Source organism: Lolium rigidum, chromosome 4 (assembly GCF_022539505.1).
Source record: "Lolium rigidum isolate FL_2022 chromosome 4, APGP_CSIRO_Lrig_0.1, whole genome shotgun sequence".
In the NCBI taxonomy this organism is placed as follows: domain Eukaryota; kingdom Viridiplantae; phylum Streptophyta; class Magnoliopsida; order Poales; family Poaceae; genus Lolium; species Lolium rigidum.
The window spans coordinates 185,768,467-185,909,204 of record NC_061511.1 but is presented as its reverse complement, the minus strand read 5'-3'; the positions used below and the strand labels follow the sequence as shown (position 1 = coordinate 185,909,204).

General features: G+C 45.3%; 10 protein-coding genes, 3 long non-coding RNA genes and 1 other non-coding gene across 25 annotated transcripts; 9 read left to right on the top strand and 5 right to left on the bottom strand.

The window, feature by feature from the left end:
• Positions 1–1,632: 1,632 nt before the first annotated feature.
• Positions 1,633–2,638, top strand: LOC124649846. Its single transcript, XR_006986818.1, has 3 exons — positions 1,633–2,208; positions 2,419–2,493; positions 2,569–2,638. It is a non-coding gene; the product is annotated as an uncharacterized LOC124649846 (long non-coding RNA).
• A 66,377-nt stretch (positions 2,639–69,015) lies between these two features.
• LOC124647907 (endo-1,3;1,4-beta-D-glucanase-like) lies at positions 69,016–70,940 on the top strand. Its single transcript, XM_047187756.1, has 7 exons — positions 69,016–69,283; positions 69,458–69,479; positions 69,625–69,748; positions 70,020–70,110; positions 70,212–70,301; positions 70,429–70,529; positions 70,758–70,940. Exons 1-7 carry the CDS (start codon positions 69,016–69,018, stop codon positions 70,926–70,928), a joined length of 867 nt encoding a protein of 288 aa, XP_047043712.1. The 3' UTR covers positions 70,929–70,940.
• A 376-nt stretch (positions 70,941–71,316) lies between these two features.
• Positions 71,317–71,389, bottom strand: TRNAE-CUC. Its single transcript has one exon. It is a non-coding gene; the product is annotated as a tRNA-Glu (tRNA).
• A 492-nt stretch (positions 71,390–71,881) lies between these two features.
• On the bottom strand, positions 71,882–73,780 carry LOC124647059 (cytochrome b-c1 complex subunit 9, mitochondrial-like). Its single transcript, XM_047187052.1, has 3 exons — positions 73,628–73,780; positions 73,479–73,526; positions 71,882–72,160 (listed from the first exon to the last, which is right to left on the bottom strand). The coding sequence occupies exons 1-3, from the start codon at positions 73,718–73,720 to the stop codon at positions 72,110–72,112; spliced, it is 192 nt and encodes a 63-aa protein (XP_047043008.1). The 5' UTR covers positions 73,721–73,780; the 3' UTR covers positions 71,882–72,109.
• A 3,298-nt stretch (positions 73,781–77,078) lies between these two features.
• Positions 77,079–78,225, top strand: LOC124650218 (membrane protein PM19L-like). Its single transcript, XM_047189776.1, has 4 exons — positions 77,079–77,299; positions 77,393–77,612; positions 77,702–77,747; positions 77,863–78,225. The coding sequence occupies exons 1-4, from the start codon at positions 77,182–77,184 to the stop codon at positions 77,983–77,985; spliced, it is 507 nt and encodes a 168-aa protein (XP_047045732.1). The 5' UTR covers positions 77,079–77,181; the 3' UTR covers positions 77,986–78,225.
• A 2,415-nt stretch (positions 78,226–80,640) lies between these two features.
• On the top strand, positions 80,641–87,747 carry LOC124706605 (protein ABCI12, chloroplastic-like). The gene is made up of 9 exons (XM_047238263.1): positions 80,641–81,032; positions 82,245–82,361; positions 84,595–84,831; positions 85,048–85,212; positions 85,327–85,402; positions 85,509–85,573; positions 87,011–87,162; positions 87,245–87,443; positions 87,543–87,747. The coding sequence occupies exons 1-7, from the start codon at positions 80,652–80,654 to the stop codon at positions 87,158–87,160; spliced, it is 1,191 nt and encodes a 396-aa protein (XP_047094219.1). The 5' UTR covers positions 80,641–80,651; the 3' UTR covers positions 87,161–87,162; positions 87,245–87,443; positions 87,543–87,747.
• A 227-nt stretch (positions 87,748–87,974) lies between these two features.
• Positions 87,975–90,566, bottom strand: LOC124706606 (DNA-directed RNA polymerase II subunit RPB7). Its single transcript, XM_047238264.1, has 6 exons — positions 90,424–90,566; positions 90,173–90,338; positions 90,024–90,074; positions 89,761–89,826; positions 89,108–89,176; positions 87,975–88,313 (listed from the first exon to the last, which is right to left on the bottom strand). The coding sequence occupies exons 1-6, from the start codon at positions 90,537–90,539 to the stop codon at positions 88,248–88,250; spliced, it is 534 nt and encodes a 177-aa protein (XP_047094220.1). The 5' UTR covers positions 90,540–90,566; the 3' UTR covers positions 87,975–88,247.
• Positions 90,567–91,381: 815 nt separating this feature from the next.
• LOC124647049 (1-(5-phosphoribosyl)-5-[(5-phosphoribosylamino)methylideneamino] imidazole-4-carboxamide isomerase, chloroplastic-like) lies at positions 91,382–94,783 on the top strand. Its single transcript, XM_047187045.1, has 7 exons — positions 91,382–91,548; positions 92,027–92,112; positions 92,681–92,782; positions 93,128–93,261; positions 93,955–94,003; positions 94,412–94,602; positions 94,682–94,783. Exons 1-6 carry the CDS (start codon positions 91,488–91,490, stop codon positions 94,589–94,591), a joined length of 612 nt encoding a protein of 203 aa, XP_047043001.1. The 5' UTR covers positions 91,382–91,487; the 3' UTR covers positions 94,592–94,602; positions 94,682–94,783.
• An 8,894-nt stretch (positions 94,784–103,677) lies between these two features.
• On the top strand, positions 103,678–107,647 carry LOC124706604. 5 transcript variants are annotated; one of them, XR_007004493.1, is made up of 5 exons: positions 103,678–103,801; positions 103,902–104,098; positions 104,322–104,446; positions 105,795–106,856; positions 107,162–107,647. XR_007004493.1 is itself a non-coding variant. In XM_047238262.1 (4 exons), exons 1-4 carry the CDS (start codon positions 103,827–103,829, stop codon positions 107,418–107,420), a joined length of 789 nt encoding a protein of 262 aa, XP_047094218.1. In that variant the 5' UTR covers positions 103,678–103,826; the 3' UTR covers positions 107,421–107,647. The 5 variants fall into 5 exon arrangements, 1 of the variants encoding a protein (XP_047094218.1); XM_047238262.1 differs by having other exon boundaries at positions 103,678–104,098; positions 105,795–105,927; XR_007004492.1 differs by having other exon boundaries at positions 103,686–104,098.
• Positions 107,648–110,307: 2,660 nt separating this feature from the next.
• On the top strand, positions 110,308–112,914 carry LOC124649847. Of its 3 annotated transcripts, none has more exons than XR_006986820.1 (8): positions 110,308–110,568; positions 110,734–110,838; positions 111,129–111,223; positions 111,321–111,385; positions 111,480–111,567; positions 112,234–112,448; positions 112,539–112,646; positions 112,767–112,914. It is a non-coding gene; the product is annotated as an uncharacterized LOC124649847 (long non-coding RNA). The 3 variants fall into 3 exon arrangements; XR_006986819.1 differs by having other exon boundaries at positions 111,463–111,567; XR_006986821.1 differs by having other exon boundaries at positions 111,463–111,567; positions 112,857–112,912.
• A 27-nt stretch (positions 112,915–112,941) lies between these two features.
• On the top strand, positions 112,942–115,790 carry LOC124706602. 6 transcript variants are annotated; one of them, XR_007004489.1, is made up of 3 exons: positions 112,942–113,005; positions 113,238–113,376; positions 113,463–115,790. It is a non-coding gene; the product is annotated as an uncharacterized LOC124706602 (long non-coding RNA). The 6 variants fall into 6 exon arrangements; XR_007004488.1 differs by lacking the exon at positions 112,942–113,005 and adding an exon at positions 113,026–113,138; XR_007004491.1 differs by lacking the exon at positions 112,942–113,005 and having other exon boundaries at positions 113,167–113,376; positions 113,463–113,877; positions 113,971–115,790.
• A 2,504-nt stretch (positions 115,791–118,294) lies between these two features.
• LOC124647003 (putative FBD-associated F-box protein At5g53635) lies at positions 118,295–121,042 on the bottom strand. Its single transcript, XM_047187014.1, has 4 exons — positions 120,500–121,042; positions 119,408–120,295; positions 119,166–119,318; positions 118,295–118,881 (listed from the first exon to the last, which is right to left on the bottom strand). The coding sequence occupies exons 1-4, from the start codon at positions 120,521–120,523 to the stop codon at positions 118,513–118,515; spliced, it is 1,434 nt and encodes a 477-aa protein (XP_047042970.1). The 5' UTR covers positions 120,524–121,042; the 3' UTR covers positions 118,295–118,512.
• A 6,756-nt stretch (positions 121,043–127,798) lies between these two features.
• On the top strand, positions 127,799–131,330 carry LOC124706600 (GDSL esterase/lipase At1g54790-like). The gene is made up of 5 exons (XM_047238260.1): positions 127,799–127,926; positions 129,067–129,267; positions 129,868–130,034; positions 130,296–130,566; positions 130,957–131,330. The coding sequence occupies exons 1-5, from the start codon at positions 127,845–127,847 to the stop codon at positions 131,223–131,225; spliced, it is 990 nt and encodes a 329-aa protein (XP_047094216.1). The 5' UTR covers positions 127,799–127,844; the 3' UTR covers positions 131,226–131,330.
• A 241-nt stretch (positions 131,331–131,571) lies between these two features.
• On the bottom strand, positions 131,572–132,819 carry LOC124706601 (UPF0603 protein OsI_019212, chloroplastic-like). Its single transcript, XM_047238261.1, has 3 exons — positions 132,309–132,819; positions 132,030–132,222; positions 131,572–131,944 (listed from the first exon to the last, which is right to left on the bottom strand). Exons 1-3 carry the CDS (start codon positions 132,717–132,719, stop codon positions 131,697–131,699), a joined length of 852 nt encoding a protein of 283 aa, XP_047094217.1. The 5' UTR covers positions 132,720–132,819; the 3' UTR covers positions 131,572–131,696.
• Between the last annotated feature and the right edge of the window lie 7,919 nt (positions 132,820–140,738).

The window sequence follows — 140,738 nt, the reverse complement described above, 5'->3', positions numbered from 1 at the left end:
TACACTCTCTTGTTGGATGACAAACACCATTCATTGTGTAGGGCTACAAGAGCTCCCTCAAGCCGGAGTTAACAAGCTCCACAACATTCGGTGTTCATATTTAAGTAACCTTAGAGTGCATAGTAGACCATTGCAATTATACCGAGTACTAACATAGCATGCACACTGTATGAAAGGGGGAATAGATCGCATCAATACTATCATAGTAATAGTTAACTTCATAATCTACAAGAGATCGCAATCATAGCTTATACCAAGTACTACATGATGCACACACTGTCAACATTACATCATGGAGGAGGAATAGACTACTTTAATAACATCACTAGAGTAGCACATAGATGATATTCAACTATATCACAAAGCTCATGATCACATAAAGATCACATGGGAGAGAGAGATGAACCACATAGCTACGGTACAGCCCTTAGCCTCGGGGGAGAACTACTCCCTCCTCATCATGAGAGACAGCAGCGTTGATGAAGATGGCGGTGGTGTCGATGGAGATGCCTTCCGGGGGCAATTCCCCGTCCCGGCGGCGTGCCGGAACAGAGACTTCTGTCCCCCGAATCTTGGCTTCGCGATAGCGGCGGTTCTGGAACTTTTCTCGTATCGTGGCTTATCCGTATAGGGTTTTCGCGACGGAGGCTTTAAGTAGGCGGAAGGGCAGCCTCGGGAGAGCCAGAGGGTGGCCCCACCATAGGGGGCGCCCCCCCTTGGCCGCGCCGCCATGTGGGGTGGGACCCCCAGGGCTCCCCTCTGGTCCCTCTTTGGTGCTCTGGAAGCTTCCGGGAAAAATAAGATACGGGGCGTTGATTTCGTCTAATTCCGAGAATATTTCCTTTGTAGGATTTCTGGAATCAAAAACAGCAGAAAACAGGAACTGGCACTTCGGCATCTTGTTAATAGGTTAGTTCTGAAAAATGCATATAAATGATGTAAAGTGTGTATAAAACATATGTGTATCATCATAAAAGTAGCATGGAACATAAGAAATTATAGATATGTTGGAGGCGTATCAGCATCCCCAAGCTTAGTTCCTACTCGCCCTCGAGTAGGTAAACGATAACAAGAATAATTTCTGAAGTGACATGCTACTTACATAATCTTGATCATACTATTGTAAAGCATATGAGATGAATGCAGCGATTCAAAGCAATGGTAAAGATAATGACTAAACAACTGAATCATATAGCAAAGACTTTTCATGAATAGTACTTTCAAGACAAACATCAATAAGACTTGCATAAGAGTTAACTCATAAAGCAATAGATTCAAAGTAAAAGGCATGGAAGCAACACAAAGGATGATTAAGTTTCAGCAATTGCTTTCAACTTGTAACATGTATATCTCATGGATAGTTGTCAACATTAGTAACTACTATATTAAAGAGGAACCAACCTCTTTTTTCTCATAATTTTGAGGGGATTTGGGAATTAACATGGTGGAGTAACTGTGTACAGCTTCGGTGGTCTCTGGGAATTTCCAGCTACCTTTATCCACGAAGTGGAAATCTGTGGCGTACTCTATTGGTAAGTTGATCGCGTGCGTGTAGCTGCCTTGAGTTCGTCTTGGACGTAGTGTCTGTGCAGTCAAAGCGGTGCCCATGTCCCACGATCAGTACCACAGAGAGAATAACAAGGGAACCAGCCTACCCTTTTCTCATCGTATCTTCCATCTTCCTCTCTCTTACTCCACCACCGCCGCCGCCATCGACGTTCTTCACCCAAGCTGCCATCCTTCTCTCCCTCCTAGACCAGAGGAATCTAAGCACGTTGTGCGGTGGAGGAGCTGGGCTCAATCCACTCCTCCTAGCCACCGTGGCGCCACCGATCAATTCAAGGACGTTGTGCGGTGGAGGATCTCGGCTCAATCCTCTCCTTCCGAAGGAGGATGGCGGCGCAGAGGAGAATCTCTGGGCGCCCTTCTCCCTCACCCCTCTACGGCGCCGGCGGCAGCGCGCTCGCCGCAGCGCGCGGTGATGAAGAGGAAAGGAAGGCGGAGCCGGATGGAGGCGTCTTTTCCGGAAGCTTCCCTACAGCGGGAGCGGCTGTCGTCGCCCAACAGTTCTTTTCAGCGATGGCGGCGGCGTCGACGCAACAGACGGTGGAGCGGAATATCCTGGTTGAGGTAGCAGGGGTAGGATAGTGGGCTCGGCTGGCATCCAGGGCGAAGAAGCGGGGCGGGCATCTGTCCAAGAGCTTGCAGGTATGCCGACGTCAACTTCTGCCACAGCATCGGCTGCTGGGAATCTCACATTTGGTCTTGATTTCTCCCCCTTTGTCCAACGATAATACTAATCCTGTTTTTCCTTCAATTTGGCAACGACCATATGAAGCAGGTGTACATCTGGTTTGATTTGCCCGGATAATACTAATCCTGTTTTTCCTTCAATTTGGCAACGACCATATGAAGCAGGTGTACATCTGGTTTGATTTGCCCGCGGGGATCTTTAGTTTGCTTCGACAGCTTCTATTACCGGTGGAGGCAAAGGTAAATAAATAATCATCTTGACAAAGGTAAATAAATAATCAATCTGAGGCCCTTTTATTTTTGATTTGCCCGCAGGAATTTTGGTTTGGTTTTGCCGTCTGCCATGGTTACAAAGGTCTGGGAGGCAGAGTACGCTCGGACTTGTTAACAGTATAATGGAACCACCAGGAGCCCCTCACAGCGATTAGGCATTTTGAGCCGTCCGATCGGACGATCTAACAGTCCAAAACCTTGATAGCAGTCCCGAACGGTCATACTAGCGATGAATCCCGTTAAAAGGCTTTTTCGTTCTATAGGCCCATTCTCGTTAGGGCTGCTACTCCCAAAACTGTGTTAGGCCGCACCAGAGTATTCGGGCCCCGAAATAGTTTAATGGGCTATGTGTTTTGGGCTTCGAACCTCCGGCCCTTCGTCTGTCTACGATCGTCAGGGAGAGGAAGCGACTGCCCTCACGATATCTCTCCCCCATCGATCTTAGGGCGTAGGTGCGCCGCCGCTGGCCTCGCACGCCCATGCCTTCTTCAATCTCCTCAAAGCTCGCTGCCCTCTGACGTTCTCCTTGCTATCATGATCGAAGCGCTGCCCTCCGAAGCTCCGCTTCCCGTCTCCATTGACGGGTTATCCTTTGATGCCCCGCTTTCCTCCGCCAACGCGTCGGCACTCCGCCGCCCGCTGTGGGCGTGCGTCTCATTTCCTAACTATCAAATCTCATTACTTACAGAGTGGCTGGAGGCTTGAGGTTGGTAGCAATCTGGAGATGCATCCAGGATGGTGTAGGCTGCCCATCCACTCCGTAACCATGGCAGCGTCTTAAAGGCAATTGTAGGTTTGATTTCCTATATCTTTTTTGCAGGGGTGATTTCCTATAACCCTAACCACATGATTAGCATTGTCAAATAGTCATTCGAGAACATATTTCAATTCCATTTCTCTGTTCATGTTCTTCAGATCCTAATTAGTATGGTCATCTTCCAGTTTTGCTAATGCATATATTTCTTTGTGCGCACATTCTCAGGATACCACAATCTGCTCACCAATTTTATTACTTTGCATTCTTCATTTTTAGTTCCTTGCAAATCGGTTATTGTATAGGTTTGAAAAGTATCCAATCCCTATTGACATTTCCTCACTACGCCCAGTAGACCGCCCACACTCCTGACAGCAGGTTTATTCTTTGTTTCAGAAGTTGTCGTGCTCCCAGGTTCCGGATTTCTGTACTCGAGCTGCTCACAGGGTGTGTGCGAAAGCTATCTGCGAAAAATGTCTCCCGGGCAGGTACGCATATTCAGCCAATTTTAGTCTTGTTCCCTCATGTGTTGTTAATTATTTTCCATACTACCTTCAGATTAGTCGTGCATTATGTCCTACTTATCTGATTTTCACCCGATCCAAATACATCTACAGTATTAGTTTGTCGCTTATCATCAGTATTCAGTTGCTCAACTCCCTAATCATGGCAATTGGCTACGTTGGCATGCAGGTGTTCCAGGTTTCAGCCAGCTAGTGCTGTGGATGGATGCATTGTTGGTTTCTACTTGCCTCCACAGATGTACAAGCCTTAGTCCATCGGTGCTGCTCTTCCTTGTTTAATATAGCAACCGGGTGAAACAAATATAAAAACTTGCTGCCTCCCTTGATGTTATTCTTTTCCACCTTAATTTTTTTTTTTTTTGCATTCTATATCAGTATATCGAGGATTCATGAAGCCCACTCAGTATATCTCTGTTTTCTCCTGAATAGCTCATGCATTAAAACCGTGTTTGTTGCATAGCTGGTGATTCCGGAAGTAGTATTGTTGTATTATGTGTTTATGTTAGAAGTGGGGAAAATGAAATAAAATGAAGCGATCCTGTAATAAGCCCATAGTACACCTATTATTTTTGTGGGTCATGATTCTGTATGCTATAAGAAATATCAAACTTGGTATGATATTAATCCATGTGATGGTAATGATAATAGAGTTATGAAACTGTATGCCAAAATCAAAAGTATTTTCTCCTCCGAAGTTTTTATACAGGTTCAAAGTTATGAGGATTAGAGGTGCATCTATTATATGTCACAGTTGTGTCTATGGTGGTGCAGTATATCTTCTGAATTACTCAGAACCGATGGTTCATCCTTGCTTGAGCTATTTATTTCCCTTTGTATAACATGTTTTATTTTTATCTTTCTGTCTAAACTAGATTAACATTCAGCCTGTCAGTCGTCATGTTTTTTCTGCATTTTTCTGAAGTTGCATGTTGAAGCAAGGATGGTGGTAAATGATTACACAAGGTAGGGTAGAAGAATTGGAGTAAATTTACTGCTTTTGTAATTATTTAGCTCCTTCTTTGTTCAAGTTCCTTGCTCAGTTGTGCCTTTACGATTCCACGAGGCATGGTCCATGACATGGATGGCAGCATTATTGACTCCTTGGTTCACATTTTTTTAATCTCATTGCTAACTTCGCAAATACATATATCCAATGTGGACAAGAACATTGACAACAATTCCTGGTGTCAGATATGCTCCTTATTTAGTTGAATGAATAATTCCTAACCATCTTTCTAGGACTCAAGTAACTTGTGTATCTGTTCTTACTTATAAGAAACTAGGAGAGATTTGACTCCATGAGCACTGCTCTTTCTCAAGAGAATTTTTTCAAATCATGAGTGTCTGGTAACCTAAAGGTTGATATAGTTGTACCAGATGGTGGCAGTCGCATAATTTGTCAGGTGTTTCTATTACTAATATGCAGACTATTTGCAAATGTTTCAATTGTTCAACTGGTGAGGTTAATGATACAACTTTGTGGTACACCAGTAACTAATGATGATATGTTGGTTCCTTTTCGTTGACAATATGATAGTACTTGGTAATGCTTTAGAGAAACTAGATTGAAACCAGTATTGTGATTACCATGTTGGTGGGTGATATTATTCAACTTTTGTTATCCTTTCTAGCAACTAATTATATGCCCAATTGACTAGGGAAGATGGATCTATATTGAAGGGTATTCATACCTGATGCTAATACTTTGTACTTGTGTGCAGTGTTACTTTGTCATCTCGCATAATGGCCCATCTAGGTTTGAACCTACTGATGTATAAACCATACTCTTTATTACTATAGCCCGTCTCTTCTATTCGCCTGATTCATTACCACTTGGTTTGATAGGAATATTGACCTTGGAGAAAGTTCAGAACCATAGTATTAGAGAAACTTATTAGAGAAACTTTCTTTGTGTATCCGTGTAATTATTCAGTCAATCTTTTTTTTGTGCGAAAAAATGTTTCAGCGTACCTGATCGATCATCATTTTAGTGGTAATTGGGTTACTGCTTAATTTCTTAATGGATTTTATTCACGATAAAACACAAGGAAAGTAATGCACAACTCGACTTGTGCATGCTTAGTTTGGCTAATCCGACGGTTTAGGGCTCAAAATCGCTGTGAAAGCTCCTAGCTGGTTTAGTTTTACTGTTACTTAATATTAAGCGCTAATACACACTCACTGTTACTTTTGCTAATATGCTTAATAAATGAAATGTTTCATCATTTTGTCTTTAATAATTTGTAGTCACTCATTATATGTGAAATATCCATGTGTTCACATAAAAAACTATGCCAATTTTGTGGTGCTGTTTCAAATGGGTGTCCATGTTTTACTCGCTTAACAAGAAGTGACAGTCCGTGATTGATCACAATGATTTCCACAAATTTATGTGGTTTTCAATTCACCCTTATCTACCATCCTGTCACGTGGAAACATTGCGTTTGTGTCTGTCTGTATTTTGCTCTTTCAAAGGATGTACATTTATTCTTTAAACAATCTGAAAGCACTAATGATGATATTATGCACTTTCTATATTTACTATTTCAGATCATTGAGTAGCAGTGCATACATAGCTGACCAAAATAATCAGTTCTGGTCACTTAAGTGATCAGCTTATGCTTCCAGGATTTAGATACAGTCCAACAAATTCAACTTGACATGTTTCCAGTCTAAATTCAATCCTCAAAACGGACGGGCGCAGCAACGCGCGCTATTATGGTCTAGTAAAGCAATATAACAAGTGCAATAGGTAAACATGTAAGAATCAATGCACACAGTTCACACAAGTGTTTGCTTCTAAGATAGAAAGAAGTAGGTAAACTGACTCAACAATAAAGTAAAATAATGGCCCTTCGCGAGAGGAAGCATGGATTACTGTTTTTGTGCTAGAGCTTTTCATTTTGAAAACATAGAAACAATTTTGTCAACGGTAGTAATAAAGCATATGTGTTATGTATAAGATATCCTATAAGTTGCAAGCCTCATGCATAGATTACCAATAGTGCCCGCACCTTGTCCTAATTAGCTTGGATTTACATGGATTATCATTGCATAGCATATGTTTCAACCAAGTGTCACAAAGGGGTACCTCTATGCCGCTTGTACAAAGGTCTAAGGAGAAAGATCGCATTTGATTTCTTGTTTTTGATTATTCTCAACTTAGACATCCATACCGGGACAACATAGACACCATGTAATGGACTCCTCTTTAATGCATAAGCATTCAACAACAGATAATATTCTCATAAGAGATTAAGGATTGATGTCCAAACTGAAACTTCCACCATGATTCATGGCTTTAGTTAGCGGCCCAATGTTCTTCTCTAACAATATGCATACTCGAACCGTTTGATCATGATAAATCACCCTTACTTCAGACAAGACGAACATGCATAGCAACTCACATGATATTCAACAAAGCTGTAATAGTTGATGGCGTCCCCAGAAACATGGTTACCGCTCAACAAGCAACTTATTAAGAAATAAGATACATAGCTACATATTCAATACCACAATAGTTTTTAAGGCTATTTTCCCATGAGCTATATATTGCAAAGACAAAGGATATAATTTTAAAGGTAGCACTCAAGTAATTTACTTTGGAATGGCAGAGAAATACCATGTAGTAGGTAGGTATGGTGGACAGAAATGGCATAGTTTTTGGCTCAAGGATTTGGATGCACGAGAAGAATTCCTCTCAATACAAGGCTAGGCTAGCAAGGTTGTTTGAAGCAAACTCAAGTATAAAACGGTACAGCAAAGCTTACATATGAACATATTGCAAGCATTATAAGACTTTACATCGTCTCCTTGTTGTTCAAACACCTCACCAGAAAATATCTAGACTCTAGAGAGACCAATCATGCAAACCAAATTTTAACAAGCTCTATGTAGTTCTTCATTAATAGGTGCAAAGTACATGATGCAAGAGCTTAAACATGATCTATATGAGCACAACAATTGCCAAGTATCAAATTATTCAAGACATTATACCAATTACCACATGAAGCATTTTCTGTTTCCAACCAAATAACGATGAACGAAGCAGTTTCAACCTTCGCCATGAACATTAAAAGTAAAGCTAAGAACACCAGTGTTCATATGAACGAGCGGAGCGTGTCTCTCTCCCACACAAGCATGAATTTATTCAGAGAATGAAAATAACAAAACGAAAATAAAAGCACACGGATGCTCCAAGTAAAGCACATAAGATGTGACGGAATAAAAATATAGTTTCACTAGAGGTGACCTGATAAGTTGTCGATGAAGAAGGGGATGCCTTGGGCATCCCCAAGCTTAGATGCTTGAGTCTTCTTGAAATATGCAGGGATGAACCACGGGGGCATTTCCAAGCTTAGACTTTTAATTCACTCTTCTTGATCATATTGTATCATCCTCCCCTCTTGACCCTTGAAAACTTCCTCCACACCAAACTCAAAACAAACTCATTAGAGGGTTAGTGCATAATCAAAAATTCACATATTCAGAGATGACATAAGCATTCTTAACACTTCTGGACATTGCACAAAGCTACTGAAAGTTAATGGAACAAAGAAATCCACAAACATAGCAAAATAGGCAATGCGAAATAAAAGGCAGAATCTGTCAAAACAGAACAGTCTGTAAAGACGAATTTTTCTGGGGCACTTAACTTGCTCAGATGAAAATGCTCAAATTGAATGAAAGTTGCGTACATATCTGAGGATCACACACGTAAATTGGCAGATTTTAATGAGTTACCTACAGAAGGGGCTGCTCAATTTCGTGACAGTAAGAAATCTGTTTCTGCGCAGTAATCCAAATCTAGTATTGACTTTACTATCGAAGTGTCGTCGTGGTGAACAGACAGATGCCATAGGATGGCTTAAGTTGGGGCCGAATGGACGCAAGAGGATTCGGGGGAGGGTTTGTGATTAGATGGGATGAACTTCCGGATGGTTTCCTCAAGAACTTAGCCAAGGCTAGAGGTTGAAGAAGAAAGACATAAGGAAGAACTCGCTCTAGATCATCTTCTTTATTGATCTCAACAGGTTACAAGTTTCTCAGTACAAGTGTCCTTCTAAACCTAGCTCTCTTCGTGCGTGCCCGTGAGAAGGGCTGCCCCCTCTCCTTATATAGGGGAGAGGGTGGCTTACAGGGCAAGAAACCCTAATGGCATCTTTGACTAGACAAACTACTTTACAAAGCTACTTTAATCATAGATAACACCGGAGTCTTCTTTAATCAGGGATGCTGACGTCCTCCGGCTTCTTTGACCATCATCCTTCTCTTTATCGTCAGCCCTTCGTTTAAAGCTACTTTGCTTAGCTCATCGTTGTCTTCTAGCTCTGGAGAGAATCTTTGACCGACTCCTGCCGACATGCTCTTCTTTCCGGTAGCCCGGTATCTTCTTTTCCCGGTTCCGGCATACCCCTCTTGGGGATACCGGCTTAGCCTCACTTAGCTAATTTCTTATCTTTATGTTCCGGTACGAACATTAAACCGGTATCTTGATGGCTCAAACCATCCGGTTTGGCATGCCTTTGGCATACCGGGGTCATCCCCCCAACATTAGTCCCCGAAGCTGGTATAGTCTGGCGGATTCTATCCAACAGACCATGCCAGGTTCTTTTACCTTATGATACCGGTTTGATCTATCCGGCACTGGGCTTGGATCCGGCATCTTTGCCTGGATTATCGCTATCTCTCTTTGCAAGACATTATCCGGTGTCTTATCCCCCGGCATCTTAGTCATTAAACGCTTCCTCGGCGAAGTCGAGAATATCTTGGGCCCCGCACCTGTCAGTGACATGCGCACTGTGATTGACGCGCCAGTGTCAGGGGTCACTTCCCTTCGGCTTCTGCGCGCGCATTAACTGCCTCACAGCAAATCCTGGCCTCCATTCTGGATCCACGCGCACTTCCCTGTGGCCTTCTATTTTCACGCGTGTATCATCACGCCACGTGGCGGCCCGTGGAGCGAACCGTCGCGGCCCACGATCCAAACCACCGAGGCCCAGCGGTTTTCGGCCCACTTCTCCCTCTTCCCTTATAAGGCGAAACCGCTCCTTCTTCTTCCTCTTCTCGCATTCCCCACTTCCTCGCGCACTGTACTCTTGCCTTCTGCGCCTCCGCCGCTCCGTTTCGCCGTTCGAGCTCCGCCGCCCGACGATCTTCCGCTGTTACTCCGCCGGACGCCGCTGAACTTCACCGCGTGAAGAACCTCTGCGGCGCTCCTGTCGCAGTTGCTGCATTGGCGTTTCCCCGAGCTCTTCCTCATCTCGCCGTCGACGGACCTCCTCGCCGGCCTTAGGCTCACCATCCCTCCGGCGAACCTCTTCTTCTGCAACTCCGCCGCCTCAGGTTAGGCCCGTTACCTCTTTACTTCTTCTCTCTTAGCTTTCCAGATCTTGGGCCGGTAGAGTATTTATCCCCTTTTTATTTTTCTTTTTCTCTTACTCGTAGATCTTCGCGCGAGGGTGTGTTTGGGGGAAAACTGTTTTTCGGTAGATTCCGGTGTCGCCCAGATCCACATGTCTAGCGAAGAATCTCTTCTTGCCCCCTCCTCTAGTAGTCAAGGCAGTAGGACCTCCGACGGGCTAACTGAAGATCTTGCCCGGATGGAACTAGAATCCAACAAGGATCAAGAGGCCGGCACCTCCAGCCGGGCCCCCGGAAAGGATCTTTCCGGTATCACACGCGGAGCCTGGAGAGGTTCCGACGTGACTCAACATGAGATTGACTGGCTTTACCGGTCTAGGAGGATACCGGAAGGGGTCTCCTGCCGGATTCCTGGTGACGAGATCGAACCGGTGCTCAATCCTGGTGAGGTCGTCGTCTTCCTTGCTCACTTCGAGCGTGGCTTCGGCCTACCCGCCTCCAATTTCTTCCGCCAATTCCTTGATTTCTATCGACTCCAGCCTCACCACCTTCCCGGCAATGCCGTTTTTTACCTTTCCTGTTTTGTGGCCTTCATGGAAGGCTACATCGGCATCCGTCCCGCTCGCGAGACGTTTGCACGCTTCTTCTCTCTCCGGATCAACTCGGTCCAGGGCAAGGACATTCCCAAGCCCAAACCCCCGTACAATGCGGGTCTTGTATCATCGGCTCCCGCCAAGGGAGCCCCTTTTTCAAGTTCAACGGCCTCGAGTCTTGCCGCTTGTGGCAGACAAAGTTCTTCTACGTGAAGAACAAGAGCGCCACTGATCTCATCAACTTGCCGCCCTTCAACCCGGCGCCGCCCGCCAAGATCAACTGGAACTACAACCCTGGTACGGATCATATAGAGACGAACCGGGTGGTACGCTTCGTGTTGAAGCTGATGAAAGAAACCAACATTTGCTCCGACGATATCATCCGCACCTTCATCAGCCGCCGGGTGCTTCCCCTCAAGCGTCGCGTTCACAAGATGAGCGAGATGTATGGCCCCGGCGATCCTACCAAGATCACCGGCCTGCCCTTGAGCAAGGCATACGTGGTCCTGAAGGCTAGCCAGATATGCCAAACGGACATGCCGGTTGACTGGGAATGGGGTCTCCGGCCTCTCAGTTCCACTAATCCTCCAACCCAAGAAGTAAGACATTTGCGCAACTCGGGTTGGTTTGCCGGTAACTTTCATACTATGGCTAACTGTTTTTCTTGCTTGCTTTCAGGCCAAGGACCGCTTCCCCCGCATTGACTTAGACCGGCGAGGCCCTTGCCGGAAGCGCGCCCTTGACAAGTTCGACCCGGACCCTTTCATCCATTGGCTGGACCTGAAGATGGGCCGGACTCCAGCTTCGCGCCTCGGCAAATCTCCACCGGAGCCAGTCGGTTCGTCTGACGACCTGAGCTCAGTTGAGGTAGCTCTTCTTTTTGATCTCTCATATTTTTCTGTTACCTATCTCCTTCTGTAGGCGCTCCCTCAGCTAGCCCCAAACCACAGGTCCACGAGCACGTTGCTCCTCTGGGGGCCGAGGCAGGCGACGAGTTTGTGGAGAAACTCATGGCCCAAGGCCAAAAGAACAAGGCTCCGGCTGCTGACGCCGGCCCTAGCCAAGCTCCTCCTGCCAAACGCCCTCGGACTGAAGTCCTTGGGGGAAAAGAGGTTGGCACCAAGCGCTACAAGCATAAGCGGATGCCGGTTTCTTCCGGGTAAGTTCTTTGTTTCTCTTTTTTGCTTATTTCGTTCTTACTAAGCTCTTTTCCGGTTGCTTTTTTCCCAACCCTTTCTTTTTCTCTCTTTCAGCCCCGCGCTTCAGCTTGGCTCCAAGCCGGAGGGCTCTGCCGGCTCGGCAAGGACCTCGACTCCTCCTCCTCATTCAAGCCCGGCACCATCTGGTGCCGGCAACACCTCTGCCTCCCCTCTGGGAGGCACCGCAAGTTCGGGGCGCGCGGCCCCTACACCGCCAGATCACCGCACAGAGGAGGACCCTGTCTCCCCTCTTGAGAACCAAAACACCGGCGCCAGCGACATCGGTGTCGGAGAAGAAACTGCCGGGCGGGCGGAACCTCTGGTTCCTCCCGTCCTAGAAAAGAAAAAGAAGAAGAAGACCAAGAAGTCCTCCCCCTCCAAAGCCGCGCCGGAAGCTTCCACGCCGGTAAGCTCCAACCCGGGCGACGCGCCTGACGCTCCCCCTTCTCCCAAGACTACGCCAACGCCACCGCCGAAAGCTCCACACACCGAGCCAGCCGGCGTCACCTCCACGGCGCCAGCGCCCAACACCTTTGCGCTCACCAAGGGGAAGGCAACAGCTCCTAGCGCTTCCTCCGGCGGCCAGCAGCCCTTGGTGCTGCACGTCTCCCGCGCCGCTAGCGCAGCCGGCGAAAAGGCCACCGGCCTGCTTGGCCGGATCACTTCGTTCCAGCGCGAAGGCCGGGAGCTGGGGCACTTGCTGCCTTACGCGGAAAAAGTGGAATGCCGCGGACATGTCCAAGGCGACCCGCGGCCTGGGCAAGGACCGGCTACCGGTGCCCGACCCTGTTGGTGAGCGGAGCTCGGAAGAGCACTTCATGCGGCTTCGTCGGGCCGTCAAGGAGCTGGACAGCGCGTGGTTCGATGCCACGAACAACCTGATGGTAAGTTTCGCCAACTTTGCTGTAACTTTTTGTTGATGCCAGTTTCTTTCTTTCCAGATCTTGTCTATCCTCCCAGTCCCCGAGTTTCGTGTTGAGAGCGTAGTTCTTAGCGCGAAACTTAACTAGAAACGCGTGAAACCGGCATAGCCAGTCCCCGAGTTTCGGGTTAAGATCTTTGCTCTTAGCGCGAAACTCAACTAGAAACGCGTGAAACCGGCATAGCCAGTCCCCGAGTTTCGGGTTAAGATCTTTGTTTTCAGCTAATACCATTCCCTTGAACAGACCACGGCTGACGCTCGGAAGACCCTCTTTGAGGAGATCCTTTGGGAGCACCGGGACCTCGCTGAGGCACACAGCAAGTGCCAAGGTAAACTTCTGTGCCTCCGGTATCTTTTCACCGGAAAGCTTTCTTTGTCTCAATACTTATCATTCATGATTTTTGTCTCAACAGCTATCCCGGAGGCTTCTATTGAGGCTCTCAAGACGCAGCTTGCCGCCGCCGAAGGTATCACTTCTGCTTTCCGGTTAACTTGCTTTTTCTACATTATATAAATACAACTTGCTAACACTTTCTTTTCGGGTTCCAGAGAAAAAGGACCAACTTATCCGGCAGCACAAGGAGGACCTGAGCGCCCAGGAGACCCGCTACGGGGAGCTTAAGCGTCAGTATATCCAGCTTGGTCTTGATCATGCTAAAGCGCTGCAGGCTGCTGCGTCCGCTGCCGAGGCCAAGCTTCATGAGGCGGTAGAGGACGCCGGCAATGCCAACGTGGTATTGCAGGCTGAGCTGGAAGAGGCCGCCAAGGCGCGGAAGGCAGCCGAGGACCAGGCCGCGCGGCTGGAGGCGGAGCAGAAGGAGTATGACCTTCTGGTTACGCAGACTGACGCGCTTGCCCTTCGTAAGTTTATTTTTTTTATTTTCCGGTTTCTGCTTATAAGCTTATCTCTTCCGGCAGCATTTGCTTAACTTCTTTCCTTCACCTTACAGGGCTTTTCCCGGACTCCCAGGCGTTTGCCGTGAAGAGGGTTGGAGAGTGCCGGGTTGCCCAGGCATACAAGAATCTGAGTGCGCCTTGGGACCCCTATGACCATTTGGTTGCGCTGAATGCGCGGGTTTCCCATATGCGCGCCATAGACCGGAACCTCTCCGACATCCCTGACGTGGCCACGCAGCTCTTCCGGACTCTTTGGCCTGGAGAAGAAGTGCCCGACACCTTTTCCCTCATTAGCGACCGCCTGAAAGGTGCTGGTAGAAGGATCCGGGAGTGGCAGTGCTCTGCTGCCCGTGCCGGAGCAGACTCAGCGCTTCGCGTTGCCTGCTCCTGGTACCGGAGCTGGACCCGGATGCCTTCACCGGCGTGCGCGAAGGGGCTTCAACCGACCTAGACCCGGTCCTCACCGCTAAGCGGAAGGATCGAGCGTACCACATCGCGGAGTACGCCGAGATGCGCACCTTCATCCCCCTCCCGCGACGTCAAGGACTATCTCGAGCGACGAGGAGGAGGACGAAGACGCCGATGAGGCCGGTGCCGTGTGACGCGCCCCTAGAGGGTCCTGACGCTCCTCCCGAAGCCCCTGTTGCCTGAACGTTGCCTGAATGTTGCCTGTGATATGCTTGTGGTACGCGTGCCCTGTTCAACTTGGAAACACTGCCCGTTAAATACTACCCCGGTATGTCGGGGTCTATGATGTAAGATAATACTTAAGTTCTATTTTGGCTATGATACAACTGTTTGTGCCGGTGTCTTGCATACCGGTAACTTATTAAGTTATGTTGGTTTGCTACTTAGCACTTTGCTTATCGTTGCGATTTTTGTCTTGCACTGCAATGATTCCGAAATTGTTTCCGCATCCAATTCGATGCACACTCGGCTCTTTTGCTTTGGCTCTGCCTACCTTCTCTGGGCGTTTTTGGCGTATGAGCACAAAGTTCTTTCACCAAGCAAGCACTTTCTTGAACTTAGAAATAACTCGAAATTTTTGCAAAAAACCGGTATAACCGGGGTTAGTTAAATTTTTCCGGATTGTTCTTTCCCGCTCTCCCTTTTCGTAGTTCATGTGCTTATCCCCTACCGGTTTATCTTGATTGCCATGAAGCCGGGTTGCGGGCAGCAGCAGAGTCGAAGACTCCGGTAGGGTTTAGCACACTACTAAACCGGAAAGAAAAAACGTTCAATAAGCAACCGGTAAACTGAAAAAAATAGACAAGTTACATGCAACCTTAGTGGGGTAGTCCCCGAGATTCACTCGAGGTTCCGACATCTTTTTATTCATAGCAAATAAGGTACAAAAAGGAACTTCTTACACCACAACTTCAAGAGTAGAAAGGACGCAACAAAGCTACATTCCATGGACGCTTGGTCTCCTCTCCGGACCTGTCCGCCTTTCCTTTCTTCCATTCCTGTGCATCAATCAGGTAGTAGGCATCATTTTGGAGAGCCTTGCTCACAATGAAAGGCCCTTCCCACGGCGGGGAAAGCTTGTGCCGTCCTTCAGTGCGCTGCACTAGGCGTAGCACTAGATCTCCTTCCCGGAACACTCTTGGGTTAACCTTCCGGCTGTGGTAGCGTCTGAGGTTTTGCTGGTAAATGGCTGTTCTTGCCAAAGCTAACTCTCTTGCTTCTTCTAGCAAGTCCACATCGTTTTCTCGTGCCTCCTTTACCTCTTCTTCGGTATAGAGTTGCACCCTTGGTGAATCATGGAGAATGTCGGTTGGTATGACCGCTTCTGCTCCATAAACCATGAAAAATGGAGTGTATCCGGTAGACCGGTTTGGAGTTGTTCTTATACTCCACAGCACTGATGGTAGCTCATCGAGCCAACACCCCGGCGATTTTTCCACCGCATCGATGAGTCTTGGTTTGATACCGGAAAGTACCAAAGCGTTTGTCCTTTCAACTTGGCCATTGCCTTGTGGGTGTGCGACTGAGCACAAATCCAACCGGATGTTGTTGTCCTCACAAAATCTTTTGAACTCACCTTGAGCAAAGTTTGTGCCATTGTCAGTGATAATGCTATGTGGGTATCCATACCGCAAAATGACATCTTTTAAGAATTTCACCGCTGTGCGCCCATCACACTTTGCAATGGGTTTCACCTCTAGCCACTTGGTGAATTTGTCCACCATAACAAGGATGTGGGTCATGTTTCCCCTCGCGGTTTTGAATGGGCCAACCATGTCTAGGCACCAAACGGCAAACGGCCAGGTTAGCGGTATTGTTTTTAGGCCGGAAGCTGGGGTATGATTTTGCTTGGCGTACCTCTGGCACCCATTGCATTTTCTTACCAGATCCTCTGTTGACGTCAGAAACCTCCTGGCGGGCAGAGACGGTCAACACGGTAGAGCCGGGAACAACTAGGGCTGCGGCTGGCCCCAGTCCCTCAGAGCGACGGCCCGCAAAGCCTCCTGGTCGCACGTCCGATGCTTATCACAAGGGCGTGCCACCTGACCTATACCTGGTCAGGAAGGTGTGGATGATGCCTCGCTTAGTTTCCTACAGGGCACACACGTATACGTTAAATACGAGCCTCGATCGGCTCTCAGGTTACCCTGTGAATCCACTACAAAGGAAGACATTTTTTTTGACAAATCACTTTCATCATGTTAAGGCCAATTTTCGTCAAGGATTACTTCGCGGTGACAAAATTTGATCGTCATGGGGTTCGTCAAGGAAGCTCCGTCATAAAATATCGGGGGTGACGGTATGCATTTTTCGTCAACGTCAAATGTTTGATGGTGACGACCTACAAATTCGTCAACATCAAAGGTTCATTGTTGACGGACAGGTTTGTCACGAAAAATTGCAACTTTCGTCAATATCTAAATCTTGGGAAGCTTCGATTGGTCCAAAAAAGCATACGTGGCCTTACATGTGGGTCCATTTGGCTTCGACAACATGGGTCCGACGGCGCCGACATGGATATCCGGTGGGACCCACAAAATATTATGACAAGTCTGGACCCACAATATTCGACCGGTGGGATCCACAAAATTCGGACAAGTGGGACCGAGGTTGTTGCCGACATATGGGTCCCAATAATGCCGATCGGTGGGACCCACAAATTCTGACAAGTGGGACCATAAATTGGTGCCACGTGGTTTCATTTAATAGTGACGTTGTGACATTTTCCGTCACCTTTTGAATTTGACAAAATTTGAGAGCATTTGAATTATTTGCGAAATTTGGGAAACAAAAAATCGGCGAAATATCAAAAAGTAGACAATAAATATCATACTTAAATGGTGGCACAAGAAGTATATATGTCTCTCACGGACCGAAAGATTCATAAGAAAATTACAATTGGAACACAAAGAAATTAAAAGACCTATGATTAATAATGTTGTAGGACGGTGGTGCAATAGATTAGTTGCTCCGGGATTGAGACATGGATGGTGGCTGGGATGTCCTCAAGAGCAAATTAAGCACGGCATCCATTTCTCGTCAGCCTCTTTTCATAAGCCGTAGTCTTTTCTTCTTGGGCTTTCTTCACAGCCTTCAAGTTCTTCCTCCTCGCTTCTTCCCCGATCTCTTCAAATTTTTCATCTTGTTCTTGCAGTCTTGCCTCGCATGTCACCGTGGTACGTTTCAGTCGCTCGTATGGAGTTCTCGCTCTTGATCTCGCAGCCTTTGTTGTAGCTCTCGATGCGTGTAGCCGAGACAGAAGACTTCCGGAACTTGTTGCGACGCCCAATCTTGGTAGGAATGTCTGTTGCAGGTGGTGGATGGGCTTTTCTCGCTCGGAACTAGCCGAACAATTTGCAAATCGATCAAATCAGGTTCATCTTCATTGCGTGGCGCCGCTTTTTTGCCACCATTTGATCCCGCATAAAGATTACAATCATTGCATGGACAACATACAAAACTCGGATTATATTATATTGTGCTAATAAGAAATATTTCTTACATATGCACTTTTTGCTTCAAGCACTCATAATGTTATCCTTGTTAGTGTGTGTGATTCTAAAAAATTCAATTGGAGAGGTTTCTTCTTCCTGCTGCTTAGCCTTCGCTTGAAAAAATGTAGAATGCACATTACCATTGTACACCGTGTATGACGTAAGTATGAACTCGTATTGGGAAATTCAGAACACTTACTAGATGTTCCCGAGTGAGCAACATAGCTTCGAGATCCGAGTGGTATGGAACTGTTTCACGCCTTCTCTGTTCTTTCCATTTATTACACACAGTCCCTATGTTCGAGTACATGCATTTTATTTATCCGGATCGGAGAAATGTAAGAATTCAGTAGTCATTACTCGAAAGCAATAACGTTTATGTACCTGGTACTTCTCATCAAACCATCTTTTCACCAGTTCTTTCCAGCTATTCTCTTCTACATGACCTGGCTTCTTGAGATATGCTTGCTCCAGTGTGAGATTTTTAATTTTCGGCCAATACTCCTTTTAAGCCTATATCGGAACTGCCGAATACTAACTTGCAGCATATCAGTGCACACATCTTGAGCCACCTCATCATTTTTGTCCATATTAAACTTTCCCTTCAAAATAGTGATGCATTAATCAGTAGATTCTTAGATAGATGATCATGTAGCATACTAATTAGGTTAAACCAAGATTGTACAGGACTCACCGCTCATCGTACTTATAGCATGAGGAATGACATATTTGAGAGTGTCATCTTTCTTGTACTCGTGTCCGAGTGTGTTGCAAGCGGCATTTTTTCACGGATGTGAATACCAACCTCATTGCTCAGCTTTGCTCGACTGGACATAATCCTTGGGTCTCCCGACACCAAGCAAGTGAATTCAATTGGCATCTTATTGCCACCATTTCTTCTTGTGTACTCATGTAGTCCATGGCCCATGGTACGTCTCGCGTCCACCTCTCTTTCTCTTACTACCGCCGGATGTTGTCAATGTCTCTCGAAATAAGAGATATGAAATGATTCTCTTTTATATGAAAATATGCGGTACAGTTGTTTAGTTTTTACAAACTTTCATACCTTGCCGCTCAAAGTTTACAATTTGATTGTCCTCGGGAGATGAGGTGCTGCCTCCGGATGTCATGATCTGGTTAGGTGAGGGTGCTCCTTCGGTGTTCGGACCAGCGGTGGCCGTCGGCTCATCGGATGACCCAGCTTCGAGTTCGGCTTGTTGCCATTGATCTTGTTGCAATGTTGGATGGTGCAACTTGAGGTATGGATCGATTCTTCCGTGCAACTATTGCGGAAGAAGCAACTATCTGCAAGCAAAGTAGAGGCTACATTAGTAGGAAACATTTAGCATGTACGTATTTCCTATCATAGTTCGGACATAGTTCCACGGACCTGAGCTGAAGTTTTGCCGACGGTGCGCCGATCCTCATCCGAATGAAGATCATCAGCAGTAGCTATCTCTTCTGGATTCGGTTCATACGAAGGGTCCTCTTCGACCTCCATCTCTTCGCAGACTGTGTCCTTTAGATTGTTACTAGTTCCTATTTGTACCCCACCATACACTAATGTACGTGCAAAACCAGAGAAATCTTTCTGAAATTTGTGGGCGAGTCCATATTTTTCAACGAAATTTTTTTCCATGCGTACTACATTTTCTTGCATTTGTTTCTCCTTGGCAAGCTCATATGCCGGCTTGACGGGGTTTTGTGTCTCCGCTGAAATAATCGGAAGAGCGGAGCGTGAACAAAACATAAGAGGGGGCCAATTCCATAGAAAACAGCAAATAATTGTCTTTCCAAAATATTGTACAAGCCAGCAAATGATTGAAAACATAAGAGTCTACGTATGATGTCGGCGAACAAAACATAAGAGGGGGCATATGGCAGGCTAAGGGACATCATGTGCTTTTAGATATCTACTCGTAACAAATAATTTGACACATAATGAGGTATCGGTAGTTCAGTCCTATACCGATAGAAGTTCAGATATGTGCTGATAGAAGTTCAGATATGTGCTGATAGAAGTTCAGATATGTGCTGAAATTTGATTTTTGACTTTTGAAAGACATAGATAAACAAAAATTGTGGAAATAAATAGACGGATGAAACAAAGTACATGATTAAAAAAACTTCATTACATTGTTAAGACGTGCATTGCACGTGCAAACTAACTAGTTCCATAGAAAACAGCAAACAATTGTTCTAGATCAAACTCTGCTTCCTCTCGAAACCGACGAATAAAAGTCCGAAGCAATGTCGTTGTTCACCGTAGCTCGTCAGGCTGTTTTCGGCAACGGCTGGAATTAGTTCGGTTAAGTGTTTCGGCAAACAATTGTCTATGCAAAAGATTGTACAGCGAGCGGGATGGCAAAGATTGTATAGCACGGCATGATTGTCTCCGCAATAAAAACGATAAACCCTATACGTATGATGTCGGGATTGGATCTATCAAATATGCAAGATCTAGATATAGGTCAAACGGGCGTGGTAGACATGTAAAACCGATCTCTCGATCTAACCATCCGAAAAACACAACAACAAGCCGATCACCGACAGATTTACCTTGGCGTTTCTTCGAGCCGGGCGCCTTCTTCGGCGTGTGTGTGCGATTTTCCTTCACCTCGACGTTTCGACGACCGCCGGCCATGGCGACCACCGGCCGGGAGATAGATGCGAGATGGATGAACGTCCGGCGAAGACACCGGATCGGGGTGAGCACGAGAGGATGAGGTCGGGTGTGTGGGTAGTTAAGATGCTCGTAAATCATGGGGTAGAGGCACGACGTATATAAGGGAGGGCGAAATATTTGATAGGTGGGGTGCGCGGGAGGAGTGGAGGGAACAAAAAATTTGGGCGTTTTGGCAGCCGGCGTACTACAATTTGGAGGGAACAAGTTTTTGCCGTGAAAGAAAAAATATTACTCTGAAAATGGATTTCCCAAGACCTTTAGCTCCAACTGAAAATACTTCCATCTCGTCAGGATCAGGTTTTCTCCGAATGTCTTGGTTCCTATCATCTTTGTTAAATCTTGTTTCTGTGCCATCCTTGAAAAATCTAGAGCAAAAAATCAAACACTCATCAACAATGTAGCTCTCTGCGATAGAACCTTCTGGCCTTGCTTTGTTACGGACCGTAGACTTTAGATAACCTAATCTTCTCTCAACTGGATACATCCAACCATAATGAACAGGACCCCTCAAAAGAGCCTCCTCAGGAAGATGAATAGCTAAGTGCACCATTACATCAAAAAAGCTGGGGGAAGAGCTTCTCAAGTTTGCATAGGATCACAACAATTTCAACCTTCAATCGATTCAGCACATCAACTTTCAGGGTTTTGGCACACAGCTCCCTAAAAATCTTCCTAGCTCTGCAATAGCCACATACATTTCCTTAGATGCAATTCCCTTGAGCCCAGCCGGCAACACTCGCTGCAGAAGTATGTGGCAATCATGCGTCTTCATACCGGTAACCTTACAACCATCAATATTCACACATCTTCCCCAGCTTGCGCAATAACCATCTGGGAACCTAGTGTTTGCCAAATACCTACACAAATGTCTCTTCCGTTCCTTCGAAAGCGTCCATGGTGCAGGGGGCTTCGCATAACTTACTCGCTGCATCCTCATCATCCTTCTCAATTTTCTCCAACCAATACTTCTTCCACATTTTGAATTTCCTCAAATCAATTCTAGCACTAACGAGTGTCCTTATTCTTGCCCTCAAGTTCAAGTAGTGTACCAACAATATTGTCACATATGTTCTTCTCAATATGCATCACATCTAAGTTGTGAGCTATCTTAAGTTCTGCCGGTACGGTAGATGATGTAAGCTGACTTTCGTGTGCCATGTTGGTTCACCGGGTACAGCTTGCACGCTTCCGCTTTCTATTTATTGGATTTTTCCCATGTTCAAAATCCTTAACCATTTCTACCTTCGCAGCTACCTCTTTGGGTGTGTACTTCCTTGGTGGATCTCTAATCTCAGCTTGTACCATTGAAAAGTCCGCTTCTCCCGTATGGGTGTTTTTTATCAAGAAATCGCCGATGCCCAATATATCCAATTTTGTTTTTCAAAGGTTCAGCGCAAGGATTCTCATCGCAATGCACACACGCATGAAATCCTCTTGTGCTTCGGCCTGACATAGTGGCATATCCAGGATAATCATGAATAGACCAAAGAAACGCAGCATGCAATGGGAAATATTCCTCCGTGCATGCATCAAATGTCTCCACACCACTCCATAGCTGCATCATATCTTTTATCGTTGGCTGCATAAATACATGAAAATCTTTCCCGGGGAATACTTTCCGGGGATTAGCAATGCCATCATGTAATTCGATTGATCCATGCACATCCATGGTGGGAAGTTGTAAGGAATCACAAAAACAGGCCACATACCGTAAGGATTACTCATACTTCCAAAAGGATCGAAGCCGTCCGTGGCAAAACCTAGTCTTATGTTACGAGGATCTTTAGCAAACCAATCAAACTTGCCATCAAAGTGCTTCCATGCCTCACCATCAGCCAGGTGCCTCAGTACATTGGGCTCAACAACCCTCTTCTCTTTGTGCCATCTTGTATGTGTCGACATTTCCTTTTTAACAAATAGTCTCTCGCAACCTTTTAATTATAGGAAAGTACCTTAACACCTTGTGAGGGATTTTCTTTTTTCCAAGTAGGGTCTCTATATCTCGATAATCCACCAACATGGCAGTTCGTATCGTCCTTGTGATCTCCCCAAAATAAAGAACAATCAAACTTGCATGCATGAATTGTCTCATAACCAAGCCCAACATCGTAAAGAACACTCTTAGCATCGGCATATGATTTGGGAAAGTCCACATCCGGCAAAGCTCGTACGTAAAAGCTGAAGTAAGAGATCAAATCCTCTCGTTTGTTATCCGGCTGTATGATTTGACATGAAGGAGCTTAATGATGAACGACAACCTAGTGAAAGAGGTGCATCCCTCATAAAGTTCTTTTTTCGCTGACTCAATTAGATTAGCTTACGTATTTGGCGGTGTCGGACCTTTATTTCCGTACTTCACAGCTCATCGATCATACTAGACGAATCATCAACATAACAAACACCATTGTCTTCCTCTTCATCGTTGTCACTATCATACGCACCATCATCGTTTCTATCCCGCCCTTCGTCATCACTAAAATCTTCCCCATGTCTAGTCCATCTTGTATACGTCATGGACATACCCGAACAATTGCAGTGATCCTCGATCTGTTTTTATATCCCGACGTATCAGATTTAGGCAGTCCTTGCAAGGGCACAAGATTGGTTCATCTGTATTGTCCAAGTGTTCTCATGCAAACTTGATGAAATCCCTAACACCTGCCATGTACTTTGTTGTGAACTTCTGGGTGCCATCGGTTATCCAACTTCGATCCATTGCCTACAATTCCGTTAAGAACATGCCAACGTTCTTCGTAACGCATCTTGACAACTCGATTAAAAAATCTAGACCTAACGAACAATCAGGACAACTCACCGATGATGCGTCTCGCCGCCACCACAATGGAGCCTTCACGGAATTCTTCTCACCTCGACGAGAACCCTAGTCGATTCGACCGTTAGCAAGAGCACCTATATAGGCCGTGTCCGCTAGCGGCGCGACTTAAACGAGGCACCCTCGGCCGACATAAATATTAATAAGGGAATTATTATGTCGTAACATCTAGATCACACCATTGAAATAAATATGTAGAATAGACTACTTACGGATCCGGATCAAAATTCCATATCTACCTTAGCGGTAAGACTCCGCGTCGGTCACGCCGAAGCCCTTGTTCGATTCTTCCAAACCACAATTTTTACTTAATTAAATATGTTCCCGACAACCGGGTCACGCATGATATATAAAACTAATAACATTTAATAAAGTAACTTAGTAATATTTCGTCACCTCGATCTTTGATTTCGTCACCTATTAACAGACACGATGGAAGCCCTTCCCGCTTGGGTAATGGGTGACGATTTTTTCTTGACGACAAATCATACCGTCAAGCATTACCTTAAATGCTTGACGAAAGATGAATTCGTCACCTATAAGGACACATCCATGACGGTATGCATTTTTGTCACCAGGGTTTTCGTCAACAAATCCCCCATCTCTTGTAGTGATCGGCTCAAAGAGCCGATCCACCCATGATTCAGACGGGGTGCCCGAATATATGGTGGTCCTGCTTGATCAAGATAAAGCTAATGAGATCTACGACGATTTAGGGTTTTCACCGCATAATCGGATCATCCTACTCACGATCGGGCCTCGCGCTCGCGCACGGTGACCGTAAGCCGATCCTAGACAGGGCCTAAAAACCAACACGAGGTTGATCCCCGGAACATCCTTTCTAGGGCCAGCAAACGCCACCCTACACGCCGCTGGATCCTCCAGCCCTTTGTAAGGCCTAACTATTGCGGATGTTAAACTAATCCTTGATGAAACAAGGAGCAACCGTAACGGATCAGATCTACTAAACTATGATCAAGCGGGTGCCGCCCCTACACCTAAGATAGGTGTAAGGGCGGCTAGATGTGCAAGGGTCGCATAACGAAAGCATGTAATTCGAAGAACAATGCTAACCCTAACACATCTAAGATAACTACGTTGCTCGCCATCAAAAAGGCTTCAGCACGAGCAACGCATGAACAACGTGGGCAGGCTTAGTGCTGCCTAGATCGCAAGATGCGATCTAGGCAGCATGGTGCTTACCGGTAGAAACCCTCGAGACGAAGGAGTTGGCGATGCGCCGAGATTTGTTTGTGGTTGAACGTTGGTTGTTGTTTATTCCATAAACCCTAGATACATATTTATAGTCCAGCGGACTTTGTAACGTGGGCGTGCACCAAACCGTGCACGAGTAAGATTCTAACTTCTAAACTAAGATGCGATCTAATATGTTACAGATACACGGGCAATTAAGCCCAACTTGGTATAAAAGGCCGATTCACGTATTTCTTCCATGTACATATCTTCAAGTCCATCTTGATCGCGGCCCACCTCTGACTCGGTCAAATTCTGGTGATAACACATGCCCCCCTGGTTTTGGTAATGATAATTTCAAAACCACTCTGTTTTTCCTCTGAGGGGTCATGTCGTGGCAGAGCAGAACCGTCACAGTATGCTTCATCATGACGACTTGCCTTCCCAACTTCTCTGCACGATTTGACAGTTTTGGTACCATGTCCTCGAAAACTGCTCGAAAATTAAATCCCCATCCCCTTTTATTTAACCGCATCGAACAGTTCTCCTCTTCACCCCCTCCGCATTAGCACTCCAAAAACCCTCCTCTTGCAACCATGTCTTCTTCCTCTTCCTCTTCTTCTTCATCGGATCTTTCCTACGTGTCCTCTCCCATCCGAGAGTCGACGCCCGAGTGGGGTACGCAGGCGGCGTACGATATCCTCGCCCCAACGGCGTGGGACAAAGAGGACCACGACTCCTCCGTCTGGTCCGAGGATGACAAATCCTTGACCGACGGGGAGAGTGACCTCCGCTTCCTTGCTGACGGGGAATCGGAGGAGGAGAGCGATGACGATCGTTTCTCCTGGGCAGACCTCACCACCTCCGAGGAGGTGAAGGAGGAGGAAGAGGAGGAGGACGACGACGACAGCCTCCCCGACGAGCCGCCGGCCAAGCGCCATTGCCCCTGGCCGGGGAATCTGAGTGACTTCGACAGCGACGGCGATGACGACGACGAGGAGGATGAGGACAACGAAGGTCCTGCCGGCGGCCGCTGGAGCAGCGACGACGAGCCGGCCGGGAGCAGCGCCGACAGCGGCGATGAAGGCGATGACGAGGGCTGCAACAGCCCGTAGATAGGACTCCTAGCTAGGATCAGTAGCAGTAGACGGGGCAATGTATCCCCTTAGTACTCCCTTTTGAGAGTAATCAGCTCTTCCATGTAAGAAATCTCGCTTATGAAGAAATTCCCCAATTCGATTTTGCCGATTTCCCTTATGCCAATTTAGCCGATTTTCCTTCATACTGATCCCGTCGATCGCCACTTAGCCAACGCTTAATGAGCCGATGACAATGCATCGGTCCCTCATGATCCATCTTCGACTGATGAATCGAAGCCCTGGTGGACAATGAGGCAGACCACGCCCTCCACAGAGTCATAAAACCGCTGCTGAAACAACTTGCTGTTGAAACCGAGACCCCTGTAGTACAGATATCCTCTGCTCTGTTCCCTTGCAGCAACCAGATAGCCCAGAACCAATTCTCCATCGGTGATGATGGATCTCTCTTTTGCAAGAACCCATCGCCTTTGAGAGTAATCGCGTTGCCTTACCAGCCGATGACTCTTCAATCGGCTTCTAAAAATAGAGTATCCACGAGGCCAGCTGCCCCCCAAGCCTCAGCCGGGGTGGAAACAGTGATGAGGACCCGTAACTCAAGAAAACAGGCCTGGGCTCAACAACGTCTGAGAGCGCTATCGTGCGGGGCCAACCGGTTGATCACCTTTTATCCGTCGACAGCCGATACAGTCGATCCAGCAGGCTGGTAATCTGGTGTTGAGCAGGTATCTCCAACAGAGCCCCGGGTTTGTCGCCGAATCGATCGGCATGCCGAAACCGATAATTTTGCAATATCAGTACCATTCTTCAGACAAGTTGTGACGCAGAGCCAGCCGATTCCAACAGAATCGGCTTCCTGTAGCAAAGGATCCTTCGGGGTAAGCTGCCCCCCGAGCCTCAGTCGGGGCGAGAATAGCAGTGAGCCGACCACGTCGGTCATCCTCGGTTTGCAGCATCAACCGATTCCAACAAAAATCGGTTCTTCAGAGCGAAGAAATTCCAGAGCGAGCTGCCCCCCGAGCTTCTTCAGTTCAATCCTTGCGCCTTGCTGATCAGATCGGCTCATCATCTTCGGCAGGCTGCAGCAACTTCCGGTGAGGATGTCCTTGCATTTCTGACGCCCTCCAAACTCTGGGCGCAACAACCCCTGGAAGTGACAGTTACTGAGTCAAAACGTGACAGCCGATGGCTTCGTCATCGGCGGTTCTCCTGGTCTTAGAAGAGATATGCTCCCTTCGTTAGGCTCATCCCTACCCTGACTTGCACGTTTATGCTGCCCTTGCCGTTAGTCAGGGTTACGATCCTCAATCCTGCAGTCCTGGTTCTAGAGGATGTCACGTTCCTGCTCCCTTGATCCTTAAGTCGATGTCCGCACATCGGCTGTGCTAATTTTTTTTGAATTTTCGGCCGATTTACATATCGGCCCCCATACTCCAATACCCACCGCCAAAGGATGAGACACTTCTACTGCATATCCTCGTGTTCTATCCACCTGGGTGCCCCCCGAGCCGATTCTGTCAAGGGAATTGATGGGATCGGCTCTGGTTGGATAACATGTTGAACCCAGGCAGAATGGATGGTGAGGATAATTTTGGCCGATTGCTGGAATCGGCCTCCACGTTTGCTCGCTCGGTGAAGGTTTTGTGATGTCCCTTCATAAATTTTTGGGGCCGATCCCAAGGATCAGCCACGCCACGTTTGTTCATCGACGTTTGCTTTGTTACACAGTCAGGCATGTGGATAAAACCAGCCTAACCCCGTTCTTTGTCACGTCGATGCGCTCGCAGTCGTCCAGATTGATGCCTGAGAGTGGCTCTTGGCCCGATGTCTCCCAAACGTCCATGCCAGCTGTTGAAACCTCGACTAAATCATCTCGCGTGGACGACTTCTACTTCATCTCCATCCCACCGTATCGTGCATTGGTGCATCGTGGATGGAATGCAACAGCTTGGCGTGGATCCAATCTCTCCCTAGTAGGACAGCGTAGGTACTCTTGCCGTCGACGATAAAGAACGTCGTAGGGACAGTTTTCCTTCCTACGGTCGGATCCACATTCGAACACCTTGTGCGTCAGATGCTTGGCCGTTGAAATCACTCAGTGTTACGTTGGTCTTGATCAGATCCGAGCTGGAGCGTCCCAACCGACGTAGCATGGAGTATGGCATAATGTTAACTGCCGCTCCGGTGTCCACCAACATCTTGTTGACAGGCTGCCCATTGATGTAACCTCGCAAGTACAGTGGCCTTCAGATGCCTGTAACTTCTTTCTTTTGGCTTCTCAAAGATGACCGGCCGTGGGCCGCAGTCTAATTGCGCCACGAGTGCTTCATATAATCTTGGAGCGCTAAACTCCGTTGGAAGAATGAAGACCATGTTTGTGCCAGCCCGATGTATCATCATCGGCTTTCCTCTCGCTTGGGGCGCCACTCTTTTCTTTGTGGCCGACCTTCTTCGTCCAGGGTTCGCCGAATTTTGGCGGCCAGATCAGGCCGTGCCTTCCTTAGCGTGTGCAGGTACAATCTTTCAGCTTCTTCCAACCCACGTAGACGCTGAACCCTTCGCTTTTGGGAACGGCTGAGCCCATCAGGGCACCACCTGGGCCGATGATATTTATCTTCTTCATCATCGTCCTCTAGTTCCTCGAGATCTTCCACCCGAGCGGACTCAGCATGCTTCTTCCGAGGCGGGAGAGGCCCTAGACGCTTGAACACGGACACGTTAGCGGCGCCCTTCTTCTTTTGCTTGCATTCTGGGCAGTTCTCGATTGTTGGCAATCGGCTCATTCCCGAGTCCCAGCAATGTTTGAAGAACGGACAGTCCCAGTGCCGATCCATGTCATCCTGCCCCCTCGACCTTCCTTCAGCGTGACGACTGTACCCGTCGTTGTTTCTATCACGCTGACGGTACCTCCTGACTTCTGCATCAGACCGACAATTTCTCTCATCATCTACGTCGTGGCGCCGACGTCGGTCGTACTGCTGCTCATATTTGTTGAGGAGGTGCTCGGAGAGTGGACGTTGATACCGCACGCTTCTCATTTCCTCCTCTCGTCGGGTACCGTCTCGTCATCATCTTGGGGCCGGTCGCGTGGATCGGCCTCCTCTTTATCCTTGCCACGGGAGTGGCTGCTTTCTGCTTCATCTTTGCCATGGCGGCTTGCAAGCCCTGCCATGTTGACACCAAAGGAGCACTCTGGTTGGCATATGGAGTGGCTGAGATCCACCATGCTGACGTCAAACAACGGACGTGAGTTTCTATCGAGCTTGACGCCGTGCGGACGAATCTTCTCAAAGGAGCCGATGAGTTCGGCTTCGAGGGTTGCCTTGATCTCATCATGTTTCTTCTTGAGCTCATCAGGCAGATCCTCGTACTTGACCGGAGTGTCTTCCGCCATCTCGGATGCAGACGGCGATGTGGTGGATGTCGAAGGTAGTCCCACCGGGCGTGCCAGAATGTGTTGACGTCGAAACCCCCGGCGGGCGGAGACGGTCAACACGGTAGAGCCGGGAACAACTAGGGCTGCGGCTGGCCCCGGTCCCTCGCAGCGACGGCCCGCAAAGCCTCCCTGGTCGCACGTCCGATGCTTATCACAAGGGCGTGCCACCCGACCTATACCTGGTCGGGAAGGTGTGGATGATGCCTCGCTTAGTTTCCTGCAGGGCACACACGTATACGTTAAATACGAGCCTCGATCGGCTCTCAGGTTACCCTGTGAATCGGCTCAAAGAGCCGATCCACCCATGATTCAGACGGGGTGCCCGAATATATGGTGGTCCTGCTTGATCAAGATAAAGCTAATGAGATCTACGACGATTTAGGGTTTTCACCGCATAATCGGATCATCCTACTCACGACTGGGCCTCGCGCTCGCGCACGGTGACCGTAAGCCGATCCTAGACAGGGCCTAAAAACCAACACGAGGTTGATCCCCGGAACATCCTTTCTAGGGCCAGAAAACGCCACCCTACACGCCGCTGGATCCTCCAGCCCTTTGTAAGGCCTAACTATTGCGGATGTTAAAATAATCCTTGATGAAACAAGGAGCAACCGTAACGGATCAGATCTACTAAACTATGATCAAGCGGGGTGCCGCCCCTACACCTAAGATAGGTGTAAGGCGGCTAGATGTGCAAGGGTCGCATAACGAAAGCATGTAATTCGAAGAACAATGCTAACCCTAACACATCTAAGATAACTACGTTGCTCGCCATCAAAAAGGCTTCGATACGAGCAACGCATGAACAACGTGGGCAGGCTTGTGCTGCCTAGATCGCAAGATGCGATCTAGGCAGCATGGTGCTTACCGGTAGAAACCCTCGAGACGAAGGAGTTGGCGATGCGCCGAGATTTGTTTGTGGTTGAACGTTGGTTGTTGTTTATTCCATAAACCCTAGATACATATTTATAGTCCAGCGGACTTTCTAACGTGGGCGTGCACCAAACCGTGCACGAGTAAGATTCTAACTTCTAAACTAAGATGCGATCTAATATGTTACAGATACACGGGCAATTAAGCCCAACTTGGTATAAAAGGCCGATTCACGTATTTCTTCCATGTACATATCTTCAAGTCCATCTTGATCGCGGCCCACCTCTGACTCGGTCAAATTCTGGTGATAACATCCTCTGCGTTCTCCAAGGCCGTGGGCCAATAGAACCCATGCCGGAAAACCTTTGCCACTAGGGCCCTTGACGAAGCATGGTGCCCACACTCCCCTCGGTGTATTTCCTCGAGCATTTCTTTTCCTTCTTCTGGGTTCACACACCTTTGGAGGACACCGGTAACACTCCTCTTGTACATCTCACCATTAATGATGGTGTAAGCTTTGGACCTCCTTTGGATCCTTCTTGATTCATTTTCGTCAACCGGCAAGGTGCCGTTGACCAGGAATTCCTTAATAGGTTTAACCCATGATGGTGTCTCCCGAACCAGGAAAACCGGTACGTCTATGTCCATGTTATCCACCAGCATTGTTTCTTCCGGTGCCGGCGCAGCAGTCTCCGATCTTACCGGAACAGTCCCCGAGTTTACCGGAACAGTCCCCGGGTTTCCTTCGTCGATATCCATTGGTACAATGTGTGATTCCGGTACAAAAATTGACTCCGACTCCGGACTCGGCTTGATTGATGGTACTCTTAAGTGTGCCAAGGCTATTCCGGGAGGAATTTCTTGCCTGGATGAGCCCAGCTTGGACAAAGCATCCGCGGCTTCATTTTCCGCGCGCGGTACATGGTGAAACTCACACCCTTCGAAGAAACCGGCAATCTTTTGCACGTGAAATCGGTATGAGGCCATGTTGGCATCTTTTGCGTCCCAATCTCCGGAACATTGTTGTACCACAAGATCTGAGTCTCCATAGCAAACGATCTGGTGTGCACCGATTTCTTTTGCGACCTTAAGACCATGGATCAAAGCCTCGTATTTAGCGACATTGTTTGATGCCCTGAAATGTACTTGTAAAACATACCGGAGATGATCTCCCTTTGGTGAGGTTAGTACCACACCGGCACCTAGACCCTCTTTGAGCTTGGATCCGTCAAAGTGCATCTTCCAGTATTCTATTCTTTGATCCGGGGGCTTGTACCGCATTTCCGCCCAATCAACCAAGAAATCAGCTAAAGCTTGCGATTTGATAGCGTCTCTTCTTTCATACACCGGTACATACGGTGATATCTGTATTGCCCATTTTGCAATCCTGCCGCTAGCATCTTTGTTGCACATGATATCGGAGATGGGTGCTTCACTCACCACCTTCATAGGGTGTTCCTCAAAGTAGTGTTTGAGCTTTGTGGCGGCCATGAACACGCCATAGGTCATTTTCTGGAAGTGTGGGTAGTTTTGCTTTGAGAGGGAGAGCACCTCGCTCAGGTAGTATACCGGCCTCTGGACGGTTTTTCCTTCCTCTTCTCTTTCTACCACCACAACAACACTCACAACCCGGTTAGTTGCTGCTATGTATAGCAACATGGGCTCTCTTTCCAACGGCGAAGCCAATATCGGCGCAGTGGCTAGCATTGTTTTCAGTTCTTTAAATGTCGCGTCTGCCTGAGGGGTCCAGACGAACGTATCGGATTTTTTCATCAAAGCATAAAGCGGCAAGGCCTTTTCTCCCAACCTGCTTATGAACCGGCTCAGCGATGCTAAGCTTCCGGTAAACTTTTGCACGTCCTTAAGATCTTGCGGTATCGTCATTCTCTCAATTGCCCGGATCTTTACCGGATTGACCTCGATGCCCCGACTTGAGACGAGGAAACCCAGCAGCTTGCCGGCAGGAACACCGAAAGTACATTTTGCCGGATTAAGTTTCATCCGGAACCTTCTTAAATTATCAACCATTTGCCGGATATCGTCAATTAGGCTATCTTTTATTTTAGTTTTTACCACAATGTCATCCACATACACCTGCACATTCTTTCCAATTTGATCAAACAAGCATTTTTGCATACAGCGCTGGTACGTTGCACCAGCGTTGCGCAAACCAAAAGGCATAGTGATATAGCAATAAGCCCCGTGCGGGGTAATGAACGCAGCTTTTATTTGATCTTCCTTTTTCAAGGGGATTTGGTGGAAACCGGAATAAGCATCCAGGAAAGACAACAACTCACACCCAAGATGGAATCAATCACTTGATCGATCCGTGGTAGAGGAAAAGGATCTCTTGGGCAAGCCTTGTTGAGGTTGGTGTAGTCGATGCACATGCGCCACACCTTCGGAGCTTTTGCCTCCAGGTTCTTATCTTTCTTCTTTTCGACCATTACCGGATTGGCTAGCCACTCAGTATGCGTGACTTCCACAATGAAACCGGCAACTAACAACTTCGTCACCTCTTCTCCAATAATCTTCCTCCTATCTTCAGCGAACCGGCGCAGTGGTTGTCGCACCGGCTTGGCATCCTTCCGGACGTTCAGAGAGTGCTCAGCCAGCTCCCTCGGAACACCTACCAAGTCATCAGTAGACCAAGCAAAAATATTCCGATTCTCACGGAGGAAGCTGACGAGCGCGCTTTCCTATGCCTCGCTGAGACCGGCACCGATACGAACGGTACGCTCAGGGAAAGCCGGGTCCAGCACTATGTCCTTTGTTTCCTTTGTCGGCTTGAACGCTGGATCGCTCAGACTTGCACTCATTGCCGCTAAGCTCAATTGTGAAGACTAAGCCAGCGCAACTGCGGTTTGCATCCTCCTTTTTTCCTCCGCGATCACCAGCGATTCTGCTAGGTTCGATCCGGCAGATGTTGTTTCCAGCGAGACTTTGTAGTTCCCCACCACAGTTAAGGGTCCACGAGGCACCGACATCTTCATCTTGAGATACGCCGTGTGGGTCGAGGCCATGAAGGCTGCCAATGCCGGCCTCCCCAGCAGTGCATGGTACGGACTATCTAAGTCCACCACCTCGAACTCAATGTTTTCAACCCGGCAATTGTCACGTCCTCCAAACGACACATCCACCCGGACTTTTCCAACCGGTGCGCAGGACAAACCCGGAACGATTCCGTGGAATGTCGTATGAGTTGGCTGAAGCATGTTCTCTGTTATGCCCAGCGTATACATGGTGTGCCGGTACATTATGTTTATGCTGCTCCCATTGTCTATCAGCACCTTGCTGAACTTGACGCGAGTCGTTGGCCCCTTCATGATTGGGTCCACCACGAGAGCGTAACCACCCGGATTCGGCATGATTTTGGGGTGATCCCGGTACGACCATGTGAGTTCCTGATCTGACCACAGCATGTATTTTGGCACTGCCGGCATCACCGCGTTCACTTCCATGGAACGGCGGCGCAGGCTTTGCTTGTCTGTCGGCTCGGTGACGAACACGACACAGCACACATCCGGATCTTCATAAACATTCCGGCCCAAAGGTGCCGGTGGAGGTGGTTGGCCGTGGCCCTCTCCCACCCGATTGACTTGCCGATACCGCTCGCCGCTCGTTTGGCTGAGGCTGTACGGGTAAGGCATTTGCCCCGGTAAGCGGTGGTGGTGGTGGTAGTTGTTGCTGGCGCGGCATATCTTGTGGGGGTGGCATCATTGTGTTGCACCCTTGTGCTTGGGCATCTTTTACCGCTCCCTTTTGCATCAAGTATTTGGTCCAGGTACAATCTTTTGTCAAGTGGTTTGATGGATGAGCCGGATTCGGTGTGTGCCACCGGCAAGGTTGATCCATGGCGGCTTCCATGGTGTATTTCGCGGGTTCTTGCCAATTCTTTTTCTGGCCCCAGGGTTTCTTTTCGACCCATTGTTTCTTAGGACCTGCCCATGGCTGCGATCCGGTTCTTTGCCTCTGGCTGCCGCTGGCATCAGAGTTTTCTTGCACAGCAGCAACTTGCTGCGAACCATACCTTCGATCCGGGAAATCTTCCCTTCTTTTGTTGTTCCGGTTATCCCGGTATTGTTCCTGGCGCTACTGAGGCGGGTTTGATTGTTCCGGCTCAGCTTGTATCGCCGGTTGCATTGGGTCTCCCAACGCATAGTTGTCCGCCACACGTATCATTTCCGCCAACGTTGTTGGCATGTTTCTCTGCAGCCTTTGCCACAAAGGCGAACCTCGCCGGCATCCTTGGCTAAACCAAGCAATGGCTCTGCGCTTCTATCACTCCTTCACAAGAGTTTCTAGTGGAGTTCCACCGGGTCAGGTAATCCCGGTCCGTTTCTCGCGGGCGCCGCACGCACAAAGCGAGCTGCCGAGGCCTGTTTGGCCTTCCGTAGGTTCTCGCTGAAGTTGCTCACAAAAGCTTCCTCAAAGTCCAACCAGCCATTTATGCTTCCTTCCGGCAAGTTGTTCAGCCAGATTCTTGCCGGTCCTACCAGAAATGTTGGCACGATTCTCACGGCCCAACGCCGGTTTCCTCCTCCGGCTACACAACCTCCGCCACCAGCGACGTATACCGCGGTCACATAATCCGCGAGCCAGTCTTCCGGCTTAGTGGTGCCATCGTATGTTTTGGTGTCACGGGGCAACTGAAAGTTGCGAGCTGGTGGTTGTTCTTTCATGATCCTTGGGCCAAAGCACTTTGGACCCGGAGGACCCTCTGCCTCAATCATTTCAGACAGGTACACTCTGTCCAGACGGTGCCTTGCATCCCGTTCCGGCAAGTTTCTTTCTCCCAAGCGCTCTCCCAAAGGGTTTCGGTAAGCGGTGAGTCTTGTTGAACCAGCTTCATCGTAACGTTCCGGTACTGCGGCCCTTGCCTGCCGGTACCTTGGTGGAGGCATCTCCTCGTCATCATACGCTGCCCTTGCAGCCGGATAGTTTTGCCCGGTTTCGTGTCTACCGGCATGATTGTTTCCGGCATAGCCTCCTTTGGCGTAGCCTCGATCTGCCCCTTGACTTTTTCTACCGGCATCGTGTTGCCCGGCTTGTTGTTTACCGGCGAGGACCGGATCGTACACGGTCATCTGCTGTGCGTTCACCTCTTTTTCTCTTCTTCTGTCCGGATGGGGGGACGAGGCCTGCCCATGGGACTTGCTTCTGGCATTCTTTGTTGAACGCGCGGATTTTGAGGCCACAGCCTTGTTCAGCTTAGCCAGCTGCTCAGCATTCTGTTGCTCGATAGTGTCTAGCAGCTCTCTAACACGCTCTTGCTGCTTTGCCAGGGCATCTCCGGTAAGAGAGTCACACAGATCTACTGCAGCCTTAGCAGCTTTTATGGTTTTATGCGGGCTACTGTATTTAGGTTTCTCTACGATGCTAGCAGATGCAGAGGTACTTTTGCCGGTAAGAACTTCCTTACGCAAATCCTGATCTAGCTTGCGAGCCTTAAGCCGGTTCTCCGGTATCCTAGCAGCATGAGCGCTAACAGAAGCAAAGCCATGGGCAGCGTTGTACTCACGTAGGGTTAGGTTCAGCTCGCGCTGCGCCCGGACGATGTCGGCGCGTTCGCGAGCAGCTTCGGCGTTGCGCCTCCGGCTCCGCCTGAGCCACTGTCGGGTCGATGTTCTGCGCGATGGGCGTTGCCAGCACGTTCATCGCCGCCTGGAGAGGTGTTGCCGGTGGTGCGGAGGATGCTCCCGGTGCGCCGGTGTCGCGCTCCAGCGGTGGCTTGGCCGCACGGGTCGAAGCCGCATGACCAGCACCTTTATCCGCAACCTCCTTGCCCGCGCCGGCCACGCCAGCCATCATCACCTCGACGCTGCCGACGGCGCGGCCAGCACAGAGCCACCTTGGCGGGTCCGGTGCCACCAGCACCGGCGAGAGGCGCTGGCGCACGGGGACGGTGCCGAAGTAGACGCGGCGGCTGCCGAACTCGATGATGCGGCCGTTCTTGGGGAAGATGCCGCCGTTGGCGAAGCAGCCCGCGTTGTCGTTGATGAAGTCGATGGAGTAGAAGCGCTGGACGAGCGCGGACACCGTCCGCTCGCCGGCGACCTCGAGGATGCCCGCCCGAATGTGTACTCCAGCAAGCGCCACTTCATGCCCCACGGTGGGCGCCAACCGTCGTCGTGGTGAACAGACAGATGCCATAGGATGGCTTAAGTTGGGGCCGAATGGACGCAAGAGGATTCGGGGAAGGGTTTGTGATTAGATGGGATGAACTTCCGGATGGTTTCCTCAAGAACTTAGCCAAGGCTAAAGGTTGAAGAAGAAAGACATAAGGAAGAACTCGCTCTAGATCATCTTCTTTATTGATCTCAACAGGTTACAAGTTTCTCAGTACAAGTGTCCTTCTAAACCTAGCTCTCTTCGTGCGTGCCCGTGAGAAGGGCTGCCCCCTCTCCTTATATAGGGGAGAGGGTGGCTTACGGGGCAAGAAACCCTAATGGCATCTTTGACTAGACAAACTACTTTACAAAGCTACTTTAATCATAGATAACACCGGAGTCTTCTTTAATCAGGGATGCTGACGTCCTCCGGCTTCTTTGACCGTCATCCTTCTCTTTATCGTCAGCCCTTCGTTTAAAGCTACTTTGCTTAGCTCATCGTTGTCTTCTAGCTCTGGAGAGAATCTTTGACCAGTCCTGCCGACATGCTCTTCTTTCCGGTAGCCCGGTATCTTCTTTTCCCGGTTCCGGCATACCCCTCTTGGGGATACCGGCTTAGCCTCACTTAGCTAATTTCTTATCTTTATGTTCCGGTACGAACATTAAACCGGTATCTTGATGGCTCAAACCATCCGATTTGGCATGCCTTTGGCATACCGGGGGTCATCCCCCCAACACAAAGACTTTACTTGGCACAACAATGCAATAAAATAAAGATAAGGAGAGGTTGCTACAGTAGTAACAACTTCCAAGACACAACAAAACAGTAGCAAAATAAAAACATTGGTTATCTCCCAAGAAGTGCTTTCTTTATAGCCATTAAGATGGGCTCAGCAATTTTAATGATGCACTCGTAAGAAATAAGAGTTGAAGCAAAAGAGAGCATCAAAAAGCAAGTATGAAACAAATTTAAGTCTAACCCACTTCCTATGAAAATGAATCTTGTACACAAATAAATTCATGAAGAACAAAGTGACAAGCATAGGAAGATAAAACACGAGTAACTTCAAGATTCTCAACATAAAGAGGGGAAACTTAATATTACTAAGATGCATATAACCATGTTTCCCTCTCTCGTAATAACTTTCAGTGGCAACATGAACAAACTCAACAATATAACTATCACATAAAGCATTCTTATCATGAGTCTCATGCATAAAATAATTACTACTCCCAAGATAAGCATAGTCATTCTTATTAATTGTAGTGGGAGAAAATTCAACAAAGTAGCTATCATTATTATTCTCATCATCAAATATAGGAGGCATAGTATAATCATAATAAACTTTATCCTCCATAGTAGGTGGCACCAAAATACCACTATCATTATAATCATCATAAATGGGAGGCAAAGTATCATCAAAGTAAATTTTCTCCTCCATGCTTGGGGGACTAAAAATATCATGCTCATCAAAACCAGCTTCCCCAAGCTTAAATTCTTCCATAGCATTAGCAATAATAGTGTTCAAAGAGTTCATGCTAATAACATTGCTATTTTGCAAACAAAGTTCGATGGGTTTTTTAATTCTCTCTTCAAACACATCATGTCCTAATTCAAGATAAATACTATAAAGATCTCTAATATTTTTGTTGTTTTCCATTATGCCTAACTAGTGAAAATAAAAACAAGATACAAAAAGATGCAATTGCAGGATCTAAAGGAAATAGCTTCGAGCACTCACACACTGGCAACAGTGCTAGGAAATAGCTTAGTAGTCGGAGGATGTGAATACCTTTTACCTTACCTCCCCGGCAACGGCGCCAGGAAAATAGCTTGATGTCTACGCACGCTTCTATTCTTGTAGACAGGTGTTGGGCCTCCAAGAGCGAGAGGTTTGTAGAACAGCAGCAAGTTTCCCTTAAGTGAATCACCCAAGGTTTATCGAACTCAGGGAGGTAGAGGACAAAGATATCCCTCTCAAGCAACCCTGCAATTATGATACAAGAAGTCTCTTGTGTCCCCAACACACCTAATACACTTGTCAGATGTATAGGTGCACTATTTCGGCGAAGAGATAGTGAAATACAAGTGATATGGATGAATATGAGTGGTAATAACAATCTGAATAAAATATGGCAGCGAGTAAACATGCAACATAACTTGATGGAAACGGTGTTTCAATGCTTAGAAACAAGGCCTAGGATCATACTTTCACTAGTGGACACTCTCAACATTGATCACATAACTGAATAAACAAATACTACTTTCTCTACACTCTCTTGTTGGATGACAAACACCATTCATTGTGTAGGGCTACAAGAGCTCCCTCAAGCCGGAGTTAACAAGCTCCACAACATTCGGTGTTCATATTTAAGTAACCTTAGAGTGCATAATAGACCATTGCAATTATACCGAGTACTAACATAGCATGCACATTGTCACCGTCAGGCTATGAAAGGGGGAATAGATCGCATCAATACTATCATAGTAATAGTTAACTTCATAATCTACAAGAGACCACAATCATAGCTTATACCAAGTACTACATGACGCACACATTGTCAACATTACATCATGGAGGAGGAATAGACTACTTTAATAACATCACTAGAGTAGCACATAGATGATATTCAACTAGATCACAAAGCTCATGATCACATAAAGATCACATGGGAGAGAGAGATGAACCACATAGCTACGGTACAACCCTTAGCCTCGGGGGAGAACTACTCCCTCCTCATCATGGGAGACAGCAGTGTTGATGAACATGGCACTGGTGTCGATGGAGATGCCTTCCGGGGGCAATTCCCCGTCCCGGCGGCGTGCCGGAACACAGACTTCTGTCCCCCGAATCTTGGCTTCGCGATGCGGCGGCTCTGGAACTTTTCTCGTATCGTGGCTTATCCGTATAGGGTTTTCGCGACGGAGGCTTTAAGTAGGCGGAAGGGCAGCCTCGGGAGAGCCAGAGGGTGGCCCCACCATAGGGGGCGCCCCCCCTTGGCCGCGCCGCCATGTGGGGTGGGGCTCCCCTCTGGTCCCTCTTCGTTGCTCTGGAAGCTTCCGGGAAAAATAAGATACTGGGCATTGATTTCGTCCAATTCCGAGAATATTTCCTTTGTAGGATTTCTGGAACCAAAAACAGCAGAAAACGAGAGCCGGCACTTCGGCATCTTGTTAATAGGTTAGTTCCGGAAAATGCATATAAATGATGTAAAGTGTGTATAAAACATATGTGTATCATCATAAAAGTAGCATGGAACATAAGAAATTATAGATACGTTGGAGGCGTATCAAGCACTCACGCACCGGCAACAATGCTAGGAAATAGCTTAGTAGTCGGAGGATGTGAATACCTTTTACCTTACCTCCCGGCAACGGCGCCAGAAAATAGCTTGATGTCTACGCACGCTTCTATTCTTGTAGACAGTGTTGGGCCTCCAAGATCAGAGGTTTGTAGAACAGCAGCAAGTTTCCCTTAAGTGAATCACCCAAGGTTTATCGAACTCAGGGAGGTAGAGGTCAAAGATATCCCTCTCAAGCAACCCTGCAATTACGATACAAGAAGTCTCTTGTGTCCCCAACACACCTAATACACTTGTCAGATGTATAGGTGCACTAGTTCGGCGAAGAGATAGTGAAATACAAGTGATATGGATGAATATGAGTGGTAATAACAATCTGAATAAAATATGGCAGCGAGTAAACATGCAACAGAACTTGTTGGAAACGGTGTTTCAATGCTTAGAAACAAGGCCTAGGGATCATACTTTCACTAGTGGACACTCTCAACAATGATCACATAAATAAATAACTTCTCTTCACTTGTGCTACTTTCTCACACTCTCTTGTTGGATAACAAACACCATTCATTGTGTAGGGCTACAAGAGCACCCTCAAGCCAGAGTAAACAAGCTCCACAACTTCATAAAGGAATCACACACGATGCGCACACTGTCACCGTCACATCGTGGAGAGTAATTCCGGAGTTCATATTAAAGTAACCTCTAGAGTGCATAGTAATAGTTAACTTCATAATCTACAAGAGATCAAAATCATAACCTACGCCAAGTACTACATGATGCACACACTGTCAACATTACATCATGGAGGAGGAATAGACTACTTTAATAACATCACTAGAGTAGCACATAGATTAATAGTGATACAAAGCTCATGATCACATAAAGATCACATGGGAGAGAGAGATGAACCACATAGCTACCGGTAGAGCCCTTAGCCTCGGGGGAGAACTACTCCCTCCTCATCATGGGAGACAGCGATGGCGATGGAGATGGCGGTGGTGTTGATGGAGATGGCTTCCGGGGGCAATTCCCCATCCCGGCAGCGTGCCGTAACAGAGACTTCTGTCCCCCGAACTTGACTTTGTGATGGCGGCGGCTGCGTAAGTTTTCTCGTCCCGTGGCTTATCTTTTTAGGGTTTTCGCGACGGAGGGACTTTATAGGCGGAAGGGCAGCCTCGGAGGGGTCCTGGGGGACCCACACCATAGGGGGGCGCGCCCCCCCTTGGCCGCGCCGCCATGTGGGGTGGGGCCCCCTTGGCTCCCCTCTGGCCCCTTTCGGTGCTCTAGAACCTTCCGTGGAAAATAGGACCCTGGGCGTTGATTTCGTCCAATTCCGCGAATATTTCCTTTGTAGGATTTCTGAAACCAAAAACAGCACAAAACAGGAACTGGCACTTCGGCATCTCGTTAATAGGTTAGTTCCGGAAAATGCATCAAATCGATATAAAGTGTGAACAAAACATGTAGGTATTGTCATAAAACTAGCATGGAACATCAGAAATTATAAATACGTTGGGGACGTATCACCTGTCCTGACCAATTCAGGTACTCAATCGTTGGTGGAGGCATCTTCTCTGCCATGAACACTTGACGCGAAATTACTTTCTGAGCCCTGTTGGATGGCCTTGCTTTCTGAATCATCGAGACCGCACCATTGGTGTCGATATAAGGAGGTGGGTTTGGAGCTGCCGCTATTTGCAACTGATGTCTGTTTGCTTCCGTAATTGCGGGAGGAGGTGGAAGGTGAATCTCACTCCTTGGCCCCTGGGGGTTTCTATTCATTGCTTGCGTATTGCCTTGTCCTGCAAATCTCAGCATTGCTTGAAATTTCGACAGTCCTTCTGTAGATGTCCTGACTGCCTCTTCCCATTATTGTCGAGATAAAAATGCATCTGACACGGTCCGTTTATCATATCTTCAGGAGATACATATGGTCTCTGGAATCTTGGTCCATTATTTTGTCTATTGTTACGGGAGTCATCTCCATTGTCGCCTCGCTGCTCGTTACTCCTTTGATAATCATCTTGATTGTTTCCTCCAGGCTTTGCTCGAAATCCAGCCGATATTTGACCAGGAGCATCATAACTCGAGAACTGTCGAGAGAATCGTCGTCTATTTTGAAAATTTCGACTGCGGTCCTCCTCTGGCGACCTATGTCGCTTGTTGTGAACAACATCTTCTCCATCTGCCCATTTGTTCGCTATTTCCATTAATGCTGATATTGTCCTCGGGTTGGTTCTTGATGTCTACGCACGCTTCTATTCCTGTAGATAGTGTTGGGCCTCCAAGAGCAGAGGTTTGTAGAACAACAGCAAATTTCCCTTAAGTGAATCACCCAAGGTTTATCGAACTCAGGGAGGTAGAGGTCAAAAATATCCCTCTCAAGCAACCCTGCAATTAAGATACAAGAAGTCTCTTGTGTCCCCAACACACCTAATACACTTGTCAGATGTATAGGTGCACTAGTTCGGCGAAGAGATGGTGAAATACAAGTAATATGGATGATTGTAAGTAGTAATTGCAATCTGAAATAAAAATGGCAGCAAGCAAACATGTAGCGAGAACTTGTTGGAAACGGTGTTTCAATGCTTAGAAACAAGGCCTAGGGATCATACTTTCACTAGTGGACACTCTCAACAATGATCACATAACTGAATAAATAAATTCTAATCTCAAACACTCTCTTGTTGGATAATAAACACCATTCATTGTGTAGGGCTACAAGAGCACCCTCAAGCCGGAGTAAACAAGCTCCACAACTTCATAAAGGAATCACACACGATGCGCACACTGTCACCGTCACACCGTGGAGAGTGAATCCGGAGTTCATATTAAAGTAACCTCTAGAGTGCATAATAGACAAGAGTAACATCTACATATTCAACTAGATTACAAAGCTCATGATCACATAAAGATCACATGGGAGAGAGAGATGAACCACATAGCTACCGGTAGATCCCTTAGCCTCGGGGGAGAACTACTCCCTCCTCATCATGGGAGACAGCAACGGCGATGAAGATGGTGGTGGTGTCGATGGAGATGACTTCCGGGGGCAATTACCCGTCCCGGCGGCGTGCCGGAACAGAGACTTCTGTCCCCCGAAACGGAGTTTCGCGATGGCGGCGGCGCCCCTGGAGTCTTTCTGGAGTATTGTTGATTGATGTAGGGTTTTCGCGTCGCGAGGAATATATAGGCGAAAGGGCAGCGTCGGTGGTGTCCCGAGGGGCCCACACCATAGGGTGGGGCGGCCCCCCTCCTGGCCGCGCCGGCTGATGGGGAGGAGGCCCTGGGCCTCCTCTGGCCTGGCCCTTCTGGCTCCGTGAGTCTTCTGTCGAAATAGACTTTCTGTGATTTTTCTTGATTTTTCCGAGCACTTTGGTTTTTGGGCCTTTTCTGCAATAAACAGACATAATAAACGAAACCGGCACTCGTGGCATCTTGTTAATAGGTTAGTCCAATAAATGCCTTAATATGATGTAAAGTGCATATAAAACATGTAGGTATTGTCATAAAACTAGCATGGAACATAAGAAATTATAGATACGTTGGAGACGTATCAAGCATCCCCAAGCTTAGTTCCTACTCGCCCTCGAGTAGGTAAACGATAACAAGGATAATTTCGAAGTGACATGCTACTATCATAATCTTGATCAATACTATTGTAAAGCATATGAGATGAATGAAGTGCTTCAAAGCAATGGTGAAGATAATGACTAAACAATCTGAATCATATAGCAAAGACTTTTCATGAATAGTACTTTCAAGACAAGCATCGATAAGTCTTGCATAAGAGTTAACTCATAAAGCAATAGATTCTTAATAGAAGGTTTTGAAGCAACAGAAAGGAAGATATAAGTTTCAGCAGTTGCTTTCAACTTCAACATGTATATCTCATGGATAATTGTCAACACAAAGTAATATGATGGATGCAAATAAGCAATTATGTAAGAATCAATGCACACACTTGACACAAGTGTTTGCTTCTAAGACAGAAAGAAGTAGGTAAACTGACTCAACATAAAGTAAAAGAAAGGCCCCTTCGCAAAGGGAAGCAGGGATTACTCTTGTGCTAGAGCTTTTTATTTTGGAAACATGGAGACAATTTTTTCAATGGTAGTAATAATTCATACGTGTTATGCATAAGACATCCTATAAGTTGCAAGCCTCATGCATAGAATACCAATATTGCTCGCACCTTGTCCTAATTAGCTCGGATTTCCATGGATTATCATTGCATTACATATGTTTCAACCAAGTGTCACAAAGGGGTACCTCTATGTCACTCTGTACGAGAGGTCCAAGGAGATAGATCGCATTTGATTTCTCGTTTTTGATAGATCTCAACTTGAGGACATCCATACCGGGAAAACATAGAAAACGAGATAATGGACTCCTCTTTAATGCTTAAGCATTCAACAACGAGATAATATTCTCATAAGAGATTGAGGATTAATGTCCAAACTGAAACTTCCACCATGATACATGGCTTTGGTTGGCGGCCCAATGTTCTTCTCTAACAATATGCATACTCAAACCATTTAATCATGATAAATCACCCTTACTTCAGACAAGACGAACATGCATAACAACTCACATGATATTCAACAAAGATGTAATAGTTGATGGCGTCCCCAGAAACATGGTTACCGCTCAACAAGCAACTTATAAGAAATAAGATACATAAGCAACATATTCAATACCACAATAGTTCTTTAAGCTATTTTCCCATGAGCTATGTATTGCAAAGACAAGGAATGAAATTTTAAAGGTAGCACGCAAGCAATTTACTTGGAATGGCAGAAAAATACCACATAGTAGGTAGTTATGGTGGACACAAATGGCATAAGTTTTGGCTCAAGGTTTTGGATGCACGAGAAGCATTCCCTCTCGAGTACAAGGCTTTGACTAGCAAGGTTGTTTGAAGCAAACACAAGTATGAACCGGTACAGACAAAACTTACATAAGAACATATTGCAAGCATTATAAGACTCTACTACTGTCTCCTTGTTGTTCAAACACCTTTGCCAGAAAATATCTAGACTTTTAGAGAGACCAATCATGCAAACCAAATTTCAACAAGCTCTATGGTAGTTCTTCATTAATAGGTTTAAACTACATGATGCAAGAGCTTAAACATGATCTACTTGAGAGCTCAAAACAATTGCCAAGTATCAAATTATTCAAGAAAATATACCAATTACCACATGGAGCATTTTCTGTTTCCAACCAAATAGCAATGAACGAAGCAGTTTTCACCTTCGCCATGAACATTAAAAGTAAAGCTAAGAACACCAGTGTTCATATGAAACAGCGGAGCGTGTCTTTCTCCCACACAAAGAATGCTAGGATCCGAGTTTATTCAAACACAAACAAAAATAAAAGCATACATACGCTCCAAGTAAAGCACTTAAGATGTGACGGAATAAAAATATAGTTTCAGTAGAGGTGACCTGATAATTTGTCGATGAAGAAGGGGATGCCTTGGGCATCCCCAAGCTTAGATGCTTGAGTCTTCTTGAAATATGCAGGGATGAACCACGGGGCATCCCCAAGCTTAGACTTTTCACTCTTCTTGATCATATTATATCATCCTCCTCTCTTGACTCTTGAAAACTTCCTCCACACCAAACTCAAAACAAACTCATTAGAGGGTTAGTGCATAATAAAAAAATTCACATGTTCAGAGAGGACACAATCGTTCCTAACACTTCTGGACATTACCCAAAGCTACTGAAAGTTAATGGAGCAAAGAAATCCATTCAACACAGTAAAAGAGGCAATGTGAAATAAAAGGCAGAATCTGTCAAAACAGAACAGTCCGTAAAGACGAATTTTTTAGAGGCACTTAACATGCTCAGATGAAGAAGCTCAAATTGAATGAAAGTTGCATACATATCTGAGAATCACTCATGAATTTTCACAGAGTTTTCTGAGTTTCCTACAGAGAGATCTACTCAAATTCGTGACAGCTAAAAATTTGTTTCTGCGCAGAAATCCAAATCTAGTATCAACCTTACTATCAAAGACTTTACTTGGCACAACAATGCAATAAAGTAAAGATAAGGAGAGGTTGCTACAGTAGTAACAACTTCTAAGACACAACAAAACAGTAGCAAAATAAAAACATGGGTTATCTCCCAAGAAGTGCTTTCTTTATAGCCATTAAGATGGGCTCGATAATTTTAATGATGCACACATAAGGATGAGAGTTGAAGCAAAGAGAGCATCAAAAAGCAAGTATGAAACAAATTTAAGCCTAACCCGCTTCCTATGCATAGGAATCTTGTACACAAATAAATTCATGAAGATCAAAGTGACAAGCATTGGAAGATAAAACACGAGTAACTTCAAAATTTTCAGCATGTAGAGAGGTGTTTTAGTACCATGAAAATTTCTACAACCATATTTTCCTCTCTCATAATAATTTCCAATAGTATCATGAACAAACTCAACAATATAACTATCACATAAAGCATTCTTATTCACATGCATAAAATTATCATTACTCTCCACATAAGCATAATCAATTTTATTAGTAATAGTGGGAGTAAAACTATCACAACCATCATTGTAATCATCATAAATTGCAGGCATGGTATAATCATAATAAACTTTATCCTCCATAGTAGGTGGCACCAAAATACCACTATCATTATAATCATCATAAATGGGAGGCAAAGTATCATCAAAGTAAATTTTCTCCTCAAAACTTGGGGGACTAAAAATATCACAACCAGCTTCCCCAAGCTTAAATTCTTCCATAGCATTAGCAATAATAGTGTTCAAAGAGTTCATGGTAATAACATTGCTACAACTATTTTGCAAACAAAGTTCCATGGGTTTTTTAATTCTCTCTTCAAACACATCATGTCCTAATTCAATATAAAGTTCATAAAGATCTCTAATTTTTTTGTTGTTTCCATTAAGCCTAACTAGTGAAAAATAAAAACAAGAAACAAAAAGATATAATTGCAGGATCTAAAGGAAATAACTCCGAGCACTCACACACCGGCAACAGTGCTAGGAAATAGCTTCGTAGTCGGAGGATGTGAATACCATTTACCTTACCTCCCCGGCAACGGCGCCATAAAATAGCTTGATGTCTACGCACGCTTCTATTCCTGTAGACAGTGTTGGGCCTCCAAGAGCAGAGGTTTGTAGAACAAGCAGCAAGTTTCCCTTAAGTGAATCACCCAAGGTTTATCGAACTCAGGGAGGTAGAGGTCAAAGATATCCCTCTCAAGCAACCCTGCAATTAAGATACAAGAAGTCTCTTGTGTCCCCAACGCACCTAATACACTTGTCAGATGTATAGGTGCACTAGTTCGGCAAAGAGATGGTGAAATACAAGTAATATGGATGATTGTAAGTACTAATTGCAATCTGAAATAAAAATGGCAGCAAGCAAACATGTAGCAGAACTTGTTGGAAACGGTGTTTCAATGCTTAGAAACAAGGCCTAGGGATCATACTTTCACTAGTGGACACTCTCAACAATGATCACATAACTGAATAAATAAATGCTAATCTCAAACACTCTCTTGTTGGATAATAAACACCATTCATTGTGTAGGGCTACAAGAGCACCCTCAAGCCGGAGTAAACAAGCTCCACAACTTCATAAAGGAATCACACACGATGCGCACACTATCACCGTCACACCGTGGAGAGTGAATCCGGAGTTCATATTAAAGTAACCTCTAGAGTGCATAATAGACAAGAGTAACATCTACATATTCAACTAGATTACAAAGCTCATGATCACATAAAGATCACATGGGAGAGAGAGATGAACCACATAGCTACCGGTAGAGCCCTTAGCCTAGGGGAGAACTACTCCCTCCTCATCCTGGGAGACAGCAACGGCGATGAAGATGGCGGTGGTGTCGATGGAGATGACTTCCGGGGGCAATTCCCCGTCCCGGCGGCGTGCCGGAACAGAGGCTTCTGTCCCCCGAAACGGAGTTTCGCGATGGCGGCGGCGCCCCTGGAGTCTTTCTGGAGTATTGTTGATTGATGTAGGGTTTTCGCGTCGCGAGGAATATATAGGCGAAAGGGCAGCGTCGATGGTGTCCCGAGGGGCCCACACCATAGGGTGGGGCGGCCCCCCTCCTGGCCGCGCCGGCTGATGGGGAGGAGGCCCTGGGCCTCCTCTGGCCTGGCCCTACTGGCTCCGTGAGTCTTCTGGCGAAATAGAATTTCTGTGATTTTCTGGATTTTTCCGAGCACTTTGGTTTTTGGGCCTTTTCTGCAATAAACAGACATAATAAACAGAAACTGGCACTGTGGCATCTTGTTAATAGGTTAGTCCAATAAATGCCTTAATATGATGTAAAGTGCATATAAAACATGTAGGTATTGTCATAAAACTAGCATGGAACATAAGAAATTATAGATACGTTGGAGACGTATCAAGCATCCCCAAGCTTAGTTCCTACTCGCCCTCGAGTAGGTAAACGATAACAAGGATAATTTCTGAGTGACATGCTACTATCATAATCTTGATCAATACTATTGTAAAGCATATGAGATGAATGAAGTGATTCAAAGCAATGGTGAAGATAATGACTAAACAACTGAATCATATAGCAAAGACTTTTCATGAATAGTACTTTCAAGACAAGCATCAGTAAGTCTTGCATAAGAGTTAACTCATAAAGCAATAGATTCTTAATAGAAGGTTTTGAAGCAACACAAAGGAAGATATAAGTTTCAGCAGTTGCTTTCAACTTCAACATGTATATCTCATGGATAATTGTCAACACAAAGTAATATGATGGATGCAAATAAGCAATTATGTAAGAATCAATGCACACACTTGACACAAGTGTTTGCTTCTAAGACAGAAAGAAGTAGGTAAACTGACTCAACATAAAGTAAAAGAAAGGCCCCTTCGCAAAGGGAAGCAGGGATTACTCTTGTGCTAGAGCTTTTTATTTTGGAAACATGGAGACAATTTTGTCAATGGTACTAATAATTCATATGTGTTATGCATAAGACATCCTATAAGTTGCAAGCCTCATGCATCGAATACCAATATTGCTCGCACCTTGTCCTAATTAGCTCGGATTTCCATGGATTATCATTGCATTACATATGTTTCAACCAAGTGTCACAAAGGGGTACCTCTATGTCACCTGTACAGAGGTCCAAGGAGATAGATCGCATTTGATTTCTCGTTTTTGATAGATCTCAACTTGAGGACATCCATACCGGGAAAACATAGAAAACAGATAATGGACTCCTCTTTACTGCTTAAGCATTCAACAACGAGATAATATTCTCATAAGAGATTGAGGATTAATGTCCAAACTGAAACTTCCACCATGATACATGGCTTTGGTTGGCGGCCCAATGTTCTTCTCTAACAATATGCATACTCAAACCATTTAATCATGATAAATCACCCTTACTTCAGACAAGACGAACATGCATAACAACTCACATGATATTCAACAAAGATGTAATAGTTGATGGCGTCCCCAGAAACATGGTTACCGCTCAACAAGCAACTTATAAGAAATAAGATACATAAGCAACATATTCAATACCACAATAGTTCTTTAAGCTATTTTCCCATGAGCTATGTATTGCAAAGACAAGGAATGAAATTTTAAAGGTAGCACGCAAGCAATTTACTTGGAATGGCAGAAAAATACCACATAGTAGGTAGTTATGGTGGACACAAATGGCATAAGTTTTGGCTCAAGGTTTTGGATGCACGAGAAGCATTCCCTCTCAGTACAAGGCTTTGACTAGCAAGGTTGTTTGAAGCAAACACAAGTATGAACCGGTACAGCAAAACTTACATAAGAACATATTGTAAGCATTATAAGACTCTACACTGTCTCCTTGTTGTTCAAACACCTTTGCCAGAAAATATCTAGACTTTTAGAGAGACCAATCATGCAAACCAAATTTCAACAAGCTCTATGGTAGTTCTTCATTAATAGGTTTAAACTACATGATGCAAGAGCTTAAACATGATCTACTTGAGAGCTCAAAACAATTGCCAAGTATCAAATTATTCAAGACAATATACCAATTACCACATGGAGCATTTTCTATTTCCAACCAAATAGTAATGAACGAAGCAGTTTTCACCTTCGCCATGAACATTAAAAGTAAAGCTAAGAACACCAGTGTTCATATGAAACAACGGAGCGTGTCTTTCTCCCACACAAAGAATGCTAGGATCCGAGTTTATTCAAACACAAACAAAAATAAAAGCATACAGACGCTCCAAGTAAAGCACTTAAGATGTGACGGAATAAAAATATAGTTTCGATAGAGGTGACCTGATAATTTGTCGATGAAGAAGGGGATGCCTTGGGCATCCCCAAGCTTAGATGCTTGAGTCTTCTTGAAATATGCAGGGATGAACCACGGGGGCATCCCCAAGCTTATACTTTTCACTCTTCTTGATCATATTATATCATCCTCCTCTCTTGACCCTTGAAAACTTCCTCCACACCAAACTCAAAACAAACTCATTAGAGGGTTAGTGCATAATAAAAAATTCACATGTTCAGAGAGGACACAATCGTTCCTAACACTTCTGGACATTACCCAAAGCTACTGAAAGTTAATGGAGCAAAGAAATCCATTCAACACAGTAAAAGAGGCAATGTGAAATAAAAGGCAGAATCTGTCAAAACAGAACAATCCGTAAAGACGAATTTTTTAGAGGCACTTAACATGCTCAGATGAATAAGCTCAAATTGAATGAAAGTTGCGTACATATCTGAGGATAACTCATGAATTTTCACAGAGTTTTCTGAGTTTCCTACAGAGAGATCTACTCAAATTCGTGACAGCTAGAAATCTGTTTCTGCGCAGAAATCCAAATCTAGTATCAACCTTACTATCAAAGACTTTACTTGGCACAACAATGCAATAAAGTAAAGATAAGGAGAGGTTGCTACAGTAGTAACAACTTCTAAGACACAACAAAACAGTAGCAAAATAAAAACATGGGTTATCTCCCAAGAAGTGCTTTCTTTATAGCCATTAAGATGGGCTCAGTAATTTTAATGATGCTCACATAAGGATGAGAGTTGAAGCAAAGAGAGCATCAAAAAGCAAGTATGAAACAAATTTAAGTCTAACCCGCTTCCTATGCATAGGAATCTTGTACACAAATAAATTCATGAAGATCAAAGTGACAAGCATTGGAAGATAAAACACGAGTAACTTCAAAATTTTCAGCATGTAGAGAGGTGTTTTAGTACCATGAAAATTTCTACAACCATATTTTCCTCTCTCATAATAATTTCCAATAGTATCATGAACAAACTCAACAATATAACTATCACATAAAGCATTCTTATTCACATGCATAAAATTATCATGACTCTCCACATAAGCATAATCAATTTTATTAGTAATAGTGGGAGTAAAACTATCACAACCATCATTGTAATCATCATAAATTGCAGGCATGGTATAATCATAATAAACTTTATCCTCCATAGTAGGTGGCACCAAAATACCACTATCATTATAATCATCATAAATGGGAGGCAAAGTATCATCAAAGTAAATTTTCTCCTCAAAACTTGGGGGACTAAAAATATCACAACCAGCTTCCCCAAGCTTAAATTCTTCCATAGCATTAGCAATAATAGTGTTCAAAGTGTTCATGGTAATAACATTGCTACAACTATTTTGCAAACAAAGTTCCATGGGTTTTTTAATTCTCTCTTCAAACACATCATGTCCTAATTCAATATAAAGTTCATAAAGATCTCTAATTTTTTTGTTGTTTTCCATTAAGCCTAACTAGTGAAAAATAAAAACAAGAAACAAAAAGATATAATTGCAGGATCTAAAGGAAATAACTCCGAGCACTCACACACCGGCAATAGTGCTAGGAAATAGCTTAGTAGTCGGAGGATGTGAATACCTTTTACCTTACCTCCCCGGCAACGGCGCCAGAAAATAGCTTGATGTCTACGCACGCTTCTATTCCTCGTAGACAGTGTTGGGCCTCCAAGAGCGAGAGGTTTGTAGAACAGCAGACAAGTTTCCCTTAAGTGAATCACCCAAGGTTTATCGAACTCAGGGAGGTAGAGGGCAAAGATATCCCTCTCAAGCAACCCTGCAATTAAGATACAAGAAGTCTCTTGTGTCCCCAACACACCTAATACACTTTTCAGATGTATAGGTGCACTAGTTCGGCGAAGAGATGGTGAAATACAAGTAATATGGATGATTGTAAGTAGTAATTGCAATCTGAAATAAAAAATGGCAGCAAGCAAACATGTAGCAGAACTTGTTGGAAACGGTGTTTCAATGCTTAGAAACAAGGCCTAGGGATCATACTTTCACTAGTGGACACTCTCAACAATGATCACATAACTGGATAAATAAATGCTAATCTCAAACACTCTCTTGTTGGATAATAAACACCATTCATTGTGTAGGGCTACAAGAGCACCCTCAAGCCGGAGTAAACAAGCTCCAGAACTTCATAAAGCAATCACACACGATGCGCACACTGTCACCGTCACACCGTGGAGAGTGAATCCGGAGTTCATATTAAAGTAACCTCTAGAGTGCATAATAGACAAGAGTAACATCTACATATTCAACTAGATTACAAAGCTCATGATCACATAAAGATCACATGGGAGAGAGAGATGAACCACATAGCTACCGGTAGAGCCCTTAGCCTCGGGGGAGAACTACTCCCTCCTCATCATGGGAGACAGCAACGGCGATGAAGATGGCGGTGGTGTCGATGGAGATGACTTCCGGGGGCAATTCCCCGTCCCGGCGGCGTGCCGGAACAGAGACTTCTGTCCCCCGAAACGGAGTTTCGCGATGGCGGCGGCGCCCCTGGAGTCTTTCTGGAGTATTGTCGATTGATGTAGGGTTTTCGCGTCGCGAGGAATATATAGGCGAAAGGGCAGCGTCGGTGGTGTCCCGAGGGGCCCACACCATAGGGTGGGGCGGCCCCCCTCCTGGCCGCACCGTCTGATGGGGAGGAGGCCCTGGGCCTCCTCTGGCCTGGCCCTTCTGGCTCCGTGAGTCTTCTGGCGAAATAGAATTTCTGTGATTTTTCTGGATTTTTCCGAGCACTTTGGTTTTTGGGCCTTTTCTGCAATAAACAGACATAATAAACAAAAACTGGCACTGTGGCATCTTGTTAATAGGTTAGTCCAATAAATGTCTTAATATGATGTAAAGTGCATATAAAACATGTAGGTATTGTCATAAAACTAGCATGCAACATATGAAATATAGATACGTTGGAGACGTATCAGTTCTCCCCAAATCCTCGACAAAATCTCTCCGTCGAATTCCTGCCACGAACGCATCTATTGATCTCTCGTCAGATATGTTCTCTGCCGAGTTTTTGATAATATTCCACCTCTGGATGTATTTTCTCATTGGTTCATCATACTTCTGCCTGCAAGCCCTCAACTCTTCTAGGGATGCGGGTTTTTTGCATGTGGATCGGAAATTCTTCACAAAGATGTCCTCGAAACTATCCCAACTGTCGATGGACCCCAGAGGCAACTTCTTTATCCATGATCGTGCGGCTCCACTCAAGTGTACTTGAATGCTCTGCATGGTTGTTGCTCTGGTTCCACCGATCAGCTTCACCGTCTCGAGATAATCAACTAGCCAATCCTCAGGATCTTGTAAACCATCGAATTTTTTGAAATTATCGGGCAGCTTAAATCCTGACGGGACCCGAGTTTTTCGGACTCGTCTCGTAAAGCACTCACATATCTTCTTCGTCAACTTCTGGTGAATGCCGATGTTCCCTTCTGTCCTGTCCCGCTCTATCCACCCTTGCCTAAGTCGCTACATCTCTTGCCCCACTCGCTCTCGGGGGATCCTGAACTGCTGCAGTAGGTCGCGGACTATTTTGTCTTGCAGATCCTTCGGGAGGTGTAGTTACGAACGCCGTTCCCATGTCCCCAACTCCTGCCATGTCCATGTTATATAACGCTTCCCTTGGATCTCTGATACGTCTCCGACGTATCGATAATTTCTTATGTTCCATGCCACATTATTGATGATATCTACATGTTTTATGCACACTTTATGTCATATTCGTGCATTTTCTGGAACTAACCTATTAACAAGATGCCGAAGTGCCGATTGTCTGTTTTCTGCTGTTTTTGGTTTCGAAATCCTAGTAACGAAATATTCTCGGAATTGGACGAAATCAACGCCCGGGTTCCTATTTTGCCCGGAAGCATCCGGAACACCCGAGAGCCGCCGGAGGAGGGCCCCGTGGGCCCCGGACGACAGGGTGGCGCGGCCGGGGCCCGGGCCACGCCCCTATGGTGTCGTCGCCCCTTCGACCTTCCGACGCCGCCTCTTCGCCTATATAAAGGTCCCGGACCTAAAACCTCGATACGAAAAAACCACGGTACGAGAAACCTTCCGGAGCCGCCGCCATCGCGAAGCCAAGATCCGGGGACAGAGTCTCCGTTCCGGCACGCCGCCGGGACGGGGAAGTGCCCCGGAAGGCTCCTCCATCAACACCACCGCCATCTCCATCAACGCTGCTGTCTCCCATGAGGAGGGAGTAGTTCTCCATCGAGGCTCGGGGCTGTACCGGTAGCTATGTGGTTAATCTCTCTCCTATGTGCTTCAATACAATAGTCTCATGAGCTGCCTTACATGATTGAGATTCATATGATGATGCTTGTAATCTAGATGTCATTATGCTAGTCAAGTGGGTTTTACTTATGTGATCTCCGGAGACTCCTTGTCCCACGTGTGTAAAGGTGACAGTGTGTGCACCGTGTGGGTCTCTTAGGCTATATTTCACAGAATACTTATTCACTGTTATGAATGGCATAGTGAAGTGCTTATTTATATCTCTTTATGATTGCAATGTGCTTTGTATCACAATTTATCTATGTGCTACTCTAGTGATGTTATTAAAGTAGTTTTATTCCTCCTGCACGGTGTAATGGTGACAGTGTGTGCATCCGTGTTAGTACTTGGCGTAGGCTATGATTATGATCTCTTGTAGATTATGAAGTTAACTATTGCTATGATGGTATTGATGTGATCTATTCCTCCTTTCGTGGCGTGAAGGTGACAGTGTGCATGCTATGTTAGTACTTGGTTTAGTCGTGTTGATCTTTCATGCACTCTAAGGTTATTTAAATATGAACATTGAATTGTGGAGCTTGTTAACTCCGGCATTGAGGGTTCGTGTAATCCTACGCAATGGTGTTCATCATCCAACAAAAGAGTGTAGAGTATGCATCTATCTATTCTCGTTATGTGATCAAAGTTGAGAGTGTCCACTAGTGAAAGTCTAATCCCTAGGCCTTGTTCCTAAATATCGCTATCGCTGCTTGTTTCATCGTTTTACTTGCGTTACTACTGCTACCATATTACCACCATCAACTACACGCCAGCCAAGCACTTTTCACGCATCGTTATCTACTGCTCGCATTTATTCATACCACCTGTATTTCACTATCTCTTCGCCGAACTAGTGCACCTATTAGGTGTGTTGGGGACACAAGAGACTTCTTGCTTTGTGGTTGCGGGGTTGCATGAGAGGGATATCTTTGACCTCTTCCTCCCTGAGTTCGATAACCTTGGGTGATCCACTTAAGGGAAACTTGCTGCTGTTCTACAAACATCTGCTCTTGGAGGCCCAACACTGTCTACAAGAATAGAAGCACCCGTAGACATCAAGCTATTTTCTGGCGCCGTTGCCGGGGAGGAAAGGTAAAAGGTACTCACACTCCGGATCTCGGCTACTAAGCTATTTTCGCCGTTGTAAGTACTCGAAGCTATTTCCTTTAGATCATGCAATTGCATCTTTTTGTTTCTTGTTTACACTAGTTTGGCATAATGGACAAGAATGAGCTTCTTATTCTATTTCCTGATTTAAAACATGGACTGTTTGATGCGAAAATTAAAAAACCTATGAAATCTTATTTGCATGCTGGTAGTAATATTAGTATGAACGCTTTGAACACCATTGTTGATAATGATATAGAAAGTTCTAAGCTTGGGGAAGCTGGTTTTCATGATCTTTTAGTCCCCCAAGCATTGAGGAGAAAATTTTCTTTGATGATACTTTGCCTCCTATTTATGATGATTATAATGATAGTGGTCTTTTGGTGCCACCTACTATGGAGAGTAAATTTTGTTGTGATTGCAATATGCCTCCTACATTTGATGATAGCTACTTTGTTGAATTTGCTCCCACTATTACTAATAAAATTGATTATGCTTATGTGGAGAGTAATAATTTTATGCATGAGACTCATGATAAGAATGCTTTATGTGATAGTTATATTGTTGAGTTTGCTCATGATGCTACTGAAAGTTATTATGAGAGAGGAAAATATGGTTGTAGAAATTTTCATGTTACTAAAATGCCTCTCTATGTGCTGAAATTTTTGAAGCTACACTTGTTTTATCTTCCTATGCTTGTTACTTTGCTCTTCATGAACTTGTTTATTTACAAGATTCCTTTTCATAGGAAGCATGTTAGACTTAAATGTGTTTTGAATTTGCCTCTTGATGCTCTCTTTTGCTTCAACTACTATTTCTTGCGAGTGCATCATTAAAACTGCTGAGCCCATCTTAATGGCTATAAAGAAAGAACTTCTTGGGAGATAACCCATGTGTTTATTTTGCTACAGTACCTCTATTTTATATTTGTGTCTTGGAAGTTGTTACTACCGTAGCAACCTCTCCTTACCTTAGTTTTGTGCCTAGTTGTGCCAAGTAGAGTCTTTGATAGTAAAGTGAATACTAGATTTGGATTATCGCGCGCAGAACAGATTTCTTGTCGTCACGAATCTGGGCCTAATTCTCTCGTAGGTAACTCAGAAAATTATGCCAATTTACGTGAGTGATCCTGATATGTACGCAACTTTCATTCAATTTGGGCATTTTCATTTGAGCAAGTCTGGTGCCTCAATAAAATCCATCTTTACTGGACTCGTTTTGTTTTGACAGATTCTCGCCTTTTATTTCGCATTGCCTCTTTTGCTATTGTGGATGAATTACTTTGTTCCATTAATGTCCAAGTAGCTTTATGCAATGTCCGAAGTGTTAAGAATGATTGTGTCACCTCTGAACATGTAAATTTTTATTGTGCACTAACCCTCTAATGAGTTGTTTCGAGTTTGGTGTGGAGGAAGTTTTCAAGGGTCAAGAGAGGAGGATGATATACTATGATCAAGAGGAGTGAAAGCTCTAAGCTTGGGGATGCCCCGGTGGTTCACCCCTGCATATTTCAAGAAGACTCAAGCGTCTAAGCTTGGGGATGCCCAAGGCATCCCCTTCTTCATCGACAAATTTATCAGGTTCCTCCCTTGAAACTATATTTTTATTCGGTCACATCTTATGTACTTTACTTGGAGCGTCTGTGTGCTTTTATTTTTGTTTTGTTATTTCCATTCTCTGAATAAATACATGCTTGTGTGGGAGAGAGACACGCTCCGCTGGTTCATATGAACACATGTGTTCTTCGCTTTATCTTTTAGTGTTCATGGCGAAGGTTGAAACTGCTTCGTTCATTTTTATATGGTTGGAAACGGAAAATGCTACATGTAGTAATTGGTAAAATGTCTTGGATAATGTGATACTTGGCAATTGTTGTGCTCATGTTTAAGCTCTTGCATCATATACTTTGCACCTATTAATGAAGAAATACATAGAGCTTGCTAAAATTTGGTTTGCATATTTGGTCTCTCTAAAGTCTAGATAATTTCTAGTATTGAGTTTTGAACAACAAGGAAGACGGTGTAGAGTTTTATAATGTTTACAATATGTCTTTTATGTGAGTTTTGCTGCACCGGTTCATCCTTGTGTTTGTTTCAAATAAACCTTGCTAGCCTAAACCTTGTATCGAGAGGGAATACTTCTCATGCATCCAAAATCCTTGAGCCAACCACTATGCCATTTGTGTCCACTATACCTACCTACTACATGGTATTTCTCCGCCATTCCAAAGTAAATTGCTTGAGTGCTACCTTTAAATAATTCAAAATTTATCACCTCTGATTTGTGTCAATGTTTTATAGCTCATGAGGAAGTATGTGGTGTTTTATCTTTCGATCTTGTCATTTACTTTTGACAGACTTTCACAATGGACTAGTGGCACATCCGCTTATCCAATAATTTTGCAAAAAGAGTCGGCAATGGGGTTCCCATACCCCAATTAATTAACTTTCATTAATAATTCTCTTCACATGTTTTGCTCGATTCATCAGTAAGCAACTTAATTTTGCAAATAGACACTCCTCCATGGTATGTGAATGTTGGAAGGCACCCGAGGATTCGGTTAGCCATGGCTTGTGTAAGCAAAAGGTTGGGAGGAGTGTCATCCATAAATAAAGAAAAACTAAACTAAAGTACATGTGTAAACAAAAGAGAAGAGGGATGATCTACCTTGCTGGTAGAGATAACGTCCTTCATGGGAGCCGCTCTTGAAAGTCTGGTTGATAAGGTAGTTAGAGTGCCCACTACCATTCGTTGACAACAACAAACACCTCTCAAAACTTTACTTTTATGCTCTCTATATGTTTTCAAAACCAAAGCTCTAGCACAAATATAGCAATCAATGCTTCCCTCTGCGAAGGGCCATTCTTTTACTTTTATGTTGAGTCAGTTTACCTATCTCTCTCCACCTCAAGAAGCAAACACTTGTGTGAACTGTGCATTGATTCTTACATACTTGCATATTGCACTTGTTATATTACTCTATGTTGACAATATCCATGAGATATACATGTTACAAGTTGAAAGCAACCGCTGAAACTTAATCTTCTTTTGTGTTGCTTCAATACCTTTACTTTGATTTATTGCTTTATGAGTTAACTCTTATGCAAGACTTATTGATGCTTGTCTTGAAGTACTATTCATGAAAAGTCTTTGCTTTATGATTCACTTGTTTACTCATGTCATTACCATTGTTTTGATCGCTGCATTCATTACATATGTTTACAAATAGTATGATCAAGGTTATGATGGCATGTCACTTCGAAATTATCTTTGTTATCGTTTTACCTCGCTCGGGACGAGCAGTAACTAAGCTTGGGGATGCTGATACGTCTCCGACGTATCGATAATTTCTTATGTTCCATGCCACATTATTGATGATATCTACATGTTTTATGCACACTTTATGTCATATTCGTGCATTTTCCGGAACTAACCTATTAACAAGATGCCGAAGTGCCGATTCTGTTTTCTGCTGTTTTTGGTTTCGAAATCCTAGTAACGAAATATTCTCGGAATTGGACGAAATCAACGCCCGGGTTCCTATTTTGCCCGGAAGCATCCGGAACACCCGAGAGCCGCGGAGGAGGGCCCCGTGGGCCCCGGACGACGAGGGTGGCGCGGCCGGGCACCGGGCCGCGTCCCCCTATGGTGTCGTCGCCCTTCGACCTTCCGACGCCGCCTCTTCGCCTATATAAAGGTCCCGGACCTAAAACCTCGATACGAAAAAACCACGGTACGAGAAACCTTCCGCAGCCGCCGCCATCGCGAAGCCAAGATCCGGGGGACAGGAGTCTCCGTTCCGGCACGCCGCCGGGACGGGGAAGTGCCCCGGAAGGCTCCTCCATCAACACCACCGCCATCTCCATCAACGCTGCTGTCTCCCATGAGGAGGGAGTAGTTCTCCATCGAGGCTCGGGGCTGTACCGGTAGCTATGTGGTTAATCTCTCTCCTATGTGCTTCAATACAATAGTCTCATGAGCTGCCTTACATGATTGAGATTCATATGATGATGCTTGTAATCTAGATGTCATTATGCTAGTCAAGTGGGTTTTACTTATGTGATCTCCGGAGACTCCTTGTCCCACGTGTGTAAAGGTGACGAGTGTGTGCACCGTGTGGGTCTCTTAGGCTATATTTCACGTAATACTTATTCACTGTTATGAATGGCATAGTGAAGTGCTTATTTATATCTCTTTATGATTGCAATGTGCTTTGTATCACAATTTATCTATGTGCTACTCTAGTGATGTTATTAAAGTAGTTTTATTCCTCCCTGCACGGTGTAATGGTGACGAGTGTGTGCATCCGTGTTAGTACTTGGCGTAGGCTATGATTATGATCTCTTGTAGATTATGAAGTTAACTATTGCTATGATGGTATTGATGTGATCTATTCCTCCTTTCGTGGCGTGAAGGTGACAGATGTGCATGCTATGTTAGTACTTGGTTTAGTCGTGTTGATCTTTCATGCACTCTAAGGTTATTTAAATATGAACATTGAATTGTGGAGCTTGTTAACTCCGGCATTGAGGGTTCGTGTAATCCTACGCAATGGTGTTCATCATCCAACAAAAGAGTGTAGAGTATGCATCTATCTATTCTGTTATGTGATCAAAGTTGAGAGTGTCCACTAGTGAAAGTCTAATCCCTAGGCCTTGTTCCTAAATACTGCTATCGCTGCTTGTTTACTGTTTTACTGCGTTACTACTGCTACCATATTACCACCATCAACTACACGCCAGCAAGCACTTTTCTGGCACTGTTACTACTGCTCGCATTTATTCATACCACCTGTATTTCACTATCTCTTCGCCGAACTAGTGCACCTATTAGGTGTGTTGGGGACACAAGAGACTTCTTGCTTTGTGGTTGCAGGGTTGCATGAGAGGGATATCTTTGACCTCTTCCTCCCTGAGTTCGATAAACCTTGGGTGATCCACTTAAGGGAAACTTACTGCTGTTCTACAAACCTCTGCTCTTGGAGGCCCAACACTGTCTACAAGAATAGAAGCACCCGTAGACATCAATCTCCAGGAGGTGGCCTGGACGCGAGGATGAAAGCTTGCGTCGCCATGTATCCAGCTTCTGGTGTTTTGGGAATAATATTCCCCCTCGTGTCGATCGACATAAAAGACATGTCGAGGTTTTGAACTAAGTTCTCTCTCGTCAGCCCTCGGGTATGTTTTGCAGCCGAGATCTTGCTCGTTTCGAGCTTCTCCGTGACTATCTCCCGATGTTCCCGATTGTCGACTTAGCTCCGCCCTTCGCCCGCTTGACGCGGAAGCTGCCTCCCTTCTCCTATTCGGGGCAGCTGTCTGCTTTTCTAATTCTCTTCCAACACGGGCGAGTCTGTATTGGTATGCTTGCAATTCTTCCGCCGTAGCAGTTGTGGTCATTGGTTCTGTACCATCCATGGCTCTTGCGGCTCTGTCCCACGCTTCTTGTGGGAGTTGGGCCGTTAGACGCGGTGTAGGCCCGACATACTTGGTGCCTAAACCTCGCCTGAGATCAGCGGGATCAACGTATGGGTTTCCCACATCGTCGAAAGCCTCTGATGTCTCCTGTTCTGCTCGGCTTGTATCTCCAATTGCATAAATTTGATGGTATTTTGGACTTTGATATTTTTCAGGATTGGTGACACCATCGTTTAGATCGATGAAGACCTTCCCAACATCAATGGATCTGTCGATGAAGTTGAAACTGTCGACGCTATCTGAGTCGCTGCTTATATCAGAGTCCGCAGACGACTCGAAAGACATGCCGCCAAAGATCTTGGCAAGTTTATCGCTAGCCATAGTGTTGATGAAGCGTGGCGGCGAAATCTCCTCGTCGCCTGACTCGATGGATGACGTTGAATCCGAAAAATCGGGATCAACCGCTGATAATCCCGATGAGATCGGAATTTCGAGACGATACGATCCTTCCTTCTCGACACGGAAGTGGAACTTTCCGAACATCATCTCCATGGGCTCCTCCAGATGCGCATATGCAGCCAAACGGGAGGGTGGGTGAGGAACAAAATCGACTAGATCAGTTTCGATCCGTTTACCTCTATCCTCGCGTTGCTTGCTACCGACGAAGTCGACGATCTTGAACGTGCCATCGAGATCAGCTCCTTGTCGTCTCTAATTCCCACAGACGGCGCCAATTGACAAGGGATTAACTTGTCAATGCCTACGTATTGTAGACTAGGGTTTAGTTGAAAGTAGAGGGCAAGTAGATCTCGAAGGTTTCAGCCGAAAAGTACTCGACGATTAACAAAACTAGGGTTGTGTTGACAATGGATTCGATCCTTTCTTTGTCCCTCGACTCCCCCTTATATAGGAGGCGGAGCCGAGGGTTTCGTATTACACAAGTTTACATATTCCGGGAGACTCTCTGAGTTCAACCCGTAAAGTTACAAATCTCTATATCCCTAATACAACTCTATCTTTCCTTAACAACTAATTGGGCTTCCGAACTTCATATTCTTCGTCATGTAGGTCTTCAGTAAACCCAGGGTACCATCTTCGGCAGGCCCATTGGGGATGCCTATGTCACTGAGTCTAGAGTACCATGCTCGAGGCGTCTGGTTCGGTCCATACAAAGCCTTGTCAAGTTTGCAAATATCAATGTTCAAGAAATCATTAATCTTAACTTATCGGTCGGTCTTAAAATGAAGATTAATCGCTTATCGGCTGATTAATCGATTTTATCGGTCAACCATTTATCGACTAACTTTTTTTGCAAATCCTAATTTTCGACACTAAATTTTCTATAGTATGCTATGCAAAAAATAATATTTGAGCATTGCACATAAGTATTACCTTGATTCCTTGCATTTGAATAAATAATAATGAAAATTTTGAGCTAATGCATAATTCTACACAACCATAGGACAAAAATATTGACTGTCATACCAAATTTCATTGAAATTTCACTAACAATCAGACGAAATATCGGCCATGAGAGTGAAAATCGGGCGAAATATCGGCTAAAATGCAGAAAATCGGCTGAAATATCGATGGCACGATAAATTGGCCGATATGTTGAAATCTTATCGGCGACCACCCGATTCATGATAAATCGGCCGATAAATCCATATCTCGGCGATTTTTTGAACAGTGGCAAATATAGTGCGGAGCGTGAGGATTTTCAAAACCTGGAGGTTGTTTCATATAGACTTCCTCTTCCAGAACACCATGAAGAAACACGTTCTTGACATCTAGCTGCCGTAGGCTCCATCCAGGAGACACATAAATAGGCATGACAGTTCTGATAGTAGCAATCTTAACCACATGACTAAAGGTGTCCTCATAATCAATGACATATCTCTGCTTAAACCCTTTTGCAACTAGCATTGCTTTATATCTGTCAATAGATCAATCTGCTTTCTTCTTTATGCGATATATCCAATTGCAGTCAATTAAATTTCTACTGCTGTTTGGAGGAACAAGATGACATGTCTTGTTTTCAATTAATGCATCATACTCTTCTTGCATAGCTTGAAGCCATTTTGCATCATTCAGGGCTCCACAAGTGTGCATGGTTCACCTATAGAAGAAAACATACCATATATAACATTACCATCAGTATATTTCTTTGGATTACGTATACCTTTCTGAAGACGTGTACGAACTCCAATGGTTTGTACCGGGGATGGTGGATCCTCAGGTATATTTGAACTTGATTCACCATCATTTTCATTATTCCCATCATCATTGCTGTTTCCATCAGAATTTTCTTCACCACTTTCTTCTTGAGCAGCATTTTCTCCCCCACTATTTCCTGCCGCAGAAGATCCAGACTCTGCATGGGAAGGCGACGGGGACCGACCAGGACTGCTCCCGATGTCAGCAGCAGAGCCACGTGGGGCGCGACCACGGGCGGAGCCCTCATGGTTCCTTTGATCTCAACAATATTCTTCATGTTCTAAATGCATCCAAGAATCTTTTATCCATTCATCGATTTACTCTTGATAATCATGTGTTTGTTGAGTTTCATCCTTTCTTCTTTTTAATCAAGGACCAAGCAACTCGAAGAATCCTGTTTAGGGGCCCCTGTTATGGTGGTCTCTATCCCTTGGTGCCCATGTTTCATGAGACTGCCAAGCATGCCTTCTTCACAATAAAGCCATCATCATCTACGTGTCATCGCCGTTTAGGACATCCTTCTTCATTTGTGGTTCAACAAGTTATTAGGAGAAATAAAATAGCTTACACCCCATAGAGTACTCCATATGTTTGTGATTCTTGTCAGTTAGCCAAGAGTCATCAGTTGCCATATCATGTGTCTTCTAGTGTCACTACTACTCCCTTGGAGCAAGTATTCTCTGATGTATGGGGTCCTGCCTCTTTCTCTGTGGGAAAACATGCATACTATGTAAGCTTTATCGATGATTTTAGTAAATTTACTTGGATATATTTACTTAAGAAGCGGTCTGATGTTTACCAAGCTTTTCTTAATTATCAGCAATATGTTGAGCGGAAGTTTGATAGAAAAATTATTACCATGCAAACTGATTGGGGAGGCGAGTATGAGAAATTAAATGGTTTCTTTCAAAAAGTTAGCATCACTCATCATGTATCATGTCCACATGCTCATCAGCATAATGGTTCTGCTGAAAGAAAACATCGTCACATAGTTGAAGTTTGTCTTGCATTACTTGCAAATGCTTCCATGCCTTTAAAATTTTGGGATGAGGCTTTTATCACTGCTACCTTTCTGATAAACTTACTTTTCAGCAAAGTACTAGATTTTGACACCCCTACTGAACGTCTCCTTCATGTCACACCTAACTATGATGCCCATCGAACTTTTGGTTGTGCTTGTTGGTCCAATCTTCGTCCCTACAACAAACGAAAGATTGCCTTCCATTCCAAACGGTGTGTTTTTCTTGGGTACAGTCCCCTTCACAAGGGTGTCAAATGTCTTGATGTCTCCACTGGTAGAATCTATGTCTCTCGTGATGTTGTGTTCGATGAAAATGTTTTCCCTTTTGCCTCCCTTCATCCTAATGTCGTCGGTGCCCTTCTCAAACAACAAATATTGCTTCTACCAGAGGGTGCACAAAATATTGGTAATCATGTGCCTATTATTGTGCCAATTACTGATGTGCAGCAGATTGAGGAAACAACAGACACAAACGGCGGTGAAAATGCTCTTGAAAATGATCCAGAAATTCCATTTGAAACTCAGGCAGAAGAAGATGAAGTTGGCGCTGAATACGATGGTGATCCTCTCCGACGTTCTCCTGGTCGCCGGGATCCCGAGGCAGATTCTGGCGCCCAGTATCCGTCCCGTGGCCACCACAACCCCCCGTCGTCCCGTCCCGAGGCAGCGCGTGGTCCCTCCTCACATGCACGGTCCCCGTCGCCTCCTCCCGAGGCGGAAGCGCGTGGAGAACATCCGCCAAACCCTCCTTCACCTGTAGAAGAAAACATACCATATCTAACAGTACCGTCAGTATATTTCTTTGGATTACGTATACCGTTCTAAAGACATGTACGAACTCCAATAGTTTGTACCGGGGATGGTGGATCCTCACGTATATTTGAACTTGATTCACCATCATTTTCATTATTCCCACAATCATTATTGAATTACCAATGTGACTAATGTGCATACCTGTGCCTTCAGCAATGCGGACATTGTCTTTCCCATGGTACTTGTTGGCAATGTGGAGCCTGTTAAACTCACTGGTAATGTGATCCGTGGCACTAGAATCAGCATACCAATTTGTATTAACACCATAGGAGGCAAGATGTGCTCCCTTTTCTGCATCATCCCTCTTCTTTTTGTCATCAGAATAACGCCACCAGCATTCATTTGAAGGATGTCCATGTTTCTTGCAGATTTGGCATTCAGTATCAACATACTTGCTGGGTACACGGTCAAAGCAGCGTCCACCACCTTCATTGCGTCTGTCACGATGCTCATCACGCCGATCATCACGACGATCATCATCTATGCGGTCATCACGATGCCAAGTGTGGTCATCTTCTCAAAGCTCATCACGGTGCCAGGACCTGCGGTCATCATCACACTCACGGTAGCGGTCACCACCACCACCTCCTCCACGATAGTATCGGTAACGATCACCACCACAAATTCCACGAGAAGGAGGAGGAGTGCAACCACGTGGGGGTACATAGCCACGGAGAGCCAGGTTTACCAAGGAGACAAACATGTCGTTCTCTTCAACACCGTTGCACATATCATATCCGCAGAGTTGCTCATAGAAATCATCCATGGTGGTGCTCGAATTTCCGTGGACCTAGGTAATGAGAGAGTTGTATTCCACCTTGTCTAGATCATGCAGAAGATAACCGAGCAGTTCATCATCTCCAACAGGTGTTCCAAGTGCTGAAAGCTCGGACGCAAAACCCTTCATCTTGGTGTAGTATTGATCCGTTGTCATGGTAAGCTTCTTGGTGTCATTGAGTTTTTCACGCAAGTGTTAAGCCTTAGTGCGGGATGTTGTTTTGAACATGGCATTGACAGCAGCCCATGCAGTAGCAGTAGTGTCCATGCCGAGCACATGCGACAGGATCTCCGGTGAACGAATTCAAGAGGAAACGCAGCACCTGCTGGTCCCGGGCAATCCAGGTCACGTATGCAGGGTTCTCCACCTGAACCTTCTTCCCCTATCCGAGTCCTCAACTTCAATGGTCTTGACATGTGCACAATCCGAGCCATCAAGGAGGCCCATGACGTTGGCGCCTCGGAACGCTGGGACGATCAGGGCTTGCCATAGCAGAAAGTTGTTCCTTGTGAGGAGTTGCGTCGGCGGACTGCCTAGGGCAGCAGCCAGAGTTGAGCTTGACGAGGAGAAGCTCATGGTGATCTGATCTGAAACTTGGGTTTGGTGATTTTATGTAGAGGGATGATATGCAGCAGCAACAGCGGTGACTACGAACAGCAGTGATGGCAACTGCAGGTTGTAGATGTCCGGCGATGGCATCTTCAGCGACAGCGACGGCGGAGGTTGTTCTGGTGATCGCGGCGGCATCAGCTTGGGTTTTTTTGTTGTTGTTGGTTGTCTGGTTGTTTGTGTCTTGGCGGCGGCGGCAGAGAGGATCTCGGCGGCGGCGGCAATGTTGATGCTATACGGCAGCGGCGGTGACTGAAGAGCAGCGGCGGCGGCAGCTAGGTCATGGGAAGAGTGGCTCTTATACCATGTCAAATACAATGACTCGAACCGTACTTGAGTCCATACGGGTTGCGTGTTATATATGAGGCACAAAGGCCGGTTTAGGTTTAGTACAAGGAGAGGTATCCGTATATACATACAATACGGAAAACTATATAACCTATTACATTTAACACCAATAACTAGAGAGAGCTAGGAAATTACCTTTGGTATCAACTGTTTAAGTTCTCGATCACAGGATGAACAGAATGAATATTCCAGCAAGATTGATTTGTACTGGAACCAGAACTTGTCTCCTATTGATTAATCCTGGTTACATGAGGTTGGGGAAGAAACAAGCTGCTAGAGTATTCTCGGTCGCTTATATGAAAAACCAACTGAAACCCTTAACATTTCCCAAGGCAACATGGTCCATCAGATCATGGATGTGTTTCAAAACCATCTTACCAAGCACATGACCCACCACCTTCACAGCCAGATCTCCTCAGACCACCTAGTAGCAAAAGGAAGATCTTTCCCCATTAGAACCTCGGGAAAACTTAATAGGCTAGTACCAGAAGAGATTTTCGGGTTACTCTGCATCGTGCACACGTCCACTAGAGGCATTGTTATGTAAGGAAGTTGTAAAGGCATATTCATCGGCCGGAAGCAAACGGGCCGCAGTGTCTGCATCAAAATGGACATGTTGAGGTCAATACTCCAGCCCAGTGGTTGCCGCATAATGACTGCCCTGTCCATGGTGTCTCATTTGCGGCCCCAATTTGGGTCACAAGTCGTCGACATAGCACGGTTAAGACGGGCATGTCTACGCCCTTCGCCCTTGGACCCGTTTGACGGTGACCTGATCGCTTTGATTTCTGCGAGCCAGGCAGGCGGCATCCTGACGGTTCTCTGCGTCGTGTTAATGGCGCTGCCTCGGTTCCGTGCACCATAACTAGTGCAGGCGGCGCTGGCTTCCGCGCCAGGCATTCAAGACAAGGCAACCTGCCCACCGGGTAGCAGGCCACGTCCACTTCTTGCCACGCCATTGCGAGACATTAGAGATACACATGATCATTGAAGATGGAGATTTGGGTCAAACTAAATTGTGCTTAAGTTCTTAACTTGAGCTTGTTCCCCCATGAATAAATGTATATTAGTCTTCATATATCTGAAATATTGAAAAAATCAACATGGATATATAATATCAAAAACACATATGGTCATATTATACCTAATACGAGATACAAATCCTTTGAGAGGTAGGGAAGGTGGTGAAGTGATAGATGGACCTGAAGTTTCATATCTACCATTGGAGCACTCAGATATCTTCCATTATACGTCAGACATGGCATTATGTTTGTTGGCAATTTATTGAGAGTGCAATTTCTCGAAAGGTATAAGGTTTGTGTATGGAATATTCTCAGATATATCCAAGACACAAAATTCTTGATTAATTCTAGTATGAAAATCAAGATGAAACCAAGGTGTGATATATGATAGTGACTAACTATATGATCCCAACAATGCCATATCAAATACAGTTTTTACTGGAAGAGTATTCATAAGAAAGTTTTCACAACAGACTCTAAATAGATCTTTCCAGTGATCATTTTGTAATATTTTGAAACATCACAAGACGTGTATGGCTTCGCTGAATGATTGACCACATTTGAGATCATGTGGAGATTCATTGGAATCACCAATCATTATCTACCAAGATAATGTCACTTGTATTGCTTATGGGTTATATTTATCCTCATGAATTACAGAAATGTAAGATGTTAATTTGCAAATAAAATATTGTGATATTCACAGTATCCTTACCAACAGTTGAATTCCATTATGAAGTTTGTGGAATTGGTACGAGACAACCTTAGGTTTGCAATGTTGAGGGGGAGTAAAATTCCTAGTTATAACTCGTTGATAATCTTCTTCTGATCACCGATATTCCTTTTACATCTATAAGTTTTTCCCAAGCTTTCTCATAGAAGGTTTTTAACAAGACAATATAAATACAAGTGCAGATGCCATATGGTTTCTCCTTAATTTTTTCCACTGGGTTTTTAAAGGAGTTTGCAGTGGCATATCGTTATAATGTTTTTCCTCAATTTTCCCGCATGATTTTATAGGAGTTTTTGGATTGCAATATACAAATGATGAATTAATCAAGGGGAGTGTTGAGAAATAAAACATGTGATGAATTGTATGGAAGTGATGCTTCCCAGGAGGTGTCAATTGAAAAAGAGGTGTCTCCCAAACACACCCCTTCAAGCTATATATAAATGGATCTCCCACACTGCAATGAAATAAGAGAATTATTTTTATCTATTCTTTTGTACCTCTTCCTTATGTACTACAACAAGTATTACACAAAATAGAAACGTGTGTGAGAGCCACGGGGTCGTGCGCCAAGGCGCCCCTGAATCTGGTAGACGGAAAGCGTGGGTTCGGACCTTGCTTGAACCCGCCACCCAAAAGTTTGGGTATGTGCTCTATTGGTGTATTTTTATTTGGTAATTTGTAGAAAATTGCACATAGGATCTATTTCATGATTATTTCGTTTTAGATGCTGACATCCTGCATAATACTTTTGTCACCTCTCTCTCTCATCCTTAATCATGCTAAAACGTCATCGTTGCCATGATTAAATAGCAAAGTACTCCTAGTATGCAATATGTCATCGCGTATAACATTTTGTTGACAATTGTCATCGCGTAAACATATAACAATATCCAAGTCAGAACCTAAAACCAAACAGCCCCTTAAATAAGGAAAATAACACCCCGCGTTGTTTGACGCGACATACTACCAGTGTTCCTGCAGCTCCGATCCTGTCCATGTCTACCCGTTGGACCAAGCAAAAGCCGGTGAGCCCTCACTTCGCTCACCCCCAAGGACACCATGGACGCTGCTACGACGGTGCGGTCGTCCCTGCTGAAGTGCCTACTCTTCGTCATGGCCGCAGCGCTCGCCCCGGCTGCTCCGGCGTCACGGCTCGTGCTCCCGTCGCCGACCCGCTCGCACCTGTCGTGCCTTGACAACCCTCCCGACCTGACGGCCGCGGGCGACGAGGCGGGCGAGCTCGTCGCCGACCTTGGTGGCCTCCAGGCCTACGTGACCGGACCCCGCAGCTCTGCACACGCCATCATCCTCGCCTCCGACTACTACGGTAAGTTAACTTCTTAATTTCAGGCTAACAAACAGACTGTATCAGCCGTGTGGGTGAGGCCTATATCGGATAGCCTTTTGTAGTTGTATATCGGCAGTTTGGGGCTCTTCTTCTATGGAGTAGTACTTATGTACGTATGTTATTTTGACTCCCACTCTTCGACTTCGTCTGCAGGTTTCCAAGCACCTAAACTGAGGTACGTACCATGTTGCATTGGCTGAAAAAAGAAAAACTCCTTTGCTTAAATTTGTTTCTCTCCTAACTTGTTACATCCTGCCTGCAATTTCAATTCCACTTTTGTGAGGCCAAGTTAACAGAATTGTATAACTTATGTTCACAAGGAAAATAGCGGATCAAGTTGCAGATAAAGGATACCTGGTCGTGGTTCCTGATTTGTTGCATGGGGACCCTTACAATGACGAGGCCAAGATTCCATTTGAAGAGTGGATAAAAACCCACTCTCCGGTTCGTTGGTTTTCTTATACCGTCCTGCTTTTGTATTGCTTTTACTCTTGCCATCCGTTTAGGAAAGCACGTTTACGGGAAAGAAAAAAAAAAGATACCCACTTTCAGCACATTGTACGAGAAAATATTGGGTATCTTCTGAACTTTATCAAGCACACTTAACTAAATTTTGCTGGGAAAAGAACGCTTAATCATGATAAACTCTGCAGTTTTTTCATCTGAATATGAAACACAACAGTACGAGTTTCAATCTTCTTTGTTGGCGTTACAGGTTGAAGCAACTGAAAAGACCAAAGCACTTATTGCTGCTCTGAAGGAACAAGGGGTGTCTGCAGTTGGGGTTGGAGGTTACTGCTGGGGTGGTGAGTTAAATTACATAAACGACACGGACACTCAGAGTTTATCCTTCTTAAACTCTTCACCATTGTTCAACAAATTACTCTATCCGTGTCTTTCTTGACAGCAAAGGTGGCCGTGGAGCTATCAAAGTCTTCAGAGATTGAAGTAGTTGTCATCTTGCATCCTTCACTAGTGACCGTCGATGACATGAAGGGTGTGTCTTATTTCCCTTTCACTTAGTTAGGGTTTTTTCAGCAGACATTTTTCTTAAAAATTCATATTCACCAAGAGTATGCACACTGCATATCATTTCTCTCTAACTTCAGTTTATGGCATGTCAGAGGTCAAACATCCCATCGAGATTCTCGGAGCAGAGTTTGATGGCCTTTCTCCACCGCCACTGCTGCACCAGTTTGAACAGGCGTTAGATCAGAACAAAAGGGTAGGTTCTTACTAGTTTCATTTCATCTGATTCTGATATCTGGTCTACTTACTTCTTTGCCCCCTTCTGAGTTCATCGAAGCTCATAATTCTTCAGTCACCAGCATAATACCTCCTATCTGCAAATCTTAGTTTCAGTATGCTCTGGTCACTTTTTTGTAAAGTTTACAGCTATTACTCTACCAAATTAGCATTGAGCAAACACTGAATTTAATCTGCAAAGTGGCAGATTGACCACTTCTTGAAGATATTCCCAGGCGTGGGCCACAGCTTCGCTTCCCGATACGACGCCAACGATCCGTTCGCCGTCGAAACAGCGGAAGAAGCCCGTAAGGACATGGTCACGTGGTTCAACAAGTATCTGAAGAAGCACAAAGAGCTTTCGCTCCACGAATCCTAGAGAACACTGATCGTCTCCACTCTCCAGTTGTGCTCAATAAATTAGCTTGGTGTCTCTCTATAAATTGGACATCACTGCACATCTTGCAACGCCTAGCTTGGCCATGTGCGCAATGTTAGGCACGCAGTTTCTTTTTCTATGGTTTTCTGTTTCCCTTGTAAACTAGGAAACTACTGTATTTTTCTCTTTGAGTGCAGCACAAGGCCTGACTTTTACAGAAAAAAAAAAGAATTTGATTCAGCTGCAACTTCTTATAAGCATAATAATGTGCGACTAAAAGAGAAAGTGATACAGGTCCTGCGAGTTATGAGTGTTAAAAACATGGAAGTTCACTTTACAACAAACTGGAAGATTATAAACAATAAGCCAAAAAACAAAATGCGAAAAATTCCGTCGCCGGGACTTGAACCCGGGTCTCTCGGGTGAGAGCCGAGTATCCTAACCACCTAGACTACGCCGGATGTCGTTATTAATCGGGTAATTACTTTTACTATCCACAGTATTGTACTGTAATCAAACCCAATGGGCGCAAATGCCTGAGCCGGAATAGCGAATTGCACGATCAGATTTGTGGTCGATCTCCTGGATCAGGGCAAGGCGTAAGTAAGCTGTCCAGACCAAATGAATCTTCAGTTTGGTTAAGCCACACCTGAACTTGTCAACTTGCATGTTTTGGGTTCATTTATGACTTGTGAGGGATTTCTTGCCAACGAACAAACGGCAATGGTTTTTGTAAAGTTACAGTCAAAGTTGCCTAACAAAGAAAGTTTTCTAATCTTTATCAAATGACTTCCCTTGCTAGTATTTATCTAATTTTTAAGATCTGAACGAATCCAATGTTACCAACAGCTAACAAAAACTCTTCTTAAGATGATACCAGGAAAGCAAGGAAACAAAGGTACCTTCGGAACATTGATTAGCATGTCCAGATGAGATGAACGACAACACAACAATTGAAAAAGAGAAACAACTCGTATTGATAGCTTGGATAGAATTTGAACTGATTCCAGATAGACCATTCATAACAATCACATGGCTGTGGAACAGGTTTCTGACATAATTCCGTGCTCAAAATGATTGAATTAGGAGTTTTACAATATTATTGTGCCAAAGGAAAATGCCAAAACATGGAGATTTATGAGTCGATCAGAAGATCATGGGAAGTCTGCCCTTCGATGTTTTCACTCCTCAACCGGCCTTTGCCCCAGACCCGTTATGTCTTCATACCGTTTCTGCATTTCCAAATGATGAATAATTGTCAACCAGGTGACCACAAGTTTTTGACAGATTTAGCATGTAATTTAACTAATTAACACGAAGCTCTACAAAATCATAATCCATGAGTAAACAGTAATACCAACATACAGTACCAATGAAGAAGTTTTCAATAAGCGCTCGACCAGCATCCGGTAATGCTGAGCTAATGCATGCACATTCATTTCTCTAGCGTGTAGAAATATACAAGAGACTAGTGTGTCTGAAAGAACTACTGATAATATGCAGAATCAGAAGCTATGCACCTGACAGTGAGAAAATTAGGCTAAAGGGGATGCACGAAAGAAATCCAAAAGGTTTGCTAACTGAAATTGTATGATGCAGTCTTATGTTCAGAAATATAGGTTAAAGGGGATGTATGAAAGAACTACTGAACTATAGTTACTGAAAAACTCATTAGATGCTACTACTACATAGGCATATAATAGCATGCTAGGACATACGAGAAGGATTAATCAGCACAGACGGTAATAGAAACTTCACCAGAAGAAACATGGTCAAAAGTATGTTATGGTTGTGATTCAATGACTGCAAAAGCTATGCGTACATTTGCGAGCCACGCGCACTAATTCATCCACTATGAGTCAATGGTCAATATCCTATCAGATGTGCATTTCCGTATGAAATATGCATTTCCTCCCATCCAATTCATACTAATAATGTGCAGCCAGATTGTGTATATTCCATGGTTTTGCTGAATTTAGCTATTCACCGGCAGTTATTTTACATTGCCGATACATAATTTGAGACTTTAGACACATCATAACAGAAAACATCAACATAAAGAGAATAACCAATATGAAATGTTGTCCCTACTGAACATTTATTTTCATTTGGCTGCTATGCTACAACAAGATGACCAATCACATGAATACAACCACAGCCGTTGAACTTAAAAGTAGTTTCAATGAGACATTCAGAAGAAACTAGATAGCCAAATTCGATTTTTTTTAGTGATTCAGTTAGTGCTGCAAAGATGAAGGATGCACCTATATGTCCTTCCAGGTGGCATCGCACTTCAAACAAAGGAAATCAACAGAAGCGATCAATCAAAGCAATGTAAATCCCGTCATTTCGCAGGAAAAATAAGAACCACTCAACAGATTATTTCCATTTTTATCATGCATAGAACAAAATTGGGCATACACCATTCTGATCGAACGATTGCGGATTCTAATCCCTACTATGCGAATCAGAGATGAAAGATCTAGCACCGCGCGGATCAACCAAGGTCAAACGAAGAAACGAGAGGCGGGGCGGGCGCGAGAATATTACCCCGAGGTTGTTCATCTGCCAGACCTTGTTGACGCCGTAATCCACCAGCTGCAGACAAATCAAATCGCAGATATCACGAGGCCGAATCGAACAGGGCGCGAGGACGCGCAGATCTGAATATGGGGAGATCGGAAAGAGGGGCGGCTTACCCGCTCGCCAGCGAAGGCGCCGACCACGACGAAGGTGACGTACACGCCGTTGCGGCGCATCACCAGCTTGTACATGCCTTCCCAGAGACCCATCGTCGGCGACGGCGGCGGCGGCGGGATGCGCGGGGGACGGTGGAGGTTGGGCACGCGACGACGGACGAAGCAGTTGCGTTCTGTGAGCGTTTACGATGGGAGTCCCTGGGAACCTCAGGCGATTTCTACCTTGTGTTTCTTAGGTGGGCCACTATGCTTCCATCCGGCCCATTCCGTGGCTTCGGACTCCTCAGCTCGGCTACTAGTAGGATGGGACCCATCTGGCCCACTACATCGCCATAGTCCCTGGTATATGCGCTGGGGGAGAGGAAACCAGCTCGGCCCACTCATACTATTCAATCCTTGCAAAAACCTCTTCTACCTGTGGATCAAGTACTCTCAAAAAGAAAAAAAAAACCTGTGGATCAAGTGTCATTGATTCTAATCTCAAAAAAAAAGTGACATTGGTTCCTGGGCTCTGGTAAAAGAAATTCAAAAAAATTCACCGATCTAGAATAATCATCAACAGTACAAATAACCCAAAAAAAAAACAGAAGTTATAAATAAGGGGCCACCAAAGGCTGAGAAATGATATTATTTTGGGGTAGCCGCCTTATGTTGGTCTATTTGGAGGGCGAGAAATGATATTATTTTTAACAAAAAACAATCTTTTCATTACTTGCAGGTTATCCATACGATGGCGCACTGGGTTCAGCTATGGGCTCTTCTTTCGCCGGAGGGACAGCGGGCACTGCTAGGAAAAGGCTTATAGCCGCACTCCTTACCGCCGGCGAGTATGATTTGAAGTGGCCGGCGGTAAGGCATTTTAGGTCCTCCTCGCGTTACCGCCGGCGGTTTGGTTTTGAAGATGCCAGGGGTAATCTAATTACCGCCGGCGAAATCAATTCGCATGGGCCGGGGTAAAATGAGGTCCTGTGGGCCATTTGGGCCAAAATTATCGCCGGCGTCTATGATTCATTTTCGCCTGGGATAAAGGAGACCATGACCCAGCGGAAAAGGAGACCAACCGAGTCAGCCCCCGTCTCATCCTCCTCCTTCCCCACACGGACACGCTCCCTCCCCGGCCGCTCTCCTGCAGGTGAGCCCGAATTCGGCCGATTCCGCCGCGCCAAGGGCCGATTCCCCTCACCCAACTCCCAGTGCCGCCTCCCCTCCTCCCTCACCCAACCCCGCCCTTCGCCGCCACCTTCGATCTCTCTTCCTCCCCGCTGTCGACCTCTCTCCCTTGGCCGCAGAGCTCTGCCTGATGTCCGGAGCAGCAAGGCAAAGGACGGGCGTGTCCAAGCGCTGCCCGCGGCTGCTGATGGCCAAGCTCACTGCAAGGCGGGCCGGCGACGCCGCCCCCCCCCCCCCCCCCCCCCGTCCCCGTCCCCGGTGATCGCGGTCTTCACCGTCCGTCGGCTGGGCCTCTAGATCCGGCGACGGCGGCCTCTATCAGCCACCTGCTTGCGCGCTCGGAGCTGGGGACGAAGGCGACGGTGGCCGTCGCGGTTCCGCCGGGTCGGCGCCTACCGCATCAGCGCCAAGCTGCGGAAGGGGAGCCACCAGGAGCTCGGCAACTTTGCTCGCTGCTTCCCCACGACCTAGGTCAGACTTTCCTCCTATCATCTTCAGTTGCTTCTCTGCTGCAAGAATGCATCGCTGCACTGGCTCATGCCGTTTCTCTTATGTGTTGTGTTGTGTCGAGAGTTGAGACAAGGCTGTGCTGGGCTGCTGCGACCTACCGGAGCTACTGCCAGCCGTCGTCGTCGTCGAGCGGGATGGTGGCATGCGGCGGCGGGATCCAGATTGGGAGCCAGGAGATGGGACTTGATCGCTTTCGCTTTTATTTTCAGGGTCCTTGATGTAAACTTGTAGTTCATGGTTGTACTATTTTTATGTCTGGACTTTTCTGTAACTTGTACACAGCCTGGCGCTGCAGATGCGCCGCTCATCATGCTTTTTTTTTATTCGCAAAATCTGATACCGCCGGCGAATAGCTAAGGGAGTAGGGAAAACGCCGGGGGTAACGGCCAGTTATCACTGGCGAGTTCGAGAACGCCGGTGATAAGGGGTTACCACCGGCGAGGTAATCGCCGGCGAATGCAAAAACGCCGGCGGTAAACCATTTCAGGTCGCCGGCGGTAAGGCATTCCCTAGTAGTGGGGATGCCATGGTTTCTGGTTGCACACAGCTCCAGACGGTCGCTCAGGATATCTTGTGCCAGACTGGCTGGCGTCATACTAGGAGACTACAATGATGTGTAGCTTTACTATGATCTTTTTATTTTGCTGGTTGATTTTTGTATCGACTGTAGGCGATGATTGAGATGTTCGTGATGTAAGAACTTATACTGATACTTTTTTAATAAAAGGCCGTGTGTATCATCATGACGCAGAAGCCGGGGTTAAACTCCCCATTTCGAAAAAGAAAAAACCAAAGACTGAGAGAACGAAACCCTAGATGGATTTGTTGCCGCCGCCTCCTGACTGCCTCTCATGGGTGCTCTCACATACAAGCTATGGTGATCTCTTTGTTTTAATAAAATCAAAAAATAAATTATTAAATAAAATTGGGATATTCAATCATGTATTATGGGCTACACATAAATGACAAAATTTTCAATGCGGAACTATTTGTAATGTGGGCTACACAAAAATGACAAATTTTGATAAAATTTGGAAATTTCAAAATATACATACTCAGATCCACATATTTGTCAAAATTTTATCAAAAATTGTCATTTTTGTGTAGAAAAACTACAAAGTATTTAAAATTTATATTTTACATGTTTGTGAGGTAACTACATCTGATTATTTTCAAAAAAAACTCATAAATGTGATTTTTTAATTATTTGAAACACAGGGTCACTAGTGCCCGGGAGCAAAAAATCTCCACCCTCTAGATGCGTGTGTTTTTGCAAAGATCGGTTAAGTTCCGACGGATCATTTGGAGGCTGGCGTTGCTGCGCAAGAAGGAAAAGAACCTATGCAATCGAATCCATGCTCCAAACTAGAGCTTTCTGTGAAAAGAACCTGTGTATGTGGTTTCCTTCTGAAAAGTCGGTTTGAAATTCTGACGGATCACTACTAGGCTGGCGTTGCCCTGCAAGAAGGACAAGAACTTGTGCAATCCAAATTCCAATCCATGGTCCAAACTTAAAGATTTTCGGTGTCAATCAGTAGATCACTTGGGCGAAGAAAAGAATTCCCGATCCCGTAGGCGGAGAGTACATGGAGATCCGTCCCTTGCAGAGAGCAAAAGCAGGGGAACCCGAAGCAAAGAATACCTAGCTTACCTGCAAAGCAAGCGAGGAGTACCTGTGGCTTCAACATACGCATCTCTTAGCTGCACGACGATCCTTGCACTGATAAAAGAATGCATTTCCGTGGTGTCTATATAGGTCGCCGATCGCCACGCCGTAACACCACAGCACGATAGCAACAGCAGCAGCGCACACAGGGCGAGCGCACGCACGCCGGCGCATCGATCTCGATCAGCAGCAGCTAAGCAAGAAAAGCATGGCGAACAGGTCGCTGGCCTCGGGTTTCCTGTTCCTCAACCTCATCATGTACATCGTCGTCGCCATCATCGCCGGCTGGGCCATCAACTACAGCATCGAGGACAGCGCCCACTCACGTAAGTGATCATTCAAGTGCAAGCAAGCACCATCGCTGACTGAAACTTATGAATTCGATTTTGATCTGTGTTCCTTGGCGTGGATGCGTGCAGTGAAGGGCGCGACGCCGCCGGTGCGCCTGTTCCCGATCTACTTCCCGATCGGCAACCTCGCCACGGGCTTCTTCGTCATCTTCGCGCTCCTCGCCAGCGCCGTCGGCATCGCCACCTCGCTCACCGGGCTGCGCGACGTCACCGAGGGCCACCCCGCCAGCATGATGTCCGCCACCGCCTCCGCCATCGTCGCCTGGACACTCACCCTCCTCGCCATGGGGTAACTAATTCATTGACAAGAACCATTCCAGTCTCTACAAATTGAGCTCGAGCACTTGGTCCTAACACACTTTTGGTCGTGGAATGCAGGCTGGCGTGCAAGGAGATCAGCATCGGCTGGAGGCCCCCGAGCCTGGTAAGCACCATTAACTAATGAAGATTTGTCAGCAATCTTGTTTTTCCGCTTTCAGAATCTCTCTTCTCGATCTTGTTCTTGTGTGGAACCTAACGGATCCCGTGTGCGCCTGCAGCGCGCGCTGGAGACGTTCACCATCATCTTGGCGGGGACGCAGCTGCTCTGCGTCGGCTCGCTGCACGCCGGAACCAACGCGGCCATCGTGGGGACGCCCATGGGAGTCAGGGCCAGAGTTTGATCGATCTGCAGAGTCAGGCCGTTGGCGTCGTCGATGAAGTGTGTATAAATTGAGGTGCATCATCTTGGCAGGGATTGCTTCGCGTCTGCCGTGTGTCGTGTGCGTGCTGTGTGGATATATACAGATTGTGCTATACCGTGTGTGTCGCTGTGTGTGTGCGTGCGGCAAAATTGTCTCATGGGTGTTCTTTCATCGAGCGATGATTTCTGAGTTATGCAATATATGTTGTGCTGTTACTGATGTAATCGTCTAATCGACAAAGTTGAACCGTGTATCTTCACTAGTGACTGGTGTGTTACCTAATTTGTTGGCTGCTCGCACTCTGTACAAAAGCTATCCAATACGAAGAAGAGTCTGTCCATCAGTCATGACTGAAATTTTTCTTAAATCTCAACTGATTTAAAGCATCAACTTCACTGTAATGAAATGTGAAATGTGTGCAACTTGCACTTTTCACCAGGTTGCTTGCACTTTTGACTGAAGATTTAAACCTCTGTTGATTGGGCGACGAAGGTGCTTATACAATGTTTTCTTTTTGGAGGTAGACTTTGGATAATCCCTTTTCTGGTTCAGGTGATGTATTTGGTGGCGATTTGTGTGTTGTGGCTGCGAGTGGTTGTTCACGGTGGTGGGTTTTCTTCTTCTTTCTTTTCTTTTTGGTTGTGTGAATCCTTAATGTATTTTAGACATTTTATTTAAGGTTAGATATACTTGTTATCTTGGAGATATTAATATATTTCCTTTATCAAAAGAAAAAATGATCGTCTGAGATTTACCAATAAAGTATGAAGAAATATTGTTCATGGTTCTCGCTCCCCATCCAACATATTAATAATTTCGAACACCCATATGATAAAATATCATCATTAGGATGGTATTTTCCCTCAAGTACAAGAGCACATGGACTATTCGGATTTCTCAGTAGGTGCAAAGCTTTCTTACTAGCATAACATTATTGAAAAGCTCAAAATCCCGAAAACCCAAACCTTCAACATATTTAGGCGCTCATCTTGGTGCCTTGAATTATCTGAGATCAACATAATGGTTAGACAACGCCCCGCGTCGCTCCCTCTCGGGCGGCAACTGAAACCCTAGCGCCGCCACCCTCCTTCACTAGCTTTTTCCCATCTCTACCGCTACCAGAGGTGACCGCCGGGAAGCTATGCGACCACTCAGGAAGGTACCGACAAGGATCTCGTCTCTTTGTGCCCCCGTTGTAGACTCCAAACGCAGATGCAACAACCTCGGGTGGTGAGGCGGCGTTGGCTTTGCCGCAAGCAGTGCACACGAGTGTTGGTCTTGTCCTTGTTCGTGTGGACGGCGAGGACTCTAGGGTGTTGGTCGTGGCACTCAGTCTGCTCCTCAGCTTTTGATCCAGATGTGAAGGTGACTCCTCCTCCGAGCGTGCCCTACCTTTCTCGTGTTGAACTCCGGTGGCTTCTAGCCGCCCGATCTGTCAGGCAGAGGTAGGACTAGGAGAAATCCCTCATTGTCTGCACCAGCCGCGACGTATATGGGCGCACGTCGTTTTCCTTGGAGGCGTCGTTGATGTATTGTTCCCTTCCTTGCCCTCCCCTCTCTTTACGCGAGAAGAAATCCCAAATCTTCTGGATTGAGCGACATCAGTGTCCTGGGTCTTGGGTGCCATCACCTTCTTCAAGGTGCCGCTTTGGGTAAAAGGGGCCGGGTGCGGGGCTTGCTCTGGTTCCGGTTGTCAACACCGAGGTTTGATCCATGGTGATGGCACTGAGCTTTTTAGTCTAGGATCCCTGCATCCCTGTGGGTTTAGTCGGCTTGTCCCTTCCGCATGCTCGCCGGTGGATCGTTGCCCTCATATCTGAGTAGGGAGGGGAATCCTCACCTTCCCTCGTTTTGAGTGATGTGATGGGATGGCTTGAGCAGGGTGCTCCTTGCAGGTTTTGTTCCAGCGCTATGTGGTGTGACAAAAACTCTTAATTCACCGCACCTTCTCCATCAACGACCATAACAAAGCAACTTCCGCTCCTCGTAGGTGCATCCGTGTGCGTGTCAAGGCTTTTGTTGGTGAGCTCGATGCACTCAGGTGGCAAGTGGCCCTATTGGTTCCTGGTCCAATCCTTTGGTCTATGGTGAGCATCTCCATGGTCAACTGTTCGGCGGCCTTCGAGTCAGGGCTGGGGGGGGCAGGGTTCCATTTTCAATCATGGATGAGGATGGTGATTTGTTCTTGTCTTAATCTTTTGTTTACTGTTGTTTATGTTGTTGTGAGTTGTTTTCAGCATTTTGAATCTGCCGTTTGTCGTTGCCTTGCGTAATTCCTCAACTGTTGATGGCTTCGTTAATTTAAAATCAGCCTTTTTTTCTTATTTCCATCTAAAAGCAACTCATAGGGTAGGTTGTAAAGACCGAATCACAAATTTTAAGTTTTTAACAGAGGTTTATTTCCTCCATAAGATACCAACATTTCCCACCATGGTTGAACTCCTGATCTAGCTCTCTCCAGAATGTGTTCAAAGTTTGAAAACACGTCTGGTACACACACGAAAAACGTATATTTCGAAAATAAAATTACTCAAGCCGGCACGGTTTGCGCCAGCAGCTGCAAATCCTGCTAGTCTGCTTCTTCGGCCTCGAGGCTCACCCGTCCTGCCCCCGCGGCGCGCGCCCTCCGGTGGAGCGAGCCACCGATGGCCGCCGTCCACCTCCGCCCTTTCCACTCCCTCGCGCTCCCGGCGGCGAGAACCACCGCCAATCCCAACTGGCTTCACCTCCCGGCGAAGCCAAGGGCGGGGAATAACAGAAGCGCCCGCCTCGCCCTGCTCGTGTGCTCCGCTTCCGACCCCGCCACGCCCGCAGCCCCCTCCTCGTCGTCGTCGTCCTCAGGGGATAAGAATGGCGCCGCGGCGGCGGCGGCACGATGGGCCGCGTGGATCCCGCGCGCCGCAGTGGGCGGGGTCGGCCCCGAGCAGGTCCTCCGGCTCATCTCCGGCGCCGCGGCCACGCCCATCTGCCAGTTCGTCGACTCCCCTCGCACCTTCCTCCACTCCGTCGACCCCCGCGTCAAGCTGGTAAACTGCCCTCACTCGCATTTCGGATAAACTGCCATCAGTTTCTATGGTGCCGGTTCAGAGACGATGCACGCCAGGTCTTTGTGAGAATGTCACCCCTGGGTCTTTGTGAAAATGAAGAAAACGATGTGCCAATTTTATTGCCCATAATTGTAAGTTTATAACATCACAAAAAAGTTGTTGGACGAGCAGTTCTGGACCTGTGTATATGGTTCTTGCTAATGTTGAATACTCGGAGAGGAGGATTTACTGAGCCGAGCTCATGTTCAGGGGTTAACCAAGATTATTCGTGGAATGATGCTTAGTTTGTTAAAGCTGATGTATCCTTCTGCATGCCTATATGTCGTCTTGTAATCAATTGAAATAAACAAGTCAAATGAAGCAGGAGAAAGGAGGTGTTTGTTGTGGCTTTTTTTGGCTTTTGGCTTTGGCAAAAGCCACCAAAAGCACCTAAATAGGTGCTTTTTTTGGCTTTTGGATTTTGGAAGCCAAAAACAAAGATCCTATTCTTTTGGCTTCCAAAATCCAAAAGCCAAAAAAAGCACCTATTTAGGTGCTTTTGGTGGCTTTTGCCAAAGCCAAAAGCCAAAAAAAGCCACACCAAACACCCGCTAAATGGTCTATGTACTATGTAGTCTCTCACTTGGTTGACCACTTGTTTTTATCTACCTTAGAGGGAGGGGGAATATGGCATCTCAGACAGCACACATGCTTTATTGTGCGCGGCTGGCCTACTTCTCTTAGGCTGGTCATAGTGGGGAGTAACTTAGACTAGTAACATATGCTATGTTACTAGTCTAGATTACTACCTTCATAGTGGGTAGTAACTTATATGTTGTGTCATACTGTCATGCATTGTGTCATTTATTATGTTGTAGACTCATCTTGACTTGGGGTGTATGATGTTATGGTAACATAGCTAGTTACCACCTCACTGTCTTTCCTCATTTATTGACATGCCATGTCACCAAAACACCTTGAGATGTGTGATGTTACTAGCTATGTTACTCCCACTATGAGCAGTCTTAGATGGTGCTATCGTCTTGGTAATGTTAGATGGTGTTCTTGTCTTGGTAATGTTAGATGGTGTTATCGTCTTGGGAACATGAGAGATAAATGAAGTACTTTAATTTAAGTTAAATGATCAACTGCATCATCTTGTACCTTTTGCTCTCCTGCTGCTTCTAACAATGTAGCTACTTCTGTTTGCAGGTGTGGCTCTTGGCCCTTGTTGTCCTACCAGCCAGGTCAAATATTTATATGCGGTTTGGTTTGGTAGTTGGCCTTGCTCTTCTTTCAATGTGGGTTCTGCCAAATCATGTTTGGAAGGTATGTTGTTCGTTCTTACATGCATATCTAATTCTGGTTTAAACTTTGAATCGTCCCCAGCTACTTGGAATTTTCCTTATGATGTTTGTTTGCATTGATAATTTTCCATACACGTTCAACCTTATGATTTGTGAAAGTCAAAAGGGATTCAATTGTAGTTTTCATGTTCTAGGCTAAGGGCCTAATATAGGGAGTGCACGAGGACTCCTAATCTAGACTGAAACATAGGGCTGTGCAGTTTTCTAACGAACCGAGCCGATCAACTCAGTTCGATAGGAATCTGGTATTTGGTATGGTAAGACAGACTCCTTGGTTTTGATATTCAGTATAATCAGTAAAAACCGCCGGATCAACCGACCAATCTGAAAAACCTGGAAACTATGTTGCACTCGCATATGGTGTAGTTCCTGCTCACGGACTATCACCTATAGCCCAAAAACCTAACTCCCATGCATGATGATGGACTCTTTCTGGAGTCTGGACACATTAAGTTGCTAGTGGGCTCTGACATGGTATATCCTTACCAATGTTCAAGAAATCGTTAATCTTAACTTATCGGTCAGCTTCAAAATGGAGATTAATTTCTTATCGTCCGATTAATCGATTTTATCGGTCGCCCATTTATCGGCTTATTTTTTTGTAAATCCTAATTTTCAGCACTAAATATTCTACAATATGCTATGTAGAAATAATATTGGAGCATTGAGCAGAAGTATTACCTTGATTCTTTGCATTTGAATCAATACAAATGGAAAATTTAAGCTAATGAACACTTCTACAAGATCATAGGACGAAAATATCAACTGTCATACCGACTTTTTGCGAAATTGTTTTTGTCAATCGGCCGAAATATCAGTCACCAGAGTAAAAATCGGGCGAAATATCGGTTCTCAGACAGAAAATCGGCCGAGATATCGGTACCGCGATAAATTAGCTGATATGCTGAAATCTTATCGGTTACCACCCGATTCATGATAAATCGGTATCTCGGTCGATTTTTTGAACAATGATCCTTACTTGAAGTTGCTCTTCAATCACAAGGCCTTCTCTGGAATTTGAATTTATTATTACCATGGTTTTTGAGTCGTTGCATGGTCGCCGAGTCGTTTTCCAAAAATCACGGCGACTCGCAACTAAACAGCGACTTATGGCGAGTATACCGCGACTTCCGCTGGAGCGGTGGTGATCCACGTCAACTTTGGTAAATATGATATCCTTACTGAAATATTTTGGTATTTACTGACACCTAACATATTTTCAATAAACACCTTAGCTGTCAAAATGCATATATTGGATCTATTAAATACCGTATTTGGTGAAAAAACTGAACACACACAGTGAAACTAATATTTTTCTACTTTATCTGAGTGCAAAGTGAAGCACAACAGAGTGCCATGTTATCACATTTACGTTCTAATGCAATCCTTGTCCCAGGAAAAAAATGCATAAAAGAACACTACCATTGTCATCATACATCTACAGCCTGCTTGATGGCACTTCATAAACAATATATGTAGATGATTTTTATCCAAGTGGAACAACAAAAAATCATTATACAAATATAGCAGAACAAAATTTACACACAACAAGTCAACAGCATGCAGGCACAATCCTGGTATTGTTCTAGACCTAAACCAATACTGTGATGTATATTACTACATCGCGTTAACTACCGTACTATGGAAGGTCCACTGGCATATAGCATTTATAGCTGAAGGGTAGGGATATTAGATTCTTAGCAAAAACATGAGCGTAGACTTGGTGGACAGCACATTAGTTGAAAGATTTTATTGTTCATCTTTACAACACTGATAACATGGTCCTTATATACAGATATTAGAACGTATAAGATAAGATCTGCCTGAACGAAAAAAAAATGTAACATAAGAACTCACCAAAAGGAAATATGTAGTATCGAAATCATTTATCCTAATTAATGCTGCCGCCATATACTCTGATTTGCTCCTATTGCTGCCTTGCTGGGGCCCCACATGTACATGACAAATAAAAACCGATACTCTTAACATAGCAAACTGTAGTTAATTTACTGTCATTTTTGGTGCTGATGCAGGACTTTAAGTTAGACAGTTTCAGCGATCATGTTTTACTTATATCTTATCCCTTATTTACCCATTCTACTCATAGCATTTATTGTCTTGTATATTAAGTATATTCTTCTTGAAATGCACTTGCTTTGCTTGTATCCATAAATCAAATTGTATTTACTCTGTAGGATCAACTTGGAAGGGTTACTCTTCTTTCAGGCATCATATTCATAATGTTGGGATTTGGTGCCGATGGCGCACCTTCCCTACTACAGACAAGAACTCCTCCCTTATCTGTTCTAGGTGTGCCGAATATTCCTTTTTCCTTGAGTGGATATTCTTACACAATCATGAAACTAGGGCCACTACAGTTTACAAGGAAAGGCTTAGCAGTAGCAAGTACATCGGCATGCCTCTCCTTTGCAGTATGTTCCTCCATTTCATCTAAGTATTTTCCTAATATTTCTCTTACCCAAAATCTTCATTATCTTTTGCTTTCTAATGCCTTCTGCATTCTCTAGCTGGTGGAGTACAGCAGACAGACACGTCCTGAGTGCAAAATATACTGTTTTTAGTTTTTTTTTTAAATTCAAGTAATGCAAATTGAGATGTTCATGGAAATGCTTGTTGTTTGGTTGCAGATATTCCAAAGTGCAAGTCTCTGCTTGACCACGACCACTCCTGAGCAGCTTGCTTCTGCTTTGTGGTGGTTTATGATTCCACTGAAGCTTATTGGTGTGCCAGTACCCGAGATAGTACTTACACTGCTACTATCTTTGAGGTTCATTAATCTAGTATTTGATGAGGCAAGTTTAGGCTAATTGCCAAACTGAACACTGATTTTACCTTTTCCTAACTACACACACACTGCTATTTGAGACCAAATCTTGAAGAATAACATTATTCAAAATTTGTACTAGGTTCGCAATTCAGCATTGGCAATCGTAACACGTCGGATTGATTGGAAAAATCTGGCCACTATGGAAACGATAGATAGTATGTACTTTCTCTAACCTGGCTATCAGGGTTGAATCAACTACTTTACATATTACTATGTGGAAAAACGTTGAATTGAACTTTCACACTAATATCATCTTTGCAGTTTTCTTCAACTATGTCCAGCGAATTTTCAAGAATATATTTGATCATGCGGAGCAAATATCCAAGGTCAGTTTATTTCAAAGTTTCACGATCCTCAGAAAAGTGAATTTATGAACATGGCTGAGTGTGATCCATTGTGTTCATGTGTTGTTTTATGAACTAATTATTACAATTTTCTACGAATCCATCTAGCAGTCCTTGGTCACACATATTTACTAAGAGTCTAAGGTTGGCATTAATAGAATCATATATCTTCAGTACTTTGGCAGCATGCACTAATATTTGATGTTTGACTAGACTCAAGATTCAGAAAACTTTCTTAACTTTATAGTTACTATAAGCCTATATGACAGTAGATGCTAAACAACGCCAGCATGTATCCCCCAAGCAATCAGTTGCACAGTGGAATTAGGGGAGCAGCTATCCCCAGGGTAGCAGGCCATTTCCCCTTTTCATAACCAAATTCATATGGTCTTTTACATTGATCTCAGATTTGGAAGTGTTCTCCTGTCACTGTGAAGGATAAGAATTTGAATTGAAAGTCCATAAGCCTGTTGTTAGCATATGGTGTTACGTGCAACCTAGACGGTTTGCCAAACAGGAGCAACAGTGGCCACAAGCTCGGAATGTTTCTACTTTGTTAGAACTGGCTGAATATTACTTAGCTATCAACTATTGTTGTATTGGTGGTATGATCTTATATTGTTTGTAAGGTTATCTTTATTAGCTAGTAAGTTACTGTAGATTTGATTGTTAGCTGGCTGGCTGTGGTATTCCTTGATCGTTATTTCAGGTCTAGCCCTCCCCCAAGCAGTGCCTTCCTTCACCTAGTACTATTCTATCTCAAGTCGTTGCTGTTCAACCCCTCCCCTGTGCATCTCACCATTATAGATGTTTACTGCAATTAGGCACATACGTACACAAGTGTCTTTCACACCAGCGTGTCAATCACATCTGTACACGCTTAACAACCATTGCTAATACCTGTGTACGAATCAGTACACTATCTCTATAAAAGATACTTATCATATCTGTCTTTAGGTCCGTTTCTAAGGGCACACGGCAGTAGCTTTTTTACGACAAACCGTTCCTGGTTGTGTTGTCGAGTTGGATGTCTGAGGAAAACTGAACCAGGCATGGACTTCACTGTTTGTGTATCAGAAATGAGTTTGGGCCAAAATGGGGTAGAAATCGCATAGGTGATCACTAGCTGTCTGGAATTTGGATGGTTTTTTGTTTGAACTTAATTAAGCAAAAAATGCTTAGAGAAAAGGAACATCGAGCACAGCTGCATCCTTAATTGAGGCGCTCTTCTGTAGTCTCATTGACATAAGAATGGTGAAACTTGATCATATCATAGTTGACATAATACATTTTTAGGCACATAACTGTGTAGATCGTAGTACTTAGATGGAAATGGAGTCCTTGTAGTATATGACTGATACAGCTGTAATCTTTTGTTGCTTCGCCTCTTTAACCTCTTATTCTTTCTGTTTTGTGCAGGCAATGATTGCGCGAGGATACCGTGGTGACCCTAACAACCACAAGATCTACTTTCTCACGGAGTCCTCATTTCGCATTGTGGATGCATTTTCGTTGCTTTGCCTATTTGCCTTAATGGGCCTGGCTTCCTTTTCAGATAGATTGGCTTGATGGTACCAGATATTCAAGAGCTATTCACATATTTCCGATCATGGTCTTCACGCGAGCTTACTAGCACCTTCTCAAATCTTTCAGGAACACTTCTAGATTGTGATTTACAAAATCAATTTTGGAACATCTTGGAGCAGCATTTGAAGTGAATTGGAAACAGAGCAGTAGCATGATCATGTCGGTGGAAACAAGTTTGTGATTTCCAGTGTGTACAGCATGGCTCCCTCCTGGAGAAAAGAATGACATCTGAAAAGTGATTACACTAACCTCAGGTTCTGAGCAGGTGAGCTGTATGTGTTTTATATCCCAAAGAGGGTTTAAATTTAATGTTAATTCAACGGTTTTATATTGCATCATCTGATCTCAGTTGTTCTTTGTGCAGGTATCTACGCATTACCTTGTGGGAGCTGATAATGTAACGCTTACAGCTAACATTAGCCTAACTGTCTTAGCGAAAGGTGTCTGTTAGTACAGTGTTGCCAGATGGGACAACCTCAAATGTCTGTGTATTACTATCCCATGAATGCCATTCAAATCTATGTTATGAAAAGATATGTTCATTTTATTTGATAGCATTGACTTGTACTTCCGTTCAGTTAAGATCTGATTGCCAACAACGACCATCATCGGATGTAGTAAGATAAGCGGTTTGGCAACACATAGTTGTGCAATCTTATCAGAAGGTTCAGATAGCTGCTTCAATCCCAATAAATTAACCACTACTGTGGCTCATTGACTACAGTTAAAGATCCTAGTTATGATAATACAGGGCCCATTTCTCTTGCAGTCTTACCATCATCGGATGCAGTAAGATATAATACAGGGCCCATTTCTCTTGCAGTCTTACCATCATCGGATGCAGTAAGATAAGTGGTTTGGTAACACATAGTTGTGCAATCTTATCAGAAGGTTCAGACAGCTGCTTCAATCCCAATAATTAACCACTGCTGTGGCTCATTGACTACAGTTAAAGATCCTAGTTATGATAATACATGACCCATTTCTATTGCAGTCTTTCTTCACGTTACAATGCATCAGGATGTCGAAGTTGAAGAGTATCATAAGGCTGCAGTCTTGTCTGGATCATTTACGATGCTGCACCAGGATCACTGATAATACCCAGATAGTCATCTTTTATCGTGCCGATGCAAAACTGAGACAAAAAATGATCAAACTATAAGAAATTGCACATCTCAAAGCCTAAAAGGTGTTAATAGGATGGATACAAATACAACTGTAGCTTCATGACGAAATTGCCTTGTTTTTGGTACTCGCACTGTCCGGGCTTGTGAGGCCCCTTGAATTTTGACCATAAATTTAACTAACACAAATTGAGTTATTTGCCAAAAAAATAATGCCTTTGAAAACATTTTGAAAATATGAATCCAAAAAGCGAACTTTTTATGGAAAATAAGTCATAATTTGATGGCAAAGTTGGGCTTAAAATTCGAGTGGGCCTTACAAACCCAGACTGAGGGAGTATCTAATTATGGTTTCAGTAGATAGAAATCAAGTAAGTTGCATTCAACATTTTGGCAAAACCCATATATTATGAATCTAAATAGGATTAGAGTACTCTGTATCAGTTATATACCTCTGGTAAGTATAGCATATGAAAGAAGAAAGAACACTTTAAAGTTTACACAACAGTACACAGACTGATAGACACCATCTTATCTACCCGAATTCATAATCATATGAATCTTGGACTAATTAATTAAGTTGAATCAAGTCACTATTTGCCCCAAAACCTACACATGCCTCTTCATAGACTGATAGAAAATTGGCAACTACAATTCTTTTTATGTAATGATCTCAATGGTATTGCATATGGAATTTGATCATCAAGTCAAAAATCAACAACTCACAGAGGTCCTGCCTCATGCTTCTAAAAACTGAGCACTTCCATTTCAGAAACTTCCACAAAAGAAAGGGTAACAGACTTACAATTTCTGTCGCATCAACACGGGTGCCTATGATCTTCAAACGAACCTCACTTTCTTTTTGAATTTTCACCTGAACCAAACAAACAAACAATTCCCATTTAGCACAAAAGAATGACTAAAGAAAATCACTTTCGACAGAAGAATCCTTTTCTATTTTGATACCCAGTACCTAATAGTAATTTTTTGAGAGCTTATTTATATATACCAATTCATATATGCAGCAAAGCATTTATAATTTCTTATAGCATGCGGAATACACCATTAGATTGTTAAATTTTTTACAAGCACACAAAATAGCATTTCAATGATCATGACCTGCCAGTAGTGTACATTATCTCACCAAACCAACAAAATAAGTAGTTAGTCATTCGATATGTAATATCTCGTTGCTTTAATTCTTCAACAAGCCAAACAACATCTTATGGCAACTCTAAACAAACATTACCATCTTTAGAAAGTAAAAGGCATAGTAAATTTGATATGCTTATACAAAATATAAAGGCTGAAAGGGATAATCATTAATCTAAATAAATATGTTACTTGTTTTAAGCATGAATGTACTGGTGAAGTCTGTAGTAATGCAAGTGACACTTAGCTAGTGGTTACCGAAGATGAGAAGAACAGTAAGAATCAGTTATACAGAAATAAGCATACCGATCCATCAGAAGTTGTGTAGTTTGGCACATCACCAGATTGGAACTCCATATCGTCAGGAATCAGCTGCATACAAAAGCAGAATAACACAACCAGTAAGCCAGAATGTGCAAGGTCAGCAAGAACTTGTCCGCGGCATATCCAAACCGGATGTAAGAGCTTGCACTGAATAACTGACTACATAGGGAATTCTGAAGTTTATCAATTTACTGCACCAATTTGACAAAGCGGCAGGTCCAATTAAAAGCACACAAGTCACTCACATGATTTGACACAAAGATCTGCACAGGCCCAGCCTCCGCGAAGAACCCCATCTGCAGAACCAACAAGACGAGCAATCGAAGTTCAGTAAACCGGGAACTGCAGAGCGCATCACGCCTGCGGATAAGAAGGCCACAGCAGTCGAGTAAACCTTGTTGACCATGGTGACGACGGCCTCGAGGATCTCGCCCTTGAAGGGGCGGAAGACGACGCACTGGTACTTGACGGGGAAGGTGACGAAGCCCGTGCCCTCCCGGATGAGCCCCTTCCCGACCTCCTCCACCCCCGTGATCGCCACCACGAACCCGTGCCGCCCGCTGCGATAGAGCCAACCGGATTCAGCGCTCGTTCGGCGAGCCGGAGGAGGGGGCGGGCGGAGGCGGGGATTGACGGAAACCCTACCTGCAGGTGCCCTCGACGTCCTTCATGAGCTTGGCGACGAGCTTGTCGCGGAGGTGCGGGCCGAAGTGGCGCGGGTGCAGCTGCATGTTCCGCTCCAGGACGATGTGGAAGAACATCCTGGCCTCTCCTCGTCGGCCGGCGGCGGCGGCTGGGAGCGGCGGCGGTGGCCGAGTCGCGAACTGGCTACTGCCTAATCGATGTCTCGCACCGTGAGCTACCTGAGGGGGGTTAATAGCCCGGAGGTGCGAAGCTCGGGACCGTCAGATCTGAGATAACCGCATCTGGACCGTCGGATGCGACAGCGTCCGACACACTCTCAGCTTTGCTGCTTGGTTTAGTCCGAGTCTGACTGACCCACTTCATCCGGCCTCTCACCGCCCGAACAGACAGGAAAAACCAAAACCCTACCCCGCCGCCGCCGTCGATGAGCTTCCGGATGGCGTCGAGGTGCGCGGCGAGGCTTCCGCAACCACCGTGCGCGGCGCCGCAGGCCCGCTGGGCGAGCTCGCGGGTCTCGGTGCCCCCGGCGAGGTCCGGCGCGTCAAGTATGTCTTCCCCCCTTCGAATCCCTCTGTGGCCTGAGATGCATTGTCACTTTGCCTGATGCTCTGGTCGATAGTCGGGATTATGAGATTGGCCGTGCGTTTTGGCAGGGGGGCGTACCGTCGTGTGCTCGGTTAGCTTCAGGCCGTGTATCGACATTCACAAGGTCAGTAGCCAGTAGGAATGGTACCCTTCACTGTTGTGATTAGCAGTCGTATCATACTCTGATATGAATGTAAATCGATGCTGGCAATTCCTAGTGTAGCTAGAATTCACAAACTGTGCTTACCAATATATTTGCAATCATCAACGTTTAGGCATATCTGGCATTAAGAGCATCGCCTATCTGATAGATTATTTCTGTGGACTCCTAGGGGAAAGTTAAGCAGATTGTTGGCTCCACTCTGCGTGATACATCAGATGACGGAACGGCACTAGTGACAAACTTTGAATCGGACAAGCCTCCAGCAGAATTTGCGAATATTTATAAACAGGATGGACTTGTTGGTGGGCATGTCATAATGCTTGGTGGCGACGATGCGAGCCGTTCTGCTGCGCTGGAAGCGCTAAATGCATATCCTGGTGAGAATATGTTATCTTTTTATTATTTATCACCAGAACTGTATTTTTTTCCTTTTCAGAACGTATATGATGTAGCATTTGGGTCTGATTAAAGAGCTTCTTTGTTGAAACTAAGCATGTTGTGCAACTTTTAATATGTGACGCACATCTCAAGCAGTGAAGCGTGTGTTCGTGTTGGTTCATAATATTCATGAGCAGCATAGATTCATGTTGGTAGTTTATTATCTTCAATTCAAGTTCTTATCTGGTGAAAACATTCTTTAAGATTACAATACCAAATTTTGGACTTATTGCAATGGCCCTGTGCTGTAGTTGTTTACAATGAGTCAAGGCTACTGCCATCAATTTCTCCCATGGGGGAGTTTTGTACATCTGATAGTGGCGCTCATGCTGTATTGTTTGTTTCTATTGTATTGTATAAGCTGGAGATGCCATCAAATTAACACATTGCCATAAACATGGACTATCATAATACTAGGTGGTTTGCAAGTTGGAGGTGGAATAAATTTGGAGAATGCAATGTCTTACCTTAATGAAGGGGCAAGTCACGTGATTGTAACTTCTGTACGTGTTCATGCTCTAATTTTGTGTAAATAATGCAGTTATATTTTTTCTTCTTGCCATGAACCATTTACGCCTCTGTTTGTTAAATGTACATATGCATATTAGATTATGGAATAAGATTAGGGCCTGGCCCACATCGTATTTCAACTTCCTGTTCATCTCTTGTTTGTGAAATTGTTTAAACTATTTTTTTCTTTGATATCAATATTGTTGTTTCACCAAGACCTAGAATGCTGCCAGAGTAACGTTGCCTATATATCCAATGGATAATCACTTATCCGCAGCTGTTACCAGTTTTTCTATTGTCACATTTTGGCTACTCTTCTATTGCCAATGTGGTTGCTTTGTGGCTTTATTTTTCTTGATGACAAAGACTCTCTAAGAGCCTCAATGGCTAGTATTAGCTATAACATGTTGTTCAAAGTTGGATTTTTTTCGGAACTAGATGGTTAGCACCTGCGCTCTGGGTCTGGAAATTTTTCTCATCTATTCTAGTTGCTTTTTGTTTGTAGATGATAGATGACTGATCAGTTGAATATTTGCAGCTTATGTATAGTCTTTTATGCAGTATGTATTTAGTGATGGAAAAATGAACATCGAAAGACTGACGCAACTTGTCGAGCTTGTTGGGAAGCAAAGGCTTGTTTTGGACCTTAGTTGTCGAAAAAAGGTACATTTCATCATGTGTTAAAACTTCGAAGTATGTTAATGTACTGAACATCAGTGCTAATTTACAGTACTGTTTTCTTGTGATCTACCTTTTGAAATTTGTGTGCAACTTACATAAAATTTTCTCTAAAAGACTAAAAGTAACATGGTTTGTTGCCCCTCGTCATCCAAACATAGAGCATTGCCTTACTTAATGTAACAATTACATTGAGTACAAGTTGAGCTAAGCCGATTGCATAAATAGGAAGCTTGATAATGGAACAAAATCAGTTCCCTGCTGGCCGCTGTTATCTTACTGACAGCTCTTTCTATCTTCGGTTTATCTTACCAAAATGTTTCTGGTTAGGATGGCAAATATGCCATTGTGACTGACAGATGGCAGAAGTTCAGTGATGTCTATGTGGATGGGCCAACATTAGAACGTCTTGCTGCCTATGCAGATGAGTTTTTGGTTCATGGAGTTGATGTGGAGGGCAAAAGGTGAACCATGTTCTTTCTGTATTTAATTAATCCATCTTTTGTTGATATGCAGTAGTAGTGTAGTCACCCTTTGGTAGATATAATTGTCTTGTCGTTTTAACTTCCCATGACTATCTAATTTATACGACTATGTGCTTGCCACAGTTATTCTCGAGATTCTGAATTAATTTCATCTGCACCCTTTTGGGTGCCTGTGCGTGTGTTTGAGCTCAATTTGTAAATTTGAAGACACATTGAAAAACCGAAGTTTCCGATTATGTGGTTGATTGTACCAAGTGGTAAATCTATGGGATTGGTCCTAGAGAAAAGTCATCATTTTTTTTTTGTTGATATCCCTCCTAGATGCCAAACCATATCATCCAGCAAAACCTGTCAAGCTCCATTGCAGTATATGGACCATCCCACAACTAAAAACTTGCCCGCAGGCAGGAATTTCCTCTTTCTTGTAATTGCGTGACTTACTGGTGACTCATCGGTAGTGCACATTTTATTCACCCATGTTTAAGTTTTAATCTCCCAGAAACTAGATATCACTGAAATCTCTTCATGTTAATCGTCCTGTTATGACATCGTAAAAACTTTCTGTGAGTAGTTAATTTGTCTAATTTAAGCTTGTTGTCGATCGGTAAACCACCCATCTTATGATATATAGTTATACTGTACTCATTGTCAAAGCTATTCTGTGAACTGCAGGTTAGGAATTGACGAGGAACTTGTGGCACTATTGGGACTCCATTCACCTGTATGTACAGTTACTTGGTGCACCAGTTTAAGTTCGAGTTCTGTGTTTCTTTTTTGACTTTTTTAAAATAAAGATCAGTATCCTTTATTTTCTCACTGACTGCATATTGTAGTTTTTATCTAATTGTCCCATTAACAAATCAATTGCTTGCTACCCACCCACCAAAAGAAAAATGAAAAGAAACTATGTACATTGTTTGGAGAGCGAATTCTGTGTAGTGAGGTGAATCAAACACTTAGTACTAGTTGCTCGACCGTCTTTCCATGCTTGATTTTATTGAACTTGCATGCATCTAGAAATGAAATTCAATTACTTACATTTTATTCTAGAGGTGTTCAGCTTTATATTCAGAGTAGTTCTCTGTCATGTGTACTCAACATGTGCCTCTAATTTATCTTGGCTCTGTAGATCCCAACAACATACGCCGGAGGTGTGTCGACAATGGACGACTTGGAGAGGATAAAGCAAGCAGGCAAAAGTCGGGTCGATGTTACTGTCGGGAGTGCCCTAGACATATTCGGGGGAGATTTGCCCTACAGTAAAGTTGTCCGTTGGCACTCGGAGCAAAGAATGGTTAGCCAGCGGTGAAGAAGTGAGATGTATGTGTTTTTTTATAGAGCATGATCAAAGTTCACATCATTTGGGATCCCCACTTGACCATTAACATTCTGGTTATAGGCCTTGTTTGCAAACATTATTGTGAACAGTTAAGTGGATCTTTATGTGCCATGTTAAAGTTGAAGCAGAGATGAATTCAGTATCATAGATGGATTCGCATGACCAGCTGAGTAAAGATCAGTCTGTTCCAGTTTGTTGATCACTCATGTTCTCCTTCTGTTCACTAATATAAGATGTTTTAGCTTTTAATGGATTCATCTATTTTGGTATGTATCACTATCTAGTCTACTCTTAGCGTGTGTTATCACCAGATTTTGGCTAAATCAGGAGGTGGGCCGCGATCAAGATGGGCTTAGAAGATTACATATGAAAGATCTATGAAGCGGCCTCGCACGGAGAAGTTGGGCTGGTTAGCCCGTGTATCTTAGTAGAATAAATTATGTATCGATTTAGAAGTTAGAGTTTATCTCGTGCACGGTTTAGTGCACATCCACATTAGAAAGTCCCCTGGACTATAAATATGTACCTAGGGTTTATGGAATAAACAACAACTCACGTTCAACCCCAAAAACAAACCAATCTCGGCGCATCGCCAACTCCTTCGTCTCGAGGGTTTCTATCGGGTAGCGACATGCTGCCTAGATCGCATCTTGCGATCTAGGCAGCACAAGCCCCACGTTGTTCATGCGTTGCTCGTACCGAAGCGCTTTTGATGGCGAGCAACGTAGTTATCATTAGATGTGTTAGGGTTAGCATTGTTCTTCGTTTAAGCATGCTTACGTAGTGCAACCCTTGCATATCTAGCCGTCCTCACGCCTATCCCGGTGTGGGGGCGGCACCCCGCTTGATCATTGTTTAGTAGATCCGATCCGTTACGATTGCTCCTTGTTCTACAAGGATTAGTTTAATATCCGCAATAGTTTGGCCTTACAAAGGGGGAGGATCCTGTGGCACGTAGGGTGGCGTTCGCAAGTCCTAAACGGGATGTTCCTAGGATCAACTTCATGTTGGTTTTTTGGCCTTGTTTAGGATCGGCTTACGAGCACCGTGCGTGGCCATCCGGCCCAACTCGGAGTAGGATGATCCGATTATGTGGTGAAAACCCTAAATCGTCGTAGATCTCATTAGCTTCATCTTGATCAAGCGGGACCACCAAGTATTCGTACACCCCGTACGGATCATGGGTGGATCGGCTCTTTGAGCCGATTCACGGGATAACTCGAGAGCCGATCGAGGCTCGTATTTAACGTTTACATGTATGCCCCGGCAGAAACTAAGCGAGGCAATCTCATCACCTTCCCGACCGGGTATAGGTCAGGTGGCACGCCCTTGCACTTCGCAACGCCGCGTGTGACCGGAAGAGCATTGCGGGCCGTCGCTCGGAGGGGTCTCGGCCGGCCGCAGCTCTAGGCTCCCCCCGGCTCTACGGTGTTGACAAGGCCGCCGCCCGCCGGTGGGTTTTGGCGGTCAACACATTCCGGCACGCCCGGTGGGACAATCGTCTACATCGACCACATCGCCATCTACATCCGAGATGGCGGACGGCACGCCGATCACATGCGACGAGATCAAAGCCATCCTCGAAGCCGCACTCTTCGGCTCCTCCCACCGAACCCACCCCCATGACGTCGGGGGAGGGGCTCCACGCCCGAAGGCGCGCTTGAGGAGAGAGATCTCTCCACCCCGTTGAAGGAGCGCACCAAGTCTCTCGAAGCATGGGGATCTACCCAAGGGGCTCGAAGGGAACATGACGGGATCAAGGCAACCCTTGGAGCCGAACTCATCGGCTCCGCTGAGAAGACCCGGCCGCGTGATATCGGGCTTGGTACGAACCCACGCCCGGGGCCCGGTGTCGACACGGTGGATCTCAGCCACCCCATAAATCGGCCAAGGTGTTCCTTTGGTGTCAAGGTGGCAAGAGCTGCAAGCTACCACGGCAAAGAGGAAACAGAAAGCAGCCACTCCCGTGGCAGGGAGGAAGAAGGGGCCGATCCGTGCGGCCAACCCCGAGGTGAGGACATGCGGTACCTGGCAAGGGAGGGAATAAGAAGCATGCGGTATCAACGCCCACACTCTAAGCACCCTCTCGGCAAATACGAGCAACACCAAGACCGACGTCGGCGCTACGGCGCCGACGAGGAGGGGAATGTCCGGTCCGATGCCGAGGTCGGAAGGTACCGCCAACATGGTAGAAGCAACAACGGGTACGGTCGTCGCGCCGAAGGGAGGCCAAGGGGACGGAGTGACATGGATAAGCACTGGGAGTGCCCGTTCTTCAAACATTGCTGGGACTCAGGGATGAGCCGATTGCCAACGATCGAGGACCGCCGGAGTGCAAACAAGGGAAGAAGGGTGCCGCTAACGTGTCTGTGGTCAGCCGGCTAGGGCCTTTCCCGCATCGGAACAAGCGTGCTGAGTCCCCTCAGATGGAAGGGCTCGAGGAGCTGGAGGACGGTGGCGAAGAATACAAATATCATCAGCCCAGATGGTGCCCTGATGGGCTCGGCCGTTCCCGGGAGCAAAAAGTCCAGCGTCCGCGTGAGTTGGAAGAAACCGAAAGATTATACCTGCGCACGCTAAGGAAAGCACGGCCTGATTTGGCCGCCAAAATCCTGCGAACCCCGGACGAGGAAGGTCAGCCACAAAGAAAAGAGTGGCGCCCCAAACGGAGAAAAGCCGATGATGAAACATCGGCCGGCACAAATATGGTGTTCATCCTCCCTTCGGAGTTCAATGCCCCGGGATTAGTCGAGACCTCCGTGGCACAACTTGATCGCGGCCCACGGCCGGTTATCTTTGAGAAGCCACGAGACAGAGCTACGGGCATCCGAAGGCCCCGTACTTACGAGGGTATATTGATGGGAGGCTCAGTAAACGAGGATGCTTGGTAGACACCGGAGCGGCGGTTAACATCATGCCATACTCTATGCTACGTCGGCTGGGACGCTCGAGTTCGGATCTAATCAAGACCAATGTAACGTTGAGCGATTTCAACGGCCAAGCATCCGAAGCACGTGGAGTTCCGAACGTGGATCCGACCGTAGGAAGGAAAACCATCCCTACGGCGTTCTTTATCGTTGATAGCACGAGCAGCTATGCTTCGTTTCTGTCGGGAAGAGATTGGATCCACGCCAACCGCTGCATTCCTTCCACGATGCACCAATGCATAATACGATGGGATGGTGATGAGGTGGAGGTCGTCCAAGCCGACGACTCGGCTGAAGTCTCAACGGCCGGCATGAATGCATGGGAAGCGGCGAGGCCAAGAACCCCTCTCGGGCATCAAATTGGACGAGCTGCGAGCGCATCGATGTAACGAAGGGAAGGGTTAAGCTAGTTTTATCCACCGGCCTGACCATGTAGTGTGCAAGTCGGCGAGGCTGATCCTTGTGATCGGCCCCAGGGATCTGTGGAGGAGCATTACAAGACCTTCACTGAGCAAACAACGTGGAGGCCGATTCCAGTAATCGGCCGGGAATATCCTCACCCACATGTTATCCAACAGAGCCGATACCATCAATTCTCTTGACAGAATCGGCTCGGGAGGGCACCCAGGTATATAAAGTACGAGGGTGTGCAACAGAACCATTTCATCTTCTGTTGATGGGTGTTGGAACATGGGGGGCCGATATACAAGTCGGCCGGAAAAATAAAAAAAATAAAAATTTTGGAATTCGGAAAATTTCAGGCATAGCCGATGCAGCAGGCATTGACTTAAGAGCAGAGGGGGTAGTTCCCTCCAAGGCGCAAGGTTTGGACTAAAGAAGCTCGGGGGAGGGCGGCTCGTACTGGAATTCCCTCATTCTAAAAGAGCCGATTTGTTCTAAATCGGTTGATACGGCGTTGTGAGTTAGAAACCAAGGATGATTGACGTAATCGGCTCGTTGCTATTCTTACCTTGAAGGCCCGGGGGCAGCTCACTTTGAAGGTCTCCGCTCCGGGAGCCGATCTCGTTGGGATCGGCCGAACTCTGCACCGCAAGTTACCCGAAGAACGGTGCCTATGTTGCAAAATTGCACCGCAAGTTACACGAAGAACGGTGCCTATGTTGCAAAATTATCATAGCTTGCTCGGATCGGTCGTATGGACCCTCAACGGAAGGGAGGTAATCGGCTGGTGGCCCTGCGGGGTAATTCTCTTGGACAGGGTTGGGCCCGCCCCGAAATCTAAATGGTGATGATCCATCCTTTACCCTCGCCGTGGCTAAGGCTCGGGGGGCAGCTCGCCCTCGAGGTCTAACCAACTCTGTCAAGGTGGGCCCGCTCTTCGTGTCGGCTCGTTCAAAAGACGGTATTTATTGTAGAGGGAAGCTGTCGGAGCCGAACGAGCAGAATTCGGAGAGAATAAGGAAGAGGAGACTCGACATTATTTCAGGAGGTTTGCCGCTAGGTCCAACATGTCATCTTGAATGAGATCTGTGGATTTGCGCGAATAAGGCTTGGACTTGTGTGGCAAGGAGTTTGGGTCTAGATGGATCTATCTCGAAATCTAGTGTGGGAGGCCGGCGCGATGCCATCGGCTTGTTGGGCATGGTCTAGTGTAGCAATCGGCAGAATCAGGAGGGAAGACAATCGGCTAAATTATCATAAATGGAATCGGCAAAATCGAGTTGGGGAATTTCTTCATTGATGAGCCAGATTTCTTACGAGAGAAGAGCTGATTGCCCTCAAAAGAGAAGACCAGGGGGATACATTGCCCCGTCTGCTACTCGCTAGTCCTATGCTAAGACCCTATCTAGGGGCCGCTGCTGCCCTCGTCGTCGTCGTCGTCACCGTCGTCGCCACCGCCGGTGCTACTCCCCGCCGGCTCGTCGTCGCTGCTCCAGCGGCCGCCGATAGGACCCTCGTCGTCTTCGTCCTCTTCGTCGGCGTCGTCGTCACTGTCGACGTCGCCGAAGTTCCCGGGCCAGAGGTGACGGCGTTTGGCCGGCGGCTCATCGGAGGAGCCGTCTTCATCCTCTTCCTCCTCTCCCTCTTCCTTCACCTCCTCGGAGGTGGTGAAGTCCGCCCAGGAGAGGCGGTCGTCTTCGCTCTCCACCACCGCTTCCTCGCCAGCAAGGAAGCGGAGATCGCTCTCCCCGTCGGTCCGGGATTTGTCATCCTCGGACCGGACGGAGGAGTCATGGTCCTCTTTGTCCCACTTTGTCGGGGCAAGGATGTCGTACGCCGCTTGCGTCCCCCACGAGGGCGTCGACTCTCGGATTGGAGAGGACACGTGGGAAGGATCCGACGAAGAGGAAGAGGAAGAGGAAGAGGACATGGTTGCGAGAGGAGGGTTTTTGGAGTGCCACCGCGGAAGGGGAAAAGAAGAGAACTGTTCGCTGCGGCTAAATAAAAGGAGGTGGGGGTTTTTAATTTCCGAGCAGTTCTCGAGGACATGGTGCCAAAGCTGTCAAATCGTGCGGAGAAGTTGGGAAGGCAAGTCGTCATGATGAGGCATGCTTGCGACAGCTTCGCTTCTGCCGTGACATGACCCTCTCGGGAGAAAAAAAAAAGCAGTGGTTTTGAAATTACCATTACCAAAACCGGGGGGCATGTGTTATCACCGGATTTTGGCTAAATCGGGAGGTGGGCCGCGATCAAGATGGGCTTAGAAGATTACATATGAAAGATCTATGAAGCGGCCTCGCACGGAGAAGTTGGGCTGGTTAGCCCGTGTATCTTAGTAGAATAAATTATGTATCGATTTAGAAGTTAGAGTTTATCTCGTGCACGGTTTAGTGCACATCCACATTAGAAAGTCCCCTGGACTATAAATATGTACCTAGGGTTTATGGAATAAACAACAACTCACGTTCAACCCCAAAAACAAACCAATCTCGGCGCATCGCCAACTCCTTCGTCTCGAGGGTTTCTATCGGGTAAGCGACATGCTGCCTAGATCGCATCTTGCGATCTAGGCAGCACAAGCCCCACGTTGTTCATGCGTTGCTCGTATCGAAGCGCTTTTGATGGCGAGCAACGTAGTTATCATTAGATGTGTTAGGGTTAGCATTGTTCTTCGTTTAAGCATGCTTACGTAGTGCAACCCTTGCATATCTAGCCGTCCTCACGCCTATCCCGGGTGTGGGGGCGGCACCCGCTTGATCATTGTTTAGTAGATCTGATCCGTTACGATTGCTCCTTGTTCTACAAGGATTAGTTTAATATCCGCAATAGTTTGGCCTTACAAAGGGGGAGGATCCTGTGGCACGTAGGGTGGCGTTCGCAAGTCCTAAACGGGATGTTCCTAGGATCAACTTCATGTTGGTTTTTTGGCCTTGTTTAGGATCGGCTTACGAGCACCGTGCGTGGCCATCCGGCCCAACCCGGAGTAGGATGATCCGATTATGTGGTGAAAACCCTAAATCGTCGTAGATCTCATTAGCTTCATCTTGATCAAGCAGGACCACCAAGTATTCGTACACCCCGTACGGATCATGGGTGGATCGGCTCTTTGAGCCGATTCACGGGATAACTCGAGAGCCGATCGAGGCTCGTATTTAACGTTTACATGTATGCCCTGCGAGAAACTAAGCGAGGCAATCTCATCACCTTCCCGACCAGGTATAGGTCAGGTGGCACGCCCTGCACTTCGCAACGCCGCGTGTGACCAGAAGAGCATTGCGGGCCGTCGCTCGGAGGGGTCTCAGCCAGCCGCAGCTCTAGGCTCCCCCCGGCTCTACAGTGTTGACAAGGCCGCTGCCCGCCGGTGGGTTTTGGCAGTCAACAGCGTGTAGATTCACTCATTATGATTTGTATCTAATTTATTTTAAAATATCTAAAACATATTATATTTGAGGGAGATTTGCCCTTTTTCCGTAACGCCACAGCGTCAATTCCCTTTTTTGCTGCTGTTTTTTACTTCAGAAAAGTTGTACATCAAGTATTCTTATAGAATTGGACGAAACAAAAGCCGAAGATCTTATTTTTTGTAACGAAGACGAAATCTAGAGGAGAGACGAGGAGGCGCCACGGGGCGGCTAGACCAGGCCTAGGCCCAGGCCCTGGCCGCACCTAGGGGTGGTCTGGGCCCCTGGCCTCCACCGACCTCGCCCTTCCGCCTATAAGAAGCCTCCCGGTGCGTGAACCTTAAATCAATCAGCTTCCGTCCACGAAAAGTTATGTAGCTCTGCTGCCGCCGAAGACAAGATTCGGGGGACAGAAGTCTCTGTTCCGGCACCTTGCCGGGACAGGGAATTGCCCCCGGAGCCATCTCCATCGACTCCACCGCCATCTTCATCGATGTTGCTGACTCTCATGATGAGGAGTGAGTAGTTCTCCCCGAGGCTGAGGGCTTTACCGATAGCTATGTGGTATATCTATCTCTTCATGTATGATCTTTATGTGATCATGAGCTTTGTAATCTAGTTGAATAAGTAGATGTTATCATTCAACTATTGTGCTACTCAAGTGGTTTTATTATGTGATTTCCCGGGACACCTTGTCCAATGGTGTGTGACAGTGTGCACCGCGTTTGTTTTCTTAAGCTTAATTTACAGAAATACTTATGAATTGTGGTGTCTAGTTAGTACCATCTTTGTATGCTCAAAGTGATAGCGTGAGGTGTCTATAGATTGGAAATGCGAACTTTAAAGAATGCTTATGCAACCCTACGCAGTGAATTTGTGTTTATTATCAAACCGGAGAGTGGTTCAGAGTAGCATAGTGAAGTGATAATATCTATGTATTCAATTATGGTATCATTGTTGAGAGTGTCCACTAGTAAAAGTATGATCCCTAGGCCTTCCAAGCATTGAAACACCGTTTACAACCAGTTGTTCTACATGTTTGCTTGCTGCCATTTTTATTTCAGATTGCAATTACCATTCATAATCATCCATATTACTTGTATTTCACTACCTCTTCGCCGAACTAGTGCACCTATACACCTGACAAGTGTATTGGATGTGTTGGGGACACAAGAGACTTCTTGTATCGTAATTGCATGGTTGCTTGAGAGGAATATCTTTGACCTCTACCTCCCTGAGTTCGATAAACCTTGGGTGATTCACTTAAGAAAAACTTGTTGCTGTTCTACAAACCTCTGCACTTGGAGGCCCAACACTGTTTACAAAAATAGAAGCGTGCATAGACATCAATCACATAATATTCTTCTCTTCAAATCTATGATCATGATGCCAATACAGAATGTATGTCATTACGTTCATGGCATCCACACTTGAATCCAACACATAGACTATTCCTTCATATAAACACAAAGAAAACATTAGTCCATAAGGATTGCCATTAATTACCAAAACCACACATAGGGCAATGTACCCTTACACTTTGGCATGATCTAGTTACAGTGGCGATCCACTTGATTTGTAGATATGGTTAAGTAATGACTTTGTACACATGAATTGAGTGAAATTCAGTAGTATTTCATATACTATCTATTGGTCTTCACCTTATGAAGTTATGCATGGATTAAAATGTGGACTTGTTGTTGATGACCTTGATGAATCTTCACCTTCTTGAGCTAGATCTGCTCCTCCTAGCTTCGGATCTTACTTCTATGCTTCAATGTCATCATATTGGTGCTGGTGGTTGTTTGTGGATGTCTCGTGGGTGAACTTTGATGAACTAAAATGTTCAACTGTGTCTGGTGATGGCTTAATGGCTTTGCTGGTCGATGGATTGTTTGGCTGGTGCTCATACTTACTATTATAAAGGTTGATAGATCCCTGGATCCACAACAATCGAACATTTTTGTGCAATGGGAAGCTGGCGCGTGTGCAGTTTGGATTCATTGTGCAGGAGTTTGTTTTTATTGGGCCAATGCTTGGTTGACAGCATGACTACTTCGTTGGCAGTCAAGCTACATTTTGCTACTTCTTTGCTGAGGTCTGTGACCTATCTTACTTTGGAGTATGCACGCTGTCATGTGGGCCTTATTTTGCTTGACTGGTTGGTCATTGTTTTTTTTCTTTAGCATTTTCTTTGCTTCAGGTTCTTCACCTTGTCGTAGCCGGTAGCGCTGTTGCTGCCCGGTTGCTTCTCCGCTAGCCGGTCACCCATTCCTTCTCTTTTCTCCTCTTTTCTTTAAGATTAGTGTTATGGTACTCATAGCTTTTTCCCTCTCTCTTCTTTCTAGCAAGTCAACAAGATTTTCTGTGCGCTTACCATTCAGTCGATTGCTCTTCTAGGCATTTATTTCTTCTTGTCTCAGAAGATTTCTCTCTAGAGGACAGTCGTGGTCAGTTTCCCATCTTCCTTCCTTTATGCTTATCCTTCATCTTTATCTGTCCCTTTCATGTCTTTCTCTCCTTCACGATCTTTCTCACATGCATACACAGATGGAAGAACCAATCATAGAGGCAATTCTACTTTTGTTGTTGCCACACAAAGGAGAGGATGGATGGTGGTCGCCGGGGTTTGGTGGGCTCTGGTTGGTGTGGATCTGCAGAAGGAGCTCGCCGAGTAGCAGCTTGGGCCGACCGCCGGGTTCAAGTACAAGATCTCCGATGACCTCCAAGGTCCAGCGAATCCCAAGGTCTATTCCATTCTCACTTTTACTTCCTGTGGATGGATAAACTGGGATTTCTCTTTTTTGTACAGCCTTCTATTCTTGATTTCGGAGAACAAATTCCAGTTTCCTTTTTCTAGATATATTCTTTGTGATGCTCTCCCTTTTCCTGATGTGTTGCTTCGTTTCTTCCGTTGCTTCTTAGATTGTGTTTTCTTGTCTCACTTCTTGATGGAAAACTGAATCTCAGATCGGCTGCAGCTTGGCCAGCTGATTCTCCTGTTGCATGCTTCTTCAGTTCTTCTCATGGTGCTTCTTATGCGCATCCTGCTAGCCTTGATGGGGTCATCTCTCGACGGTTGGAGATCCGTTTTGGTAAGAGACCTGCTTCTTCTTCACCTGGTATGTGTTGCTTCTTGTGTACTCTCTTCTTTTGGTTGCATCCTAGGAGCTCCTTGGTGCACTTTCCTGCCATGGCTTTACCGGTTGTTGTCTCCTCTACATCTGATGCGTCTTCAACGATGTGCAGATAGTGCACCAATCAGGGTTTTTGTTGCTTTCTGTTGTTGTTCCCCCTGCAGTCGTTGTGCCTTTTAGATGATGCGTCGTCGGACGTGGGCTCGCTGTTGCCTTCTCCTATGGCAGTGTTTGTTGTGCAGCAGGAACCGTGTCGCCATATAGATTTTCCGTGGGAAGCATCCATAGGTGGATACTGAAGGTGCTTTTCCGTGCTTTGATTTGCCGCGCATAAGTATTTGTATGCGTTTGCATACTGCTTATACTAGGCTCGTTGTTGTTGGGTCTTTCTTCCATGCTTTCTGCTCTGCGGGTTGAGTTCCGTTCCAATTAAGTCAGGCAATTTCTTCTATGTTCGATTTCTTCTTCCTCTTTGGGTCCCTGCACCCGCTGCTTGCGGCTTAGCAATTACTCTCTCCTTTGAGTGGCTTTTGTTCTTCCTTTCAAATGCTTTACCACAATTTACTGTGTTAGCTGCATGGAATAAAAATAAATTTGTAAATAGTAATTAATGAACCTACCAGGCAGGTTTGACAATGTTTACTCGTGAAATTTTAGCGTTTCCTTGCTTCGCCTGTAGTAGGCTCTCTTCCTCGTGTGTTTCTTACGCAGCTCCTTTAGGTTTGTTTCTAGCTTGTTTTATATATCTGTTTTCAGGTGATGTTTTGTATTCCTGTTTGTTGCTGCTATTCTTTTATTGTCCTTGAATAAGCTTTTCTTTTGTGTGGCATGCTTATACCATTTTGTGCTTCGGCTATTGTTCACCTTCCTACTAAGAAAGAACATTTTTGGCCTACTTCAAAATTTTATGCTTTTGCTACGTGATTTCTGATTCATTAATTTCCTTTCCATAAGTACAGATTGTTATAGGCGCATGCAGTTGCCTATATCGACAGAGTTTATTGACCTCCTTAAAGATTGGTTCTTATTCTATTCATCATATATATGTTCTTTCCTTCTTGTTCAATTACTAGTGCACGACGTTTCTTGTTCTTAATTTTTCCAACATATATGTTTGTTTTCTTTTTATTTAGTTGATGTTAGTTGATGCTTCGTGCTGACTTGAAGTTTGCTGTGGCTTTTTTCATGTTTGTTTTCCTCATAATTTGAGACTGGTTTTAATCAGATAGTTGTTTGCATGTGAGGAATGATAGTATACATTTTGCGAACCATATGTCTCAAGATTAGTTGTTCACATACCCAACAGGAACAGAACAATATATCATGAAGACACCCACTTGCAGGAATTGGTCGACAGTCCTTCAAGATATAATACTATGCATACCAATTGGTTTAGTGTGGAATCAGATCCATGCTGATGCATCAGCATTTAATATAAGGTATGGACAAGAAGAAAACATACTTCTAAGTTCGGTTCAACAGATGGTCGCATCTATCATGTACACTCCAGTACTGGCGATTTGTTCCCTACAAATGCTACTCAAGGTTGTTTATGCTGCATATAGCTTTGTGGATTTAAGAACACGTGGTGCTCGATTTTTTCTACTTCTAAGGAGGCTTGTTAGGCTAGAGGCTTTGTTGGTGATGATAATGAATGGTTTCTTATATTTGATGATGCTATTACATGAGCTACATCTCTACAACTTAGACATCTTTTTATATTGTTCTACTATTTTATTTATAGTGTCACTGATGCTCCAAGGTTGCTCGAAAGGTATAAATCCCTACATGGATGATGATATTTCAGTTCGAAATTATTTACCCTTGGGCAACCCACAGCTTGTTATTCCTGCAGAATATTTGCACGTCCTGTTACCTCAAGCTTTCATTCTCATATTTGAGAAAAATGGATCTTTTGTCATCATTTAATTTGCGCCGTGGGCCTATACTGAGTGGAGATTATTGGGCAACTAGCTTATTTTCGAAGAAATGCAATATGATAAGAATGCTTTTAAAAGGATCACGAGCTTTTTACGGAAGATTAAACAATGGCGAGTTGATTTTTTATCATTAGATTATAGATATTGTTGCAAATTCATCTGGTGGTACTTATTTTGTGTCTGGGCAGTTCAATAGAGAGTGGCCGATAAGTGGGCTATCTGTTGCTAGTGGGCTGAATAATGCCAGATCCTAAGAGAAAAATGGAGAGAAGGATGGCCACAACCCAGTACGGCCCACCTGACCCGATGCCAGTGTTCAGGAGTAGCTTCATTGTTGCCCCCAGTCGTACTGGTCATTCTCATTTGTTCTTTCGAACATTTGGTGTTAAATTTTGGCAATGTCACCGTACCTTCTACTACAAGAGGAGGTGAGTTGGCACCTTGTTGAGTTGTTATACCTCTACTACAAGAGGAGGTGATTTACTTTTGATACCATCTTCTGACAATATGTCAGCTATAATAGATAGCGTGTAGGATGATTTCTGTCCGAAATATGATGATGGGTCATATCTAGCTGGTCATGCGATTATATGCCCAACAAATACAAGAGCAGATGAGTTGAGCAAAGTTGTGCTTGCTAGAGTGTCCGAGGATCTCATAGTGTATGATTGTTTCGGCACTATCTCTAAATATATGGACTATGTTGCTGATGCTCACCTCCTTTATTCTCCAGATTATTTGCTCATCAGAAGATCCAGCTTAAGCTTGGTGTGCCTATTATGTTATTGAGGACTATTTATCAGTCAATGGGTCTATGCAATGGGACACATTTGATTGTAACACAACTAGGTGATTGGGTTCCTGAGGCAGAGATTCGTACTGGCAGTCACATTCGTCAACATACTTGCATTCCACATATTGTGCTAAATATATGCTCTTGCTTCAAGGTAGACTTTTACTTTGCAATGTTGGCAGTATCAAATACGTCTTAAATTTTTATGCAATGACAATCGATAAGAGTCAAGGACAAACTCTTCATAGAGTTACTTTCTCAATTTAATTTGCTACTGTAATTAGACATATCAGATTGTTTCTTACAGTTTCCCTCCTCTTGGCAAGTACTTTTCCCGCTCTTTTAGTGCCATGAACAGTTCATGTATGCTAATTACCTCCTATAGAAAACGTCAGTTTGATGGGCTATGTCCAAGCTTTTGATTTACTCAGGATAGTATATTGTATATATCATTCACAATATTATATTTGTAGGTGTGCGCATAGTTTGTACAATTGGATTCATCTTGCATTGTAATGCATGCTTTTTACTGGTATTTGATTCCTACTCTTTTAGCAGTACTTGTTGCCTTTTAAAAAGAATCCAAATTCATATATACATGTATGCGTGTCAACATAATAGTATCCTGGAAAAATGGGAATGTTACTGTTAAAATAGAATAGGCCACCCATTTTTAACATAAATTGCCATGGGTATGTAAAGGCGCTAATTCTTGTGGCAGATCTCTACAAAGAATTTGTTGGGCGGACCAATCCAAAGAAGATCACAATTAAAATAAATCTAAACCATGGCTACGTAGTACCTAAACTTCAATTTGTAAACAACAATGGATTGTGTTTACAGTTGATTGAGATTGAGTTGACCATGCTACCAAATTGGCAACTAATAATTTCAATTGCTATAGCCTATAGAGGGATTATTATTGAGAATCAAGATGACAATGTTAAGTAATTTGGGGAATGGGGAAAGTAAATTACCTGTATGGATGTGCCTGTGCCTCCGGGCGGTCTTGCATCCAGGAGCAGCTACAGGCTTGAAGCAGCCAGCAGAAATATTGAGAAGGAGGTGCCCACAGACAGGGACTGGGTCGCCGGCTTGCCGCTTCTAGCCCTAGCTGGCTAGCTAGCTACCTGGCCGCATGGCACTTTGGGTCTGGTCGATTGGGTGGTGGGAACCCTCGCCTGCTCGCTACCGCTACTCGCTGCTGGAGGGTCGCTGCTCACCGCCCCTCAGTCGCCGGTTCGACGCTGCTGAGCTAAGAGCATCTCCAGCCGCGTCCCCAAACCGTCCCCCAAACCGCGCCGGATCGAGCGTTTGGGGGACGTGTTTCGTTCGTGCCGCGTTTGGGGGACGTCGCTCCCCAGCCGCGTCCCCCAAACGCCGCCCCCAAACATTTAAAATAATTTTTCTAGCATTTTTATTTCAATTTCCACAAACTAATACATAATTTGGAACGTGGTTTACACGAAAACACAGTTTGGAACATGGTTTTCCACAAACTAATATATAGTTTGAACCATGGTGGACACAAATATAAAATATTGCAAAGAAACTAAACCTAACTAGGCCGTGCATCGAAGGTTTCGTGTGTTCGCTGCTAAGAAAGAACACTCGAGGGCACACCCAGTCACCTAAACTGGAAAATCCAGCGGGAGGATGGTGCCCTTGTTGGTTCTACCGATGAGGCGAACAAGCAGAAACCTCCGTGCACGTATTCGCTGCGAAGAAACAACACTCAGTCGTCCTCCTCGTCGGTGCTGTCGACGTGGTAGTCCCGGAGGCAGCGCCTCTCGTCGAAGACCTTGACGCTCATGTCCCTGTTGCCGAAGTAGGAGAACACGAGGATGAAGCCGGCTTGGAGGCTGTGGTGGCGCGCGAACTTCTCCCAGCCGATGTTGAAGTACATCTTGCCGCGCGCGTCGTAGATCGCCTTGACGATCCACCGGCAGTAGCCGCACGAATGCTCCCGCAGATGCATCGTGCGCGGGCGTACGCCGCCGACGTACTCGGCGAAGGAGTCCGGCAGCCTCCGGATGCCGCGCGGGTCGCCCTTGAGGACGTGGACGAACTCGAACGGGACGTCCGGCTCCACGTCCATCTCCGACGATGATGAAGGCGGCGGCGTGGAAGGCGACGGCGAGCGTTCAGCCTGCGCCGCGGCCACGACCACGACCACGACCGCGGCCGCGGCCGCGAGGTCCGCCTCCGCCTCTACCAGACATAGCGTCGAGTCTTGTTGAGAGATGGTGGCGGCTAGGGTTTGGGAGAGAGGCGCTAGGGTTTGTGTGTGGAGAGGGACGATGAGAGGCGCCCCTTTTATAGGCCGGAGGGAGGCGGAGGAGCGGTGGCGCTCATTAACGCCGGCACGCGAGCTAGGCGCGACGGGACGCGTCGCTGCGCCCTCTGCGGGAACCGCACCGTCGCTGCGCGCCAATAACTTCCGTCGCGAGGTAGGCGACGGTTAGGTTTAAATTAATTGTGCCGGCCGACGGGTCGGCCCCGCCACTCCCCGCCTCGCTTCGTTGTGTCCGGCGTCCCCGGTGCGTCCCCTGTGGGACGGGGACGGGCTCGGGGCGCCGGACACCGAATGGGGGCGCGCCGGACGAAAAAGGGCTTTGGGGGACGCGGCTGGAACGCTTTTTTTGTCCGGCGCGCCCCAAATCGCTTTGGGGGACGGTTTGGGGGACGCGACTGGAGATGCTCTAAACTACCGCCGACCGCCATGGCTGCCGCCTTGTCGACCGAGGAGGACAACGAACTGATTTTTTTATATCAGAACAACGAACTGATTCTGCTGCTGGACTAGACTGGGCTTTACGCATTGAGAGATATAATAGATGCCCCCCAACGGGGGACTCACAGCGATCCTTGCTTGTGGGCCGTCGGATCACTCTTACAGCAAATCTGCAAATCTTGACAGTGCAATTTTTTCGCTCTGTCATATAAAAGGAAGAAGCCCACCCTAGAAAACCCTAGCCGCCAATCGACTGTGGCGCCTCTCCTCCCCAATCCTCTTTCTGCCCAACCTCCAGCCCCTCCCTGGCCCAATCCCTCGTCGCCGTCGCCGTCGCAGGGCTGCCCGGCGGAAGCAGCGCCGCCTCGTCATCTCATCCCCTCCCGTGCTCCTCCCCAATCCCTGACCTCCACTCCATCTCCGGTGAGTCGCCGTCGGCCGCGTCCGCTCGACATGGGGAGCAGGCATGGAAGATGCAGACCGATGTGGGTGGTCTGTCTCCAGCTCAGCTCCGGTTTGGCCGGAAGGACAACGGCCAGCAGCGCAAGGACCTGGCCTCCTCCGTGTTAGCACACTGGCCGACCCTCTTCTTCTTTTTCTAAAGATCTACACGGTTTTCCTCTCCTCTCTCTCTCTCTCTCTCTCTCTCTCTCTCTCTCTCTCTCTCTCTCTCTCTCTCTCTCTCTCTCTCTCTCTCTCCTCGAGTCTGAGGTAAAAGTGGAGGCCAACTCTGCATGTTTGATTTAGCCGCTAAAGCATCTCATCTTGCTTTGTGCAGATCCGTTTTTACTTGTGCCTGTAAAGTGTTTGATGAAAATCCTAGCCAAGATTAATGTATGCAATATCTATGCTCCATCTAGCTGTTTGCAGTTTTGCAATTAAGGTATGCGCTTATGTTCCATACTTCTGTCCAATTTCACTGACAATGACCGTGTTGTATTTTTGCATTGGCTAGGCTCTAATTATGTCTGCTATGATTTTTTATTTTGTTTGGACCGTAATGCATAGCTAGCTGTTCATGTGTTTATCTGTTTGTGTATTATTATGTCTGTTGGACAAAGAAAGGAGAGAGCTTGTTACTCCCCTTTTAGCCCACACAATTGTTGATGAATGCAGTGTTACTCCATTTTCCTAAGAAAGAAACATGTGTTCTTTGGGCATTGCTGATTGTAGGTCTTAAAAAGTGCTCAACTACCAATATTGGAAAGGGAGGAAGATACGGGCTGGGCAAGGATTTGGGGTAGCTAACTGTCAGTGCAGTTACACATGTAATGTCTATCTTTTCCGCTGTTCATTTTTTTGAAATTTTAGCGAAAGCAAGCTGCTAACATAATTGATTGATACATCGGATTCGTGAAGGTTAAGAAACCTGCAGAAGTTGCTACTCGATGGAGTGAAATTGGCAGGGCAGGGATTTGGGGGAGCAAACTGTAAGTGCAGCTACCTATGTCAATGCTAATTGATTTTACACTTGAAAAACAAGACGCTAAGATATTAGAACTTTCAGCCTTTTTTATCCTGCAGATAAATGTATAAGGCGGTAAGATGTTGGTGGCTTGCTGGATAAGAGGCGGGAGCGACAAGCTTTGCGTTTCTGCTCATCTGTGCAAAGGTTTCACCTCCTAAATTTATTTTCCAGCTTATTGTCGTCTCTTATATGGACCAAACAAATGCTTCCTTTGGTTTCTCTTATAGTGTACATCCAGTTTTTTTTGTATGGCTAGAAAAATGTGATATTTTTGGCAACTACGATGGTTTAGTTTGGTACTGGTTCACCAGCTGTAGTTGCAAGCGTATTTTTTTTTTTGATGTGATCAACACCACCGTGTCGGAATTCATGCCGAACTTTGGGTCTCTGTTTACATTTCACAATTAATCTGTTGTTGCTATTGCTTTAGGCTAAAATAGCTTAATATATTATGCCTTCCATTTATCCCCGGTTTACACACCCAACGTTTATTTGTGCATTCCTGTATTTTAGTTTTACTATGTGTGCACATGACTTCAACTCAGGAATAGTGCGAATTGGGAGCCAGATCTTGTATCCTCGTAGTTTATTAGTGTACATCAGTTTCTTCTGTCTTTCCTTGTTGGATATTCTATTGGCATTTTTGACATTACTTAATTATGCTGCATGAATGCCATGCATAAACAACAAATGGTTGATTCACAAAACACAACTATATGTTTTATAAGTTCCGAAACAAACGGTTGATTCTTTATCTGCATTTTTATTCATTTTCATTCTTCATGATTCTTTTGGTTATGTAAAATGCAGTGCATATTAGGCAGTGAGACGTTGGTGATGAAGACGGCGGTGGAGGAGTTGGGCCGGTCGTCGTCGTCTCCCAAGCCACCACTCCCTACTCCATCATTTGCTCAACCCTCACACTTTAATATCATGCCCGGTCACGAGGGGGTCATACCACAAGATTTTTGCTACGCCCGTGCCTTGCTCAACCATGTAGAGGTTGCGCCTCCGCTGCTTTTTCGGTACGCCCTTGCCTTGCTAGCTCTAGCTAATTTTCCTTGATTGAGTTCTCATGTTGTTTGTTGGAAAGAATTAATGTTTCTCATGTGCAGGCAACTCACTTGTGTGGACATAAAAATGCAGAAAGTATGCATAGGGACGAAGGTCAAGTAAATAGCACAGTGGAACTTAACTGGAGTTTTGATAAATAGCACGATAAGGTATTGTTTCCCTCGTATACATATGTATTGAAGAAAAAGTTTTTCTGCTTATGATAATTATATATACGTATCATACCCTGAGTTTTACTGTGTTTTTTCTGTTTCTTTTATTATGCCCAGCCATGGACATGCTACCATATTCCCTTTATTATTTTGATGGACTCAGATTGGTGATGAAACTGAGAGAGTTGTAATTCTGTGTGTGAATAGCTGGGTGGACTTGCCTGCAGATCTATCCAAAGTTCATGGACTCAAGCGCTACTTGCCGCAATTTTGGTGTGGGGGGGGGGGATAGGTTGAGATAAATTGCATACTGTTCGCATGTCCTCTGTTACAGTCAAGCGAACATACAAAATTCGGTGAGTATAGCAAGGTTTGATTTGGTCGATGTCGATGTTCATTATTTCACGGCCATATGTACTCTCAAGTTTCAACTCCTACTTCTTCATCATCATAGATGGCTCATTGTTTAAACTAGACAAATTAATTCTGGTAATGGCACTGGCTCTCCATAAGAATATACAGCTCCATTTCGAAAAAAATAAGAATATACAGCTACAATTAAGTTGAGAGAATGCCAACCTGTTTCAGGAATAGCTTTTTCTCCTGAACTCAACTTCCGGGTGGGGGTGGAGGAATTCAGTAGCCTTTATTTGGGAAGTTGGGGCACAATCTATAACGGATATTAGTTTTATATCTTTTGTAGTCATTTGCGAAGTTGGCGAACAAGGTAATACTTTTATGAATGAATTCTATATTTAGATTTCGGCCACATAACCTGTTGTCTAAATATTCATATGAACGCTTCTTTTACAGTTGTTGTCCTTTTTACAAAGGAAGAGATGCAACACTCCACTACTACCTACTATATCCAGGATGAGCAACCTCTAGAGATACCGTGTGACAAGACCAGGTTCTCTACCTCCAGCCTGTTTAGCTAGCTACACTTCAATGTTAGGCACATCTATGTTTTTAGATCATCGAACTCTGTAATCTCCCAAGTTGTTTAAATATGTTTACCTTGTCATCTTTTCAAAGAAAAAAATGCATGTTTTCCTCTCACTGGTATTTCTCCTTGGCTATTTGTTTATGACATTCATATCATTTCTCAACTAGGTTTCCCCTGACATATGTGTTGCTACAAGATCTTCTTCAATTATCAAACAACCTGGTCTGAGGTACTTACGCAGTCAACCCATCATTCAGAAGTTACTGTATTGATGTCTTTCAGGTAAATTCATCTGCTACGTTTCTATTGATGTATCCATACCCTTACACAGTACCAAAGGCATTTCCCTGTGTAAGAGTTTGTTTGTCATCTTAGGTAGGGAGGCAATGATCAGGTAGTCACTCTCATAAAACGACATGTAGGTGACCGGCAAAAAGAATTTGCCCTATCTGAAGCATTATATTCTCTTATAGACCTTACCAAAAAAATTGTCTCTTTGTAGGTTTATATCAACCATGAATTTAGTTCTCATTTTCTTTATTTTTTTCATTTTTGACTGAAAGTTTGTTATATAGGTGCTTCTGACGTTACTTTTTTTAGAACATGAAAGAAGGTAGAGGACACCTCTGCCTTATGGTTACAAGACTATAGAATAGAGAGAGGGTAAGGGGAATCTAGAACTCGGACGCAACCAGGGAATTGCTGTTAAATGCCATGTCGTTTCTTAGCTTTGTAGGTTTATATCAACCAGGGAATCTAGAAGGTGAGTTCTGAGCTTGTTGTTAAATGCCGTGTCGTTTCTTAGCTTCCAAGGTCCCAGCAAGCAAGCCGAGAGGTAGATGAAACAAGTTTCAGAGTTCACGTTGTGACTCGCCTGCCAATTTGGTAATTATGCTAGAAGCAGCTGCTTGCTCTGTTAGGCCAACCTTGTCTCACAGCCAGCTAGAATATTTGCAGCGAAGACCTAGATGATGGATCGATTCCACTGCTGGGCCAACCATTGTCTGAACACCAAGCGTTGGAGACCATGTTGTCCCTAGCGTTGAGTTGCCCCTAATAGACTAACCAGAGAAAGATTTTGTGTCTATGTGGGTATTTTCTTTCCCCCAAACCCATCGATATGGTCAGCACCTCTTGTGTTGTCGTTTAGAACTCTGTAGAGATCAGCCATTGTAGTATTTTTTTGCCAGATATAAGCAATGTCCTGCTATCATTGCTGGTGTCATTATGTGGGGTAATGTCACGTATGTACGTAAAAAAGCAAATCTGCATGAACCTGCGTTGTGTGAGATAGAGGCATTAAAAGTTGAATTGTCCGTTGGGTGCTGTTGAACTGCAAGAAAGCTGTGCATTGTTGGTCAGTAGCAAACGTATAAAGAACCGGGAGTGTGCAGTTCAGTATTCCAAGTGGGCACTAATATTCAGTCCAAAAGACACCAAATTGTTGAAGCCAATTTGACATTTTGTTAGGCCTTGCACATCTGGTAGCATTGTCATTAGGGAACCCCACAATGGTGAGTCGTGTGTGCCATGCTCAGGAGTGTCTGTTTTTGGTCCACTTTTTCTCATTTTAATTTTGCATATCTAAAGTTCATCTTTTAATGTCAGTATATATGTTTGAAACTTTTTCTGAGAAAATTCATAAATGTACTCATATATCGATGATATATCATATGATTCCCTATTAAGTTTCTTTACTTTAATCTTGGCATTCATGCATTCAAGAATCTTCTTTTAACAATTGCAAGCTCTCATTTCAGTTTACCCTTTTGCTAGCCTGTTTTTGGATAGTGCATGCAATTTTTGTTTTTCAGATATGTAAAGTCCGGCCAATGTTGGGTGAAGATTAGTCTCTCCAACTTCTATGCATGATCCACAAAAGCTATACTGACAGTATAAAAATGGATTTGATGTCATGCATGGAAATCACAGTGGAAGAACGAACTAAACCCATAGCAATGTCAATAATTAGATTACCGATCAAGGCATGCACAGTTAGAGATCTGATTCTGTTAGCGACACATTATATTGTCCTTGGTTACATATACTCTAATAATTGTGTTAGTATTTAGTTGCTGAACTATTTCTGGTGATGCACTATTTACTGCTGATAGGTGCAACCTACCGGTTTATAAATCATAAGTATGTTGTGAACATGCCTTTTTGCATATATAATGTCATGTGGTTTTATAGTATGCAATGGATAATTCGTAAGAATATTGCATAAGCCATAATACGTGTTTTCCAAAGAACCGCCCACCTTTACATTGTGCACCTTATATTTTGTGCATGTACTTCTGCTACCTCTTTCTGTAACTATCACATCTGACCTATATGACAACACTTTCTGTTCTATATCTATTGTTTGTTATTTTGAAATGTCAAAAAAAATTAACAAAAAATTCTACATGTACATCTCCATAATATATGTGCATTCGTCAAGTTTCGTGAGTAACCAATATTTTGTAGGCTCTATATAAAAAAGAGCCACATGAAAAATCGATTTTTCATGAAATGACTTTGTTAGCGCGTATCAAGATGTACCTGCGAATTTTTTGTTTCAATTTTTTTAAAATTTCAAAATATATGTAACATGCATTTCAAAATAGAGGGAGCATATGCTTCCATGTGCCAAAACACTACTCCCACTCATGTGTTTGTGATGCACATGTATTGCTAAGAGTGCTTGTTCTCTTATACTATAAGTGCTTTACAAGATGTTTATCAGTGCAAAATATTGGCCCGTTTGCTGCTCCTAATCGCTTTCAATAACTGAGATTACGAGCTTTTGTAATTATGGATATTTTTACCTTAAATTGTTTCCATTAAAACCTAACAAATGTATTAGTATCATACTGATAATTTATTTTAATCACAGTTATATAAAATAAACATTGGCACAAACTTCACGGGATCGTGCGCCAAGGCGCACATATAAATCTAGTAGGTATAAACATTGTTTGTGCTGCTGGGCTGGACGGGCTACCACCAGGCTTTGCCAAGAATGCCCATATTTGTCTCAGAAAAAGAAAGAATACCTGGGTACTACTGCCCTGTATGCTAAACAGAGGAAATGAAAGCTCGGCTCTCCTTCCTAATCTTAAGCAATATAAGCACATGTTTACTAAAAATTCTGTAGGTATTTTTTTAAAGAAAAATTCTACAGGTAGGAACCATCGTCGCAGCTGTCCCAAACCATTTCACTTTTTCCGCCACACAAACAATACGTGTAACAACAAGAAATAAGCCTTCCATGACAGTATATTGACATGCATACTTACTTGCACTACTATAACCTATACACACTACCCTCTACTGGAGTAACGTCTACAATGCTGCATCTTGTATGTAATGTCTGTCCATAGCTTTCGATATATATATATATATACATCAAGCAAATAACTCGCGGCCAATCAATAATGGCGCCAGATTAGATATAGAAAATCAATAGATAGATAGAATTAAACTGACTATAAAAATGCATGTAAATTATTTTATTTATCTATCAATAAAAAATGTTTTTGGTAGCAAAATATTTACTAACCCTCACTTGTGAAATCAAACAATAAAAACGTTCAGCGGAAGTATCTTCCTTCCCCATACCACATTTTTATTTATTATAAACTGCCAAATTTTCAAATATACTACTTTTCACACAACTAAAAATTTTTTTATACACTGCCTGCATCAACCAACGCGACCGATGTTGTCCGACTTTTAATTGAAGAATCACGAAAATAAGGAATGAACGAATCAATAGATTATGGTTAGTTGTTAGTTATGCTCAATCTGAGCGCAGTTTAGGAGCACATTTTAAGCCATGAAAGTACAACTGAGAGGAAATGGTAGGCCAAACAAATTAGACATCAGGTTTAAGCCCACCTGAGTGCTACAATAATTTTCTACATACAATAACCCCCAGCTTCTATTCAATAGAACCGATTTGTAATTGTGCTAAGAAAACACCGAAATCGCTACAATAGTTTCATAATGCTAAAACAACCCACTATTTCAGATGGATTACTGCACGGGCGCGGCGTGCCGCCGCGCCAAAGCGTACTAGTAAAACCTATTTATAGCAGTTTTCGACTGCTGGCATGGTTGCCATGTGTCCCGGGACTCCCGTTGTAGCTTTTGTGTGAGCTGCTTGGGTATTTGGGGTTGAGATTCCAAGCTATGTTGGATCAGCTCGGCACTATGATCTTTATATATGTTAGTTTGAACTTAATTTGAAATGCCATTTGGCAATTCCACTTGGTTTGCTTTGTTTTGATCTTTGCAGGTTGTCCAAGAACAAGAAATGAAATAGGAGAAGATAACAGGAAAGAGAATGTAGCTAGTTTGTTTAGATTAGGGTTTTATTTTCTGTTTTAATCTCTTGTATATTTATTTTCTTATAAGTTATAATATATGAAATATTGCAAAGACAATGTAATATGTGTATATATCAATAAAAAAATGTAATTTATCTATTCTGAAATTTTTATTTTAAATTCAAATGTTATTTGAATTATAGTCATAAAAGATATTGTTTAAATTCAAATTATTCTCTTATTGGGTAAAAAAGTAAGAAAATACTGTTCACTGTCGATCACTGTAGCAATTGCTCATGTGTCGAGCGCTGATTGGCCGGTCAAAAATAAGGCCCCTACAGTGCATACTCGATGGAGCGCTGAAAGGTCTTTATTTCATCCTATAGTATAGACAGATTCTGTTGAACCGTACATGTATGCCTAATATGTTCCGCCGCGACGATTTTTGCACCATAAAACAGCAATGCGGTTTACCGCATCCAGAGGTATGCTAGAGACACTCTCATAATGGAAAATACAAGTTCTCAAACATGTAACATTTTAGGAACAAGTGCAGTTACAGCTTACAACTATCTTACAAACCCCGATTGACTTATTAGCAAGGTCATTCTATGATGATCTCTACAGATGATAATGATGACGATGATGATCCATTGGTAACTAGCTTCCTTATTAGATTATGCTCGCCTTCATTATTGTGAAACTTGGCCATGATGGGGAATGCAGCCTGCTTATTTATAGAGTCACAGCGTTCGCAGCGCTCCATATAATGCAGATGAATATTCCTCAAAGTCACTGCCCGCTCCATAACAAGCTTTATATAACTTATCAACTTCTCTTCCTTCTGAAATCCTTCAATGTCCAATAAATTTAAATTGTAATGCTTGAAATCTGATGGTTCCCACATCACATTGGTCTTTTCAGCATTATCAGCGCATGAAAGCTTGTACCGTCCACATATATGACGTGATATCTACAATAGATAATATGTAACAATAAGACTCTGCATACAGGCAGCACAAAACGTGTACTCAAATATGCATTAATGATACATGAGAACAAAACATCCAGCATCAGGACTTTAACGATTAGGTTTTTTTTTTCGTTAAAGTCTGGACAGCCCGAAAAGTCTAATTCATAGCAATCTAAGCATAAATGTTGTTGTTTCTATCCTACAAAGTTGGATTGCTATTAAAAGATGGTGGTAACCTATGATTATTTGCAGGTAAAGAGGGATAAATGAGCCAAAAATCATACATTGACATAAAAGCTGTGGAGGAAAGGCGCGGCTTCAAGAAATAATAAAGTCCACTTAAGGTCACAGTCGGCGAAAATACCATACAGATGTACAACTTTCAGATTACTGAATGCATGAACTAGCTTTTTCGGATCTTCAGGTTGAAACCAAACCTGCACCAGAAGAATTGTTAGATGCCAATTTAATCAACGAGTAGAACAAAATCAAGGATATCGACATAATTCAAATACAGACAGCGTACCATTTCATCATGGAAATCCAGATACAGAGTTGACAGGCTACTGGTGTTAGACAGACACCCACTCAATGTGAATGGCATCTGCCAAGACAATAGAGCGCAGGCAACTCTTATGTTACGAAGCCGGGGGACATAGCCAAATAGTAGTGGAGATTTAATGGATAACCAGGTATCGTAGACCAAACGAGCCAATCGCGGGAGACATGCCAACTCAACTTGTGAGAAGTAACATCTGCTAAATTCCAGCGCCACTAGCTGGGAGCTAGGTGCATCAATCTTCAGTACAGAATGTGTATTGCCCAGCATACAAGAGTGCAGGGAAAGGGCCTGCAGGTTGTCGCATGTGTTCATGATGGTTTGCATGTCTGCTTCACCGAATTGCAGATTACGCAGAGTGATGCTCGTAAGCGATCCAAATGTGTTGGGGCAGGCATCTAAGAAAGACATGAAGCGTTGGCCAAATAACATCCGGTGCTCCTCAGTGCATCTTGTACCTCTGATCTCAGGCCATATGTTGAACTCGAGAAAATCTATATTGCTACTCTGAACAGCATTGCCAACAGCCTGCCCAATGGAGTGCAGGTGACATGGGTCTGCAAGGTAGAAGCTGAGGCGGATATCCTTGATGGCACTTGTTGTTGATGCCAGCAACTTTGTCGTTGCTTCACAGTACGAAACCATCACTTTACCAATTGTGCGACTCTCAGAGCATTGCAAGAACTCATCAACATGCAAAACAAGGCGTGAGATTAAGAGCGGGAGGTGTCTCCATCGCCTTGAAAGGGTGCTGGTATGCATTAGATTGTGCAAATACAACCGCTCAAGGATGTTGAGGAGGATGTCATCGGGAAGCGCACTGAGCCTATCTTCTTCTGCTTCAGCTTGGCTTTCCTACACCATGACAAAGGGCTGGTAAGAAATAATGATAAGAATCAAGTAAATAAGATTGCATGTATCGAAGAATATTTGCTCTTCTGAATTGTCTGAATCAATGACAAGAAACAGCATCTCTTTTGGCAGATCCATCGAAATAATTTTGATCACCCCAGTAAACTTTCAGGCCAAAATAATATGTAATGAAGCAATAAAACTCACTTTGTGACCAAACGGTACATCCATATGCACCCGCCGAAGGACTTGCTGATTCTTCAATTAAATTAAACTACACAAGGAGAAAACTTGAGATACAAACGGAAGAAATTTCAATTAAGAGATTCGGACTTTACTCAAAATAATTTATCTGGCAACTCCCGGATTCGTTCAAAAAAATCTGAGCTTTTCTTCTCTTAGGGAAAAATGGTGAGTCTTTTCAACCAGGAAACTGACAAAGCTTCCGTCGTCGGGTGTGGAACGACGAGACGCCTCTTTGTGGAAGCAAGAGAGGGTCGCCGGAGGTGGAAGTGAGTGGAATCGAAGAGTCCACAAGAAGGCGGCGCAGCGTGTTTGCAGGGGGAGGCGATAACCACGATCTCTTTTTTTGTTTGTTTGATTGATTGGACAAGGGTTACAAATATAAAGCGAAACCTAGGCTGAATCGGAGGGGAACCAAGATGCTGAATCGGAGGGGAACCAAGATCCGATCGAGTTCTTAGAAAAGGAGCAGGACGAAGGAGTGTCACCATCACAACGCTTCTTAGAATTTTGTAGTACTTGATCGCGTTTAGAATTTTGGAGGCAGGGATGTGTTTGAATTTATTTATTTTTTTGAGAAGAGGGATGTGTTTGATAAACTCGCATGGATGGTGCGGTGGTGTCTAGGCTGACTTGGGCCAAAGGAGATGGTGGCCGCCCGCTAGGGGGCTTGCAGCTCCACGCGGCGTGTTCGCTTCTGCCTTCGTTCTCTGTTTTTATTTCGTACACGGTATTATTTTCTATACTACTGTTCCGCTGGTTTGAACTTGTTTTAAATTATGAGTATTTGAAAAAAATTCAAAATCTGAACAAATATAAAAAATCGTTAAATTAATTTTCTGAACAAAGATAAAATTAATTCAAAATTCAAACGAAATTCAAAATTTGAACAAATCCGAACATTTTCAAATTCTGAACATTTTTCAAGTCTAAATAGTTTTTAATATGAACATTTTAAAACCTAGACCAATTTTAAATATTATTTTTAAAATCTGTATTTTTTAAAAAAATCTAAACATTTAAAAAATTCCGAAACAGAAAAACCAGGAAGAAATGAAAACCAACGAAACATAAATCCCACTAAACCGAATAAGTTGGACCTGGCCCAAGTGCTCGCGGGGATGCACGACGTCGTGTATAGGTTTTCCACTCTCGGGTGGGTCAGGTTGAAGTCCGACTGAGCTGAAATGTCCCATCTCTAACTCAAAAGCTTTTATTTTCATTTGATTTGAAAAAAACATTTTATATTTTAAAGAAAATAAAAGAATAAAAAGGAGGAAGTTATTTTTAACTAGAAATAAAAAATAGGAGATAATTTTGGCAACAAAGCATGAGAAGACCGGTCCTAGAGGAGTTTGGTGGAGGCGTGTCGAGCGCCAGCAAGGACGATAAGCCGAGCACGGCCACCAGTATAGCACCACGTTCATGAGGAAGAGAGGAACGAGAGGAATCACGCGACGTGCGGAACGTCGGGAGGAACTTGTGCGGTATCGTGAAGCTCATGCTGCGCCCTGGAGCGGTAGGGAGGCAGCGGGTGAAAGAATAGCGCGAGAGAGGAGGGTGGGCTTAAACATACAAAAGAAGAACATTTAAATCACCGTAGCAACGCACGGATTTTTGTGCTAGTAAACCTTATAGTTGTAGATGGTGTTGAAATCAAACCTTGGATCACCACCTTATACTTATCAATCCCGGACATTTTTTGCTTTTAGATAGTTTCCAAACAGGGATCTCGTGACCTGGCCGGGAAGTCTCATCTCTCGCTCCCATTGACATCAATGACCCACATGTCATATGCATCGTCCTCACGGGAATAAGGCATATGACATGTGGGTCATTGATGCCAATGGAAGTCTCAACCTCGACGTCGGCGTGTGACTCGTAGGCTGTAGCTCGGCGGCGCGCGGCATGGAACGCAGCGCGGCGCGCGACCTGGAGTTGGACATCGGCGTGTCACCTGTAGATGGACGGCTGCCGGCCTAAAGCGCGCCGCGCGACCTGGACCTCGACGGCGGCGCGCGATCTGTAGCTGGGCGGCGCACAACCCGACCTGTAGCTCGCTCCATTCTTATCCATCTCGCGTTCACCGTCTAGGTTCGCCGCCGTCAGCGTGATTTGAAAACTCACGCTCGCCTTCAGGTCCTTGTGCTGGGACACCACACAGAGCGCGTCCGCGTTGCCGTGGAGACGGCGAGGACAACGGCGGTCACCACGGTGCAGCCGTGCAACAGATGTGCCCGGGGCTGAAACGCTGAAGTACATCGACGGCACACTCGCGCCTGTAGTGGAGGCAGACTGGCAGAGACCATGGCTAGCTGTCGTCGATGGCCCAGATGGACGGCGGTGCAGCAACGACGGACTCGCGGGTGCGTACGTTTAGCTCGTTGAAATTCTTGGTTGTGGCATGAAGATGATGAAGAGGTATGTCGACTGGCATGAGGATGACCATGTTGGTATTCTGAGTGACACGTGTCGACATGCCAATGGACACACTCTAGGCACGTGTCAACCTTCGAATGCAATTCTACATGGCCACGTGGTGGTAGGAGGTTCGTCCGGAGTGGTTAGCTAGATGACAATGATACATCATGCGACAGGACTGACAAGCCAATCATAGAACTGACATAATGCCTCCAAGGATCCGACCGGGGGACAACAATACATGATGGCCAAGGCTATCACAGCGGAGCGGGCCGGTTGGGTTCTAGACCAGCACAAACTCGTCATGGATCCATGACGGACAAGCCTAACCGTCAGCCCGGCCATCTGTGCTGCGAGGTTCGCCACGAAATTCCAAACCGTCAACAACACGTCTCTATGACGATTTTTGGACATTCGCTGACGAACAAAAATCGTTATGGACTAGCAAACTGGTTGTAGTGTAAGTAAGTTGACATAATGTTTGAATCACAAATATGATATCTTGAACAAAAAAGATTATCAAGCTGTCACATGATAATTATAGCACATGAATTCACTTTATCCCTAGTGAGGTAGCAAAAGAAAGGTGAAAATACCATAGCACGTCTTGAATTTACTGTCACTATTCAATCACTACCACCATGCTACTCCATCTAATACTCACTTGTCCCTACACATGCTCTTGCATACAAGTTGGATTAGAACAAGTACTTAATAACGGGGTACATGATATGCATCTATCAACACATCTTGCACATAATAGGTTCCAATCTCATATATCAAATCGTAGAATAAAGATCCACCATATAGGAATTACATATATGACCATAATCATGTTAGGCAGCTCATATGGTACTAGATCTATGAAGAACAAGAGATAAATCGATTAAGCTACTGCCACAAACACATAATGCAGAGGTGGACTACTCCCTCTTCATCATGGTGATGAGGCGAGACGTTGGAGAAGGTAGAGATCCCTCCGGCTGCTGCTCTGGTGGAGTTTCCCCATCCAATCTTCGCTAGTTCGAGCTCTCTTTTGGTGTTTTTGTGTTTCCGTGGCGCACTCTTCGAGGAAGCCTCTAGGCTCCTTTATATAGAGATTTTTAGGTCAGACGGAGTCCTGTGCGAAAGAATCAAGCGAATCGGATAGCCGAGGAGGGAAAGACCCTGGTTGGCGCGCCCACCCCAACAAGGCGCACCACCTGACCTCTTTTGGCCATTCTGACCCTTCTCGTGAGATCCAAGTGCTCTAGATGCTTCTCTTTATGAAATATTGATATCTCCAAAATTCTAGCTCCGTTTAACTTTCTTTAGGTCCTTGAAAGCTAAAAATACACAAAACAAGGTTTTTATATCCTGTTATAACCTAAATAAAGGAGATTATTGGTAAATCCCCAAAAATCAATATAAAACATGGATATAACATCATATATATTGCAAATATGTATGAATATATGTCAACAAACTACAAATTTCATGCATGCATTTTACATCCATCAATAGCGCACAAGCGTCGTCGGTGCCCTGATCATAGAGCATAAGTTTTGACCTTGGAGCAAGTCCGCGCTCTCAAAACAATACCTTCAACAAGGCAATTGCCAAACACAACCAATTAAGGCTAGACCTTGGGGTTTCACCCTCAATGTTTTGACTCTAAACTTCTCATGTGTTGTTGCCTTTAGTTGCCAATGGTGCTGCTCTAGGTCACGAATCACCAAGCCTATTATTCATCGCCATCAGGACTCGAACCACCATTAGTAGTCCTCAGATTTCATCTTTCATGCCATTCTTCGCCACTGTCTTCTCCATGGAACTAAAACATTTCCTATGATGGCAACATACATCAGAGCTTCGCATTGCTCGCTTTGAAACCAAACGGCCAGAATAAACACGGTTGCAAGCGACCGAATTCCATCCAATCCGAAACTCGACACTCCGGCCAGAAGCAGGAGGACAGACATCAAGCAGATCTCCATCTTGGCAAGCGAGAAGTCGTAGAACCGCCGCCTTTATTCAGGCCGAGCTCCCATGGATTTGACCATCACCGACCGCCCAACCCACCTAAAAAGCCACTTATCATCACTTCCGAGTTCCAGGAAAAAAATCCTTCAAGAAGGATACCAAAAAAAGAAAATTTCGTGCACGCACCTTCTCAAATCTCCACAATTACCACCTGCCCCTCTTGCGGGATATCCCGTTGCAGTCTGTTACCCAGTAATCTTCGGAATAAACCGAGTGCTACTGGGGCTAAGCCGCAAAAGGAAACTACGAAACGAGCAACGATGGAGCACACACCACTTAATCATTAGTGCTCTTCCGGTCATCCCTAATCTCAAATCAAAGATCTGCGCCTCCCCAAAACCGCAAAGCTTCAAGCTTTAGAGCAGGTCTAACAGACCCCGTAAAAGGGGCAAACCCGTATAATAACCGCCGGTTTGAGGGTTTCGCGTCTACCCGGCCGTCTAGCACGCCCCGTAAAAACGGCCCCCGAATCGTTTTTTGCTGTTTTCGAGTACGGGGCGGGTCCTCGCCCCTACTTGTGCGGGGTGGGAGCGGGGATAGTGGGCGAAACCACTATCGCCCACTCCACTGCGCGGGAAGCATTTCGCCGAAGCCAACCGCCGCCGCCGCCGCCCGATCTCCTCCCGCGCCATTCCCGGCCGGATCCGGCCGCCATGGACCGTCCGCAAGAGCCGCCTACCGCCGGCGGTACACCTCCTTCGGGCGCGGTGGTTGATGTCCCCGTCGGAGGTCCGCCGGCCGCCGGCGTCGTGTCGGCCATGATCGCCTCCACCATCCCGTCGAAGAGGAAGAGGATCCCGAAGCAATTCTTCGAATCGGCGCCGGCGGCCGCCGATTCAGCGGGCGAAGCGCCGCCGGCTGCCAAGAAGACGGGCCGGGTGAAGACCAAAGCCGCCGGGCCGAGGGTGTGGCGCCGGCCAAGGTGCGGACCAAGGCAATCGGCCGCATCGGCCTCGCGCCTCCGCCGGCCTCCAAGGTCACGACCCCTCCTCCATCCGTTCCGGCCGTTGCGCTGCCCGCGCCGCCCGCGCCGCCGCCAACCACCATCGACGTAGACAAGGTGTTCGATGTTGAGTCCACAACATCGTACATGGACATGCTCAACGATTCCGCGGTGAATTTGGACGCCGGTATCGGTGCATTCGATGGGGAGTGCAATGTTGAAGAGATTGATGAGGAGGAGGAGGATGAGGGTGACGAGGAGGAGGTGGTTGAGGTTGATCCGGCTGCCGCCGGTTCTTCGTCGACGCCGAAGCCACGCACGGCGAACTACGGCCGAGATCGAGGACGTCATCTTGGTCCGTGCTTGGAGCAAGGTGGGGATGGATGCGTGCACCGGAGTGGACCAAGGCGGCAAGCGCTATTGGCGGCGCATTGAGGATCGGTACCACCGCGCTGAAGCCTCGCACGAAGAGCATGGCGGACGGATCCTACCGCTCCCTTGAAGGCCGATGGAACATCATCAAGCCGGCTTGTTCTCGTTGGAGTGCTGCCATGGATCAAGTGGCCGACAACCCTCCTAGTGGATGCGTGCTGGGAGGACTACGTAAGTTTTCCTTGTGTTGATGATGTGTTCATGATGTGGAAACATCTCCTCATAGTATTGTTGTGCAGCCCAAGTATGCTCAAGGTAGGTACAAGGACATGGCCGGCTCAAAGAACAAGGAATTTCAATTTGAACATTGCTTTTCCATCCTTCAACATCTTCCTAAATGGAAGTTGCGGGACAACGAGCCAAAGTGCAAGAAGGAGGCACTTATCACCATGGATGATGAAGCGGACGACATGAGGGAGAAACACTAGGCAAGCCCGAGGGCAACAAGAAGGCCAAGGAGAGGGTCAAGGTAGAACTTGAAGCAGCTAGCTTCGGGAGAAGTTGGATCAACTCATGAAGTCCAAGGAGGCATTGACGATGAAGACGTTGGAGACCAAGCTCATCATCACCGACAAGAAGAGTGTGGTGAAGCTTGCCAAGGTGCAAGCAAGGAAGGAGCTTGACATGAAGATGATCGCAGCCAAAGAAGCCAAGGCCATGAAGGAGCTCTTGGCCGAGGAGAGGAAATCATGATGATGCGCACCGACGGCATGGACGAGGATCAGTGGCGTGGTGGAAGGAGACCAAGGCGGACATCATTGCGAGGAAGAAGGCTGCGCGTCAAGCTCGTGATCAAGGTGAGTCTCCGGCGAGCGGTGGCGCCGGTGGTGATGGATCCGTTGATGGTTGATCACATTTGGGAATTCCGTGGCTTGAACATTGCCTATGATCGTGTTGTGATGTTAAAACTATGAATTATGCATCACATATTTTGGATGTGCTATGTTTGATGTCAAATTGTTGTGCAAATTTCTGTCTAAAACCCTGTTTTGAGGGGCCAAAAACTCGGGCGAGCTAGCAGAGCCCGTATCCCCACCCCGTAAAACAGAATATTCGCCCGAGTTTTTGGCCGGCGAAATCCGGATACAGGGCCCTTTACTCGTGTTATACGGGGCGAAAAAATACGGGGCCTGTTAGACATGCTCTTAGCAACCGCCCTCTCCCTTCCTTCCCTCTTCTTCTGCTCGCCCATCCCCGCCGACGCATGGCTGGAGTAACCACGAATCGCAAGAGTACAAGATAGTGCAACGGCCGGAGTGGCGTAGGGAGGTGGTCAAGGCAGCGGCTCCGTCCATCGAACCTCCAACCACCATTCCAGCGGCGGCGGCCATGCCTCCTGCGCGTAGCGCCGTGGCGCTCCTCCTCGCCGCCGTCATCTGCCTCGGCGGCGGCGGGTGCTGTGCGTCGTCGGACTTCGACTACCCGGCCGCGTTCAACTTCGGCGACTCCAACTCCGACACGGGCGGCCGCATCGCCGCCGGATTCGAGCCCATGCTCCCGCCCTACGGCTCCACCTTCTTCGGCGGCCCCGCCGGCCGCTTCTCCGACGGCCGCCTCATCCTCGACTTCCTCAGTGAGCACCCCCTCTCACCCCTCAACTTCCATTGATTGACTCCCCAAGTGGTTTTCGCCATCTGAATCGCGCCACGACCAAGAACCGCTTACCCTCTCTAGTTGCTGAATTTCACGAAAGGAATCGCTGTCTTCGTTATTGCGTGATTATTGATGCTAGTGATGTTGCAACACGAAGAACAATCGGTGTACGGATGCTGCTGTTTGCCGTCGATCCTTCGAGGCAGTGCGCACTTGGTCCCGGCGGTGGGTGGAGAAAAGTGCGAATTAGTTAGGTTCGTCCTCTGCCGGAGAGGTCAAATTTCCCCCAGGGCGGTGGTTAGGAGTGGAGATTGACGCATCACTGCGACTGGTCCTTCGTTGCTGCAGCTGGATATACACTGCTCTAACACTACACTCGTGCAATCGTGCTGGATGTGAGGGGTCCATTTCGTGCGATTTGGCACCCCCTCATTGTTGCAACATATTGGTGGAAGGATCCGGTCGGATCTGCGAGGAAAGCAGCTGCTGCTTCTTGATGGAATTCACTGTGATAGGGGAAAATTGAGTTACTGCCGTTCGTTCTTAATCTTAACCTGTGGGGAGCTTTAGGTTGTGAGATCGCAATCTGGCTGCCTCCCTCCTGGCTGAAGTGAGTGGAACCTATCATGTGCTTTCATTCAACTCCAGTGCTTTGGAGCTGACTTGGAGCAACTAAATCATGAGACCATGTGATGATGGGAGTTTTTAATGAAAAACATTCTTAGAATAGTTTGGAGGAGTAACTCACAAGCAAAACAAATGGCTAGCACAGTTTTCTTTGTGCACTTGCCATAATTAAGCTATTGATCAGTATCACTAAATTGTAAGGTCGAATTCCATGGTTTTACCACAACAAGTGGAATTTAAAAAAAAGTTGTGTGGTATCAGTTTCATTGGCACAGATCAAATTTATGCGAAGGTGTATATCACTAAGCTGAGCCATTTGGCTTGCTTATATATGGAAGGATTTAGGGGGCTATTGTGTTTATATAGAAATGCTGGTCCCACTGAATGTTGACTTTGTTGATATGACTGATAAGTTATTTATTCTCACTTCTGTCAAAGAACAAAGTATTGCGGTCTGCAATCTGATATTTATTTCTTGAACTTCTCTTTGTAGTGGATTCGATGGATATGCCATTCCTCAATTCATACTTGGATTCTGTTGGTGCACCTAACTTTCGGGCTGGTGTTAACTTTGCTCAAGCTGGCTGTTCGATTACTCCAGCAACTGCAACGTCTGTCAGCCCGTTTTCCTTTGGTCTTCAGATTAAGCAATTCTTTGCATTCAAGGAAAAAGTCACTAGGCTGCTCTCTAAAGGTATGGCAGATTAACAGGTTGTCTTGTATTAGCACATTTTTATATTGCAGAATGCGAAACAAAATAGAAATGTCTTCTGCAGTATGATAGAAGGATTTAATATTTAATTGAAGCATTCAATGTAAAGTAGGATGTGACTTGCCAGCTGTTGCAAAGCCTTTGTGCAAAAACTCTGGACTCATGAAAAATCATAAATCTCAGCTAAACAATTGGAACCATCAAAATGAGCAAGTAGACAAATGTTGACTGAATGTTGTCTTTGTGAAAGACCAACTAAGTTTCTTTCACTTCATGTGAGTAAATTAGACTTCAACAAGACCTAACAGTCATAACACATTTGGAATTCTTGTTCTATGTGCAATTGTAAAATCTATCACTTGATGTTATAGTAGGTCTAGGAATATGCTATTTGAATGGTCTGACAAACTTCGGTTGTGTTGATTAGTTTTTTAGAGTACATCAACTGTGGTTGGAATAATGATAAGCTCCTTTGATACCATTCAATGCTTTTGATTTCACCAACTGAGACAATGAAACTCTTTCCCTTTTAACAATAGAACTGTGTTAGTGATGATGCTGCTTTTTCATTATATTTTGCAGGAGATAGGTACAGGCATTATATTCCTCAGTTGGATTATTTTTCAAAGGGTCTCTACATGTTTGATATAGGTCAAAATGACCTTGCTGGTGCATTTTACTCAAAAACAGAGGACCAAGTCATTGCATCCATTCCGACTATTTTGTTGGAATTTGAATCTGGGCTCAAGGTTTGTAATGATACTGTGTTTCATGATTCTTGGACTTTTAGGGCATGGTCTCGTCAGTTGTCATTTTTTGCTTCAGTGCATTTTGGTAATTACATTGTTAATAGAGGTAATAAAAACTGATGGATCTTGGTATATAGATCTTAGATTCTGTATAATGGATCTTGGTATACTCTGCCACATATACTTTTTGAGTAAGTGCTTCACACACTAAGGGTTCATATCGTTAATTAGACCTTATTGTGGTCTGTGTTCTTATTTCAGACACTATACGAGCAAGGTGCCAGGAAATTCTGGATTCACAACACCGGACCTCTTGGCTGCTTGCCTCAAAACATAGATCTTTGGGGCAAAGATCCATCACAACTGGATGAACATCATTGTGTGGCAAAGCACAATCGTGCCGCAAAGATTTTCAACTTACAGCTGCATGCACTTTGCACAAAGCTGAGAGGTCAATTTGCTGGAAGTGATATCACTTATGTCGATATCTACTCCGTCAAATACAGCCTGGTCGCCAATTACTCTAGATATGGTATGTAAACTAGACTTTACTGCATTCTCTGGTCATCGATAACCACTGCATCGGAAAACAGTTTGGATTTACCGGTATATTGCATTACTACGAACAGATGTTAAGAACACTAATCATGCTTCACATTGAAGACTTATGATAAAATATCACCATGATTCCTGTACAAGATCCCAGTGAAAGAGGGGGAAATTAAGACGCTTCAGTTTTTTTCCCATTGCTCACGCTGCCTTGTTTAGTTCTTCTTTTTTTTCTGTTACAAATAGCCTTGTTTAGTTCTTTGACATTGCTGTGGTATGGATTCTTATATTTTGTTGGGCTAACAATGTTCATGCTACGTCATCTTTGTAGTTTCAAGTACAGTTTTATCATTTGCACTCAAAACTTTTACAGGGTTCGAGAGTCCCACCGAAGCTTGCTGCGGATATGGAGGGCCACCCCTGAACTACGATGGTAGAGTACCGTGTGGACAGACGAAATCCGTGAATGGTAATCTTGTAACTGCAAAAGGATGCAGTGATAGTACTGAATACGTCAACTGGGATGGAATACACTACACGGAAGCTGCAAATTTCCATGTTACATCGCAGATTCTTACTGGAAGATACTCCGATCCTCCGTTCTCCGAGAAGATGCCGTTCCTCTTAAAACCGAGATTCTAACGTGTGGGTAACTTTCTTTCCACTGAATCAGTAAGGCGATGCACTGTCTTGCCTCACAAATGATGTATGTATTCACTTGTCAATAACCATATATAGCTTGTTTTCAATTGTCCAAATCCTGTTATGCCCTATTTGTGCAATATCATCCACGAGCTAATTGTAGCACGCACTTACTACTGAACTGAGCCAAGAAATTGGCATTCAGATTAATCACCTGTAATTACAGACACCTATACCCAGTTGAGCTACCGCAAGATTTAATTAAGTCATGTTTCGGTGAGTTTTTTTCCTTCAAATCCTGAAGGTAAAATCCCGCAGGAACTGAGCTGTTTCTTGCTAAAATTCGTGAGTTTCCAAACACTGCACACGCGCGTGTGCTTGTATTGATCACCTCTCTGTTCGCCTTCTAATAAAACTCCAACAGAAAACCGGGGGCATTAATTCGAAAAATTACTGTACAGTGCACGCCGCTCACTTCTTGGAGATGTATGCGTAGTACTGCGCCATGGGCACGACGAATGCGATGACGAGCAGGCCGCCGACGACGAGCGTGAACTGGCCGCGCTTCTCCTCCGTCTCCTGCTTGCTCTTGTAGTTGGACTCCCGCTTGCTCTCCTGGAACGCCGGCCCGCCGGGGTCCGGCAGCCCGTCTATCGCCGCCACCAGCCGCTGCGCCGTGGAGTAGATCGCCTCGTTGTACTTCTCGTCCGTCGCCAGCACTGCGAGCAACGCTAGTCAGTTTTGCGTTCCCCGACGGAATGGGAAGAGGAAGGTGAAGCTAGTAACGAAATAAGTACTACGTACCTGGCAGGTTCTCGGAGACGGCGGCGTCGAGGATGGCGTCGCCGACCGCCTTCACGAAGTCCGGGCCGCCGGTAATGGCGCCCTCCTTCTGGCTGGTGACGAGCACGACGATGCCCTTGTTGCTGCCGTCCTCCACCGTCGGGTACCACTTCTCCAGCACTTGGTCCGCGTACTCGAACGCGTCAGCTTTGCTCTGCACGCACACATACCAAATGCAAGGGCACGATGAGTGAGCTAGCTCACCGCCGGTGACGAGCTGACGATCGGAGCAGCACGTACCGTGAGCTTGCGGACGGTGACGAAGTTGATCCGGATGTTCTTGCGGGCCTCGAGGTCGCGGGCGAGCCGCTTGACGTCGGACTTGGTCACGCGGCTCAGCACGCCGGCGTCGTCCACCACGTACGTGTCCGCCGGCGGCCCGTCGTTCAGCACGTCGTACTCCGACGCCACGGCGGGCGCGGGCGCCGGCGATAGGGTGAGGGCCAGGGACAGCGCCGCCGCGGCAAGGCCGTGGTGCAAGAACGACGCCCAGCTTCCGTTGTCGCCGTCCCCACGCCAGGCGACGGCCCCCGGTGTATGCTTCTTGAGCGAGCAAGAGACGGTGGACTTGCACGAGACGGCGGCGGGAGGTGGCTTCTTGGAGCCACGGAGAGGGGCGAGCAATGCGGACGGGGAGAGGAGGGTCTCCATTGCCTGGCCGCGCGCGGGGCGGGAGGAGACGGGAGTTTGTGAGGGTCAGAGATCACCGGAGTTCCTCTGCCGCTTCCATTTTGTTTTGGATTTCTTTTGTGTGAATGGTGTCAGTTGAGCTGGATCGTGATTGGGTGGATGGGATTCCGGAGACGGATAAGGCGCGGTGCCAGCGTGGACAGTCTGTCAGGACCACCGCCGGATGACCAGGTGTCACTCTGCAATGGACTTTGCAGTTGGAAACTGCTGGGCGTCCCCCGGGGATCTGATTCCCCAGCCCCCGGGTCCCCAGCCGTCGGATCAACCATTTTGACGGTTAGATTTACATGTAGCAAAAAAACACCTCCCGACAACAAAAATCACCCCCGGCAGCAAATGACTGAAGCAAAAAACAGTTCGTTCAGAAAAGAAAAGAAAAAGGCTGGGCTCGCCGGAGACCTCGCCGGAGACCACGTAGCAAAAAAATATGCTAATGTAGCAAAAATGAAAATCGTCGGAGACATCGCCGGAGAACTCACCGGAGATATCGCCGGAGACATCGCCGGAGACAACATAGCAAACATATTATACAATTGCAGCAAAATCGTAGAAAAGTTGTATCAAAAAAAGTATGCTAATGTAGCAAAACAGCAGAACTGTATTGCACAAAAAAGTGATATTGTATCAAAAACACATCATTTTTTGCAAGGTCTCAGGCGAGATCATTGCTATTGTATCAAGTCAAACGTCGCTGGATACATAACTGGAAAAACATAGAAAGGTTGTATCAAACAAATCTAGATATGACAGCAAATCCACATAATGCATGTCGCAAAATCTCCATTGACAGCAACGCCGACAGCCGGAGGGAGCAACTCCATCCTCCATTGACAGCAACGCGGCCGGGCGCACGGAGCAACGCCGTCCGCGACTGGCAGCAACACCTCTGACGGCTGAGGGTGGACCTCACGGCATCGGCAGCAAGGACGCGACGGCAGCCATGGCCGCACAGGAGAAGGTAGGTTGGGCGGCAGCCCTGGTAGACGTCGGGGATGGGGGCGAGAAGGGAGTCGGCGCCCGCGGCGGCGGCATCTCGGCCGCGGCGAGGACGGATGAAGGCGGCGTGAGGCGGCCTCGGTCGAGGGACGCGGCGAGACGATGGGCGTGGACGGCGGCGTTCGGCGGCCGTGGCTCCATCATGCGGCGGCGACCGGCTGCGCAGCGGCTCGGCGCGAACGGCGGCGCAGCGGCTCGGCGAACGGCGGTGCAGCGGCTCGGCGAACGGCGGCGCAGCGGAGAGCTCGCCGTGCGGTGACCTCCTTTCTTCTCTCCGTGCGTGTGTGAAAAGGAAGGGGATAGGGATAGGGAGAGGTGAACGTGGGTGGGTCCACCCACGTGGGGCGCTGATCGTGCGGCCGGGCAACCGGGGTTGCAAGCGCGTTATCCCCCGGGGGAATAGAATCATTTTCCTTTGCAGTTTGCGTGTACACAGATTCATAGGAAATGCAAGACGGTGTCATAGCAGACTCTTTTTTTTCCGGGTAAAATAACTACATCAGGGCCTGAACCAAGGCAAATGACAGTACGACGCTTAGTTCTCGCAAGGTTTGCCAGAATATAACTAATCCTAACTTGTCCTCGATCCACTTTTTTAAAAAAAAACACAACGTACCTTGATTAACTAGAGATTTAATTTCAGAGACTATATTAGTATGAGGAGAGCGATCTAGTTCAGGAGCTTGAACCATTGCCACCAGCTGACTGCAATCGGTATCAATGATAATCGGGAGTGGCCTAAGGCTAGGCCAAGGCCTTCCAAGCATGCGTGTAGTTCGGATTCTAGGGCATCATCACAATGCACTTCTAGGGCATCATCACAATGCATGAGGAACCTACACGCGAGAGAATAAGATGTTCCCAGCTTCATCTCTTAGCAGCATACCAGCCCCACCTGCGCCATCCTCAAATGAGCCGTCAATTGTGAGCTTCACCATTCCTGGAGGGGTTTCACCCACGGTTTAACTGACACATGATCTGGACACCGTCTAGTGATCGGAGGGGGAAAATCAAGTGCAAGTTGTTTTCCTTTTAGGGTCGCTTCAGTCGAAGAATCTTGCACATTACAAATGGATTTAATGTAGCTGCATAGAAATCTCTTGGAGCTTTGAATGGAGGGTAAAGGTTTATCGTGGGTTGCTTCACTGCGGGCATGCCAGGCACACCATGCCACCAAAAGCGTTGAGTCAAGTAATTGATCCGGCATGCGTCTGGAGTTCATTAGTGGTCGGTAGCAACCAACACGCTCTCATAGAATCCCATAATTGGCTGGCATGGGGACAAGTGAGCAAAGCATGCATGTGCCGTGTCTTCCATCTCCCTGCAGCAAATTTTGCACATACCAGTCACATACATATGCCTTCTCAGTTTGCTCTCTTCCGTTGCTAGAGCATTTGCGGTACCTTCCACGCAAAGGTTTTCACCTTTGGCGGTACACCAGAGCGCCAGATTTTCTGCCAACAGTCATCATGCCCGTCTATCCTAGAACTTGTTGTCTTGAAGGAGCATTGAGCTGGCAGCTCCTGGATAGCAAGCTTATATGCACTTCGAACTGGGAAAGCACCATTCTTTCCTGGTTGCCAGGCAAGAATGTCTTCAAAGCCACGCCGAGAAGCTTTAATAGCAAGGATTTCTTCGGCATCAATTTGCGAGAAGTTTTGGCGTACCAAGTCATGTTTCCACCTTCCATCCTCATCTAGGAGTTCGGAGACACAACGCAATCTCCTGTTATGGTGAGGGGTAAGGGTTTTCTCAGTACAAAACCCTTGGAATCCAGATGTCCCTCCAAACTCGTATCTTTTCTCCATTGCTAACTCGACATACGAGGCCTTTCTTCAACAACTCTAATCCGTGGGTGATGGTAGTCCAAGTTGATGATGGATTACCAGTGAACACCGTGTCAATAAGTTCTGTATGTGGATAGTATTTTGCCCGCTGAAATGATGGGTATTTCATATCAATCAATACTACGCTCGGTGGTACAAGGATGATCCTTATATTTTGGTACCTCAAGCGGCCAAGGTACTTTTCTTGGAAGACAAATCTAGAAAAGGATGGCAGTATGTGCAAAATTTTGTGGCAAGGAAAATATATGATTTGGATGAGAATGCAGATCCAATAATTGGTGCCCAGCAAGATGATCTCGCTGGTTGTATGCAAACTAAAGTTGCTGACATTGATGAAACCTCGTTGGATACAGGCATCCCTGCACATGATGAAGAAGCATATTTCACTATTTAGATTGATAAACTGAAGCTACCTGGTGAATCCCGGGAGGAGAATAATGGACACGACGAGCAGGATGAGACCATGCACGAATATCAGAATGAAGGCGGAGGTGATTATGATGATGATGATGATGATTAGACTCTTGTCTTTATATCATGTTGTGAGATGAAGACCCATGATTTCTTTTGATTTTTCTATTTGGAAAATGTATGACAGTCTTGAAGACAATTATTTGTTGGATTGTAATCCCATGACTAATTATTTTATATGTCTGTTGTCCTACTAAAAGTTGGTCAAACTTAATTGAGTGGAAATATTTCCAGGCTGTTTGATTCATAGGTTCATATCCCATAGGAATAGAATGAGAATAGATCAACCTAATGCAAAATTCCTTATAACCACAATCAAATAGAATTCCTCTTCACATAGGATTCAAGTTGGCATGGCATCCCTATCATACAGTGTTTTTATTCATACTATGCTACAAATCCCAAATAAGATGGGTCAGCACTTTGTCACGGCAGATAGGGCAGCTGGCGTTCGTAACAAACCAAGAGAAGATGCACTTTCTATGGAACATGTGTTTACATCCCTGGAGATGCACTGTTGTGCGTTGCGACAACCCCTGCATGCATATGTTGCAGTGGCCGTCCTTCGGCGCAACTAGGACCCAACTGTCTTGCATCGCCGGCAAGTTGACAATGAGCCGGTGGTCCACCCTAAGGGTGAGGTCGAAGTGGAGGCAATTGACCCGACGACACGCCTGCTGCCACATCCGGTGCAGAACATTGTAAGGCATGATGATGTCCCACTCCTCCGCCGTGAGGTGCATGTTCTTGAGCAGCCATACATGGCCAAGAATCTTGCGCATAGTTCGCACGACATTGCCCCCACTACGCAGCTCCCTCGGAGGCAAGTCGAGATCCAGCACCACCTCTTCGCACGGTGTAGTAGCGACATCGTTCTCATCCAGTGGGGCAGGGAGGGGCCGGGCCAGCCATGCTCCTAAGCTCGTGCATCCTCGAGAAAAAGATCTGCACTATCATACTGTACGGGAACGCCTCTCCCACGATCGGCGGCTCGCCGACGGAGAAGTCGGCCGTGCTTGTCGAGACGCGGCAGGCACGGAAGAAGATATGGGAGCGAGACTCGATGATGCACTCGTGTGAGGAGCGCCCTAGTACGGACGTCACCCCCTTTGGAGATTCTTCGGAGGGGTGTAGACTGGCGGCTAGTCGACGGTGAGGTGATTGGTGTGGGTTCTCTAGGATGAGGCCATGGGAAATGGGCGAAGTGCTCGGGACTAGGGACTGCCCTCAAATTTTTGCAATAGTAATAATTGGTGGACTAGAGAGACTAGTCCAGAGACTACCTAAAGTTTAGTACTAGTAGATCATGTTAGAGGGAAAATGCCCAAGGTTTATTATGAAAATTCAAGCTAATATCGCCTATTTAAATAAATATAGTGCCAATTTCCTGACATTAGGTCGAATTTGAACTATAAGTGTGTGATTGCTTGCTTCCAAAATAAGGATATGTAATCATTTTATTTAAGATAGTACCAATTAGTCATTATATTGCAGAACTTAAGAGTTTTGAGAGATTCAACTCGTTGCTACCCCATAAGAATGGTCACGTCGACAAATTTGATCCCGTATTGAAAACAACCAAAAAAAAATTCTAAAACTTGAGCATGGAAGAGGCCAGGGGTAAATGTCCCAAGGCCAGCCAAGCCGAGTCGATCCAGAGCGAGACATGCAGACTCTGACATTGTAGGTGCCAAGGCCGATGTGCTCGTCGCCGGTACGTATCTCCACGCAATATGTACCTTTGGGGCGCGCACGTACGCTGCGGTACCCCGAGCTCGAGACGCCGCTGTATCGCGAGCTCGACCCGCGATGAGGCAGGGCGACAATGGCGGAAGCGGAGCAGCGGCGGCGGAAGGTAAACTCCTGCTGACAAACATATATGGCGCAAATAGGCAACTTCAGTAACCCATGTTCCATAATTTTTTTGTCAGGATGAACCATGTACCACCTTCCCAATAGAAAAAAGTATTGTTCAACCTTCCCCGGTTGGGCCCAATATTTACCTTTTGGGTTACCAACGGCCATCTACATGATAATTGTTATCGGCCTACTTACTTCGGCGATAGCAGCCTAATATTTTTATTCCATCACATCTTATGTGCTTTGCTTGGAGCGTCGGTTTGCTTTTGTTTTTGTTTTGTTTGAATAAAATGGATCCTAGCATTCATTGTGTGGGAGAGAGACACGCTCCGCTGTTGCATATGGACAAATATGTCCTTAGGCTTTACTCATAGTATTCATGGCGAAGGTTGAATCTTCTTCATTAAATTGTTATATGGTTGGAATCGGGAAATGCTACATGTAGTAATTCTAAAATGTCTTGAATAATTTGATACTTGGCAATTGTTGTGCTCATGTTTAAGCTCTTGCATCATATACTTTGCACCTATTAATGAAGAAACACATAGAGCTTGCTAAAATTTGGTTTGCATATTTGGTCTCTCTAAAGTCTAGATAATTTCTAGTATTGAGTTTGAACAACAAGGAAGACGGTGTAGAGTCTTATAATGTTTACAATATGTCTTTTATGTGATTTCTGCTGCACCGGTTCATCCTTGTGTTTGTTTCAAATAACCTTGCTAGCCTAAACCTTGTATCGAGAGGGAATACTTCTCATGCATCCAAAATCCTCGAGCCAACTACTATGCCATTTGTGTCCACCATACCTACCTACTACATGGTATTTCTCCGCCATTCCAAAGTAAATTGCTTGAGTGCTACCTTTAAAATTTCCATTCTTTACCTTTGCAATATATAGCTCATGGGACAAATAGCTTAAAAACTATTGTGGTATTGAATATGTGCTTATGCACTTTATCTCTTATTAAGTTGTTTGTTGTGCCATAACCATGTTCCTGGGGACGCCATCAACTACTCTTTTGTTGAATATCATGTGAGTTGCTATGCATGTTCGTCTTGTCTGAAGTAAGGGCGGTTTTCACAATCAAATGGTTTGAGTATGCATACTGTTAGAGAAGAACATTGGGCCGCTAACTAAAGCCATGATTCATGGTGGAAGTTTCGGTTTGGACAGCTAATCCTCAATCTCTTATGAGAATAATAAGCGTTGTTAAATGCTTATGCATTAAAGAGGAGTCCATTATCTATTGTCTATGTTGTCCCGGTATGGATGTCTAAGTTGAGAATAATCAAAAGCGAGAAATCCAAATGCGAGCTTTCTCCTTAGACCTTTGTACAGGCGGCATAGAGGTACCCCATTGTGACACTTGGTTGAAACATATGCTATGCAATGATAATCCGTGTTAACCCAAGCTAATTAGGACAAGGTGCGATCACTATTAGTATACTATGCATGAGGTTTGCAACTTGTAAGATATAATTTACATAACACATATGCTTTATTACTACCGTTGACAAAATTGTTTCTTGTTTTCAAAACCAAAGCTCTAGCACAAATATAGCAATCAATGCTTCCTCTGCGAAGGGCCCTTTCTTTTACTTTTATGTTGAGTCAGTTCACCTATCTCTCTCCACCTCAAGAAGCAAACACTTGTGTGAACTATGCATTGATTCCTACATACTTGCATATTGCACTTGTTATATTACTTTACATTGACAATACCCATGAGATATACATGTTATAAGTTGAAAGCAACCACTGAAACTTAATCTTCGTTTGTGTTGCTTCAATACCTTTACTTTGATTTATTGCTTTATGAGTTAACTCTTATGCAAGACTTATTGATGCTTGTCTTGAAAGTACTATTCATGAAAAGTCGTTGCTTTATGATTCATTTGTTTACTCATGTCATTACCATTGTTTTGATCGCTGCATTCATTACATATGCTTACAATAGTATGATCAAGGTTATGATGGCATGTCACTCGGAAATTATCTTTGTTATCGTTTACCTTCTCGGGACGAGCGAGGAACTAAGCTTAGGGATGCTGATACGTCTCCAACGTATCGATAATTTCTTATGTTCCATGCCACATTATTGATGATATCTACATGTTTTATGCATACTTTATGTCATATTTATGCATTTTCCGGCACTAACCTATTAACGAGATGCTAGAAAAGCCGATTCTTGTTTTCTGTTGTTTTTGGTTTCAGAAATCCTAGTAAGGAAATATTCTCGGAATTGGACGAAATCAACGCCCAGGGGCCTATTTTGCCACGAAGCTTCCAGAAGACCGAAGAGAAGACGAAGTGGGGCCACGGGGCGCCGCCACACTAGGGCGGCGCGGCCCAGGGGGGGCCCGCGAGGCCCTAGCGTGTGAGGCCCGTGTGACCCATCCGAGGCTGCCCTTCCGCCTACATATAGTCTTCGTCGCGAAACTCCCAGTACCGAGAGCCACGATACGGAAAACCTTCCAGAGACGCCGCCGCCGCCAATCCCATCTCGGGGGATTCAGGAGATCGCCTCCGGCACCTGCTGGGAGAGGGGAATCATCTCCCGGAGGACTCTTCACCGCCATGGTCGCCTCCGGAGTGATGAGTGAGTAGTTCACCCCTGGACTATGGGTCCATAGCAGTAGCTAGATGGTCGTCTTCTCCTCATGTGCTTCATTGTCGGATCTTGTGAGCTGCCTAACATGATCAAGATCATCTATACTGTAATTCTATATGTTGTGTTTGTCGGGATCCGATGGATAGAGAATACTATGTTATGTTGATTATCAATCTATTACCTATGTGTTG

Excerpts from the sequence above, each read along its gene's own strand:
- LOC124647907 (XM_047187756.1), top strand. The coding sequence starts at position 69,016 with ATGGACGCTGCTACGACGGTGCGGTCGTCCCTGCTGAAGTGCCTACTC. Across the intron at positions 69,749-70,019 it reads GGATAAAAACCCACTCTCCG|GTTGAAGCAACTGAAAAGAC; the intron begins GTTCGTTGGTTT and ends TTGGCGTTACAG. Across the intron at positions 70,530-70,757 it reads CGTTAGATCAGAACAAAAGG|ATTGACCACTTCTTGAAGAT; the intron begins GTAGGTTCTTAC and ends GCAAAGTGGCAG.
- LOC124647059 (XM_047187052.1), bottom strand. The coding sequence starts at position 73,720 with ATGGGTCTCTGGGAAGGCATGTACAAGCTGGTGATGCGCCGCAACGGC. Across the intron at positions 73,527-73,627 it reads GCGCCTTCGCTGGCGAGCGG|CTGGTGGATTACGGCGTCAA; the intron begins GTAAGCCGCCCC and ends ATTTGTCTGCAG. Across the intron at positions 72,161-73,478 it reads GGCAGATGAACAACCTCGGG|AAACGGTATGAAGACATAAC; the intron begins GTAATATTCTCG and ends TTGGAAATGCAG.
- LOC124650218 (XM_047189776.1), top strand. The coding sequence starts at position 77,182 with ATGGCGAACAGGTCGCTGGCCTCGGGTTTCCTGTTCCTCAACCTCATC. Across the intron at positions 77,300-77,392 it reads CGAGGACAGCGCCCACTCAC|TGAAGGGCGCGACGCCGCCG; the intron begins GTAAGTGATCAT and ends GGATGCGTGCAG. Across the intron at positions 77,613-77,701 it reads CTCACCCTCCTCGCCATGGG|GCTGGCGTGCAAGGAGATCA; the intron begins GTAACTAATTCA and ends CGTGGAATGCAG.
- LOC124706605 (XM_047238263.1), top strand. The coding sequence starts at position 80,652 with ATGGCCGCCGTCCACCTCCGCCCTTTCCACTCCCTCGCGCTCCCGGCG. Across the intron at positions 82,362-84,594 it reads TGCCAAATCATGTTTGGAAG|GATCAACTTGGAAGGGTTAC; the intron begins GTATGTTGTTCG and ends TTTACTCTGTAG. Across the intron at positions 85,574-87,010 it reads ATGCGGAGCAAATATCCAAG|GCAATGATTGCGCGAGGATA; the intron begins GTCAGTTTATTT and ends TGTTTTGTGCAG.
- LOC124706606 (XM_047238264.1), bottom strand. The coding sequence starts at position 90,539 with ATGTTCTTCCACATCGTCCTGGAGCGGAACATGCAGCTGCACCCGCGC. Across the intron at positions 90,075-90,172 it reads TCGTCACCATGGTCAACAAG|ATGGGGTTCTTCGCGGAGGC; the intron begins GTTTACTCGACT and ends TTGGTTCTGCAG. Across the intron at positions 88,314-89,107 it reads GTGTTGATGCGACAGAAATT|TTTTGCATCGGCACGATAAA; the intron begins GTAAGTCTGTTA and ends TTTTTGTCTCAG.
- LOC124647049 (XM_047187045.1), top strand. The coding sequence starts at position 91,488 with ATGCTTGGTGGCGACGATGCGAGCCGTTCTGCTGCGCTGGAAGCGCTA. Across the intron at positions 93,262-93,954 it reads GTTGATGTGGAGGGCAAAAG|GTTAGGAATTGACGAGGAAC; the intron begins GTGAACCATGTT and ends TGTGAACTGCAG. Across the intron at positions 94,004-94,411 it reads TATTGGGACTCCATTCACCT|ATCCCAACAACATACGCCGG; the intron begins GTATGTACAGTT and ends TTGGCTCTGTAG.
- LOC124706604 (XM_047238262.1), top strand. The coding sequence starts at position 103,827 with ATGCTTATCCTTCATCTTTATCTGTCCCTTTCATGTCTTTCTCTCCTT. Across the intron at positions 104,099-104,321 it reads AAGGTCCAGCGAATCCCAAG|ATCGGCTGCAGCTTGGCCAG; the intron begins GTCTATTCCATT and ends ACTGAATCTCAG. Across the intron at positions 105,928-107,161 it reads GCATCAGCATTTAATATAAG|ATTATTTGCTCATCAGAAGA; the intron begins GTATGGACAAGA and ends TTTATTCTCCAG.
- LOC124647003 (XM_047187014.1), bottom strand. The coding sequence starts at position 120,523 with ATGGATGTACCGTTTGGTCACAAA. Across the intron at positions 120,296-120,499 it reads ATGTACCGTTTGGTCACAAA|GAAAGCCAAGCTGAAGCAGA; the intron begins GTGAGTTTTATT and ends GTCATGGTGTAG. Across the intron at positions 119,319-119,407 it reads TGGATTTCCATGATGAAATG|GTTTGGTTTCAACCTGAAGA; the intron begins GTACGCTGTCTG and ends CTTCTGGTGCAG.
- LOC124706600 (XM_047238260.1), top strand. The coding sequence starts at position 127,845 with ATGCTCCCGCCCTACGGCTCCACCTTCTTCGGCGGCCCCGCCGGCCGC. Across the intron at positions 129,268-129,867 it reads CACTAGGCTGCTCTCTAAAG|GAGATAGGTACAGGCATTAT; the intron begins GTATGGCAGATT and ends TATATTTTGCAG. Across the intron at positions 130,567-130,956 it reads CGCCAATTACTCTAGATATG|GGTTCGAGAGTCCCACCGAA; the intron begins GTATGTAAACTA and ends AAACTTTTACAG.
- LOC124706601 (XM_047238261.1), bottom strand. The coding sequence starts at position 132,719 with ATGGAGACCCTCCTCTCCCCGTCCGCATTGCTCGCCCCTCTCCGTGGC. Across the intron at positions 132,223-132,308 it reads TCACCGTCCGCAAGCTCACG|AGCAAAGCTGACGCGTTCGA; the intron begins GTACGTGCTGCT and ends GTGTGCGTGCAG. Across the intron at positions 131,945-132,029 it reads CGTCTCCGAGAACCTGCCAG|TGCTGGCGACGGACGAGAAG; the intron begins GTACGTAGTACT and ends CGTTGCTCGCAG.